At 43.3% G+C, this 104,199-nt stretch overlaps 2 protein-coding genes across 3 annotated transcripts; one reads left to right on the forward strand and one right to left on the reverse strand.

The window, feature by feature from the left end:
- Positions 1-3,518: 3,518 nt before the first annotated feature.
- Positions 3,519-53,093, reverse strand: shisa9a (shisa family member 9a). Of its 2 annotated transcripts, none has more exons than XM_037082381.1 (4): positions 52,120-53,093; positions 51,523-51,557; positions 16,401-16,577; positions 3,519-6,487 (listed from the first exon to the last, which is right to left on the reverse strand). In XM_037082381.1, exons 1-4 carry the CDS (start codon positions 52,632-52,634, stop codon positions 5,514-5,516), a joined length of 1,701 nt encoding a protein of 566 aa, XP_036938276.1. In that variant the 5' UTR covers positions 52,635-53,093; the 3' UTR covers positions 3,519-5,513. The 2 variants fall into 2 exon arrangements, with proteins under 2 accessions (XP_036938276.1, XP_036938275.1); XM_037082380.1 differs by having other exon boundaries at positions 51,451-51,557.
- A 1,781-nt stretch (positions 53,094-54,874) lies between these two features.
- Positions 54,875-89,158, forward strand: cpped1 (calcineurin-like phosphoesterase domain containing 1). The gene is made up of 6 exons (XM_037081827.1): positions 54,875-55,120; positions 59,815-60,033; positions 73,446-73,618; positions 74,375-74,500; positions 74,692-74,824; positions 87,077-89,158. Exons 1-6 carry the CDS (start codon positions 55,057-55,059, stop codon positions 87,301-87,303), a joined length of 942 nt encoding a protein of 313 aa, XP_036937722.1. The 5' UTR covers positions 54,875-55,056; the 3' UTR covers positions 87,304-89,158.
- Positions 89,159-104,199: the final 15,041 nt, after the last annotated feature.

The raw sequence follows: 104,199 nt of genomic DNA on the forward strand, positions 1-104,199 counted from the left end.
TTGAATGTGAGTCTTAGCTTTTGTCTAACGGAAGCAAATGGTTGTCAGATATGTATTTTTATCTTGAAACATTTTTTCTATGCATTGTCTTTTTAGTTGCTGTTCATTAAAGATGAAGGGAAATGCTAGCAATTTGACAGAATCCCTCCATTTATGATTTCTGACCTGGCACACCGCTGCACGACATTTGAGCTTCCCCACCCTGATTGTGATGTTCCACTGTGTGATTATGGTTATTGTCTGCACTTGTCAATTCACTCGTACATGGCATTATAATAAAGATATTTGAGGCGGGAAAAAAGCTTGTTAGCACGCTTGCTAGCTTGTTTGCTAAAGGGATTCTAAAGACTTTGCAATCCACGCATCTACAGTGGAGCAGTTTGTAGTCCAATAGAGGGTGTCATAGCAAATAGCTTAGCTTTAAGGGCTTGCTAATGTTCAGTGTAGCAGTTTATAGTTCTATATTCATGGTCTTTTGTTTTCTATGTTGTATTTTCTGTTTTTTGGGGTTTTTTTGTCCAGCTTCCCGGGGACAACAGATACTAATTAGCCCCTAGCTAACTCTGGTGCAGTTACTTTTAATTGTGCTCTAGCCCTGCAAAATAAAAACAATAAAATAAATAAATGTTGTTATCCTCTTGGAACTGAGGGTGTGTTGCTCCGAAATAATAGTGGACGAAGTGGGCAAGCAGGCATCGGCAACGAGAGGAGAAAAACAGAAGCTAGACGACCTCAAGCTCTGTCGAGAGAGAATCCGAAGAGGTAAAGCTGGTCGCTCTGGAGGGAAAGCAACCATCTGTGATCTATAAAATTGTCCTTCAATTTTTGAGAGCGTCTTAAATCTCTGGGATGTAACGAGTAGTGATGCACAGTGACCTGTTTTTCTTTGGGATCGGCCCTTCTGATAGTTGTTTACGAGCCACTCAATGTACCAAATGTCTTTACAAGTACAAACATTTTATCGCCAAATTGTGTTGTCAAGGCGAGAATCTCGCAGATTATATGTTCAATAAGAGATGAACACGCAGTGTTCCAGAGCCCCTGCTGGCTCTGTTACTGAGCTGGCTGCTTTTGAGCCTGCAGAGTACCTGCGTCTCTTTGTCTCTGCTGTGGCGTTTTTTGTCCGAATGACTCGTCTGATGAAAAATGTCAGACATGACTGCCTCCTGAACTTGCTCGTCTGTGGTCATGACCCTGTCGACCGTGACGCAGCCCGCGCAGCCAGTTCCCCGCTTTCTATCAGGTTTATTTTGGCTGTTACGGTGAGCGAAGAGAAGGGGTTTTTTGTTTACCAACTGTTTCCACTGGCCTGCCTGCTTACAATTGTTCCAGTGGCTGCCTTTTCTAGAGCTGAATGAGCTTTAAGGATGCAGCGGTACGGACGAGGGGGGGTTGGGGCGGCATGGAAGGTTCATATTTCCACTTCTCCGCCTTGCTGGATTAAGTCAATTGGGTCTGATATTGCACATCCTGAGCAAACACTGACCTGCTTCTCAACTCTGTCACAAACAAAAACCACCAGCTGTCGAGTAGAGGAGGAAATACGAGGAGGAAGAGGGGCGGGAGGGGGGAAGGAAAACATCGAAATTTGCAAAGGATTCCCATCGGACGCGGACAGCTTTATGGGATTGCGAACTCCATTTATATATGATTCACTTTGTTTGGTTTTGTTTGTTTGAGTCTTGACTCCCTCAGAGATGACACTCACACGCCAAAAGTTGGATTCACACACACACACACACACACACAAACCAAAAAAAGTTATAAAGCGAGAGATGTGCGCGGTGTTCAAGAGGACACACAGTGGTACAAAATTGCAAACTGAATTACATTTTTTGGCACACAGAATCAATCACTTACATTTCCTGCTAGAACAATGCACAAGGGGGGCGGGTGGGGGGGAACCAATCATGCCTTTCAAGATGGGCCCGAATCATCATTATTCACTGTCTCGTCACGACTGCACTCCACCATCACGGGTTTCTCGCAGGTATCTTTTTTTTTTTTTTTTTCTCTGCTCTGAAGGACGTGGAGTGCGGGAGCGAAAGAAGAAGAAAAAGAAGTGAAGGAGAAGGAAAGGATGAAAAGAAAGGTTAAGCGAGAAAGGCTATGTATATCTTTATATATAAAAAGCATAATATCAGTTATCGCTACAAAGGGCCAAGGTCTGGAGTTTCACAGTCTTTCATGTACAACAGGCGCAGTTACAGTAACAGACTTGTTGTCTCCCTGCTGCGATGTCGCCTGCCGCTCGGCACTGTGGGAGCAGAGGGAAAAAGCAGAGTCCACCCTGTAATTTTTTTTTCTTTCCCCCGTGCATGTGTCTGTGCGCGTGTGTGTGTTTAGGTGTGGGTGTCGTCACGGTGGCACATTTTTAATGCTCCGATGACTTCTTAAATCCCTTTCCGAGCCTTCAATTTTAGTCCCCACGTTCCTAGTCATGTGACCCGTCGAGGCAGCGGGGGGTTCCACAGCATGGGGCCAGAGCGTGGACCCCCTTATCTTGCCGCTCAACTGGCTTAGTTGTTTCATCTGGTTTTTGATTTAGAAGCTGTAGTATTTGCAACCCCCCCCCCATCCTCCCTCCCTCTGCACCTCAGATCTACATGCAGTCTGGATACACAGTGTACCCGAACCAAGCGTAGCTCTGCTGGAGCTTCTAACCAAAAATGAAATCCAATGTCTTTTTTGTCTCATCAGATTTCAATGTGCACCTCCTCCTCTTTCTTGTATTTACATGCTTTTTTGCCTTCTTTTTTTGCTTGTTCTCTGTCCTCACAATCTGTCTTTGTCAGTGTGATACTGCCTGCTTTTTTGCTTGTGCTTCAGTTGGACCTGCACACGAATATCCAAGACACCTCCAGAGATGGTTTTTGGCAATCCAATCGCACCGTCCTCATTGTGTCTCGGGCGCATTCACATTTTAACGTGGATAAGCATTCCCCGATCAAAATCAGATCACCCAAAAATTGCATCTCAATGGGAAGTGTGAAGCGGGGCTTGGAGGTGGAAGTAGCACTTATAGATAACACGGTTAAAATGATAAAAATGTGGCTGCAGCTGCTAATAAGTCTCACATCATTACAATTCAAGCAAATTGGCTCGGAGAAGCCCTTAGAAGATTTGGCCTATTTGTCAGATTTAAGGATTTATTTTTATGTTTGAGTCATGTAACCCAGATAGTTTTTTTTCTTTCTACTTCTTCTGGTTGTGATGTTTTTTTTTTTTCTTTTTTTTCCCAGCTAGAGCCTGAGTACAGTGAGTGATCTAATCAAGCCTAGTTTCTTGTGTCTTCTTTTACAGGCAAGGAAATGTGGTATTTTTATTCCAGTTAGACCCACATTTCTCAGTGGTTACTTGCTTTTATCTAAAACTGGAGAAGTAGAACATCCTATGCAAAATCTGTGCAGAAACAGAAAATGTTGGGAAGCCAAAGCACCTAATGAAATATGATAGGCATACCGTATTTTATGTGTACTATATGCGTACTATATGCGTTCATACATACATAAAACATATTTTTTCTGTTAATTCAGTCATTTATTCTGCATCCAGTGTGATGATTGCTACATTAAAACAGATTTACTTGAGCATTATTTATGTATTCTTTAAAAATATAGCCTGGCAAGCCTCCAGGAAGTTACTCCAAATAAGAAATAGTCTGACATGACACGTCGTGACAGCCACAAACCAGATATAATATATTAATTAGTGAGCTTTGAGGTGCTTTTAGGCAGAATTTGCTATCCGTTTCCCCTGTTTCCAGTCTTTGTGCTAAGCTAAGCTAACTGACTGCTGGTGGTAGCTACATATTCAAAGAATAACTCCATTAATTTATACATACTAGTGTGTCTACTGGTCTTGGGGAGTACCACTGCATAGTAAAATAGTAGTATCAGACCTTTTGTGGCTCTAGAGGAAACTGCATAGATTCTGATAAATTGCCACCCAAGTTGCATTATGGGTAATGTAGGTGCCAGGTTTTGAAAAAAGAAGATCATGTGGAATATAAAAGGTGATCACGCTGGTTCTGTTTCATCAATTCTGATCATTTGATCATTGACTGGCTATCCTGCACTTACATTACCCACAGTGCAACCTAGCAACTGGGTGACATCACTGGAGGCAGTTTATCTGATTACATGCAGCTTCCTCTGGAGCCACAAAAGGCTTTGAGCTACTTTTTTCACACATGCAGTAGTACCTGTAAACACACATTAATGTGTATAATTGTTGAAGTTACCCTTTAACATGCAGACAATAAAATTGTATCAATCTTATCATTTGAGTCTTGGCAAGCAAGCAAAAAACATCAAACTATTCCTTTTATTGTGCAACCTTTTTTTGTAATTTAAAACTAAATATGTATTCAAAAACTGTACCCTGTTATTTAATGGAGTCATTCTGACTTAGTGGACTAAAGATAACAAATATGTAAAAATGAACAAAATATCACCCATCTGTAAATTCATTCTAAAATGCTTGGTATCTCTCTTTAAAATCTCATAATGGTCAAACCCTGGTGTATTTCTACAGTTTATGTTTATGTTTGTGTGTGTGTGTGTGTGTGTGTTGAAACATGTGTCTGCATGTGCATGAATGTGCTGATGTGCATGTTGGTGTGTGTGTGTGTGTGTGTGTGTGTGTGTGTGTGTGTGTGTGTGTGCGCGAGAATCATGCTCGGAGGAGCCTCTGCTAGCTGCAGCATCATCCAGATGCTGCCTCCTTATCCCTTCTCTGGGCCAGCTGTCACCACACAGACGAGATCAGACAAGAACAATGCCAGTGTGACAGCCTCCATTCTCTGTCCTGGAGCCTTGCGGAAAAGGGCGACCTTCAGCTGCAGAGCTCAAGAAGGCGCTTCTGAATAGCCACAGTACAAAGCCCTGTATGTCTGCAGTCCAAAGCCAAGCGCCCTCATCGTGTGTGTCTGTTTCAAAGCCCTCGGGAGATTTGGGGGTGAATCATGAGGGAATGTCATTCCTTCCAAACCAGATGAGCAGAACTTTTGTTGCAAGGTCTGTTGGTAAACTTGCTGTATTTCCTTACCAAGATGCTTTGGTGCTTTACACTTGATCCCTTGTATTGCTTCTCAGGTTTGGTTTATAATGCCAATCCATTTTGTCATCAGCAGTCTCTCGCTTTGTCATCTGTGTGTAATACTCAGATATTGTTATCATTGCCGAACAGTAGCTGTGAGACAACACTCAAGTGTACAGACATCCCTGCTCTGTAGGCTGTTTGAAGTTATGGTTACAGATGCCACCAGCTTGGACGCCATCCTCTTGACAACAAGGGTCTATTCAGCGATTTGATTGGTGAACTCTGTTTGTGAAACGAGGACCACTCGGACACAGTGTCACTGTCCCAGCACATTCACCAGTATACCAACGAGCCACAAGAACACACACATAGACCTGCACCTTCGACCACCCCAGGAGTTGGTGTCTCAACTCATGACATTACTTGTGCCACCACTCCACATGCATCCTTTTCCCCCTTTTCTTCCTCTCTCACACAGTCACCTCTGTCTTGCTGTTGGTCACAAAGTAGGGCTGTGTGGGGAGGAAGTGTTGGCTGTGGCTTTGGCCTCTGGTGCTGTGGAGCTGGTTGGGCTCCAGAACGGTACACTGAGGCCGCTTGTGCCCGTAAGACTTCCTCCGGCCCACGGTCTCAGTCCCATCCCAGCCTTTCAGCCCAAGCCCCATTGCATGCCCGGCCGCAATTGTGTTGGAACTGTATGCCAATGGGCGGCCCATTGTAGCTGAGCTTGGGCCAATGACGGCCTGTGCAGCCCTAGAGATGCCCAGGGACGTGCCACCTGGCATTGTCCCTGCCATGTGTGCCAGGGAGGTAGCCCCGAGTCCTGGCGGCTTGCTACTGTGGCTATGAGCATGAGGGTGAGAGCTGTGAGAGCTGTGAGTGGTGTGTAAGGTGTGAGAGGTGTGAGAGGAGTGTAAGGTGTGAGAGGTGTGGGCAACGTGACCGTGGCTGCCTTTGGGTTTGTGGCCATTTGGCTTGAGTCCCACTCCTCCTCCGCCGCTGGCCAAGTGCCGCTCTGTCGGGAGGGTTGAAACGGAGGAGACTCTGGGCATCTCAGTGACATAGGTGGCCACTGGTTCTGGAGCCAGTGGACCCAGGGAGGTCATGGGGGTCATGGAGGACATTTGGGTGAGGGAAGTCATGGGTGTCATGGAGGTCATGGGTGTCATAGAGGTCATGGGTGTCAAAGAGGTCATGGGTGTCATAGAAGTCATTGGTATCATCGACGTCATTGGGGTCATGGAGGTCATCTGGGTGATGGCGGGGTTGATGGGATTGGAGGTCATTGGGTTAGAAGCCATGGGGTTGGTCATCGGAGGGGTCATCGACGACATGTTGCCCATGGATGGTCTGGAGTTGCCCATGGGCTGGAGAGGAAGCCCGCCTTTTGTCGGCAGCTCCACCATCAGCCGGCGCTTGTAGATCTCACCGTTGTACTTGGCAGCTGTCAGAAGAGGGAGAGAGATAGACAGAGCTAGTAAAAAGTCAAAGTGCAAACAGACAACTTTTCTCTGCCTAAAAGTTCTAAATGGTATTACTGCTGGCAAAGACGCAAGACAAGACATGAGATTATTCAGTAATTTTGTAAATATTGAAAGAAGATAGAAATGGTGCCAGGCCGCAAGCCTATCTGGCTCAGCAGTCAGCCTCCATTTTGCTTCGGATATTTCAGCAGACAGTCAGTGGCAGACAAAATTTCATTGTGAAAGCGAGGTTTATAGGGAACCACTCTAAACCTAAATGGTGTCATTATTCGAAACCCATTACATTATTAAGTAAATATTGATTGCACAATCATGCAAAACAAGTTGTCTGTTGCCAGTTTAAGTGGACATGAAAGAGCTGTGAAAGAGCACAGCTGAATTCTCGGGCCAAATGTTTTTAAAAAAACTAAACAAATTTGTCTCCTCAGTTCGCCTCTTTCAGGGCTGTCAGTTATGAGGAAACAATGTCCTCAGCTCCACCAGAAAGAATAAAACCTGTTATATGGAGTGACTCATAAAATAAGACTTTCAGCAGTTTGTGGATCAGCTGCAAAGACATGCACATGTGAGTGCGCGCGCACACACACACACACACACACACACACACACACACACACACACACACACACACACACACACACACGGGCAGAAGTTTGGATAGAAAACATCCCATCCATTTTGACTCCCACAATCTGAAAAGGTCGTATAACAGACCCCCCCATATATTTTAACTTTGTTAGTCAGCCTATTCTCATCCACTGCAACTGACCAAGCAGGTGTCAGGGCTTCTGTGAACGCCTGCATATTGAGGCCTGTTGTGCCACCGGAGGAGTTAAATCAAAAGGATAGCCCAGAATGTCTCCTCCACCTCGCCTCTTCCTTTCTTATGAAGCCAAGAAAACATCTCATTTCTGTGTGGTGCGAAGGTGTTCACTCTGATAGAGAGAGGGAGACTATCCGGGAGGAAGATGTGAGACCATTACAACATGGTAGTCATTTTTCAACATGACATATGTTTTTGACGTATGATAAAGAGAAGATTTCAAGAAGAGTGTGTGGACTGCCCTTTCTGCGGTGAAAAACTAACTACAAGTAGTGCAGCTCCTAAGCTATAAAGCATTCTGATACAAAGTTGTGGATCTGAGTTTGTATACACAACATTTTACAAGTGGAGTTTTTCCTGAGGCAAAATGTCTTTGGATAGAAAGATATGGATTTCTTTTTGTGAAAATGCAATTTTTTTTTTCTGATTCCACACGCCATACAGTATCCAGTTGGGTCTATCTACTGGTGGGTGAAAGTGTTGCCAGGTGGGAAATGGCAAACTATCGCACCAGAGGCTTAAAATGAGCGTATTTTGGGGGAAATTATCTTAACACGTACAAACACACACACAAACAAGTCAGCCTCACTTTGCTGTATGTGTTGTGTAAGCATCTTCTATATCTTCTGTACACCTGTGTGTGTGTGTGTGTGTGTGTGTGTGTGTGTGTGTGTGTGTGTGTGTGTGTTTCTCCAGCCTTTGAGCAGTCAGGTTTAACGCCTCACATTTCCTCCCTCTGTCAGTCACTGTCACCCAAGCTACAGTCTCTCTTATCGCTGCCAAATGTGACCTTCTTTTCCGTCAAATTCACGTTCACGGTCGAGTCATTACTCTTTAGCCCTTGTTGCTCCACGTCCTTGAAGATAAAGTTAACACACTCAGCGAGTTTGCTTTGCCGCCGTAACTATAAATCTGGTTTATCGCTCTTTGAACGGGAAGAGAAACGAGCGAGGGAGCAGCAGAGAGGCTTGTGGGTGAGGAGGGAGAGCGGCGTCTCACCCGCCGAGTCGCCGCTAGACCGCCCCCAGGGATCAAACTTGCTCAGGCGACAGGTGAATCAATCCGCCGGCAGTCAGCTCAACGGTGCACACATCCAGCGGTGTACGTGAGTGGAAACGGAAAACACTGCTGTTTCGCAGTGTGGGCTCTTCATGCCTCTGACCGAGAAAGGCCAGCACCCCACAGAGACTCGCACACATTATGCATCACAAAAACAGGGGAAAAAAAAAAAAAGTCAAGCACTGCCTCTCTGAAGTCCCTTGGCGCCAATAACATAAAAAACCTTATTGGGATTAGACCAGTATGTCAGCCTGCTTTTTATTAGCCAATCAAGTTGTCTGCTGCCAAAGGTTTGTAAACCTGCAATACATTTATTTTCACATTTGAAATCTTTTTTTTTTTTTTCAAATTCAAAGACCTAATCTATTCCTGAGATTTTTTTTTTTTTAATTGTCTCCTGAAAAATGGGGTTTCAGCGGAGAGTTTTATTGTCTTATCATGAAGGCAATTTGTGAGGCTTTACTCCGAAAGGGAAAGTCTTCACAACTGAATGGTTTGTATTCTCTGACAGGGAAATGCTCTAATGTAAAGATACTCGATGTTGTCACAGGGTGTGGGATGTGATCCGAACCTCCTCTCTACAAAGCACCAGCTATTATCTCTGCCATGGCAAAACAGTAATGTCAGGCAAAGGGGCTGAACTAACGGCAGCTGTTTGACATAAAATGGGCTATTAGACAAACAGGTACAAAAGGCTTGCACGCTGTTATAAAATGACAGAGGACCTCACATCCAATGCTCACAGACATTTCAGTCGACCTGTCAGCGTGGTCCGAGGGATGCCGCCACCACAGTTCAGTCCACAACTTTGATCCACCCTGAAATATCTCAACAATCATTTTATTGGTTGCCATGAAGATTGTTACGGACAGTAACGGTGCCTAAAGTGTTAATTTGTGATCCTCAAACTTTCCTTTAGTGTCACCATGAGGTTGAGAATGTAGAAATTTTGTCAAATCTAATTAATGGGAACTACAGGAGGGATTGCCGTGAAATTTGCTATAAATATCCAAATGATGTTCATTCAGTCTGTTTGCCCCACTGCAATCTGGGAAAAGATACAGAAGTATCCACTGCTGTACTACCAAACTACAGACTAGCTTCTTTTCTCAAGCCTCGAGACTCCTCGGTTCATCCTCTACTATCATCCTCTTCATCTACTCCTTTTTGACAACCCTGGCTGTAATTAAACCTCGAATCATAACACTTTGGTGTCTTTTTCATTCTCGTGCCACTGTCAGGTCAACATCTGACTTCTGACTTTGGTTTTTCACCAGATTACCCCCAAATCTAATGACATGCCAATTAGCCTGAGCTGCTTTAGGTGTTTAGTGTTAGATAGCAAATGTTAGCATTGTTAGCAATGACAAACCTTGTAGTTGTTAACATTGTCAACTTGTTCATGTCCATGTGTGTTGACATTCCAATGTAAAAACACCATCCATTGCTGAAAAGCAGTTTTGGATTTCAAATGTTTAAAGGATACATACCACTAAGCCTCACTAAAAAAAACATTAGAAAAACAAACATTTTTAGATATGATGTAGTGACTTCCTGCATAACACTGCAACATGGACTACAGCAGCAGGTTGGGCGTGTGGAAGCAGGACTGTAAACCGATAAGCCAGCAGTCATAGACTGGTTGTTATCATTACCGCTCCCGTGAGAACATCTGTCATCTGTTGGGAGTTCATGGCAGTTTTCAGATTTCGCGTCAGACTTGGGCCTTAATTTGTCTTTTGTGCACTTAGAAGTTTGCGTCCTCCTCAGCTACAGGTCTGCACCCAGGGACCGTTATTAGTTGGTTTTAGCCTTGGTTGCAGTCAGAGTTCGATAAAGTGACCTCATATAGATACGTGGGGGGACAGTGGAGATGGCTATTGATTGACAGGAGTGTGGCTTATCAGCTGGCTGGTAGACCGTTGGGAAAGTGGCAAAGGCAATTAAAGAAAAGGAAAAGAAGGCAATTGGGGAAATGTTGTTGATCTTAGACTCGGTTCTATTTCTCAGGGGGGTCAAAAGGCAGCGATAACACTGGACTGTGTCGTAGAAGAGGAGAAGAAAGAAAAGCCCATTAGTGCTGCTCAAGATTAGTGGAGCACTCACAAAGGTGACTTCAAAAAGAGCCAGCACTGGCATTTTAGTTTTGTTTGCCGTCATTTAGGCCCTCTCCCTCTCTTACTTTGCACACACGTACGTATTTTTTCCACCTTGTGTGTGGCGCTCCTGTCATTTGACTTCCAGTAATGGCAGCTCAGCCTCTGGAAATTCAGTCTTCCTGTGCTGTATATCTCCAACCAGGTTTCCAATCATTTCACAGGAGCCTCCTTGAATACAACTTGTGGAACGGAATGCTGTCAGTAAAGTGTGAGCCTGAGGGGAGGGGGTCCCTTCAATTACAGAAACAGAATGAAATATGAGCCGCTATAAGGGAGGATCGAGATTAGCAGCCCAGTTATTCTTTAAGGAGGGAGGCGATGGGAAATGGGGAGAGGTGGGAGGGATGGAGCATGGAGGAAAGGTGAGAGGAAATGAAGGGGGGAGGGAGGGAGGAGGATGTGGGGGAGAAATAGCAGCTGAGACATTAAGGGAAAAAGGAGCAGAAGTGAGGGGGGAAAATGGTCTCTGGTAAGTGGTGAAGGGCCATTTTAAATGTAAAGAGGCAGAGAGGACGAAGTGGGGTTGAGAATAAGAAATTGACAGATGTGTGGGAGTGAATTATTCTTTTAGATTCAAAAATCAATGTATGGATTGGAACGTGTCAGGATTTCAGATGAGGGGCGATTCTCTCCATCTGAGGTGTGGTGAGCTGTCAAGAAGTCGTATGTGGGGTGAATCTCTTCGCCTGAGGTGTCGGGACTTGTCAGGAAGTCAGATGAGTGGCGAATCTTTTTGCCTATGGTGTTGTCAGGAAGTCAGATTAGCTGACAGTCATTGTCCCAAAGGCTCATTTCCCCTGGGGAAGGCATGATTAACACTTGGCATAAATACGTAAAGGCAATCTGATCGTCCAGAGATAACATTCCGCTCGGGTCTTCCCTTCACGCTAAAGAGATCTGATTCATCACACAAAGTCAGTAATTCTTCAGAGAATTAGCATCCCTCAACTTTAACAAGGAGATGTTCCTTTACACATTGTTAAAATGTATCAATGTAATTTCTATATTGATGCCGGGAGTCAACTCAGTCTCCGTGATCTAAATGAACTCCATGGTAAGCCTCGCAATTTTGTATCCCATTAACTTGAAAAGTGTACACTTTACAGTAGCTCTAATATAATTCTGAGAGCCCACCACGGCTTCTCAGATTGATTTTGCCCCCTCCAGTCACTTGCTCCCTTTCAGAACAGTACATTGTAAGTGCCTCAGAACAGCGATCAGTCACAGCGAACATTCAGTCTGGTACACTTTCGTCAAAGTTTTATGCAGTCAGACTTTTCTGTAAAATGATGTCATTGTTCACAATGAAAATGAACAATAAAACAATTTGAATTTTTGAATGGCTGACCTCCAGTTGGAAATCTCACAATTCAGCTTGATTCAGAATTCATTCACAGTTTAAAATGGTTTCCTATTTCAAAAATGTGAAAAGGGCTGCACGAGTTTCAAGCCCTTATTACACCCATGCGGGCACATTTTTGTGTTTTTAGTCTGAAATACCATTAGGAACTCAACCGGCAGTAATTAAGCTCAGCCTTGAGGTCTTTGACAAGAAAAGCAAAGAGAAGTGTGTGGGAGTTAGCAGTTTTCTTTTTTTAAAAGGTTTGCATGTTGCCGTGGTTCTACCTGTATGAGAATAATTAAATCAAAGTGGTTTGTGCTCTCAATATAACTTTACGAAAGAATGTTTTCTTTCCATCTGGGTGATGCTGTATTGTGTGCTTTAGCATGTTCAATGGGATTCTATTCCTCACAGCTCATTCCTAGAAAGTCAGATATCAATGTTTGTAACTTATCTTTGAATCTCACACAGTTGTGTGAGATTAGCAATATGTCACAATCAGAACGGTTGCTCAACACGTGGTAGTATGCATATCGACAAAGTTGAGTCATAGATATTTTCCTAAACCTTACCAACCTGTCATTTGACCTTAACAATGATTTAAAAAGGCTTTCTGACAAGAAGGCAATGCACGTCACACACAGAAGCCAAAGGTTAACTTATGTACGTTGTCGACACGAGACGCTGAGGGAAGTTACAACGCTGCATCAACGCTGCATCAGTATTTGACGACCTGAGATGGGAACGTGCTGTGTTCACATGCTGTGTTCACATGCTGTGTTCACATGCTGTGTTCACATGCTGTGTCTGTTCCTGGACCATCATAATTTATGTTGCTCCAGGACCATCACCGCAAGTAACCAATCATGCAGATGCTTTTACGACTGGTGTTGGTGTTGTTCCAGGAACAGTATGATTAATGTTACTGCAGGACGACAATTGCAACTTACCAAACAAACCACAACTAAAACTGCCATCGGGGCTGAGTGGGTAGCACTGTCTCGGAGGAGACAAGGGTTTGCATACCACTTCAAACTTATTCTTATACTTCACTTACGTCACTTCTTACTTTCACACTAATTATACTATTTTTAGCTCATTTTAAGTTTTCTTTCGCTGTTTGGTTAGGTTTAGACAGCTAAAAGACTTGGTTAGGATCGGGAAAACCTGGTTTGGACTGAACTATACTTGTTCACAACATTAATCATGTGTTTGAATGGATAGCTTCTCCCACATGCATATTATTGCCCGAGTCACTAACTGATGGCATTACAGAAATGTGATTTATCAGTTTTAATGATGTCCCAGTGACATTAATTATGATGTTCCAGGAACAACAACAACCCAGTGGAGGAACAGCAACAGTCTGTTTATGTCTCATCTACAACTCCACAATTTAAAGAAGCCAGGGGGGGTTTTCAGCTGTGGCATTTCCCCTTGTGGCATCGTAGTGTGACTGCCTAGCATGCCAGTCAGCTTTTTGTGCTATCACATGTTGCTGAAGGTGCAAAGCTAAAATTTCCCAGGTGGAATTGGATTCTGTGTATAGATCAGTGTGAGTGTGGCTGCATGCACCAGATCATGACCCCTCCAGATAGCAAGAGTGTTCTGGCCCGGATCTGGCTGACACCAGACACGTCCATCAGGCCCACATGCCTCGTGGGATGATGGCACCAGGGCTGTATGCTCTTGTTTGCCAGATCTGAGCTACAAGCAAGGCTATACGATGGCCACATGTCAGCCAACGAGCGAGCCAAATAAACCAGAGGTGGGCCAGATCCGGCCCACCAGAACAGAAATAAACTGTGGCTCAGATTTGGCCCAGCTCACTATGGCCTGCTTGTGGTTTTGCTTTTTCCTTGCACCAATTTTCAATCAAGCCACCTCAGCTAAAACCCCTACAGGTAGAGATTTCCTACATTCCCCGTGTCCAAGTGCCTTCCTCTATCCTCTGAGCCTGTGCTGCATCTATGTGTTGGTGTAAAGTGCGGTGAGATGAAAGGAAAGCTGCAGCCTGACATCAGAGAGTGAGGTCTTCCAGTTGAGAAACAGTGAGGTTACTTCCCTTTCCTAAAGACTGCAGAGTCTTGTGGCTGCGCTGCACTCTGATCTAGCGAAGCTCCTGTCTGCTGAGAAACTGGCATCTCTGCCTCTCCTGCGACAGATCCCCTCTCTCCTGAACATCGGTCGAGAAAAGAATCATTTTGTTCTTTGAACCTGGGGGACTGACAGCAAGACGTCTCTTATGTGGCATTTTAGATAACTGACGGTTTTATGCAAACACAGTTGTAGCGGTGCTGAAAATATCCACCGCCTGATGTCTATGTTTAGCCAGTCATATGGGAGTTTTAAAAATACAGCATCAAACGATGAAGAAGCCGGGGTCCAGGACTCGTGATGACAGTGTTAATCAGCATCCTCACTGATGTTCCCGTACGCTGGCTTTCCTTTAAGCTCAATCATGATGTGTCACTTTTTATTCATCTGTTTCTCTGTTTGCAGTTTTGCCGGCAAATATCTAAACTGCTACTGTAATTACACAACATCCTCCTGCTATCGGGGCAGAAAATGCAGCACTCAGCATAAACAATCATGATAATATATTACAGTAACTTGTCTGGGGATGAGTCAGAGGCCCGCCACATGCAGCACGAGGTGGGATCTGAATCAAATAGTTTACTTTCTCCTGCTTGGCATGCAGGAAGAGGCCTTTCAGAGACAAAATCTGTCTGGTTGTTTTCTAATAAAGAGTTCAAATGCAGACAAATAACATTTGGTGGCTGTTCCTACAGATATATATTTGTGTTTATAGATAAGAACGGGCATGAGTGAGCGGAATTTCGATCCAGACACACTGGAGAAATTCGCAAGTCAATCTCCAATGAATCCATGTTACGAAATAGCGATGCCACTGCCAATAACATCTGGGCACGGTGAGGCGAATTCAGAACCAGCTGCACCGGCGACTGAGCTCATTGAATTTGGTGGCGTGCATTAAGCTGTCAAACAGCTTGATAAGCAGGCTGTTTGTGTTTTACAGCGTGGTCGGTTTGGTAGCGCGATCAATAACACCTGTCAAGGCTGCCTGCAGGAACGCGATAGTTTAGTCACATCGTCCCTGGACACCTCCAGGAAAAAAAAAAGAAAAAAGAAAAAAGAAAAAAAAAAAAAATCATGCGCTGCCCTTTGTGTGTGCATCGCGAAAATGTTCCCTGCCAGCTCAGGATGTATCAGATGGTGACTGCGCTTACAGGAATTCCCAAGATTCATTGTGGTGATGATGCCCCACTCTCCAAAAAGCTGCTACAGTCAGAGCCAGCTGCAACGACTAGTAAACACAAACACTGTTTTTTTTTTAAATATTTTTATAACCAGTGAGCAGTGTACTGGGGAAGAAGTTCATCACTGGGCTGATAACCCTGACGCAGACAGGGCCACTAAAAACTTTTTTTTTTCGATGTTTAGAATAGACATGTGACTAGGGTTGGGCTGATATATAACAATGTTCAGACTGGCTTGATATAAGGCCTAAGACCAGACCGGACCGCTGTTACTGAACTTACTACTACACTAGAAGTCTTGCAGGACTCCCAAAAAGAGAGTAATGAGAGCCCACAAGTAAGAGTACAGCCACACTATAGTACAGTCCATCAGGGCAACTGCAACACGTTGTGTCCTCATCTACCACAACAATTTGACTTAACTTGTTTTCTTCTAAAGTTCACCAACAGAATTATAAATAAAATAAGACTTCAGCTAAAGTAGTCACATATATGACGCCTGAAAGTCAATGAGTTTTCCACGACTGACTCCTGTGTTAAGCCTGGTTAAGAGATGAAGGGTGTCTGTCCACTGAAAGAGTAAGAGGACTTATTTTAAAGGAAGTCATCTGAAGCAGATACAGGAAGTGTGAGTTCATATTAACAGCTAAATGCAGTAGTTTATGCAGATGAAAACAAGGCCTTGTACTGCTCTCGGTTTTATTACAACATAATAAGACATAAGCAACGCACCACTAAGCTGAGCTAACAGGCTACCCCGGGGCTCCTGCGAATTAGCCACATGCTGCTGGTTCTCTCAGCTTTTTCAATTGACAAATACCGGTCCAGTCGGTTGACACAAAATCAAATTGGCTGGAGCTCGTCCACCTGACCGGACTGACAAAATCAGAAACCCACTGAACCCTATCCCAATTAAATCTTTCAATCCCCATTCAGCAGAGGACAAAATCAGTTAGCCGCTCTAATGTTCAGGCTCTCTGGGCTGCACAGTGTGGAGGCTACGCAGAGGATCCAGGTGATTTGTTTTTAGTTTCATGCTCTGCTGAGCAGTTTTCATAGAAATGGACGGCGCCCCGCCTCCTACGCTGTACAGATTTCCCCTTAATAGATCCATGGAGCACACTGCCTATATCAAACAATAAAACACTCCCCTGTTCTTTACTTTGTCTTATAATTTAACAATAATAAGAGAACTTGACAGACACTCACCCACAGCCTTCAGGGAGGCGTACTTGTTGATATCCTTGTTCTGCTGCTGCTGCTGTTGCTGCTGCTGCTGCTGTTGCTGCTGTTCATAGACGTGAGCCAGCTGGCTGAGAGCAGGGTAAGGGTGCTGCTGGCCCATGTTTGCGCCCGGTCCAACGTTGTTGTTGATCTGACCACCCTCTGTGGACACACGGCAGGACAGGGTTACAATCAGGTTCAGGACGGGTACATGGAAGCATCTTCAGCATGACAGGAGGGATTTCATACATATTCCAGCGTCCACTAACCCAACCACCCCTTATAGATACTCAGTGATCCGCTGCTTTAGAAAATAAAGTCAATGCTTCACAATTCTCAGGACGCATTAACATCCTTTCATGCCAGCTCCATCAGCTAGTGGAGTCCTGCCATCATTCTACAGCTGCAGCTTATTGTATATCATGCTGTCTATTACATGTTTGGACAGACACCAGAGTGTGTGTGCACTGATGAGATACATCTGCTTTCTATGACATGAGATTTTACCAGTAATTGGACTTGTGCATGCCAGTACATTTGTGTCATTATTAGAGCAACAATACTCACGTTTTTTATTAATTACTGATTACTTTATCTGAACGGTGTCAGCGAGCCCTCTCTGTTGGGTTAAAGAAATTTCCAGTGGCTTTGAATTTTAAACACATTTTTTAAATAACGTGGTAATGTTTGACATCAAAATAGTAATTTCATCCTCTTTATTAGCCTTCCCCCTTGAGCTTTTTTGTGAGTTTGTTTTACGGGACTGTATGACCATGTTCATGATGCTGACCCGATGATAAGTTTGCTGCTGTGGCAGGAAGGCAAAATCATCACATTCAGCCATTTCACTGCATTGTTTTGGCGTTTTGTGCAACGCGACCACTGTTCTTGGATGTAGTTGTCACATTTATGTCAATGCAGACATCTTGGCCAGAGAGGACAGATGATTTGAAGGACAAGTAAAACAATCCATCTATGTCAAACTGGAGTGACCATCTGTGAACAGAGGAGGTGGCTCACAACACTACTTATCACCCACCTACAGTGCAGTGCTGAGTTCCCTCCCCAGACAGCTTTACAACCATTTACACCTGGGCTCACCTAGCCCTATTAACCCACATGAAGGCCAGTTGGGTCAACATCCCACAGGTTGCCCAAACCATTCTGAAACTCAGAGCCCACACATGTCCTTAACAGCTCTGTAAGGACACTCCCACACAGAGTTTAAAACCCTGCAACTCCCCTCCAGTTAGAAATGAAGAAGCCTCTTGGATGAGAGGTGAAACAAATTCAAGAAACTGAATCAAGTCCAGTTGCCTATGATACAACTCTTAGAAACACTTATCATTATTTTAAGCTACTTGTCCCTTTACATATTTTAACAGTTATCTGTCACTTTTAGCTAACTGCTTAAGACTGTAAGCAACATTTTATGCTATTTATACTATTTTACTCCTTATCCTTTTACCTGATGCAAAAATGTACCATTACTTTAAGTAACCATTACCCATTACCTTTAGATCATTTTTTATACTTTTTCTGCTTGCTTGCTAACTAGTTTTGATGCACTCCTAAGTGCAACCTGTAGTATTCAAGTGTAACAACTGACTCACAATGCGGATATATTTTGCCACCAAGCCTGGTTTTTCAAAACAAGTTGAGTTACTCCACAGTCTTTCCACGTTTCCACATGCTATTACTATCTATTTGCATGTGAAGTGGCATGTTGCCACTAAAACTTATTTACCACCTGTCGTCGGAAGTAGGAAGTAGCAGCTTGTTTTAAAATAATTACATTTTCCTGATTATCAAATTTAGCTACAGGCCTAATGTATCTATTTCCATAATTTAATAAGTGATAATTAGATTTTCGAAAAGTGTGTTGAACGTGTGAGTCTTCTCTCCAACATCATTCCAACACATCCAGCTGGAAATAATCCAGTTACTCGAAATTGCTGCCTCTTAACGACAGTGAACATCAGTAAAACGTATGTTGACGAGTTACAGGAAAATCCAGCAGGCTTTCTGTTCAGGCAACCAGTCCTCTGCACCCAAGCACATTTTTACAGTAACAGCATCCTTCTCCACCATGGACATAATTGATTAGTCAACACAATGGATCAGCCCTCCTCCACAGTTGCACCCTAAAGCTCAGACTCAGAAACCAGATGGCAGGACAACACATCCACGGCTGTACAGATGGATATGAAGGGACAGAGTCGTACCAGAGCGTAGCCGAGCTGCACAATCTGACTTTTAGCTGAATGTTAAAATAAGTGTGGGAATTCAGAGGACACTCTCTCCAGCGTTAGTCCCCGACAGATAATTGCAAATCCCTGTTACTGAAGGCGAAGGTATCTCTGCTAAGTGAACGCATTGTGTTAAAAGGCCCAAAAAACTGCCACTTGACAATTTGGTAAGTAAGGAATAAGTTGAGAGGCGAAGAGCGAGGGAGCGAGAAGAGTGAAATAGGAGAGAGGCAGACGGATGAGGACGCACAAAGAATGAAGAGAGTGAGTAAAAAGTTTGATGCCTGGCAGGGAAACTAAAAGAGGTATGAGAAGCGAAGAGTGAGCGAGGCAGAATCATTTAGGCAGAAAGCGCACGAAAAGACTGTAGACAGAGATGCTAAGAGATGGATGATCCCAACACACTCCTATAAATAAAACTCTTCCTCTCAGCCCTGTTATTGGTGCTCATACGGATGGCCTTTTGTCGCTCCAAAGCAAACAGAAGGGGGAAGTTGTGCTGCCCGCAACCCGACAATATTGATTCCCTCCGCCATTTTCTCGCTGTTTCATCGCAGCGGTGCATTGTTGTGCCACGAGGCGCGCTCAAAGGCCTTAAACCTGCACGGTCCGACTGTCAAGGCAAAGCACGTTGTGTTGTTACTAATTAATCACTTAGCCCTGGCACTGGCTCAAACCACACAAACACACACTCACACACACACACTGACTGACAAGGTAGAGAGTGGAGACAATTAAAAAGAGCATCAGAGTGAGAGAGAGAGTGAGGCCGTGTAGGGGGAAAGAATAAGAGACTCGCTGATGTGGGGAAACGTCCAAAGAAACAGATGAAGTGGTCTAAGTTTTTTATGGACAACTGGTTTGCTCAAGGTTACGTGAATGTAACTGAAACAGGCGCCTTTAATAGAATTTCTCAAAAGCAACAACATCCACTCTGGTCAAGATGAAAGCCGGTCCACTTCCTTGTCTTTCGTAGCGGGCCAAAATGGCTGATACAAGGTCTCTAATTTTCCTGTTTCATAATTAATTTTGTCACAATTGTGAAATTCTATATCTCATCAAAGCCAAGGCGCTGCTCACTCATTTCAGACAAACTGGGCTGGTTTAGTAGTGAATCCATGGACTGTCAAGGAATTGATAACACTGTATCACATTTGGACTCCACACAACATTGTGATCCTATAAAAATCCTTTATCTTGATAATAAAATCTGGTGGGATAGAGTTTCAACAGTCTTATACCAGCGAGTCAACAAACAAATTGTATCCAGCTGGACTCATGTCTGCTCTGCCAAGCCGGCTGACGGTTCAGGTCATGACAAGCTGGCAAATGAAATTACACAGTCTCACTGAGCCGCAGATAAACATCTGGATACAACTGTGGTGCAATTTGGCTTAAAGCATCTATTTGACACTTTGGGAGCACTTATTTGCAGTCGGGCACAGAATTAGAGGTGAAAATTTATACCACTCATGTATAGTAAATATGTTGCTGGGCCTAACAGCAGGTTAGCTTAGATTAGCACAAATACTGGAAGCAGAGGCCCATCTGGTCTGGAGCTGCCCAAAGGTGACAAATCCAGCCCACCAGCACCACTAATGAACATGCTCCTTCACATATTGCACATATTGCACCTTTAATTCATTCGTTTCTACAGGGCCAGGCTAGCTCTCTCACAGTTTTGAGAATTTTCGCGAAGCTATGTCTCAGCTCAATATGGAGCATACAGGAATGAGCGTGGAATCAATCTTCTTATATATCTCTATCAGAAATGACATCTCCCCAAATGTTAAAAAAAAAAGTCCTTTAAATGCGAATAACGTGCCAAAAGCGGAAAATCTGTACACTGTTAATAATTATGCTTCCATTATAACTTTAAATACCTGTCGATGCATCTTTTACATGAGGTGTAAAAGATCATTAAAATTATGATATCAGCAAAAAAAAAACGAGCGTCAACAATTTCAGACTCATACGATGATTTGCAGCACTGCTGTAGGGTTCTGACTTGTGGTCACAATTGGACGTCCGGTATCCATTGTCTGTTGTTCATCACAACATAACAGTCTATAAAACACGTACTGCTAATTAATTCTCCCTTCAGAGACAGTCTTTGCCAATCCGTCGTTATGCTGATGCATAAGATCCAAGATTAAAAAAAATCATTGTTTACAGCGTCCTCCACGTACAGTTTCCTCCACTATTTACTCAAATACGCCTCTGTTTCTGCACGAAACAACAATCCACAATCTCCTCTCCTCCGCCTCTCTTTGCTTACAGAGTGCTATAATTATTTCAGGGTCGCAGAAACACTGTTAGCTGCTCAAGCACGCCGTTGATGAGGGTGACAAGGATGATGGCAATTTGAGCCAAAACGCATACACAATCACGAGAGATAAACAGAAAATAGATCCAAGTGTTCGGCCATTTCCATCCCACTGTTTTATTATCCTGTGCTCCGGAGTCCATCTTTGCAAAAACCCTCTCATCCCTACATTTTCACTGTTATGAAAAAGACCACACACACACACATAGACACACGTAACAGTTCAGAGTCAAAATAAACACCACCATGACGACATCATCGCACTATGAACCCCATTCAGCAGGATGACTGACAGCTGTCACCCGGAGGCCCGTCAGGATGATGAAAGGGGATGCAGTGGGAGTCTGCTGGTGTGGTCAGAGTGTCTCGCCGAGCCGAACCCAAAACACGCTGATTCTCTGAGGGTCACCGCAGTGTTTTCATCTCCAGCGCCGGCCAGTTTTCATTTTTTCCTGCTGGAGTATTTCACCAAGATTACAGCAGCGAGGAAAAGAAACTGGAGCAGCAATTACAAGCACATTTTGTTTCTAGGTAACGAGCAGTGTAGTAAAAAGGATCCAAAAGCCATGCTTCATTATTACACGTATGTTTAAACTGTCTACCAAGTGTTGATAAATGGACCATGCCAATTATCAGATCTGTTATTCAGCATTTTTCTGACCATCAGAATTAAATTGAGAGGATTACAAATGGCTCTGTGTCTACTGATGATCAGAATCAGTGTTTGTTATCTACATGTTAGAAATGTATAAATGCTACTTAAGCCCTGATGCAGCTTGTAATCTTCAGCGTAATTAGTAACTAAAGTTATCAAATAAATGTTGTGGAGTAGAAAATACAGTATTTGCTCCACAATGTGGTGGAATGAAAGTAAAAGGAAGCGGAACATGGAAACAGTCGAGTGAAGCACAAGCACCTCAACACTGTACCTAAGTACAGGACTTTAGTAAAGGTACTCGGTTACTTTCCATGATTGCCTACACACACAAATAAAATCAGGAAGTAGTGGTAGATCATGCCTAGTGACAGGTCATCAGGTCAACAGAATCAGTAGGTATTGTCCTGTTTGGAGCCTGATTGTACAGGAAATAATGCATTATGACAAAGGAAGTTTGATGTGAAAGGTTGCTCTGAGGGTGTTTTTTTTGTGTGGATCAGTGTAGACAGTATGCAGTACGGTCCTCACAGACAGTCAGATGGGCAGATATGATCACATAATCTGTAGCTCCTGCTCGAGGTACCATTATGGTACATTCGCTCCTATCTTCCATTTGAAAAATATTTTTCAAAATGAATTAAAATTCCTGATAAAACTTTCATCATCTGCGCTCGGGCTTGGGATTCTTAATAGCGGCAGTCCAGTCGTCTCTCTTTACATAGCTCTGTCATTATACTTCCACCCACAGTGTGACACTGCTCTGTGCTCTCTGGAATGGCCATTTGGGGTGCTATTGATCGTACTTACAGCATTGTTGACAGTGGATGTAATCCTATAAGAAGATCCATCCAGCCGCACACTAACAATACCGAAGGAGCAATAACGCTGGCTTCCACATTCAATTCACCGAGGCTGCGCCGGAGCAGCGGGAGGTCCACTTGGCTGCCAATCTGCATTGGCCAGAAAAATGTGCAAGCACAAATACACGGCATAACATTTAAGTGGGTAGCTTGTAAGCTTCAGCACATTGTAGTGCTATAGTGTTACAAAAGACACGAGTAACGTGCTATATCAGATGTTTACATCAGAGTAGGCTCGATCATTCAGTTACAGGGTGAACTGATGTCACTTGAATTTTGCTCACGTGAGTTGTTTTTTTTCCCCCCATCTACTCACGGAGAACGCTGCAATGCTGCTCCGCTGCAGAGCCCCAGAAATGTTGTGTGGACTATGCAACTTCACCTGAGATGAGTGAACCTCAGCCACCTCTCCAAACATAGGCTGTGTACTGATTCATTTAAAAAAAAAAAAAAAAAATCACTGCAATGCTGAAATCCTGATTCAGATGTGCGTTCCACTTGAAACAAGTCATATTTGCTGCTACCTATGTGGGAGCCGCATTCAATAATGTCGGTTGCGAGAAAACTCGTAAAAGATTCATGCAGGAACATTTTTTTATTGTATTTCTCCCACCGCAGGGTGGAATCTGCACTTCTGACTTGTAATTGAGTCCATCCAGGTGCACTGCTTCTATAGGTAAGTGTTTTTTTTTTGTTTTTTTTTCCCACCTTGCAGGCAGTTGAATGGCTGCCAGAAGATTTTCTAAAGGTCAGCTGTTGTGATTTTCTTCAGACCTCTGCGAGCTTGACAAGATGGACGCACCGGCTTTGCGAGATTACTGCTGCCCGATATAAAAGATTTAGAGTCTTCTGTGTACCATTTGTCTTCAAAGGACACTGTGAGGTTTTGGAGAAGAAATTCAAATGTACATATCTACAATATAAATTACGTAATAATACAAACTTAGGATTATTTATTACCTTGATAACTGAAAAAACAAGCTGTTCACAGGGGAACATAAGGTCCCCAGAGCACTGTTTGGTGCTAGAAAGATGGCAGGGTCCGACAAATATAAACATTTATACTCAGTCATGAAAACAAAGACAGTTTGCTTACTTTTTCTGATTAAAGTTAATTTCCCCAAAACTACACAGCGCACCTTTAAGAGCTGCTTGCTGTTTGTAAGGGTGTGTTGTAATAGTGGCTGTAAATTGACTTGTGATTGAATCATAGCTGTTTATAAACTTGAAGAATTGTGGGTAAAAACAGTTTGCGTCTGGATTCAAAAGAACGCCACCGTCAAGAAATGAGCCTGAAATCACCCCGCGGGGCGAGGGGCTGCAGGGACGCCAGGATTACAGTAAGTGTGACTGCACTTGATGAGACAGCGCGTGGATGATGAGCTTACGACCGCCAGGTAAGAGACAGCGCCGTCAGCAGCGACGCGCAACATGAGTGTGCACTCCATAACACTGCAGAGGCACCAAAACACAGAGCGATTTTCAAAGCCGCCGCCGCCTCCCTCGTGGGAAGCCAGACATCCAGCGTGGAGCAGAGAGGCAGTCCTCCCGGGGCAGGGGATGGTATCTGTGCCTCCTCAAGTCCCAGACAAGAACATATTCTGTTAGAAACAGTAGGCGACGCACTGAGCTGTGCACCTTGATGTGTACCGTAGAAAAAAAGAAATGGAAGAAGAAAAAAAAAAAAACATCAAAAGGGAGCTGCAGCACATGCATCTAGGAGTGCCTCCATCTCATGTTTGGCCTGACTCCATTGCTACCGGCTGTACAGTGTAATTTCGCTGCTTGTTTGGTTTCGCCGTCGGAAAAACTGTAAGCAGCTGACTCATCTATTATTCCCTCTTTCTCCTCACTCTGCAAATGGATAAAAAAAAAAAAAAAAAAACCCTCTTCGTTTCTTCAGCTGCAAAACTGCTTCTCTGTCATTACTCAACCCTCTCTCCATCTCGCTCTTCCTCTCCTCCTTGTCATGGCAACAGTATTCTCTCGTGTAGTATTTGCTCTGCAGCACACGGCGAGTTCGCATTGTCCCGCAGTCACCCGCGCCCACATATCAACAGGCAGGCAGGCCGGCTGTACTGTACTGAAAAAAGTCATTGTTATGCAACCTATGTTATGCTGCCTGCTGCGCCGTCGGTCTGTCTGTTCATCTCCCTCCACTTGTTCTTCACGTGTCTGTCTTGCCTCCTCGGAGCTTGTTCTAGGTCACATGCCAACAGCTTTGTCAAGCATTGTAGGGGGAAAAAAAAAAGCATGCGATGTTTTATTGAAAAGACCTGCTCCAGTTTGGTAAAAAGGCAATTTTATGAGTCATCTTTGGGTATAACCAAGCGAAGCGTTTCGACGGTGAATGGATGTTGACACAAAAGTCTGCGCCGGCGGTGAAAAAAACTGTGTAAATAGAGCTTCGGAACGAAAGATGAGACGTGTGCCGTTGTCCAAAAGCTGCTGCCTGTACTCTTGTTTTTTTTTTCCCCCTTTTAAATTCAGAGCGACAGTAAACATCTTTGTGATATCAGTTCGGAAGAATGTGTCCAAGAAGCGCTTCTGTGCTCTCTGATGTGCGCGGCTTCCTCTCTCGACTCGCCCAAATGCTTCACCCCTTGTGTGCACACATCCTCTTGGAGGAGTGTGTGGGGTCCTCCCTGTTTCTCTGCATATGCATATTTAGTCACACTGAAAACTGTAAGCAGGTTAAGTGTGAGCCTGCGTGTGGCGGGAGTGGAGAGCCCCCTCTTTATTTGCCCTCCTGTCTGTTTACGGCACAGAAGAAGGGCTGCGCCTATCTTGACCTCATCCCTTCAGCCCCGTATCTCTCTCCTGCAGGATGGAGGATGGCGAGAACGACAGAGAGACGGGCGGAGGACTCGCCACGTCACCGCTGAGCTCACGGGAGTTTTTCACCGGGTGTGAAATCCCCCCTATGTGGCGGGCAGTAAGGTCAGGGGGTCTTGAGAAACGGATGGTGTTTTTGGGCCTCGAGGTGAATGGGTCAGACATACGTGATCAGTGGGCATGGGGAAGAAAACTCAATGAAGCCTTGCATATAAATGACGAGAAAGTTTGCCAGACTGAGAGAGAGGGACAGGCAGCGAGAGAAGAACAGATGTCCGGGGCTGCGTGGGTCTTCCTACCTGCTGGCACCGTCAGCAGTGGGAGGCAAGTTTGAAGTCCAAGGGCCAGAAAGCTCACACACAGAAACTATTTGACACTGATGCTTACTGTTTGAACATGGGCCAGCTTTCAAACAGTAAAGCAAACTGCAAACAGCTTTTAGAGGTGCTTCAAAAGTCACCGAGTAGCCTACTTTGGAAAAGTGATTTTGATGCATACCCCAGGGAGTTCTTCCGCAGTAACAAGGGGGTATGTGGAAAGACTTTGGAGTACGTTAAATATTTGGGTTAAAATACAAAAACATGTATAGTTTGATTGTGAAACCATCCATAGATTGAGTTAGCAATTACACCGGCATACTGTAAGCTGTGACTAAGTATGTGGTAAAAACTAGCCAGCGTGCAGGCACAGAAGGATATGCAGCTGAAATGGTCTTGTTAGCTATGGTAATGCATGAACAGTTGATGATGATTGCAGTGGCCAGTTAAAAGTAATGGATACATGGTTAGTTAAAGGTAAATCACTTTATGTTAGCAATTAATGGTCAGCTAATAGGAAATGATATGTGGTTGGTTAGCTAAATGTTATGGATAATTGGTTAAAATAACTCAAAGTGAGATACAAAGTTAGCTAAAAATGATGGCTAAAAGGCTGAAATAAAGCTAAAGGTAGGTGATGAATGGTTAGCTGAATAACTGAATAGGCTGTGGTAGAAATGCCTTGCTTAAAGTAACTGACATATGGTTTAAACTGTTAGCTAAAATAAACCAATAGGCTGCTTAATGGTTCAAATACAGCTGAATGTAAGTGGTAAATAGTTTGCTAAATGCAATAGAGGAAATGTTTAACTAAAGCTAGCGGTACATGGTTAGCTAAATGTTATGAATGATTGGCTAAAGGTAAGTGATAAATGGCTGAATAACTGAATAGGCTGTGGCCTAGTTATGAATACATGGTTGAAACATCTTCTGCCACTAATAATATGAATAGAAACCCTGACAGCTCAGTTATGGTAAAAAATATATTTAAACAACATCGACCTTAAACAACATCGACCTTTATATTGTTAAAGTACAGTACCCCTTTATTTAACACATTTGGAACATTGACAGATGACACTGAATGGGTACTTGACTTCATGTGACGGCCGTGGGGCTACACACACAGCCGATGGAAGAGAAGGTTGGGAACGGCTGCTTTAGATCGCAGGACTTTGCTATTTAGCAACACACTTAAATTGTGCCAAAAACTGAGAACTTGCGAGAACACTTGGGGGCAAGATCTAGTGCGAAATGATAAAAGGATCTTGCTATATTAAAGGCCTGTCACAGGCACCAGCGTTCATGTATTTGCCCAGAAACACTGCCTTAAGGACTCGGGGTGTACATGGCCATGAATAATTTATCTCATGTAGCTTAGCCTTAAGGCTTCTGTATAGCGTTGGGCGCACAAAACTGTCTGTGCAATGTGTCACATCCTCAGCCTTATATATGGCCTTGTTTTCCAAACATTGTTCATCTCATTATCATCACCATATGTTGCAAGCTTTGCCGTCGCTCATTAGTGCATCAGCACACTCCCGTTTAGGGCGAGATAGGGAAGGAGAGCTCGGTGAGAGAGGGTGTCGTGAAAAATGCTCGAGAGATACAGAGAAATGTGTGCAGCCAATTCTATTGCAGCACCGATCACACATCTTTTAGTCATTCTCACGAGGGCTGACCATTAAACAGATAGGGATGCGATGCAGAGAAAACCGTATTATTGAAAAGTCTGTCGTGGAAAATGGTGGCAGGGAAATGATAGCGGGGAGAATAGCTTATCTACCCTTAATTGTTCCTTCTCTGAGCCGTTGAAAGCACAATGACTTCCGCTGCACCCTTTTATGATTAGAGCCTTCTGTCATACCTTCCTCATTTTGAAGTGCTATCGATTTCTATTGTTCCTTCTCTTTTTTTCCCCCTCTCTCATATATTCACAGCGGAGCGTTTCCTCTCTTTCCTCTCGCGCAGGACAAAGCATTGACTTGAGTCTCACAGGACGTTGTTAAAGCCAGTCACTGAATCAATAGTAAGGTATCACTTTGATATCAATAAAGACCGGTTTCAACAAGAAATATCTCAGTCCAAGGGAATTAAAGTGTGTGGGAATAGAAAAAAACAAATACGGTATCAGTGTCAAAACAATTCCGCTGATGACCATCACCGTCCCGCAAGACACCTCCTTTGAACACGTTCCATTATTTTCTCTTCCCACTGCTTCTGACACATAGCGTATAGTAGGACAGTTGTCTTAGATTTTTTTATCCGCATCCAACTCCTAAACCGTAGCAGATGGGGGCAGCCATTTGTAACGGCATTTATAATGTGTCATTACAACTGACTTCACACTCGCGTTTAGACGGAAAGGAATCTACCTCGTGGCATCCGCGCTGTGCGAGTGCATGGAAAACAGCTCGAACGTGAAGGGCGTTTGAGCAAATCGAAATGCAAAATAACACCTCCGGATAACAAGGCCTGTTTATCAGATGCTGAAAAGCCCTAAGTCCTCTGCACCGCTGACAGGTGCGTGGGAGGGCACCAGGTAGGAAACAGAACGTGCTAAAAGTTGTTTGAAAAGAAAATCTGCGGAATGCTGTCTAATAACTGCAATTTCTTATCAGCAAGAAGTCAAACACAGCAGTGGCCTTGTCTCTCATTGTGAAGAGTGCAGCAGTCGAATAAGCTTTAATTAACAGATCTGTAGCATGACAGACAACCAATGTAAGGTCTGAGCCAAGCTCTACTCTAAATGTGATCCAACAGTGACCACTGAAGAACTAAATGCTCAGAATAGAATCAGGATCTATTGAATAATTGATCCGACTGGATTTCTCACCAGTTATCAGATACTTCAGCTCAGAGTACTGATCCCGTAGCCAGGACTGGTGCTCTTTCTTCCCTAGATTTACATTTCATCGTGCCACAATCAGTGGAGCCCACTGGGACCAAGTTTTCTGCCTTGCCTACCCCTCATCTTTGAGCGTCCCCTATCTCCTCAGAGCAGAGTTACAAGGATTCACACCTTATGAGACTGGACAGCCGTTCAAGACCCTCGTACATCATCAGTAGTCTTCGATGCAGTTTATGTAAACAGACATCTCAAATATGCCGACCTCAGTCTGCACTGATATTTGGACCATCATATGCCATCATGGAGGATTGTCATGCACAAATTAGCTTCCTCTAATGGCAACTACCGTTAGGAGCACTTGGCTGATATACTGTGCTTCCTATTTGCTTTTTGAATGAATTCGATGGGAGGCCAATTCTTTAAACCTTTAATGGATGTAACAGATTGATCAAAGGACATTGGCAAAAAAAAAACCTGGCCAAAGACCAAACCGCTTCGGGTTCCCCCCAGTGCTAATCTGGCATTTCAGACCCCTTGGAAGTTGCAACTTGAGAAGGCATGGGTGAGTACAAACAGTAAGAGGCACATCAATTCAATACAGCGGATCAGTATCCACCCTGATGCTATCCTCATTGAGATGATCAGATATCAGTTAATCCATTGAAAACGTTTTTCTTTACATTTATTTAATCACAGTAGACTTTTAACTGATCATTTTTTCTAGTGCCACACCAGTTTTTGGCTGTATGCTACCTTACATAAAAATGATCCAAAAGAGTTTCATGTAATGAGGTGAGCACTTTTTAAAGTTTAGAAACGGATGACATCCCTGGCACCACGTTAATTACTTGGTATCAGTGGATACCAGGAGTTGAGTCACCAGGACAGAAAAACGATAATGGGTCGAATGCACAGAGAAGAACAAAGTAAGTGACTGCGAATGTTTTCCTTCACACACTCACCAGACCCCCAAAAGGTTTCAAGGAAATTTTCTCTCCTCTGTATTTCTAAATATATGAATTCAGATTTCTGTGACTTGTATCTCGTAAGTGCCTTGGGTGGTCATCTCCAGTGGCTACAGACTTGGTGTTCCTCCCTGTGACTGGGCTCATCAGTCACTGGGCCACAGAGAGCGAGACAGGCAGACAGCGAAAACAGAGAAATAAATACCTGCTCCACTAAAGCACATGATTGACAAAGAGGAGCCCTCATTCATCATGATGATGGAGCACCACTCAAGGAACCGGAGCATCCGCAATAACATCTGGGCCTATTGTTTTTCTCAATGATCTTCTGTCTCTCTCACGGAACAATGTTCCATTTTAAGTCCCGGCCTGATTGTTTATGATTTTCCACCAGAAAAAAGGGGTCAATTTAAAAGTTATTGTCTCCTTTATGTTTGTCGCCTTCTAACTTTTTCCCTCTGTGTCTGCTTTCAAGAGCTCCCTCGGGTGGTTCTGAGCTCCCTGATTGGCAGGATGCTACCACTGCAGTGCCACCTTGACTTACTGGGCTATACTGTTTCCCCCCTCATCCTGTGTTATGAGTCAGCAGTGGGACTGCCGCTCCATCAACTGAGGGCAACATGCTGCTAGAGACAAAGCGAGACAGACAGATAGGGAGGGAGGCAGTGGGAGATGGTGATGATAATGATGTGTGTCTCCATGGGGGGTTGACACCTCTGACAACATGTCAGCAGCGCCGACCCAGATACCGCTGGAAAGCGGCAGGAAGGACACTGCTCTCCAATGGCTGCTTGTGAGAGCAAGGTAGAGAGGTAGTTATGATCACGAGAATAAAGCAAAGTAGGATTTAAATTCAAGCAATATTATACGGTGAACACTTTCAGTTGCCAGTAATTCCCAAAATAACCATTTTCAACGGAGGAGGATGACCAGAAGTGCACCGGAGACAGACTGACCGGACCTTCATCGCAAACTTTGGTCACAAACAGTTTGTTTAGGTTTAGGCACTAAAATTAGGAGTTCGGTTTAGGCATTAAAACTACTTGGATAAGAAAACATCCTTGTTTGAGTCACAATAACTTCATGATATTATAATATGATATAATATTATTATATTATATAATATTTCATGTGAAAGAAATCAACATTTCTTCAATACATGTCATTGCCTGTCCAGATTACATGTATGTGAGCTGACCTTGCTGACGAGAAGGCGATGGTCGTGGCATTAAGGCAAGGTGTGACTGCGACACTCTTCGGCATGGCATTTCAACATTTGTAAGCGCTGAACCACGGAGTGTTTTTAATGAGAAATGAGAACATTTAGCAGCCATGTTTGAATAAACAAAAGCAGATATCTTTATTGAGAAGAGGCGACATTATCCAGCCCTCTTTGTATCCACAAAACCAGGTAATTGAAGCCAAAACATGATCTTTTCCTAACCCTAACCAAGTGGCTTATCTTGCCCACACCTAACCAGACATTAACCCCATTATATAAAGTTGAAATGAGGTTAAACTGATGTATTAGTCTAACCTTAATCCGGCATTCTCTGTTATAACAAAGCCGACATGCTGAAGGCAGGAATCTGATCGCTGATAGTGTTTAATTAGTTATAACCTCAGAATGTATTCCCCGGCAGTCTTTGACCCGCTGTCTGCTCCTCTGGCTCTGCTGAAGAGAAGCTTTATGTTTAAAAGCTTTAGTCTGCTGCACCTGGCCCTTGGGCTGAATCCCTGGCAGGTTTAAGCGTCGGAGCACAGCTGTGAGGGTCTTTTCTTGGCCTGCGAAGACAAGACAGGGCAGTGGGCAGATTTCCCCTCGCTCATCCCCTCAGCCGCCAGCCAGCCAGCAGCAGCAGGATGAGAAAATGCATGACAATAATTGCTGAATTTGGGCGAACCTGCGATTTAATTGCGGCAACAGCTTAAGCCGCGTGCAGCTCACACGGCATCATAAGAATCTAATCAATCCCAGGCCGCAAATAACAGGCTTTCTGTGTTTGTCGAACAAAAGAAAAAGGCTTCTAGGTGTATGTCTGGAGAGCCCGCAGTGCAAACAACCTCTCGTTACACACTTTCTAGAATTGGCTCCTGGCACAACGGCTCGATCACATGATGCTTTATAATCTTCCGCGGACGTAATTTGTTTTGCCGGCGGGCTCAAAACTACATGACATTTAGAAGTTTCCTCAAAATTCTAACCATCTCTTTTCTCCGCTCTCATGTTCTCCTCCCTCGCCGACCTCCCTCCTAAAAAGCCATGAGACAACACATCAAAGAGCCGAAGCGAGGCGGCAGAGGAGCCTCGCTTCCTGCACATCGCTCCATCTGTAATCTGTCTCATGTACCTCTCCTCCTTCAGCTGAAAACGGTGGGATTTGGCCTTCTGTTCGCTCGCTGGGTGTAATCTGACGGGAGGTTTTTGCGCCTCCACAAAGGCAGCTGGTCTTCAGTATCAGCCTGTGTTGCGCTGCTGTGCTCTGAAATGTGTCCTTAAGTATAATTTGCTCCGATTGAACGTGATCGGGCGGTTTATTGTAGATGTGACACAGGTTTACTAATAGGGAGACGAGGCTTCCGCGGGGCCAGATTGAGAGGCTTGCTGTTTGGAGTGATCCGTCCTCTCCCTCTGTCTCTGCTCCGGCGTTTGCTGCCATATGCCTGTCTGATATCAGCACATGGTAGGCTACACACCCTTATCCGTGTACCTGTTTATCCCTCTTTTCTTTCTCTCCGTGCCTCCTCTCCCTCTCAATCCCCTGCTCCCTGAGTCCATCTGTTGTCAAAAGCATCCGGAGTATTTATCTGCCTGTCTCTCTGCCTTCTTGTCTCGCTGCCGCTCCAAGAGGGAGGGGAGCAGGTCAGTGCACTTCCCGTGCAAACACACGTCCGCAAGAATCAGAATCTGATACTCTCCCCCACTTTTACGTACAGATGTGAAAGATGTAAAATTTGAATGGAGAAGAGTCTCTTTCAGGTCCCTCGAAGTGGGCCCCCGAGGGACCTGCGCACTAACAGGGACAGATTAGCCCGTGACACTCTACCGCAAGACCTGTCCATTCATGCAAAAAGACGCCTCGGTGACGTTCTATTATTAGCGTTTCAAACTAAATGCAGCGCTCATTGATGGCCGGCGCTGCAGGAATCGACTCGAGCAAGACATCTATACTCCCTCGGAGAGTTAAGGATGCAAGTGAAGGAAGTTGGGGGGGGGGGGGGCAGAAAGTAGGTTAGTGAAGAAAGACCGGCTGCCTCGCTCTATTTGTAAGCAGGAGAACACTGGCATTGGCAGGGTGCAAAGTGTACAGTGTGAGAGTGTGTGCCGTTGTGCTTTATGTGTGTGAATGCGCCTGTGTGAAAGGCAGCGGCTGAAAGGAATTGTGCAAAGAACAACAGACATGGTCGAGTATATTGCATGCATGCGGGCAGACGTGTCGTATGAGTGCACATGCTCCAAACGGAGTGTGGAGCACATGCATGAGTGTCCATTTGTGCAACAGTTTACCGCTGCTTTACGCATGGACTCCATGCGCCTTGGTTTCAGGCATATATATATATACGTGCCATGCGAGGGTCTGTGCAAGGCAATGGTCCTGCAGAGTGCAAATGTAACTGTCGGCTCTTCCGCGCTGCTCCGTGTCTTGGCAACAGGGAGTGTGAGGGAACCAGTGCGAGCAGACAAAGACGCCTCCGTCTGCCTGACGAATGCTGCAGAGCGAGGAGGCAGGCAGGCAGGCGAGAGATGGCTTCTGTGCAACAGCATGGGGGTAAGAAGTGGGTCATAAGGAAATCCCCATATGGACCACCCCCATCCTACACCCTTATACCCTGCTGGGCACTGCCTGCGCTGCCAGCAGCCCTCCAAAACTAACCCAGAGCCCAGAGCGACAGGCACGGAGGGGACAGAAGCCTGGCTACATACACAATGAGGATCAATCCCTGTCATGGCACAGATCGTACGATCTAACAAGTCGTATGTCACGTGTCTGCTTTTGCATCTTCTTGCAGGAGTTAGCTGAAGTCACTGTAATTGAATCGCTTAGCGTAACTAAATATTGAAGTTGTTATAAATATGGCAAGAATGGTCTCGATAGATCTGCCGATTCTGCCATCACTGGAATGATTGATGTTTTGGGATGTTCCAGATAATCTAGCCAGACTGGTGCGAGCGGAAACTTCAGATCACAGTTCTGTGAATCAGAGGGATCAAAAGAGAATGTCAAGAATCCTGAAAAATCACATCCACAGTCAAAATTTTGTGGAAAGAGGGAGAACATGTATCTCCAGGGCGCACAGAAGCATCAAATGTGAACCGTTGGGGGGGGGCGGGGGGTTTCTGGGTCAAAGAAAATCCTCAAACTGATGGAGAAGAGAACCTGAATCGGATGAACAAAGCTCTGAACAGGCTATTCTATCAAATTCTATCATCCTTTGCGACACACTCTTGCATGGACTCTGCAGGTACGATAATAGACTATGGAATAAAACATGTTTTGTCACCATATGGCTCCAGGAGAGCTTTCCTGCTGCTTCATAATATTCGTACAACCAGGGTTTTTTAAGGGTTTTGCCCTGATGAACTCTGATGGCGTAATGAGGCGCAACACACGAGTAGTTAATTGCACTTCATAAACTCAGTGTCGATCAGATGCAGCACATTTGTCCTCCCATTAGGGCTTCAACTGACAACAGATTTTCCCTCAGAAGCAAGTTCTTAATCTTATCGTGTCAAATAAAGCAGCCTGGTATGTTGCCCTACGCTTCCAAGTGCAGAGCAGGAGTCAGTAGACTTTCCTCCTCCAGTGTTAAGTGACAACTGATTCATTTTTAAGTAACGTTGCATAGGTAGCAAGACCACTCATGTTTGGGATGTTTATTATAGTAACCAAACATTATTAGTTTGACGTCCAGGCACCAACCTCATCCCTTTCATCATGTTTACACAGAGAAATGGGCCTGACACTCAGCTGAACATTATTTAAACACAAATCAGGATCCTCTCCTAAACCTGACCAAGTAGCTTTGGTGCCTGTAGAATTGAATCAAGTAGTTTTGGTAACTTAATCTAACCGTACGTTTACAGTGAAGAAGTCACGGTAAGATCTAATATGTCGAATGCTTTTTTTTAGCACACTTTATTTCGAAAGTCTAACTGAACATTGCATTCATTTTTTTGTCACATTTTACCATCATACACCGGCACGGTAAGAACCAACCAAAGAACCTCATCTAAAAGCACCCGAACATCAAAATCAAGTTCTCTGAGTGTCAAAAGGACGATCCACCTAACTGCTCAGTCCTAGAAGAAGAGAACGGCACAGGATTCTGCTTTGAAATTATCACGTCTGATGGCAAACCGGTTTTATTGAGGCCGACTCTTCTTCACGCACATTCTACTCATGTGCAAACTCAGAGCCGTGATAGCTGATAACTTTGCACAACCTGCGAGACGGATAGAGAGCTCATTGTTAAGGAATGATCTCAGCCTGGTGCCTCAAACTGCTTCTCACAGTACGCGAGTGCAACACATTTGCGTGCACACTCACTATACTTACTGTACATCCTGTACTGAGTCTCTCTCTGACTTCATCTTTTGGGCTGTCGCCTCTGTTCTCTTTTACATGCACACACACACAAACACATGCTCGCACACCCTTGTGCACCCACTGTCTCATACTCATGTCTTCCCAAATGAACTAAATCTAAACTGGTTAATTATGAGATTCATCACTGTTAGCACCTGTTAGGTAATTAATGCCAATCACTGCCTTCTGGGGAGGAACATTATCCTCCATAAAAACACAGTTTAGCTAGCATCTCTCTCTCTGTCTGTCTCCCTCTCCTCTCTCGTCTCCTCCTTCCGTTCTCTCTCCCCTGCTTATCAACCTGCGTGCCCCGTGCCTGCTGTTAGCAAATCAGCCCAGAAAATAAATAAAGCGCTACTGCAAAAAAAAAAACAAACAAATGTTGCGGCAACGGCCGCGGCCGTGGAGGAAAGCATTCTTGGACTTCCCTCCGTCACAGATGGGCAGACAGTGTAGGAGTGTGGACGTGGCGACGGAGAAAACCCGAGATGTCAGTTAGCAGACCCAATCTGAAAACAATAAATAATGTAGGACCGGGTCGATGCTGGGATGGTGGTTCTGGCAAGAGTGGCGGCAGGCAAAGCAAGCTTGTGCTACAGTTTCGTGACAGTGTTTTGATATTCAAAATAATAGTATTCTATAAATTTTTGAAGGCGTGCGTTGCAATTTTAATCAGGTCGACCACTTGATATTAAAACCTCGGCTACGAGGTTGCTGTAGCTGTAGGGTAGAGACCGATACAGAATACTTCAGCCTGTGTTTGGTTTTCTTTTCAGAAGTGATACGTATACATGTTGTGCACTGTAAACACAGGTGTATCTCAAGATAATGATGATAATCTTCTTTTCAAACACTGGCATGTATGAAATTGTTCAATATCAGGCAAACAGATTAAGCTATTACAGGTGCCTTTTGGCATCAGTAAACCATTAAAGCACAGCGACATAAACAAACAGATTATTATTTAGAAGATTAGCAGCGTCTGTATGGAGGCACTCTGCATGTTGCTTCATTTGCTGCTGCTATGGATTAAGCCATGGCAATTTGTGGCAGCAAATTTCAACAGGATTTTCTAATTTTTTTTTTTTTTTTTTTTTTCTGAAAAATCCGAGTGAAGATTTTTAGAAAACATGGTTGTATTTAGGAACACTAACAATGTCTTTGCCATGAGCTGGGCTAAAATGCTAAGACCTGTTCCCTAATGTGTTGCTATGACTGTCAATCTTTCCATTCCAGCACAGCTCATATGAACATACAAACATGTCTAGTCACATAAACTTGATATCAAACCAGCTGTGCTTACGTAAATCTTTGCTTTGTGTAATTTAATAATTCAGTTCCCAAGCTACAGTCTTACCCTACTAATCAGTCTAAATTAAATATCTAATTTCCCTGGATATTCTCCATAACGTGTTTTTTCAAACTGTAAAAAAAAAAAGAAGGATCTCAGGAGAGTTTTAACTCTCATCCGATGCATGCTGGGACGTCTGCTAGTATGCTGAAGTCACGTTTCTTTAGAAAGGGTTGTTTGAACTCTGTATAATACAGTCATCCAACTCATTTCAACTCAAAAAGATGCTTAAAGTTAGAAGAATGCATGTTGATAAGTTCTGAAGTAGTCTGAAAATAAAAACAACATTTTAATTTTTAACAAGTTTAATGAGAAAAGATTAGTTGATTCCACGTTGTGTTTCACAGTGCACCCAAAGTTCCTAGAAAATGTAGAACAAATGGTTCCTTGATTTTAGGTTTAGTGTCACCAGTCTGAAACCAGTCATGTGTCTGGCTGAAATGACAGCTGTCGCTGGCAAATTCAATCTAGCTAATGGAGTTAGCTCCATAAGTTGTTTGAAAACACTCCCCACTCCCTGACTTTTTAATGTTTGAAGTGGAACAAAATAAGAATATTGTAAAACAGTCTTAAATATGTATGATGATAAATGCCTTGGGGGTCTTAGGCAAGTGACAAGGCTGGTTTTGCAGTGTAGATCTGGATAGCCCAAATATGCCAAGTATGATCAGCAGAAATGGAAGATGAGAGATAATCCTGTTTGGCTGCTCAGTTTACACATACAGCATATGTGTTCACATCATGTTTTCACTTTTAACATTACAGGAGAAGCATATGAAGATGTCTCTGGTGTCCACATAGAGTTTTTTCTATTGCTCCCAGAGAGGAGTGAGCATCTGCCCGTACAAAAGGCTCAGCACCAAGCGTCTCGACTTGTGCGGTCGCTCCGAGCGCGTCAAGTCAACTTTTCAGAAAGGCGCCGGTGACATCACCATTGCTCTTTTTATTTTCCTGTCCTAAGGGATAATATTCACTGTATCTTTGCCTCCTACAGACCATGTCATGTAGCCATGTTCTCCTCACTCTGATGTCCCGACGTCAGACAAAACACAGACAGATAGGAAACCGCAAAGGGGCAGTGTCGATTATACAACGACATGTCAGAGTACAAACATTTCATTCCAGTGCTCCCATTACTTCTCTGCCCCCCCAAAAAACATTTTGTGGACAGGGACTGAATGTGACAGAATCATCAACAGGATGTGACAAAAGCTAAGCTAGCTCCGGCTCGTCTCAGTCCAAAGATCATGTGCTGGCCATATGCCATCATGGAACACATGCACAGCAAACTGAGCTAACTAGCTAACAGTAGCCACAATAGGCAGATTCTTACTTTCTGCACCCATGTGCACACACTGTGAGTTCCAAAACCAGACAGGGACTGCTCACAGACTGAGCTGAGTGTTTTCCTCCCATAAATTACGGAGAAAAAAAACGATCTAGTTTTCACATTCACGCAAGAACCTTGATCGGTGTGAGATGCATTATAAATTAGCACAGTACCTGGCGGTGGATACTGTGGGTCAGGGCAGGCAGTCATACATAAATCTAATCTGTTGCGCGGGCAGTGCTGCGTGGAATGAGTTATACATCATTTATGGCTTTTAACTGTTGATCTCAGGGCGAGGCAGAGCCTGGTGGAACAATGTACACAATCAGAGACGAGGAGAGGAAAGAAGTGTGGGATGGGCGAAGGGGAAGTGGATGACGGCTGGGAAAAAAATCAATACAGACTCAGGTACATCCAGGTGATTAAAAAATGATGCTGAAATAACATTAGGAGCGCACAGACGGCCATGCAGACACACCGTGTAAACAAGCATGCTCTTGAACCTATGGGACGATCAGAATCCAGAAGACTTGTATTCCAGTTGGATTAAGGGTTCAAAACTGAGAACTCGAGACTCGACTGCCGGCAGACTTAACTTGAGTCAAGTTTTGACCTCTCCAAATCCCACAGCAATAAAAAATTTATATAACAGCGTCAGGCGGGCTTTGAACCGCCACCAACCTTGAATATTTCATCATAAGGCCTGTTTATGCCTCAGTTATGTATAAAACACTATAAAAGCTTTGGAAGTAAAATTTGTTCAGTAGTTCAGTGTATTGTTAATGGTTAGCATTTAGAGATCTGACACACTTGAATCTTTCTTTCTTTGACTTCTTGACTGGAGATTTGTGACGACTCGAGACTGGATTTGGAACTTCTCACGTGCTTACAACACAATTGTACCTTAACCTCCTGCGGCACCAGACATGTCATCAGTTAGGCATGTAATAGATGTATAGAAAGGTTTGTAAAGGTTCGATCATATAAACCACTTAATTTGGAGGTAAAACTGAACGTGAGGCGTGGAAGTTTTGCAGTACTTGAACAGACTACAATAAACCATTGTGCTTTTTAAACTAACAGGGTGTCAGTTTGTCGAGCAAACTTGACAGCTTTAGAATGACTGCAAAAAATTATTATTTTTTTTTTTTCAAAGTGTTTCTTGCGTTCTGGGGTGTTGCTCAGGCTGTTTCATCACCATCTACAACTCAATAGTTTTTGAGCAGCTCCTCCATTTGTGTTTGAGCGTTGTTTTGTGGCAGAGAACTTTGTTACAGCACGCTCAAAAATTTAAAATCTTTCTTTTCTTTTTCTTTCTAGCGCATACTAACTTTACTTCACTTTTACAGTGTGAACAAACACATTCAAGACCTGCTTAAAGGTTATGTAGTATGGATCTAGAATTAAATGTATTTAGTCAACCTGAATGTCCTGTCTGTTTGTCTGACTGCTGACAGACATTTTCTCTGCTGACTGTATTTCCACTACTATTGCACTTCCTTCTCATTGTTCGCCGGCAAAAGCAACAAATCAATATCTCTGATCTTCTACAAGTGAACTATGTGAGGGTGACGCACCTGCCACATTCACATCAATATTGTTTGTTCACACTTGACATGTAACGGACTCGCCAGTGCCACAGCAAATGGGGCCTTTGTGCACAGGGGAGCTTTTGACCAATTCGAGACTAAATGAATGTGAAAGTGCAGACGCCACAATTGCCACAACAGTGGAATGTTGCCATTGTGCGCTCCGAGCCAAAGCTCGACGGGGAGCTCTGTCTGAATCTATCTGCTCTGCATCTTCTCGCCCGCGTATCAGCAAAGGCCTGAGAGATCGATGGTCTCCTTATAGATTTCCCCACTCTGTCTTTCTGCAAACAACTCTCAGCCTCGCCTCTGTCGGCTCCTTCCTCTTCTTTCTTTTACGGCAATCTTTCTTTCCTCATCTCTCGCCCTCCACTTGCACCCTACCCGTCTCATTTTTAAGTTCCCCTCACTTCACTTCTTTCCTCTCGCTCGCTGTCTCTATCTTTCAGACTTGGCATGTACGACTACTCGCCGCCAGGCTCCGTGTATCAGAAAAAGGAGGAGAAATAAAGGCACTTTCAGATCCCCTCTGCTTCCATTTCCCAGGATTCCTGAGGGGGACTGATTCAATCGCTGCCTGCCGGTGAGGTTGACAGTGACATCTAAAGGTACCCCTCCCTCTGGATGCCTGTCTCTTGTGCTTCTCTCGAATTCGTATTCCTCAACCCACTGCAGCAGCATCTCTCTAAAGTGATAAAGCATCTTTCTTGTGTGGTTGGAGACGGTTATCATATGTGCAAAGACGTACAGAGTTGTACGATAATAGGCCGTGGGTAGTCACTCAAGGAACGTGTTAAGTCTGCGTGCAGGAGCGCTGCACATAATAATAGCGCTCAATTAAAGTTGAATGCATCATCATAGGCACAGCACTGCACATTATACATTACTGGGCATCCAACTAAATTAACGTGCTCTCTGATTTTCCAATAAGGTAAGGCCCGTTGGGATCGGGAAGCTCATTAAGTTGCTTTTGTGCGCTGACACAGTGCCACGCTGCTGCCTGTGATCTGATGAGAAGATACCGAAATGGTGCATTTGCATTTATGCATGAGTCTCAACACGGCAGCCAATGAAAGGGCAGGAAAACAGTCCAAATATCTCCATTTGAGTCAACAGGAGCACCAAACCAGGAAGAGCACACTTGTGGCTTTGAAAATGCTCATTTACATACATGTTGGTTTATTTATTCAGGAAAGATGGATGTCTTGTGAAGCTTCTTTTTTATAAACCCTATGTTTGATTTTTTTTACAGTGTTATACAGAGTTTGGAGCTCCAAAGCACACCAGCAACTGTGTGTTTTGCATTACCTGTCCCCCAGTGGATACTTCTGTGTCTTTTGCCAGACTGCAGCAGGACAAACAGACTGTAGCTGGTGTCGGTGTGTCTTTAAGCCTCCTTTAAGGTCTGTTCACCTTACTGATATCGCCGATGCTCATATTTATGCATGTTATGGTGATTAGAAGATTGATGCCATTCTCACGCTGTACGCTAAGTATGAAGCTACAGCCAGCAGCCGGTTAGCTTAGCATGAAGACTGAATACAGGGGAATCAGCTAGCGTAGCTCGGTGTGAAGGTATCAGGCGGTAAACTTTCCACCTGCCAGCATTTGTAAAGCTCTCTAATTAACAAAGTATATCTCATTTGTCTAACTCGGGACTAATTCTTGGCCGGGAGTGCTGAGTTTTATGGTCCTTCTCTTGTGTTTTCCCCTCTTTACGGTCTTTCTGAGCTTAGCTTACCAGCTGCTGGCTTTGGTTTCATATTCCACAGAAGACATCAAAGTATTTTATTTTTATTTATTTTTTCATAACTCTCGGCAAGAGAGCAATAAGCATATTTTGCAAAATGTCAAGCTATTCCTCTAATTCTCCTGTTTGGAACTGGGTCACCATTGCAATCCATTGTAACTGCTGTTAATACACGTTGAGCACAGTTGTCTCCCTGCCTTGTGAAGGTGAAACTCAGACTCTTTACACTCAGTGGATGTCTTATATATTCAATCAGTGTGCTCTCCTTGACTCCTTCCTTTGACACTGAGGTGGTTCTGGCTGTGAGAAGCTTTTTACAAACAGTGTCAGGTTATATGTGAGCAAAATAAATAAAGACAATATCTGACCTTTGCAGAAAGAAAAGTGCCTGTCAAAAAAAAATAAAAAATAGTCTGATCTCCTCCGAGGAAAGAGGTTTGTTGTTCAGTTGTAGGTTCTGCTCATTCCAAATCTCACAGTACAAAATACATGTAATGTCTCAATCTAATCATGTTTATCAGCGCTTTCTTGGCCTGTTGCTATGTGCGGACTGAGAAACACCTCTTCCTCTCTCAGGAGAAAATGTTGAGAAGGTCATCTAGAAAAAACGCAACAAAAGCAGCACCAGGAGTAGAAAGACCGACGCATTCTGTAACCGGCTCCTGCCATAGGAGACAAGAAATGCCAAGAGAAAAGGCAACAGTGGCCAGAAGCTGAGAGGAGCTGGGAGCAGGGCGATTGCTGCAATCAGAAGGGCGAAAACAAAACTCCTTCCCTGTTTTTGTGAGCCGTTCCAGGCTGGTAATTTGCAGGCAGGCAGACAGGCACAAGATCTGTCGGAGCGAGAGCCCAGCATCGTGACGCATTTCGCCCAGCCACATGTCCCCTATCCATGGGCCAGCGCCCAGCAGGATGGGGGGTGGTGCAGGCGGGGGCTGTAAGCCTGTCCACAAGTTTGTGTGTTGCGGTGTTTGTGTGTCTCCATATGCAAGTACGAGGATGGGAGGGTGAGCGGCGGGAAGGCTGCCAATGTGTCCCTACCTCCTCAGGGCAGGGTGACGAGCGAGCCAGACCATACTGACACCCGCAGGCGAGAGAGAGAGAGGGAGAGAGAGAGAGAGAGCGAGAGGTGGAGCTTGCTCTCTCAAGACCACCAACCTGAGCTTGGTGATGGGCGTGCGTGTGGGGAGGGGTGGCACGGATGGTGCACGGGGATGGCAGGGTTTCACAAATGTGTGCCCAGTATGAGCTGCCGGTGACTTACCATCGCTGGTGGCATCAGTCAGCAAGCCAAGCAAATCTGCTGCCTGCCCCCCGGCCGTGTGAAACACAGGCCTGGAACACAGTACATGTGTGTACATGGAGCTGGTGGTACACGTATGGGTGCCTTTTGGTGTCCATATGCACGCATATGCATAAGAAAAAGCAAAAAAAGAGCCTCCAGCACCTTAGGGACATAAGAATTGATCTGTTGCTTTGGCCGGTGCCACCCAAAACAGACTGTTCGCTTTTGGAGCCAAGACTGTCACACACATGGAGAAGTGACAGCACTAGCTTAGCTCCTGTAATGCTGTAGGTGTAATGGGATGAAACGTTCTCCAGGGGTTCGCCACCTTTTTTCAGACGTACCGCATCACAGTCAGATGACCTCCAGAACCCCTAATATGAATCAAAGAGTCAGATCTGTGAAATTGCAGTGAATTTAAACTATACCCTTATGGGCTATTTAACACTATTAAGCTTTATTTAGGAGGCGATTACTGTTACTATATTTAGTATATTATGGACTGTCAATGTTTATGATTGGCTTTGGTTAAGTTAGGTCTACTGCTCGCGGCTTAGGCTGAAGTTAGACACTACTTTTAAACTGTTCATAACGTTCAGCTAACTAATTCTTCTAATTATCCACCACATTTAGCCAAGTGTTCCAACTGTTTTCTATTATTTTAGCTGATTATTTCACCTATTACTTTATCTGCGTTTACCTTTTATCCATTGCTTTTAACTTTTAAAATCACATCTAACAACCCATCACTTTCAGCCATTTCAAATATTTATCCATTAGCCTACTTTAAGGTAATGATTTCATGTAGATTTATTATCTAAGCTAGCCATCACTTTTAACTAACTATATCATCCAGTTTATCACATTTAGCTGAGCATTTAAACCTAAGCCGACTATTCCAACTGTTAATCCATTACTTTTAACAAACAATTTTAACTTTTTGTCGCAGATATAACTTTAAGCTAACTGTTTTAGCTATTTATCTTTTGCTTTAAGTCAACTCAGCTTTCTTATAGCAAACCATTTTCAGCCATTTTCCATTATTTGTTAACTTTGTATGTTTAATATTATTACAACAGTGTATCCATTATGTTAACTAACAATTTCAAATGTTTAGTAGGATATCACTTTTAGCTTACTCTTTTAACTACGTATTCATTGCTTTCAGCTAACTAGGCTATCAAAACTGTTAACTGTGACTTAATATTGACTTAATATTTCAAGTGTTTAATATTTCAGCAGTTTATCCATTACTTGTATCTTAATAGTGAAACCATTTAGCCATTATTTTAAACCAGCTGTAAAGACGTAGGCCTCTGCTTGCTCAGCCTACTAACTATCATGTAATGTCAGAATTTTTCATTTCTTTGTTTTTTTCTCTCCACAAACTTTTCCACATTTGGCAACTGCGGAGGTGCACCCACTGGGCTACAAGTATCCCTGGTTGGGAATCACTGACACCCTCCATGAGAGCCTCCACTGTGAACACCACTACAACACAGCTGGAACACTGTTGGGAAGTGGCAGGAATATATGTACTATTGTTGTCAGCAAATGCAGCAGATTAGAGCTCTATTCTCCTATTAGAAAGTGCATAAATTGGAAACTGTGTGACAATAGCTGCAGATTACAGAGGATTTCACACGGCGTAACACAGCCTAAATAGACTTATAATGCCACTGTGAGATTCGGCTTGCTTCGCTCTCTGTCTGACAGACAGTGAGCTTGTTACTGCTAAAAGGAACATAGCTGTTTTCTCAACAGCTCCCCTTGTGCAATGACAAATATAAGGACGTATGCAGTGAGCCAAGTGCCTCTCGAAATTTAAACACAGCCAGACTTGCAAACAAAAGCCTGGACTCGAAGACTGTGTTTAAAGTTATCGCCCTTAATAATTAAATTCTTGGCTGAATTCATGTGACAGAAAAATAATCCTAATATTTGCAAAAGGCTTGACTCATTAATTTCAATAGTCGATTAAGGAGAGTCAGTGTAGCAGTTAATTAGAAACCAGTGGTGATAACCACCTGTTCAAACATACAGATGGGAGGTCTGTCTGCTTATCCCATGACTGCCTGTGAGTGCTGTATCATCACAGATAGTCAGATGTAAATGAGACCGAAAGAGATGAAGATAGATGGACGTATCATTATGCGCGCTCGGAATTTTTCTGAGGCACACCGCAGGTCATGTGCTTGACACGCATGCGCCTACGCGCCTATGCGAAACGTAGACTCGGACGCGCGCGCACCCGCAAACACAGGCGCAGTCACAGAAGTAATTACCTGTCAAATGCGAGATGTGACTTCCGGGGAGTAAATGAACTGATTAATATTCGTGAGGAGGGCGAGGAGGGGAGGGGCGGGGGGGCTGGCTGATGAGAAGTTAAGATATTCACTGTCCCTATTGCTTCTTTTATTAAAACACCACAGTGACAAGATGGGAAATTACACACTGGGTGATGCAAAACAGTAAGGACAGAAAAGGATGGGGGCCGCGTTCATTAGATCGCTCTCTCCGCCCGTCAGCATACCGTTTGATTCCTTCTAAACGTCCGAAGAATGAGCGCTTGTTCCAATAAACATTACCTTTCACAATGAAGCTAACGCTCCCCATAACAGCAGTGTGACGCAGCCGGGGGATCGCCTGCTACTTCCTTTAGGATTTTTGGAAAGGAGGCAAAGAGGAAAAATCACACATTCTTCACAAGTTTTTTTTTTTCTTTTTCTCTCATCTCATTTTCCAAAAATCTTTCTGCCTCTTCTCTCCTCCCAGTCTCCGGTCCAAGTCTCCCTCCCTCCCCAGGCTGTGTCGACACCTCACTGGCTGGTCTCCCTCTGTGCCCAAATTGAGTGCATGTCTGCTGTCGGTCGATGCTTGCAGGCTGCGCGGCCCCAGAGCCCCAATAAACAGCAGTCTAATGGCGTCCCTGGGCTGCTGAGGGGTCTCGCATTAAGATAATTAGGCAGGGAGAGGGTGCAGGAATGAGGCCCTGGAGAGGAGGAGGCGACGCTTTTGCACTTTCCGACAATCTGAGCCTTTGACTTACTGTCTGTTGGCTTGTTGCTTACTGTGCCCTGATTCACGCCTCTATGGTAAAACCAACGCAAGAGCTGGTGTGGCGTCGAGCGGCTGCAAATGTGGGAGGGCAGCGTCATTAGGAGTGACGGGGTATTCAAACAAAGACTAAATCACCTTTAAAGCAAAGTGTTATGAGGAGACAGATGTACTAAGCGTCTACTTAGTAAGTTGTAAAGTTAGGTTTACAGTTACATGAAGGCTAACTTCTGTTGTCTCATTCAGCCGACTGTTAGCAACCATATTTTTTAAGACATGTAAAGGCTTTATAATTTAACCATGGGGGAATTAAGTGATTTGTTTTTTGTCTTGATGACTAAACCTTTTTTCAGGCGTTCAACCAAAAAAACCTTTTGTCATTGAGAGAAATGATCTGGAAATGCTAACGTATTACCAGGTTTTAGGACTCATTGCTGCGGCACTCTTTATGACACAAATATCGAATGAGCGCACTTCCCAAAATGTCGAACTATTCCTGTAAGAGCATGTATGAAAATGATGACTGAGTTTCTTACTAGATTATGTGACTTATAGACAGCATGAACGTTGACTACATCAATAAACAAGGGAACAAAACAAACATTATCCCCAGTGGTTTGCATTAAAGAAAACCCGCTGTGGATATGGCAGAAGCTTCACTGTCGCTCCGATGAGCTGCGAGCCTGAAAGACAAACTCGGGGATGGAACCTCAGCTTCACCTGATTTTCTTGCCTGTTTGAACAAGAGGACAGAAGCTGAGCTTCAAACGGTGCCGGAGCCGGAGTGACGCCTCACAGATAACTCCCCCCAGCTCTGTCATTTTCCCTTTCAGCAGCCCCTCTGCGCTTGTTTCCACGGCCTGCGCCTCGGTGTGTAGGTTCACTCGCTGGAGCTCCTCTTTTCCGCACTGACACTCAGCAATCAGATGTGACACACTGAAGGCTCAGATGACAGCTGGGAAGACAAGGTCACACAGTCACCTACTTTTAACGAAGGATATGCACAGCTCCTTCTGACAGGCCTGCGCCGCGCACGAACACGCACAGCCATACATCTCCCCTCTCACACACACACACACACACACACACACACACACACACACACACACAGATGCTTGTTCACACACAGTCACAAGGCGGAGCAAGAGTGTTTTGCAGACAGGGCCTTTTTTTTCCTCGTGCCTGTGCAATCTCAGAAGCAATTACCTATTAAAATTTCATCCTTCCCATCTCTGAATGTTTAGGAAAAGATTATAACTGCTGGGGAGGTAATTAAGCCTGCAAATGGTGAATTGAGTTGTGAATACAGAGTGCCGCATGTGAGCTTGTGTGTGTGTGTGTGTGTGTGTGTGTGTGCAGCCGTGTGTGTTTTCTGTCTTGATAAAACTAACATTGCTGCCCACCTAAAAGCTCTTTAGCGCAATACCCGAAATGACATTTACAGGACCAAGAGGTACAATATTTGTCTTGCGGAAGCGTTCAGTGTAATGACTCACAAGGACAAATGCTGTTTTCCAATTAAAGTCCACGTGTCGCTTCCTCATTAGATTATAGTGAGTGTGGCTGCAATGAGATTAGCTGCCGCTGCTCGTCAATTACACTTAAGGAAGTCTCGAGACTTCCAGCTTCTTGCGCCGAATGCTGTGGCGAAAGTCACCCTGAGTGAAGGAGGCGTTTTCAAGGCCAATCTGAACGAGAGTTTGGTCTTAATACAGAGAATTTGACAGACACAAAGCCCTGTCCTTCGGCGCTGCAGCAGTGGTGGCTGCCATCAGTTTGGGTGTTGCCGCCGAGATCTTTTGCCTCCCCACGTTCCACTGTTCCCTCTTCTTCCATCCCTCCCGTCTTTGTCTCTTCGTCTCATTGATGCTGCGAGCGAGGAAGAGGCGCAGGATTTTTCAGCCTTTTAAGGCTTCAAAAAAAGTCTCCGTTTTGCAAGATGACATGAAAGTCTGCCAGCCAGTTCCACCTGGGATTTAGTGGGCCGGCTGGTTCTGGCTCACAAAGCAACCCAAAGTGTCCGTTTTTTAATATGCAGCAGGTTTGCGGGGGCCCCTGGCTGATTATGACCAGGGGCCCTGAGACATATCAAACACAAACCTCTGGCTTTGTTTTACTAATTGATACTGTGTTTCTCACTTGTGTAGCACATGTGGTAATGAATCATCGAGGCACAGCAAAGCAAGAATTAGGGAATAGGTTTTCCGCCTGTTGTGTTTTTTTCTTCATATATTTTATATACAGTATAAAGGAAGTATTGATAAATATATACATGTAGAGATGTGTTCTTATCCATGTAAAATAAAGTTAAAAAGGTAAAAGTCTCCACCAACAGAAGCTCCTCATTCCCACAGAAAGCACTGCTCCTGAAACATCTCGTTTGTAGTCCCACCTTTAATTCTGGGACTTTGTGACATCACACTACCTCACAGAGTCACACAGTTGCGTGATTTAATCCATTTAAGGATTGGCTTAGCAACCCGCTTTGTTGTTTTTAGCAGTGCTGGCTCAGGCGTGTGTGATCTGACGAATCAGAGGAGACTAGGTTCAGGAGGGGGAGGGCCTTAAAGAGACAGGAACTAAAACAGCTTGTTTATTCAGCTCTGATATATTTTTGAGCTTGTATTTATTACCTCATTAATACTGTAAACATTAAATCTGAAGTTTGATATTCTTCTCCATAACTACACAGTGTCCCTTTAAGTCTCTATCGACAAATACATTTAACAAAGCGCTCGCGGGGGAATAAAAATGACAATGTAGAAGTGGTCATCATTTTCTTTACAGACAAATAGCATTCTTTGACGGTAGCACATGGCCCGGAGGAATTTTCTCCTCCTATGCAAGCAGTCGAGACCTGCCAGACCAGATTAATTCGATGCCAGCAATGGGGCAATCTGGCCGTAAGCTATAATCAATATGTGGTTTGCACTAAAAATAGATTTTCCACTGCTTATCTTTACATTGCAAGTGCACCCCTCTTCACACACCTTCGCTCCCTTCCTCATCTCTGATGAAGAATCATCTTGACCTTTCCGGTCTATTCATCTTCTGCTAGATATTTAGAAACAAGAATAACATGTCCACATCGTGCAAATCTATATATAAGGCCTCTCCGCTCCAGCGGTGCCCCCAATGAATTGTCTCCCTCGCCAATCAGGTGGCCGTTGAAGAAGGATCTCGCCAGATCACAGAGGTTAATAACATTCCACATGATCACCCACAAGCTCCGGGATTAGAGGGTTCAGCGGAGGAGGTTACACATTGCAAATAATAATCGCTATTTCACAGCAGTGTCCTCGGGGCCACTCGGGTGATAGGCCACCCCGTTATCTCATCTTTCTCCCTCGGTGAGGAGAGGAAAAAAGACTCAAGCAGACCCCTTCACCTACTAAAAGGGTAATTCATCTCTTCATGGTAGCAGTTTGTTCGAGACCAAAACCCCACTCCTCACCCGAAACCAAAGCATTTAAATGAACGCAAACTTCCCCCCGCAACCCGCAACCCCCCACCCGTACCATGAGCTGCGCTCTCATCATGATGTTGATGGTGTCTGTGGGCGTAGTGCTTCACGCTGAGTAGGGTTATGTCACCTGGTCGTCAGCCAGGGGAGCTGTTGTAGGATTACATATTTATCTCATTCTCACAAACACAAGTAGTTACTCAAACCCCCCCCCCCCCCCCCCCCAACACCACCACCACTTCCTTACATGTGCACTTCCTGTCGGTTCCTGTCCCAGAAATTTCTCACCTGCTCACTGTTGATGGTTTGAACTCAACAGTCCACTGTGTGTAAAGTGTCTAAACAGATCTGGAGGGAAATCTGGGAACACTACTGGCGCTTTAACAAAATTAGGCTTATTCAAAAATAATATCTCCCAATAATCACATATGACCCAGTAGGGATGATGTGATGATGATGTCTGTATCCGTAGCGACCCTGCCCTCTGCCTGCATTTTCTGATCTTCTTATTATTTTACTGAGTTTGCGACGTTTCTGGGCACAAATCTGGAGATTGACAGTTGACTGATTGAGGGGAATTCTGTTATTTTTAAGGCTGGGCTCTATATCTTCAGGTGTTGTTGTATAAAGGATTCATACCAAACAGAAGTTTTGGAATCGGTCCAGTAGATCGCCTCAGCCAGCAGCCGTGACACTGTTTCAGTGTAATCCTTTGGGACAACTGCGACTGTCGAAGTTACGTCCATTGAAAGTGCATGTTTCTGCCGCTGACAGGTCCGGGGTTGTTACTGACAACATTGCGGACACAATTCCCACGTAGATAAACCTTTTTTGTCGAATCATAAGAGACACAAGTCTCGTTCAAAGAGAATTCTCGCTCTGAACTTGTGACAGCTGTTAAAGATCTGATCAAAATCAGTTTTCTCTTCAGCCATGACTGGGAGTTAATTCTTGCTAGCAGTTTCTTTAAATGAATTCCAAACTCCTCTCTCCAACTCTTTTTACTGTTGTCCTTCTGCAACAAAGACTTCTCCACGAGGGAGACTTGTGCTCCAGAATCTTATTATTAAGAAATGGTCCCTCTCTGTAGGAAACATTTTTGTAATGTTGTCAGACACTTACAGTTACAACCTCAGCCTGTCGGACGTAACTTTGATAGTCGCAGTTGCCCCAAAGGATTTCACTGCAGCCGGCTGAGGCATGTTAACACAGGGCCAGGGTTTAGAAATACAGGAATTTGCCTTCAAGTCTCATTCCCAGGCCATCAGATATCAACTTCGGTCAGTGGCTCGCCAACCAGAAATCGTCAAACTTTGACAACCAGGGGGTGAGACGGAACAATCAACTTCGAATGATGTCTTCAAACAGCAACCGATAAACCCTGTCTTCGTGTGCCTTTACCCAAAAAGCAAGGCGCCGATAGGAACGAGAATTCACGATGCCACTGTATTTGCACTGGACAACTGATACAAAGAAAAAAAGTCTCGTATGAATGGCAAACGTTTTCCCTCATTCCAAAAGTCAGAGTGTAAAACTTAACAAAGGCGAGATGCACAGAGGCTTTCGCCTGCGGAGTGTGACTGCAGTCACTGTGTTTCTCGAAGACATCATTCACAGGGATCTGCTCCTGGATCTGCTCTGTGTCGGTGCAGAAACCGGTGATGCAACTTTGAGGGGAATCTGAATGCTGCGTACTCCATGTGTTCGCGATGTCTGTCTGTGTGTGTGTGTGTGTGTGTGTACTGTACGCTCTGGTCCGTACATATCCGAGCGCGTGTTTTCGGGTGCGATTCATCCGTTTGATCTTCTGCTGTTAAAAACACAAAGAGGCTCGGTGCCGTGCAGCAGCCCACGGGACGCAACAGAAATAGATGGCATTCATACGCTCACCAACACCACCCTTCAAACTCCCAGCCCCCCCAAATCCCCCTACACACACACACACACACAAACTCACTACCACCACCACCACCAGCACCACTTCCTCACCGACTCACACACTCCCACTTCCCCTTTTCTCTCTCTCATTATATCATGTGGGCACGAACCAAAATAAAGCAGTGAATAACGCTCGGATTTGAAAAGCAGCTGAAAAGGCAGGCAGATCTTTCTCTCTCTCTTTTTCGAGCGTGTTATGAAATGGATGGATCTCTGGCCGCTGCGAGATAAAACAACAACAACACACACACACACACACACACACACAAAAACCCAGTGCTGTCATTTGAGAAAAAATAGGATCGCTCCTGCGGGATGTGTGTGCGCTCCCCCTCGGCTTGCACTGTATCTCCGAGGAATTTTTCCTGACTGTACGCGCCATCAGCCACTCCAGCTGAGTCTGATCCCCAAACTCACACACACACGCGCTTACATCATCGCTCCAGATGACTTCGCGCGGACCTCCCTGGCGTTGACCTGTGCACGTTTCGACGTCTTTGGTGTTTTACGCCGACACACCCACGCCTCCATGCGCAGCTCGGAGTTACACCGCGAAAGCTCCGAGAACGTGAGAACAAAACAAAGCGGCAGCAGAAAAAGAAACAACACAAACTTAAACTCACGGAGGTTTGTGGCCCTGGAAACAAAATGCTGGGAATGCATCCCAAGGGCCTCCTCCCCCCGATACTGCTCACCTGGACACCCGCCCTGCAGCACGCTGGCGACGGCCCTGTTAGACAGACACAGAGGAGAGGGGTGGGGGAGAGAGAGGCGGGGAGATGGGTGAGGTACTGTGCAAAACATGGTTTAATTTGATTATTCACTCGTGCTGCACTGCTGCACAGCCCTCTTTTCGTGAAAAAAAAAAAAAGTGGAAAGGTGCAGCTGAGTGGAAGAGAGCAGGATTCCCAGATGAATGGAGGAAGATTTTTGGTTCCATTTTGTCCTCTTGTGCTGCCCGTTAGATTACACTGTGAAGGTGTGTGTGTGTGTGTGTGTGGGGGGGGGGGTTGCTCTCTCCGGTCTGCACTCAGACAGACGCACAATGGAGCGCAGTGTGAGAAAGCAGCCGCCCCCGCCTGATGAGAGGAGAGTGAAATGTGGTACAGTGGAGAGTGGAGGGCAGAGTTGGCTCTGGTTTTTGGAATCGAACGCGCCTGATGCGTTTAAGTGATGTTTCACCGCTGTGGGGAAAGGAAGGAGACGCGCTCCAGGTCTGTGCGTGCGCGGGAGGGGGGGGGGGGCTACAACTGCGAGTCTCTTTGTAAACATGCGCGCTGAGACACACTCACCTGGACATGTTCTCCCTCTGAGGCCGGTGCGCCTTCTCCAGCCCCAGTTTGGTGAAAATCCCCACAAGGGCCATGATGGCCACTACTCCACATATGATGTAGACGATTAAGTTCGTCTTGTCTTTGGTGCTGTCGTGCAGCTTGTTCATTTTTTTGTAGGGTGTCTGCCCGGTCTTCATCCACACCGGGGTGTCGTAATTTTTACAGGTGCTCTGGTCCAGCCGCGAGTGCTTGTAGGAGCAGCAGAAGCGGAAGCCACAGGTGCCGCAGCAGTACAGATAATTGCCCGTCTTGCAGATGAACGGCGGGTCCCACTGGCCCATCACGTCGTAGTAACCCCGGCACTTGTCCTCCGTGTGCGGGGTCTCCTCGGACACGCTCTCCTCCTCCCGGGAGCCGTTGGAGGTGGCGATCATGACGAAGCCCCCGAGCAGTCCCGGCTCCCCGTCAGCCTTGCACACCAGGGCCATAAGTTTGAGCAACAAGAAGCCGAGGAGAAAGTATTTCCCCCTCATGGTGCTCTCCTCTCCGCCGGGCAACTTCACGCAGAAACGAACAGACTTGGAGAGAGGGGGGAAGGCGCGCGGTCATGATACGCTGAAAAGTCCAGGGACGCACATCCAAACAGCAACGCACCGTCATCCGCGCGGATGAACATCTTTATTAGCATTTCATAATCCAAAAAATAAATAAATAATGATAATTTAAAACAACAACAACAACATAAACGCGCAGGAAAAAAAATAAATGAAAAAAAAATCGACTTTAATCGAACCAACTGCTTTCCAACGCGCTCTCTGCCTTGCGCAGCTGTCTCCTCTCGAAGGCGTCCGCGGGCTCGGGTCTGGCGTTTCTGCGGGCGTGCATCGCCTTACATACATCCATCGGTGCGCTCTTACGCACGGGGAGTAGGCAGAGACACAAGCCGCGCCGAGGACGAGAGCGCAGTGAGCGAGGAGAAGAGAGGAGGCGAGGTTGGGAGAGCCTGGTGCGCAAGACAAGGAGAGGAGGAGGAGGAGGAGAACCATGGGGAGGGAGAGAGACGGTGTGAGGGCTGAGGGGAGAGAGAGAGAGAGAGCGAGAGAGAGAGAGAGAGAGAGAGAGAGAGAGAGAGAGAGAGAGAGAGCCTTTTATTGTGAAATATTCGGATAAAAGCTCCGGAATACGCACATCACTATTCTGTTTTGCCGTCGAGGAAAGGCGTGGGAGAATTCCCCCCCATTTAGTCTTCCACTTTATGCATTTTCAGCGGTAGGTTGCCATTGTTTTTGAAAAATCCTGAAAATCACAAGTGGCTTAATGTGCTACAATAGGCAGCGGCTGGCAGAGCTTCTGAAAGCAGGGGGTGGCGGGGTGGTTTCAAGAGAAAGAGCCCTTCACCGAAGATGTGGCCCCGGGACATGATGATGATGATGATGATGATGATGATGATGATCCTTGGGAACTTTCCAGAAAAAACAAAAAGCAGTAGCGCTCATGACGACACTTTAAACGTGTTCCAACTGAAAGACGCGAGCAAATAATAAGACGAGATAACCTCCAAAACAACCAACACGTGCTGGAGCCAGGTTTACTAGAGTGGAGAGCCTCACACACTGTGTCCAGACAGAGAACCGGCTCTGCCTTAAAGGGCCACTGTGTAGTTTTTTGTTGTTGTTGTTGTTGTTGTTTGTTTGTTTTTAAATCAATAATAACAATATCAATGAGTTATTAACACAGACATGTTTTCCATAAATTGAATCAACAAGCTGTTCATAGAGGAAAAAAAGTATTTAGCGAACATTCTTCGAGGTGTACTTTGTTTTGGTTTTTTTTTGTCAAACAGGTGCCGTACGAAAAAAGAAAAAAAAAAAACTAATTAACTGCCTGAGTTAAGCTGAACCGAGCTGAAAAACATTTTAAAGAAGTCACATCGTTTCCCACCTGCGAAGCTTACTTACATAAACCCGCGACGCAAAGTTGATTAATCCTGTGGCGAGAAAAGAATCAGACCGCTCAGAGACCTTCGAGGTTATTTGAACTCATTCAAGTATTAGAAAAATATGAGAGGAGGCAGGAGACAGTTTTCTCTAATCAGGCTGGACGGATCGTTGAAGTTTGATTTTACAGCCGCTTTCCGAGGTCGCTCTCTTTGTGCGAATATGAAGCTGTGGGTGATCGCAGCACTCCCAGAGTTTTCTTTTTTTTTTTCTTTCTTTCTTTCTTTCTTTTTTTTTTTTTACACAAAATGCCAAATAATTAAAGGTGCAAATATATATAAATGTTTTCTTGGTTTAAATCACAGCACATGTAAGGTAATGCAAGGTAATAATACAGACATAAGTGAATCAACAAGCTGTCCTCCGGGGAAAATAAGGTCCCCAGAACACTGTTTGAAGCTAGAAAGGTGGCATGGTCCGCCACATATAAATAAAGTAAAACAGTATGAAACAGTGTTGTCCTTTGAGGTCAGTTTGCTCATTTAAATAAAATAAAATAAGGCATAGAAGATCTTCCTGTGCTGATCAAAACGTCTTCTCCCAAACTACACACTGCACCTTTAATCCAAGCCTGTAGCCTGCAGACAGGTGATATCCTGTTGCAGATTACTGGTAATTTTCCCGGCAGAGTCACAGGATCTATGTAGGAGAGCAGTGGAGCTGCTCTGGATGCTTGTGGTGGACATCATCACATTTTTAGTTTTCCTTTCCACCTGACAGCTGTGTGTTGCTGCCACACTGGGGCCCGCTGCAGCTGAAGTCACACACACACACACACACACACACACACACACACACACACACACGCAGACAGGCTGTGTAGTCGACCACCGATAGTCACCGACTGACAGCTGGGGCCACCCAAACAGCTTCACAACAAACCCGTCCGGAGGCGCGCTGACAGGCGAACAAGTCCCACAGCAGCTCGCTCCGCGCAACTCTTTAACAACTGGATCTTATGGCTGAGAGCGAGGACATCTTTCTCAGGGCTAAACATCGGACATTCACCGGACTGAGTGAAGGTAGCTGTTAGCCTCCTTATCCCCCCCCCGCCGGTTAGCTAACTTACAGGCTAATGCACTCGCTAACGCCCCGTTTAACTCGGCTGTGAATGCTATTCGACACAAGTTGCTGTTGCTAGCTGCGGGTTAATGGACTGACAGAGCAGGCATACACACTGGACAGCTTTTGAGCAGCCTTCTTATAATGACGGCACTGTTGTCAACCAAGGCTAAGTTAGCTAGCCTGCTAGCTTGTGTTTACACTAACCTTGTACGTGTGTCGCTGCGCTCTGTTTCAGCAGCGATATTGAACCAAGTTAGTGCAGCAAAACTGTTTACAAGTGCTGTAGTCAGAGGCCGTATGTTATGTGACAGCCGCTGGTAATATTCTGTGAGTTGACAAACTTAATAATTCAGACTTTCTCTTGTTTGGTCCACAAATGGAACTTTGAATCCCGAGGTTCTCTATTAAGCAACACTGGATTTCTGTCTTTTTTAAAGGAAAGCTGCAGCACAGCTTGGACGTTTTTTTTTGTTTGTTTTTTTTTTTTTACAATGGCGGACATGATTAAAGTAGATTATATTAGTTTAAAATGATTTATCACCAATATGTGCGTGGTTCAGCCCTGCCAGGATTAAAACCTTAACAGAGTAATCACACTAACATGCTCAGTCATGTGTTCATTGATTTCTGCCTGTCACGTTGGCTCACTTCCTCAGCAGCCACTGTTGGAGACCAACTAGTGTAAGGAGACTCAGGAGGGAGGAAATTGAAATGTTGTTCATTGTTTTATTTGCTATAAAAGCAAGCCCCCCCCCATATGCTTTCATCTCAAATGATGATTAATTTTGTTGTGAGCGCACCGCCTGCCACCTGAGAAATCTGTGCAATTTATGTTTGAAGTTGTGCTCGACCAGCGGAGCCGCACAAGGCTGCTGCCTCTTATCTCCTGTCATGGGAGCTTTGCTGCCTTCTGCGAGTCCTTGTGTACTTCTTTTTTAAAACTTCCTTTTCATTTTGCCTGTGAAATGGTTCACACATCTGACTCCAGAGAGAGAGAGACATTGTACTATAAAGTATGCTCGGTGTTGCCAAAAGCTTGCAGGATGTGTGCGAGTGCGCCCTGCGGCTTCATGAAATGTTTATCATAGATTGTGTCTGTTTTTTTGGGGCGCACAGAAAGGAGAAGGCTAATAACCGATGCATACACATTTGCATGGTCTATGTATATGTGTGTATATGTACACACTCGCTTGCTCGTGTGATTTGAAGCATTCCTTTGTGAGGAGGCGCGGGTTACCTGCTTGCTGTGCTGTCTGTTGTCAGGTAATGATTCCCCTGTGCAAAGTCTCTGAAGCAGAGGCTGAGTTAAGAGACTATTCTGCTGAGCTGCAAGAGCTCAAAATGTGCCAGTGAAAGTTTCAAAGTCGGGCTGCGAATAAAGATTATGATAAATTTGGTGGTTTAGTCTATTGAATGTCAGAAAATGGTGAGAAATATGGCAGCAAAGCCCAAGATTATGTACGAAAGTGTCTTGTTCTGTCCATAACACAAAGGTAGTCATTTTACTGGCATAGAGACTTAAAAAAAAACTTGAACATATAAAGATTTTAAGGACTCAAGGAGCTTGAATTTGGAAGTGACTCCAGAAAAAGATCATAGTACTGATTAATCAGTTATCAAACAAGTTGCAATTAAAGGTATGTTATACAAGAATTGTGCATTAAAGGGTCTTAAAAAATCCACCAAATCCACTTTTTAGCCAAGAAAGTTAAAAAGTAATATCTTAGCTCGCTTCCAGTTGGTTAACAGATTGTGATCAGAGCAGAAGCTAATATGACCCGAGGTGTTTTTTCCTCTACAGCGTCTGTGTTTACTGTGAGTTTACTTTGATAGTTGACAATTAATGGATTAATCATTGCAGCGCTATTTAAAAGACAAATCCAGTCTGCATGCTCTCAAGAACAGATAATGTATTAACTATACACTGCACTGTTCAGCTGTTGAAATTCAAAATTCGCCAGTGGACCTCAGTGTGTTAAGATCAAGGCCAGGCTACTTTGGACTGAAGGCACTCTGTGGTAATGTGATTGAGGAGATGATGTTGATGATGATGATAGTACAAGTAGAATGAGCGCCCCCCCCCTCATGGCTTCATAAATGTCAATTACCACGGGGAGATCATTGTTAAGCTTTTTACTTGTCTGTTTCCCAGGAGCGACACACTCTTTGTCATTCTGTCTTTTCCCTATCTTTACTCTGCATTTCTCTGGAGGACTGAATTATTATAAACTCATTTGGGAGAGCGCTACACGGAGAGCATGTTAAACACTGAGGATGCCGAGCAGCTAGTAGCCGCCCGCTGTGAGTGTGAGTGAGGGGAATATGCGCAGAATGCAGATGCAGACTCTCCACAGTGACAAGGAGAGTGCATAACTGCAGTTCTGCTTCCACATCCTCCGGATACTGAATGAGTGGGGCAGAAAGCTGTTGTTTACACCTGCTCTCCGCATCTGTCCATTCGTGGGTAACAAGGGGACTCCATTTCCAATTCGTGTAGCCGGGCTTTCTTCTGTGTTTTTTCACATCCTAACCTCATCACAACCATCAGCCCAGCAGCGCTGAGTGTCCGCTTCCGTCCTTTACATGGAAAACCAGTTGATGTTGTCAATGAATAATGGAGAGTGATTAGATTGTAAGGCCCTTCTCTTACGTAATATCAGGATTATGTAAAACACTTGTTGATCATTTATGCTCCAATGTGTAGCTGTTTGTTAATTATTTAGCATTGTTTGCTCATGGACTGAGCATGCACAGCCCTGACAAAAGGTTATACGTTACATTTTCCCCCCACGGATCCTCAATTTCCAGTCCTAAATCCTCATCGCAGCACTTTCAGCTGTGCTTCTTCATTTCTAAGAATGAATATAAGGCTCCTACATGAAGCTTTCACAGCAGGCCGTACACTGCTGAATGACTAATACTGGGATGACACCTAATCCCCAAAGCTTTTATGTTTCTGCTTACTATTATGTGCAGTGTTCCGTGCAGGCTTCCCCGTGACCTAAACATATTGAAATGAAAATGTTCACATGCTGCCAGAATGTGAAGTGAATGCTCGGCAGATGTATCAAAAAGACTGCTAATGAAAGCTGCGTTGTTGGGGGTTTTTTTGTGACACATTTATATTGGAGCCAAAGTACCTGGTTTTATGCATATTCAATTAGTGTTACTAAAGAAAAAAATAAACACATGAAAGGCGGTGTCAGCTCATCATTTGTCATGCAAAATTTCCTCTATCAAGACAGTCAGTGTTACTGACTTTGTTTCAATTTCTATAAAATCACCACTTGATGTGATCCAAGCACTCCTTTGATGGCCTCATTTCCCAAGTGGAGAAGTCGTTCGTAGGACTTTGGTTGTCAGGATCTTTTAGAGTCCCAATGTCTGAACAACGTTTTTTTTTTTTTTTTTTAAAGATTCTGCTATTCTACAGCACATTTACATTTAGGGCATTTAGCAGACACTTTTGTCCAAAGCGACTTGCAGTAATTCATACATACATTCATACACTGACGACAGTGGCTGCCGTGCAAGGTGCCGACCAGCACATCAGGAGCAGTTTGGGGTTCAGTATCTTGCCCAAGGACCAGCGACCTTCCAATAACAAGACACTCTGTGCCTAACAAGACGCTGACCCCTGAGCCACAGCCAACCAGTATTGTTCTGCCTATCATTATTTGCTATTGAATAGAAAGCCTTTCTCCAAAAGTTTTTTCTGTTTGTACATGTTTGTAATCCTGAGGAGTTTTGTAACACAAGGTTTTATCTACCAGTATGCACTTTTTGTGACATAGTGATGTTTTTTTTTTTGCAGTTCCCTTCTATTGATATCCTGCATTCAGCAGAGAAAATAAAATAATCCCAAAATTGAAAGCTGAATACCTGAACAACAAACAAATATTCAAACAGTCAAATGTTTAGGTCCAGCTCTAAGAGCTTTATATATTCAAAGTGATTTTGTTCCAGACCTGTGGCTGCACTGGTTTATTCCCTGAAACCAGAACAACTTTGCTTATCTGACTTATTAGGGTTAATGCTACTAACTATGTCACTCTATGTGGACAGAAACTAACATATGACAATAGCATGTTACAAATATAGATAGATATGCAAAACATGAATAAATAAAACATTTCTAACCATACATTTACTTCCATCTACCATGTTTCTTTGTACCAAATGTTGCATCAAAGACAGCAGGTTGTGTACCAACATTTTTGCTGAGTTAATAAATAATTCTGACTTTAGGCAGCACTTTCCAAATTTTCAGGAACAACATTTTCTGATTATTCTGACAACACATGAAAGCAGCATAAATCCAACATTCACTATCTTTTTGGCTCTCTTCATGTACAGTGGGTTTTGCTGAAAGCAGCTGTCTGTCATTGCTGGAACTGAAGTTGATGAGATTGCAAAAGGGTAGAATTAACAGTCGTAAAACCAAGATGATTTTAAAATGCTCTGGAAACTTGAGGAAAACTGCGGATTTGGCAGCTACATTCGTGTGATCTTGTCAGTATGATCAGCAAATGTATTTGGACCTTATATCATGTAAAGAGGCTTTAGATAAAGTACTTTGGTCTTGGTAATATCTGGTGCCGGTCTCGGTCGACACAAACGCTGAGTCCATTGTTGCCTCTTCTTGTTTCAGATGCAGAGCGCGACTGGAGGGGACCATTTTGCTTCATCCAGGCCGCAGACCCCCAGCTGGGGCTTATGAAGGCTTGGAGGGACGGCGACTGCGATGGCGGAGGGGAGGAATGGGCCGAGGAGGTGGAGCTCACCAAGCAGGCTGTGGAGGCCATAAACCAGCTCAGACCCAGGCCAAAGTTTATGGTGCTGTGTGGCGACCTGGTCCATGCAATGCCTGGTAGGAAAAGAGCACATAAAGAACATAAATCTTGAGATTTTTTTTCGTAGGTTTCAAGAACTACATGACAGAATCACAGTCGCCATTTCTTTCCAACATGACGACATTGTCATTTCCACTTTTACTCAAAGAAGGTCTTTCTTGACAGTCTACAATGAACATGTTTCTCGCTAATAGGTCCTAACAGTGTGGAATCCCTGATGTCGTATTGCCATGAAAGTACGCTCCTATATTGCTAAACACTTTCAACTTGGCTGAGTGATAAACAGAAGTTCTGAGGGCTGTAAATATACTCCACCAGCACATGCTTATTAGTGAAAACAGGCAGTGAAGAGAGGTTCCCAGCGGACTCACAGCCGTATGGCCGTTAAAAACAAGATATTGGCATCAACCAGGGTGGCTGCCAATTCTCCGCCTAATGTTGGAGGACATGATGCGAACTCACAGATGCCACTCGTATGAGCCTTGACTCTGCTAAGCCGCTTTGAGTCAGACCAAATGGCACAGCGGTGGTCCCACGAGCGTTGTCTGGTGGCATCTGGTACGTCATGAAAATGCTGTTCTTATTTCAAAGCGTTCGAAATGGCTCTCCCAAATTACAGTTAACAGCAAAACTCTTTTGAAACGCAAGCTGTGATTTTTCGCACTATCGCCAATCAAGTTGTTTTATGGCCCGTTTTTGTAATAGGCATTCCAAAGCTGCATGTTGACAGATTTTACACCCAAGGCTGAGATCTTGTTTTTTTTCATCGAGGAGATCAAAGGATGTTATCAGAAAACTTAGAAATTATTAACCACCACAACCCAAACATTGTTAAACGTTGTATTGTACAATCAGCCATCAAATCATATCTTTTATTCTCTGCAAGAATAGAAAGCACCTACTGTCTATTGGTATTCGAGGCCAGTGAACATAAAAGTTTCTAATACTCCTACTTTCCTACTTTCATACAATACAGTACAGCTTTCAGTACAACTGACATCTTGTTCATACTCATCAGTAGTTCTGTTATGAGTCAAATGTGATCTAATATTTGATACTAACAACTTGGATGTGGAGACATTAAACTTAATAGTGGAAATCCAGGCAAGAGCATCAAGTCATTTATGCCGTCTTGATCAGCCAATCATCAGCTGGTCACAGGTTTGAAGGCTTTGACCTATCCAGTGATCTATTTAAACCCAACAGCCCCACACATTAAAATGCTATTTCCAGTGCTTAAAGTTGCTTTTTGTAATGGAAGTTCATCAGGTAATGACACCTTGGAGAGGCGGCAGACCCATCCTACAATCCCAAAGCATCAGTTTTTGACAATTTCCACAATACAGAAACAATATGGCTGCCACTTCCGATTCATACTTTTTCTCTATTGGAGCTAAATAGAATGCTAAAATATGTTTCTAAGGAAAACAAAACATTTAGGTAATAAAAAGGCTGTGTAGCGACAGAGTCTTAGTTTGTAGTTTAGCAGCACAGTTTTGACGGTTTGATCAGAGTTTAGTGCATCTCTCTTGATCTGACCATACTATCTGTGCCCTTGGACATGGACATACAAAAACAGAGAACAGTTGAGTGTTTAATTTGTAATATCACCACCACATTAGTCTGATGTATTGTTTGTAATCAGGCTCCATCATGCCTTAGATGAATGTGTCAAAGTGAGAGTTTACATGTTTTATTCACTCCATGATATGGAGCCATGTCGGCCTATTCACGTACCTGGAGTTACCTCAATGTAAGTTCTTTATCACCTCATTTCACCAAGAATAGGAATCTGCTGTGTTTACATTCTTGCAGAGTAATGATCACAGCGATTGCATTGAAAATGGCCTTTCTAGTTGTGCGTTACTAAAAAGCAACAGATTAGAGACACTTTGTTCACCTTGCTTAATGCTGGCTTCACTGTTAACAATCTCCCCGGGCATTTAAAACAACACAAGCGACCCAAGCCAACCAGTCACAGTTCCTGTCTTCTGAGTGTGGTGTCTCTGTAGCCGCTTTGGTCCTGACATGTAGCATTTTTGAGGAAGCGCACAGTATCTACATGGCTAAGCTATGACACTGAACTATAAATCAACCATAACTTATTCATAATCACTGTGCGTGACTTAGCATTGCCTTCCTCATTGCTCCCTCATGCTGCATACACAGTACATAAAAGCAGCACTAAAGGAACAAAAATAAAAGATGAACCAACTATACTACCAGGAAGATATGCGTACAGTTATTTAAATGTAGACATTTATAGATATATGCACAACCTCAGTGTAATATGTAGCAGGTAAAGGTTTAGGTAGGACAAAGGTAATGCTATGGTAATGTGCAAAAGAATGTTCCATTTGTAGAGGTCAGAATGATCAGCAGTGTTAAACCTGCTGCTCTGCTCTCTCTAATCCACTGCGGGTTTTATTTTTTGACCCGCCCAACGTGAGATGACTTTCTGATTAGGTGCCAAAGCTGCTCTGAAAGGAGTCATTATGCCAATGTCAGATATATTCCTCATAATAATAAAATGTGACAAAAATGTTTCCGACTGAAACCATTTACATTTCATGCTTTTTTCTGTCGCATAGGATTCCAGATAGCTGAACAGTGTAATCTTCGTCTCATTGTGAGATGTGGCTGCTATTTATGGACCTTAGGAAGAATTATTTCTTTGTAAATCCATTTCAAAAGACAAGAGAGGGTTGTGAGGACCTGGAAAAACAATGCATACATGTATCTTTGAAAACAGGCAATGGCACTAGACCAAAATATTAAGCACGCAAATTTGAACTCGTAACTTTTTCCATAAGTGTATAAACAAGCTGCTCTCAGAGGAAAATAAGGTCCCCGGAACACACTTTGAAGCTAGAAAGGCGGCAGGGTCCGCCAGATATAATCAGAGTCAGTTGTTTTATTCTTTTTTTTTTATCAAGTAAACAAAGAGTTTGTTTATTTTGTTTGCTAAGCATTTTAAAATCAGTCAATTCAGATCTTTCTGCTCTGAAAGATCTTTCTTCCCAGAAACATAGTGCACCTTTAATTTCCTAATATCAGGAAATCTATCAGTCCAATATATATCATGTATCCCTACAGAATATGTAATATGAGCAAAAAGGATGTGTATAATGGACATGTTGTTTAACTCGTGCCATTTACAGATAACATGGTCAGGAAATATGAAGTCTTGACTTTTCATACCTTCCTTGTACTGCGTTTTATGTCATGATGCATGTTCTCAGATAATGTTGTTAGCAGAAGACGAGCACACTTTCTGACATTCATCCGTCTTTAAAGAGAATGCAATATGTCTGATACATGTATATTGATTTATGTATTCTCAGCTGCCCTCTGAGATAGTCCTAATCTAATTTATGCACTCTGTGAAGAACATCAGCTTTGGGGTGGTTCAGCTACAGAATATCTCTCATTGAGGTAGGTTTGAACATTAGCTTTCTCTGTTTCCCAGCCAGAGTGTGTAAACAACATACTCCCCTATGAGAGCGGCTGATATTTATCTATGAAATAGCACAGGCCTTCTGGCTGCTCTCAAGGCAAGTTTAGTTTCTGTGCTGATGAAGATTTCGGCTATTGATTAGACCGGCTGCACTTTAAATTCATGACCAATTCTTTAAAAAATCTATGTGTGATAGAAGCTGGTTGGGTTTAAGTGCTAAGGTGGCTGCAGCTCGTAGGTAGAGAAAGATTTCTGACCAGTTCATGAAGCCTGTATTTTGAACATCAAGACCCCCTGTGACGGCATGCAGTAATTATCTGTAAAACACACCCGGCTGCCTTCCAGTTGTGTCTGGTTTGTTCGACAAACTTAACAGTGGTGTTTGTTGGTTTGTCTCCATGAATCTTATGAGGGAAGTTAGACGTGTTAGATGCCTTGGAACCACGACAGCAAGCTGACTTGCTCTACCATTCTGACAGCTGGTTCCCCCAATTCACCAGATGCTTTCCCTGTCTAGGCAGATAAATAGATTTTCAGAATAGAGTTGGGTTTGATATAAAAAACAAAAAGTGCAACAACCTTTAGAAATGGCTAGCAGAATAAACAGAATAAACATTTTGCTGCTCATTTCCTACCTCGTCTGGATTTTACATGCCTTGTTTGACTCATGCTGTGTGCTACTATGTGCACCCTCCCGCCTGCCTGCATCCCTGTTGCAGTTTTGACAGTGATGTGATGATTAATGCTAACCTGTAAACATCAACCGAATGATTCCACTCATAACGCAAAACACATTTTAAAGCTGTAGACAATACTCATGTGTTTCTCAGTACGGGACCGTGACCGTGTAGAGTGGCAGGCATTAGTGGCAAGTGGTTGTTTTTACTGAAGTGACTGTAATGAAATGAGTGACTTACAGTGTGGTGTCAATGTTTCATGATGACCGGCTGCCTGATTTGATAACAAGGTAAGGTGAACAGCCAGGCGGGGGCAATTGCATTGAGTTAATGTTCAGCAGGAAGAGCCACAAGGCGCCAACCAATGCAGACTACCTTTGCATGACAATTAGGCAGAAGCCTGCCTGTCCGCAAAGAACAGGCACGAGAAAAGAAGTCAGCAGGAGAACCTGTCTCTCTGTCCATTTCTGGACGTTGTTTCTCTTTCTCAATACGTCTGTTCATGTATTTTTATTGGATTGTAATGGAAGCATCTCCATTTTTAAGTTCATGTAAGAATAAGCAGAAGTGGAATATTTTATGTGGTGCAGTATGTCATCTGTATAATGTCCTTGGCCTCTGTTTCTAAAATATGTCTCGAGGCAAAATATTTATATGCAACACAGATTTAGCTTGGCTTAGTCACAGAGCAACTTCTACCTTCCTGTTCTCTTTTTTGGGTCACAATGACCACCAATTTTAGCTGCACAGGGACAGTCATGAGCACTCCTGGAGCTGTCTCCCCCTATCATTTAAGAGTCTTGCTGTGGGCGTCCGAGTATCCCTTATCATCTCCATGACTGCACCATTTAGACCGAAACATGGCTACCCTCCGTTCTCCACGTCCCTTTCTCCCCATCTCCCTCTGATCAGTCTCATTTATAGGTCACAGCCAGATCTATTTCAGATGCACAGTGGGACAGTAGATAGTGTAAGCATGGGGTTTAAACCGCAAGGCCTCGGGGACCTTTAAACATCGTGGCGTCAGCCCCTGTTACTGTCAGCACCAACAGAGCAGGTTGTGTGTGCCATCCTCATTATTCACCACGTCCGTCACTTGCCTGGCAACTGGGCTGCTGCATGGGCATGGAGGAGTGGAAGAGATATTATAGCCAGAGCTGCTCCGTCCCTCTCTCGGCTGACATTTCCCCTTAAACTGTTTATTTACAATACAGAATGAATGTGTGGCGGCCAGGGGAAGCTGGCTGTCAACCGGCATTGTCAACACTGCTGCCTGTCGCCGACAGGAAATTGGCAACTGTATTTCTGTTCCCACGAATCCCACTCTCTATCTCTCCTCTCCGTCATTCTCACATTCTGTCTTTCTTTCCGTCTCTTTCCTTGCTGTCCTCCTCTCCAGTCTTGTCTGTTCTCTTTAGAAGCAGCTGCGGTCTCATGCCTCATACCTTATTTTGACACCCTCCATTTGCCAGTCTGACACCATATACAAACACACAAATTTATTCTTGCCACTGATGAATCTATTTGAAGCATTCGTGTGAATTAAATCTAATGTGGAAGGATCAAAAGTTCTCTTTGTTCATTTAATTGCACTGGAATAGAACTGCAGCTGATAACTTTTTTGTTTGTTTAATCTGCAAATAATTTTGATAGTAAAAGCCAAAATAAATGTTTAATAATTAATTGATGTATTGTTTACTTTTTAAAATTGTTAAAAAATGCTTGTTGCAACTTCACTCTCCCCTTGTTTCCTTCCAATTGCAACGTTGTCTTAGCTGAAGGTTGCTAAAATCCAAGAAAAGAGAAGCAGCTAATCCTTACATTCAAGAAGCCGGAACAAGCAAATGTTTTGAAAGTTTTGCTGGACAAATGACTCAATTGATTGATCAATGATCAAAATAGTTGGCAACTATTTTTCCTTTGATCAAAGTGCTTTCCACTACAAGTCATTATTCACACATTCAAGCACTGGTATGGCAGAGGCTATTATCCAAAGTGCCATATGCTCATCAGAGGCAAAAAATCATTCATAAACACTCACGCATCAATGAAAGTCATTGGGAACAATTTGGAGTTCAGTACCTTCCCCAAGGACACGTCTACATGTAGACTGCAGGGGCAGAGGATGGTTGGTGGACGACCATTCTACCTCCTGTTCCACAGCTGCCCCAAATCATTGCAGGTCTTTCCTGGAACAAGAAACAGAAAAACAAGTGGGCCATCATGTTCATCTGTGTTTGGTGTTTGCTTTAGACCTTATTACAAGGGTGGAAAAAACAAAAGGCGAACTTGTGAGGTCTCTATTTGATAATCATCCTGACAAAGACTCATTTGGGAAGTGGCGATGAGAGGATGTCATTCACAGGAGATGGCGAGGAACCCTGATGGACTCAAAGTCTTTCTTATGCATCCCATCACAGCGTTCCCCAAGGAACAATCCCATTTCCCAGACTAAACAGTCTTAGATCATGTTTTTCTCAAGAACTGCTGGCCAGCATTTACTCCCACAACGTCATGTCATCCAGACCTTTACTGGTAGAATGTTCCTTGATCCTTATTCCCCATCTCCTCTCCAATCCAAGCTTACCCCCAAGAGACGCTTTCTCATCTCAAGGACTTCCTTCAATCTTGCCCTATCTCTTCCTCTGCCTGACTCACTTTCACTCTCTTGTGTCTTTCTCTTGCTTAGTTTCAAAGCTGACAAATGAAGAGGATAAAGAGTGGGGGGGGGGGGATGGCAGAGGGTGGTGAGAGAGGGGAGCAAGATACGGAGCTGATTAGATTAGAGAAACATGCTGGACTTAACACTCCTAATGAGCACTACAAAGGATTCAAGCTGTGTCTCTTGGGGTTCGCTAGGGATGTAACGCATGATACAGCAGGGAGAAATGTTCAAGTACGTGTGTGCTACAGCCTGTGTGCACGCATGTGTGTAAAACTCACAAAGGTGAAGTAAAGGTTAGTGTGGGACTTCCCTGTCCCCTCTCTGTAACTGTGGAAAACTTGTTTAATTCCTGTTGAAGGCAGATATAGTGGGGCTCTCTGTGGGATTCTGAAGCAGAGGAGAGTATGAAGGAGAGACCGCCAAGGGAGAATTTGTTTTTGGGACAAGTGAAAGCATTTAAATTATTTTTTGGGAGGGGGATTTATGAGCGGAGAGGTTCCCTGTGTGTTTATCTATTAATATCGCCCTGTGGCTTGCAGGTAGTAATGGACCTGCCAGGAGTGTAGAAGTTCAGAAATGTCTCTCTGTTGCCATTTTCACACTTCACCTTTCAGTAGTCACCCAGGAGATCCTCAATTGAAAATGTCAGCTTGAAAAGATCTTTTACACCCTTTAAGACAACTGTGGTAAATGTCAGAGTGAATTCCACCTTCCAACCACTCATCCATCTATATTTGTCAGCTTATCCAAGTTTGGGTCTCATTCGCAGCCATCCATCTGTCTGTTCCCCCAGCCACATTTACCAAGTCCTCCAGAGGGATCCCAAGATGTTGCCAGGCGAGACAGGATATGTAATCCGCCCAGTTTGCTCAGGGTTTACCCTGGCGTCTTGGACAGTGCCCAACAACCTATATCAGAAGTACCCATGAGATAGTCAAACAGCATCAGACACCCCCTCTCCCCAAACCTTTCCAACCTTTGAACAGGGAGTGGGACTGCAACCTGAGAGTTTCTGTAACGATCTGAAGTTGACGATCTAACAATCACTACCGCTTCGCGCAGTGAGTCGGCAGAAGTGTGAAGGTGAGAAAGTGTGTGAACTTCTCCCTCAGGCCTCTCCTCACTACTTCTGTCAATTTTCATTCAAAGTGCATGAGTGCATGAAAGGAGAGACTGTCTAAAAACTTGCACCACTATCCCAGCATTTAAACAATGACCATTTTTTGGTCATTATCCAAAGCTTATGACCGTACTTGAGAGTTGAAACATAGATCAATTGGTAAGTCAGGCTCAAGCTTCGGCACGGCAACAGTCCCGCAACATGTGCATAACTGCTGAGAGTTAGTAAGTTCATGCAGTGCTCATGGTGTATATGTAAAAACCATTTAGCCTTCAAGCTGTATGTAAAAGGACATTTGGATTTTTCAAAGCTATCTTCGACTTGGTCTCACTGAGTGCAGGTGGACAACAAAGGAAACATATCACTGATACAGGCTCCATAAGTCATTAAACGTAATTAAAATTGTTGATGGTAAAAGACGTATTACATTGCAATGTCCTGCTCAAGGTTTTTTTGGCCAATCTTTGCTTAAACTCCTCTCAATTTGATACACCTTATTGTTAACGAGGTACTTGATCAAAATACTAAGACTCCCTGTTTTAAACTATGACATTTCTATGATTTATAGTTGGTATGATCTGAAGAAATTAAGAGAGATTATCTGGGAGAATGTGACTCTTGAAGCTGATGTGACGAGATCCAATACAGAGAAAGTGTATCACTCTATTGGAGTTGTTGGGAATACAGAAACACTAGAAGCTCTACACTGGCCCTGTAGGTGGGGAGGCATGCAGAGAGCATTTAAACGAAAGAACAAACATGTTTTAAGCAGCCCTGCCTTCAAGTTAGTCACTGAATTAAGATGATATGACCTGCAAAAGTGAGTGAGGCTGTTTAAGAAGACTTTCACTGCAAATACACTCAGCTGGGATGGGAAAAGCACAGTAGAGTACAGTAAAGAGTGGATCAGATTTTATCTGGCTTCAGTTTGGCCAATATTGTTTGTTGCTTTTGATCAGCTGGTGTTAATGGGACATTACAGTTTACAGTACTTATGGTTAATTTCATTGCACACATGCCAACGCATAGTCATACCTCAACGACAGAATAAGTGTATTGTCAGTCAGCCAAAACAACATGGCCATTTGAGTGTTAGGGCAACACAGATACCGGACCTTTGTCATATGGTTGCAGTTTGGCTAGTTTATTCCAGGAAAACTACTTGGTAAGGTTTAGGAAAACATCATGGTTTGGGTTAGAATCATTACGTTTCTTTGGTGACTTGCATTACAACTGTACCTATGGTATGTAAGTAACTGAAGTTATGTACGTGGCGTTACATTAAGCTCAAGTTATGTGCTTGATGTTACTTCATTACGTTTGTAAATTAAAAGAACTCACTGCTGACTTGTGGTTTCGCACCAGGCATGAACACCCATCTTCCGCGTTAAAGTCCTGTCCTTGTTTAATCCATCCACCATCGCTAATTGTTCCCCCATGAGGATGGGCTCAACCCAGCATACTGTAATGTAACTAGCTTGCGTGTGAGTACAGTTGAAGGACATATTTAATATGACTTCTTCCTATCTTCCACCTTCTCATAAACTGTAGGCCACAGTCAAATCAGCACAACCTGTCAGTGCCAGTACATGTTTGAGTTAGTCACAAATACAGAGGTCCCACACATTGAAAGTGTAAGTGCAGAAAATGTATGCGACAGCAGGACCCCACGCACTGAGGTCTGTGTGCAGTCTCGACGGCAAGTCTTTAGAGGAAAACTGAGAGAAGTGCTTATAGTGTTGGACAGGTTCAATGAAAACCTGCCAAAGTCTCCTGTCAAGGTTTGAAAATCACAGCGTTGCAATCTCATTAAATGAACAAGGCCTTTCAGTCAGAGCTCCAGAGAGAATGGAGAGCAACATTGTGTGTTTATTTCCATATGCCCTTCATATATTCCAAAAGAGGAGAACCGGGTGAGAAAATTTATGCATGAAAATGCACTTTAAATTAAATCTTTTATGAGCTTTTATTATATCGTGTGCACATGGAATTCTTCTTATTCATAAAATTAACTTATGTGCAGCATTTCATTACCCTATTGTGAATTTTCTTTACATATTTAATATTGGCCATATTTTGTGGGAATGGGTTTTAATCAGAAAACCTTTACCCTCACACTTGTATCCTACCCTTTGCCAAACAAATGGTCATTTGCAGTGCTGTATGGCACTATTACCAGTGGTTAAATTGTAAAGAAGACCATGTAAACTGACAAATGTAGTAAGAAACCAATTTTAGGCTTTCCAACCTAAGCAAGACATATGTATCCAAAGAGACTCCAAATGTCAAATTGCCTGGTGCCTTAATGGCGTCAAACCTGTAACTCCCTTGCATTAATCTAAAGCAAGGTGTCTTAAATGCAGATTGATGCAGTAGTGGATGGTTGAGGATTGGTTTGCACTGTGTAGTGCTCAGGGATGACTCATGGATATTGCTGTGTAAGCGGATGGCTGGAGTTGAGGGCAGGCAGCTGGAGGTGTGAGGAAGCAGAAGGCAGCGCAGCGTCCCTGCCACAGTGTTTGGCTACCAGTGCTATTTTTTCACATTTACTCATCCAAAGAAGGTAAAGTGTGGCTAGGTGTTCTCGTTGAGCCCCACCCTGCCTCACACTCACACGATTACACACTTTCACACTTGGATGGTGTCAAGCATAAAACATTTTTTTTCTGTTTTTAACTACCAGCCAGCTCAGCTGGAGCAGCTGACAAGGTTAGATGCCTTGCTAAAGAGCAAATTGATGTAAGTCAAGAGAGCTTTTCTTTCACTTTCCCTTCCGCATTCGAGCTTGCTGAATACTTTGACAAATTGACCTTGTAGAAATGAAAACAAGATTTTTTTCTTCACTTGTGAATGCATGGTTAACATCAAATTGCCTGTAACAGCAGGGTTAGTTGGGAGCGACCAGCTGCAACAGTTGCCGTAGCATTTTAAATGACAACCTTCGCACCCCCTACTCTCCATCCCTTCTTCATTAGAGCGGCTGCCTTTGTATGTATATCATTGTGGCAGCGGTCAAATATTATGATTGTGGAATAATGAGTCCACATCGTTGTGGCCTCAGCTGTCAGCTTTTTTCATCAGGACTCTGCTTCAAACTGTCAGCTCCTCAGAGACCAAACCAGATGCTTAGTTTTTTGCTACACTGCATATCACCCACTTGAAACCATTGCTCAGACCGCTTATATGTTTATTGAACAGATAAATGTGACACTGTGAAATTATAAGCACACTAATTTAATAATCAATGTGAAACTGTTTAAGGTTTAATGGCACAGATTAAGTTTCCCAGAACAAAATGTTGCATATTTATGAAACATATTAAAGATGAATTTCTGTATTTTAAAACCTGGGCTCCATATTTACATGTATTGGTGTGCAAATGATTCACACTTTTGGTCCGGTAGATTACTGAGTGAAATCTGAGTTTCTGGTTACAAAAAGAATCTATTATTTAACAAAAAAGTCTGTCTCTCAGTTGTTTCTGTAAGATTGGACATAACTTTAACAGTTAAAGTTGGCCCAAAGGCTTACATTCCAGCCATCACAACCATGTCACGACTGCCAGCTGACTGCTCTACTGGACCAATTCCAAAACTTTTGGTAAATATGAAACATTCACACACCAAACATATAAATATAGATCCCATGTTTAAATAAACCAGAATTCCCCCTTTAAAAAGTATTATTTACATTTTCATAAAAATTTAGACAAAATCACAGTGTTACTTGGTCAGTATTCTGTCATGCACATGATGTCTTGAAGTAGACATATTCGAATGAGAGGGTGAAACTGGGACAGCCTGTTTGGATCTGACTGAGCGCACAATGTGGTAATGACTTGTCAATCACAAGACAGCCACGCCCTACAAGCATACCTGCCTTTATTGTCTACTACTGCATTGCCCATAGGAAGTATGTATTCCTATAGAAAAGAGGGAGGTTAAGTAGCTTTTTCATGGATGGGATGGCCAAATAAGGCTGTGTTTGAAGGTGCGACGTCAGGGACATTGAGGTTTATTGTGAAATGTGTAGATTGATTGATAAGTATTGTGTTTTAATATATTTTGTTTTTTAGCAAGGACACCGTACGGAGTTGAACCCCATTCCACTATGTGAAAGTACCAAATACCAGTGCCTTTTGCTTTTTTAGCCATTGGGAAAAAGCAAAATATTAGCTAGCTGCTAGCAATCCCATCGAATGAAAAACATCAGCAACACACCAGTCCGTAGATTATGTCATCAGCGACAGTGACCACAAACTTGCAGGAGCGTCACTGGCCATCGCTCAGGTGTTATCAGCCCGTTTTTGGCTAGCTGATCAGTTGCAATACTGAATGGCACTGTTGAAAGTTAGTTATGATCTGTGAACATTTTTTGGCACTAATCTTATTTAGTTATTCTAAACTACTTGTTATATCAGAGGAATGATGATTTATTTACATAGAAACCACTACTCACCGAACCTGAATAGGAATATAGCAATAAAAGTGTCACACAGAGTCTGTTTTGCATAACAGAAAGGGCCTTCATGTCTCTCTTTGTATTTCAGTGCATGTTTGTATGTTGTATTGACAATCTGAAGTCTGACAGGCTAGCTTAATTATAGACAAGAGACAGGTGAAAACAGCGTTTTACCTTTTATCCGAGCGCCTTTTTAAACTCTGCAGTCTCTCACTCTGTCATGCACAAGATGTTCTGTCGGAGAAGGTTCTTATGTAATGAGTCCTATCCAAACATCCAAGGAAACGTTTGCTCCAAAAGTAGGCCAGTAAAATAATTACTCAGATGAATAAAGAGGGAAAGAAATAAGAGAGGAGAAGAGGGAGAGGAAGAAATAACTTAAGAGCAGGGGGCTGATAGGTTTGTTTGATATACATTCTGAATTATAAATAGATTTGAGTCTCACCCATTCCCTGCCCGTTACCTACTGAATTAATGTGGCTCAGAACATTTTCCTCCCTCTTGCACACTTCTCCTTTTGGTGAACTCCAGACTCAGTAGCATAATAATCCTGATTTTAACACAACACGCAAATAAAGACATTGCCAAGATCTTACAGCCGCATGCATCCTGGACCAAAGAACTTGACAAGATGTGGCTCAGCTCAGCAGAAAGGTTGGGCTTTCCGTGTGGACTGGGGAGGCTTCCACCAGAACACTACTCATCATTTCAGTAACCATGGTGATCTAAAGTCGAGCTGAACCGAGCATTGATCATTCTCTGAGCTGTCATCGTTATCATCCAAATAATCCCCCTTCCCTTAGGCGACTCTCGCATATAGTACTCTTCACCCAATCTGGCAGCTTTCATCGACACTCACATACATTTCTCTGTCTGACTCATTCTGTCCTGTCCAGTTAAGTTGTTATTATCAATATTAATAATCAAGTATTGATTTTTCTGATACTTGTCGTGTTGTTTTGTTTTTTTTTCCATGCGGACGTCTGTTACTCACAAGGACATCCAGCCATCCTTCATATTGTGACAATGAGTTCTCCTCTTCCCCCCAGACACCCCTTTCAGAGAAGGTCAGGAGCGAGACCTGAAGGCGGCCTTGAAGGGGACAGATCCCTCCATCCCGCTGGTATTTGTCAGTGGGAACCATGACCTGGGCAACACCCCCACTCCAAGGACAGTGGAACAGTACTGCAGCGCGTGGGGTGACGACTATTTCAGCTTCTGGGTAAACACACCCTAATACAGTAGCACTGTATCATAACCGTTCTTAATAAATGGGAAATGTATATTTAATTAAACATTAGTTTATACTTATTCACTTTTGACAAACAATGAAATGTTCCTAGTATTTTTCCTTACATTTTGTGCCAGTGCTCGAAGTAGTGCTTTAAAATCTCAACAGATTTGTTGTTCAGTGTTTTCAGTTTTCTCTTCACCACAGGCTTTTTTAGCATTCTGTATTCGTCTCTGATATTGTCTTAAATACAGTCAAATAGACGTGTTACCAAATAAAAGTCAAGTCATGTTCTCTGAGTTAAAAACGAACACAGCAAGGTCAGTGCAGCATTTAGAAGTGCTCTTCTTCTTTTCCTTACAGTGATGATGAAGTTAAATTTAATAAATTTAATAAAATATTATTGACAGTGAACACCATTTAGATATCGGCCCGCTCTACTTCTTTACATATTTCTTGCCACTTTTAGCCCAGTGAGCCCTCTCAACTCCAGGGCCCTTCTTACATGCTCACTCTGCCCATTGTATAATCAATGTATAAGCAGTGCTGGTGGAAATTTTTTGAATAGGATAAGTCTTCATTTATCTCCTGTTTGGGATTTTGTAGCAGCAAGAATTAGATAAATTACAATAGGACAAAAAGTATAATTGCAGGGATAGAAAATGCATTATGAAAACACAATATTGAATGAGATGTAGGCAGTAACATCTACCACGTCTCTGTCTCTTCCCTCTGCTGTTGTCTCAGGTGGGTGGAGTTCTCTGCCTGGTTCTGAACTCCCAGTTGTTCTTCGACGCTTCGGCCTGCCCTCAGCTGAAGGAGGCCCAGGAGACGTGGCTGGAGGAGCAGCTGAGCAGAGCCTCCTCCTCGATGGTAATATAGCATCAATGATGTGATTCTATTCCCGTCTGATTTATGAAGACGTTTCAGCTAGATGACATCTTCCTTTTGCTGTGTCTGGGAGTCTGGATAATCGCTGCCGTCGGCAGCCATCTGACACAACAATTGAATTTTGTGTTTGGAGATCAGTCATAAACCCCTCCACACATCTGTGTCTCATTCAGGAACCCAAACCCAAACACATCCTGGTGTTCCAGCACATTCCTCTGTACCTAAAGAGCCCTGATGAAGAGGACGATTACTTCAACCTGCAGAGGGGAGTCCGACAAAACCTGCTGGACAGGTTCAAGAAGGCAGGTAGGACACCACGGGGCCACAAAATACACAAGTTTCACCTTTTATGCCTCTGCACCTGTCACAGCTATTGCCGGGAGCATTATGTTACTGGATTGGCCGTCCTTCCTTACATACATCTGTATGGTGTCCCCTATGACTCGAGGATGACCTGATTATAATTTGTTGGCCAGAGGTCAAAGCACACTGTGACCTCACAAAACAGGTTTTTGCCCTAACCCAGCTTGTGTGACTGAGTAGGCTCATGTCCAGTGTTTTTCTGAAGGGCATTTAAACTTGACACACAATATGTGTCCTCTTTTCTCACTCCAAAATCTTGCCAATCCAGATTTGTCTTTTTGTTTGTCTTTGGGTTGGAAGTCACAGAAGACATGAAGTTTTATTGTTTTAAAAGTCAAACAGCAGCCCCCTCCAAAACTGTAAAACATCAGCAGTATTTTCTCTAATGAAGGATTTAGGCCACTTGTGAAATAGTCTTACATTTCTGGTCTTAATGCTTCTTATCTCATATTCCTGTTAAACCTGTTCAGTCTGAACACATCTAGCTGAAGCACAGTGAAGATCCAAGCCTAGAGGATTAATATGCCATTAGCCAGAACCACAGGATGAGCTTCTGGCACACGCACATTCGAGTGCAGTGGGCGTAATTGAATTAATTAATGAATTCACTTCCTATAAGAAGAATAATTCCATAATCAAAATCCATTGCTGTCGGCTTACGAGAGTCTGATACAAGGGTATCGAGCAGAGAAACTCTCACAAGGACAATAAGTCTTTAAGAAAGAAGCCACTCAACACACACACACAGACACACATACTCTCTCTCCATATATGGCCAATTCGGCACAACTGATTGACAGGACCACTCATACGGACCAGTGTCGTGCTTCTCAATCATGCATCAAGGTGACTGGCGGGGGATGGTATTAATTTCATTATCCATCCATTATTCCAGCATGTATTTAACCATGTTGGCCCGTTTTGGTCTGATGACCCTTCTCTCTCATAATTGATTGCTCCTCTAAGGGAATGCTGATTAAAGATTTAAAGGGTGGTCCATGTAGGTTTTTTTATATGAAGGAACGTATGTGAGGAACACGCTATGAGCAAGTGTCCTTTTCTCACACTCTTGTTCTCTTATGTTCTCTCGGCAATTATAAATTCAGACTACGTACATTCATGGCATGTACTGTATGAACTATATACATACATGTACTGTGCATGGTTATTAATAATTGATGACAGACATGCCGCCGCTCGCTGTAAAGACGGGAACACTACATGACTTTCTCATGTTGGTACGCGCATGTGTTTGTAAGTACGTTTTATGATATTTCTGATTGCAGCGAGAACAGGGATGTGATTTATCTACAAGCCTGTAGACATGTTTTACACATCACAGTCATGCGCGCTGTCTGTCCAGTCCTATACCATACATAATAATGGGCTGGGTAAAATGTCAAACTGTGTCTGTTGTATTTTTCCTTGAAATGTCCTTCAAGGACATAAAATCTATACACAGAGAGGAAAGAGTCTCAAGTTTCATATAAAACATGACATAAAAAGCTTTGACACACAGAGCAGCGTTTTGAGCTCTTCATAAAGCAGCTAAAAAACCTGCGCTTGCACAAAAAGACTCACACCAGTTATTGTTGAATAATACAGCCTTTGTCTCTCAGTTCTTTCTGCTCTCTTCTCATCCCCCGTGTTTCTCTTTCATGCTCCCTCCGCTCTTTCCTTCATCTCCTTCTTGGAGTATCTTGTTGTCTGATGCTGGAGCATCTGTACCGTGATTCTACTTGAATATATGTCCTTGAGGCATGGTTGTAAAAGAGACTGACTGTGATCATCACTGTGCTCCGTGTCAGTTTATGATAGAGCTACTACTCTCTATATGTACCAGATACTGGTCATAAACTAGGGCTGTCAAGTGATTAAAATTAATTAATCTAATTAATTACAAGCTTTGTGATTGATTAATCACACATACCGGTATTTGCCTGAAGCATTTAAAATATTTAATGCAAGTGGATTTTGGAAGATAAGTGAATCCATTAGTAAATGGACATTCAAAAGGAGATGAGATTTCAACCTTGAAAAGCAAAAGTTCCTTGCTGCATAAACGGCACAAAACGGTGTCAACAGTTACATCTGGGCGTTTTTTGAAGCCCGACTCTTGTTATTTTGATGAGATTTCTTTGACAAGAAATGCAATTTTGTGCTTAAACTTGAATAAGAAATGAATGAATAAAAAAAGCTAGTTGATTGCTAATTGACTTTCCCCTTTAAACACACCAGCTCCTTTGGCTTACAGCTGTATCTCCGGGCTGCGGAGAGCGGACAGGCACAGGCAGAATGTCTGCAGGGAGGGTCAAGGCTCCATACAAACCTAGCTTGAACAACTTGGTTGCGGCATACTGGCGCTTGCCACTTGGCACAAAATATGTGTTTGTATGGCTTTCTTTTTCTTTTCTTTTTTTTTTCTTTTTTTAAATCTGACTACTGATAAAATGGATTTTAAATGTGCTACTTTGGCTTCGATACAGCTTGAAATGTGCTAAGTAACTTAAGTCTTTTGATAATTGTAATGGAAAAAAGTACAATATTATGTGGTGGAGTGGAGGTCTAAAGAAGCAGGGAATGGAAACACTACAGTCAATAAAAGCACCCATACGTTTATGTACCTATATAGAAATTGAGTAAATGTTCTTGGTCACATTCCATCACTGGAAATTAGCATTTAGCTTCAAGCAGTGCCATGTCTGAAAGTACAGCCTCACAGAACTGCTTGCCAAAGCCTCTCTTTTGTTGTGGCATTTTTAATTTTTTTTTATGGATTTGATCTTTCAGACTTCTTAGGAATGTTATGATATCATAAATTATCTTGATTTTGACACAAACTTGACTCTACTTTCTCACATTTGTAATGCTGGCTGTCTCTACGCAACAGACAATCAGCTACATCATACATCTTTATTTGGTTTTAATGTCATGTACCCATACCACATAAAAAAATAGATCTATTATTACCAGTACCAAAAGTGATGCGTGTATAGAACTTCACAGAAAGTTAAATTTAAGGAAACACAGATTTTCTTGTTATTGTACTTTTATATGTTAACCGCAAAATGAAGGGAACTGTAGGAATTTGCATGAAATAAGAGTTTCCCGCAGAGCAAACTAGCGCCTGGTAAAAATATCCCAGTTGAGAGACTGCAGGCCCTTTTAGAGGAGAAAATAATAAAGGCGGGCAAAGAATTGCAGAAAACTATGTTATTTACTTCACATTGAAGAAAACAAGAGCATCGGGAAAAGTGTGTTGTTTGTGTTCCTGTCTGTGCGGGTTGGGTTTCCTCTCATCCGTGCTAAATTATGTCTCTTCTGGACATTGGCTAGATTGGCTATGGTAATTTTTTCCCCTGTCTTTGTATTGAGTTATTCACGCATCATCTGGTTCCCATGTCAGCCTGTCCTCACCGCTTCACCCTGTGATCCGATTCCTCCAGATGTGCTTCTGTACTCTGGTGATCATTACCGTCATTGCAGTAGAGTGCGGCATCATTAACCTCACACATACACCCCTTCACACAGGCACGGATGGAGCATTACTGTAATTTTTTTCTAAGATTGTCATTGAACAAAGCCGTTGTCAAGAATAAGTCTCTGTCTGTGTTTGTGCAACCAGTTCTCATATAATTTTGTCCGTAAGAAAGATCTAGCTATACCTACAGTTGAGGGATTAAATGTTTCATAGTGTGAGAAGAATTTCACTTAAAAGTCTTGATGGAACATTCAGAAGCACTTTAAGACACTCTGAGTGTTTCTTTGTACCAATAGCACATGGATGTTATTCAAAAACCTCTTCACGGATATTCTCCTCAGTTTTCCGCCTCAAAGTTCTTATTTTAGCTGTCTGGTACGAACAAAGAGGTAAAAATTGGATGGCTTTCCTCTTCCTTTGTGTTGAAATTTCAAATTCTACAGAAAGCGGCCTTGAAACGGAGTCGCTAGATGTGTTTGCAAATGGGTCTCTGGCACCAAATCAGTCCTCATGAGTAAGTACACACTGCCGTGTGTAACCGAGTTCTCCGACCACTCCAAAGGTGTCTTTTGTGGTGTCGGTTGACTGGCAGCAGCTGGGGGATTTGGCTCAGCGTTTGTGAGTTTGTTATTGCTGCTGCTGCTGGGTTTCTGCTGCCCCCACCATCACCACCACCACTTCAGGGACATATGATGGAAATGGAGAATGTAGTCCCCTGCAGACAAAGAAATAATTTCATTGATTTTTCCTCACTGAGGTATTTTTTCATTTCTCTACATACTTTTTCTTCTTTTCCTTCTCATAGGATGTGTGAGTTTGAGTAATTGCGTGCCCATGACTGTTTATTTTTTGTGCGCGCGTAATGCACTTTGCATATAAATCGCTATGCGGTGGGGCATTTCTGTCTGTGCATGATGTATTCTACAGTAAGTATCTATATGTTATCTCAGCGGCACAGGCGCACATGGGAAAGGTGTGACACCAATTAGTCTTCCTGTGGCTCATCAGAGCGAGCAGTTCCACCCTGGGAACTGTTGACTGCATTCCAACTCATATTAATGACACACTGTCTGTGCGTGATGACCCCCTCTCGGGCAAGTAAAGTATCGTGCAGTCCCCTTTTTAATTGCACAGGCAATTACTGTGATGTTAGCTATGACAGTGATTTAGTTGATATTAAATCTTGTCTTTAATTGTGCACTTGCTCCTTGTATTTAATATCTTTTGGGCTTAAAGCAAGCCCCTGATTAGAAAAGGACGTGTTTTAAATGCACAAAGAAGTCTGTGATTTATTGGCTGTTTCTGCGACAACCAGTTTTTTTTTGTTTTTTTTTTACCTCTCTCGTAGTATTTACCCCTCAGTAGACGAATCTTCAGTCAGTGCGTTCAGTTTGTTGGTAACAATTACACAAAGCCTTTGGATCCCCAGAGGGAACTTCTTTACTCTTAATATGGTTCCATCTGTGCTACCTCGTCACTGTCATACTCGTAATCATAGTAAATATGCTCTCTGTGGCTATATTGGCCCCTACCTATGTTGATTTGTCAGTGCATGAATGAAACTCAGCCAGCATTTACTTCCCGTGAGCCGAGGAAGAAAGACATGCAAAAATTGTAGGTTGCTCGCTTGTTGAGGATGAGGTTTTCACACACATCCAGCATCTCTTCAGAGAAGATTGAATTTCGTCGTCCCATGCTCTCACGCCTCACCTCATACATGGTAGTACTGTAATTAGATTTCCTTGCCCTCCTCCTCCTCCTCCTCCTCCAAGTTTATATCCTACGTTCAGGATACCTTTAGCACACGTACAAACAAGCAGGACTGAAGATACGTAGACAGATAGATGCTTCCATGCTGCCTCAAAACCGTGTTTATGTACACTGTTGAAAAAAACTCAAAAATAGCAGCTGAGAAATTCATCAGGATTCCTGACACTGCTAGCGGCTTTAGAGTTGTACATACAGTAGCTAATTAGAGGCAAAGATAAGCTGTGTGCTGCTGTGATGGTCTCTCCCTCCTCCCTCCTTTCTCGCTCTCTTGCTGCCGGTTGTCTTTATCAGCAAGGGTCCTACTCTGTTCAAAAGCAAAGACACATTCACCACCCGCTGGGGATTTGATAAGAGGCCACGGTTAAGCCTTTAACCCCATTGTTTTAATGATGGAGCTGAAGAATGCTTTTGATTTTTCTATCTCTTATTCTTTTTCTTTGTCTCGCTTCCTCGTTCTACTGCAGGCGAAGCAGAGGGTTGGCGGGGAAGACTTGTTGGGGGCATGTTGTTTCAGGAAGGTTGGTTCGAGTAATAAATTGATGATGTTGAAGGCTTATCAGGCGCTGAAACAGAACGGTCTACAACACTACGAGGATGATCGATTTTTTTTTTTACTTTATACCATTCCCAGATAAATAATAGAACTACTCAACTAGTGTACTGATCCATCGGATCTTTATGTGTGAAGCAACCCAGACAATATCCATGGAGCTCAATCCTCAACACTTCCTGTTAATTAACTGTTTTATTGATTGAGCTGTTGATGTTGCCTTGTTCCTTAGATTCCGGTTCCCTCCCAGAGCAGGTTGGAAGTCTTTAAGGGCGCACTCACACTTGCAAAGCATGATTGGTGCCAACGGATGTTTTTACCAGTTTACATTCCATTCTGCTATCGGCGTTAGCAGATTGGAGTCATACCTACAGTACAGTCATGGTGTTAGGGCTGTTTAGCATTGGCAAAACGTGGGTGACCTATACTCGGTTCTGTGCCTTAACACATCCTGTGTGGACACTGAAGGAAGACTGAAACTGAAACTTCGAACTTCTTGCATTTTGAAGGTTAACCATAGGTTTGGGCTGTGGGTTTCAACTATTCCCTCTCAACACAAGGCCCCCTCCGACATCTGTGACATCCTAACAGTGTCAAGGCCTGTCATTCTTAGAGAAACATAAGGATGATAGCTTGGCGAATTCAGGATGATTAGGTATCACGTTGGGTACCAAATGTCCAAAAGGCAGGCACGCTCTCTGAGGAATAGATGACACGCTGACTACTTTCATTTCCCAGCTCCCTTTGTGACCGTGTGTGCGTGTGTGTGTGTGGACACAGGAAGGGGATGCTGCGTGGTGACTGATGGCTGAGAGTGATTTATGGGTAGCCGGAGATACAAGATGCCTCTCCACGCTACATCATTTTGTATCCCTCTGTCATGCAAATTATCAACAGCCACCATTTCATGATGAATTATTTCCCAGACCTGCACTTCAATGACAACCTCCCTTCAATACGAGAGCACACGTTGCATGTTCACTCCTACGCAGTCCATTCTCACAGACGTGTTGATGACAGCTTTGTCAAGAACCACATAACATTTGTGCCACAGAGAAACGGTCCGAGAGAAATGGCTTCTCTGAGATGTAATTCTCAATCGAAAGAGGGTGGGTGGTCAGCGGCAAGGTAGCAAAGTTAGCTTGCAATTAGCAAATCCAATCAGTGGCTGAGAGATGAAAGGGGGACGATGGAGAGTGGGATGGGCAAGAAAGAAAGAAAAGGAGGGAGGGCAGACTGAAGGCAGGAACATCAAACATGATTAGACATGGACAGATGTTTCTTTACTTCCTTTATTCCTTTATTTTGTAATCTAGATCAGTGAACGATATTAGCATTTAAATAGTAAAAGCTTTTCAAATGATTCAAACACATCCACCAATTAAGGCGACCATAGCCCAATTGACTGCAGCATAAAAAGATCATCTTATAATAAAAATACAGTCGTATATTGGAAGGGACAACCCTCCTCCTTTCTGTGCATTTTTCTGCAACCCCGACCGGAATTCAATTTGACTCGGGGTAATTTTCCTCCGTTAGCATTCGATATGTTTTCATCAGTCTGACTGCTTACTCCAGATATTTTCTGAGCGCTCTAGCACCCCCCTACCCCCACTTCCCAGCTCCGTCTGTCAAGGCAAAGGCCAGTCCCCAGATCGGAGGCACAAAAGAAAAACACAAAAGAACTAGCGCTGTTTCGAGGCTGACAGGTAAATGGGAATGCTGCAGCGACTGAGACAAGATGGGGAATTATCAGCACGCAGCGTGCAGGTTTTTGCGAGGGGCATCCGCTCAGCACAAAAAGAAGAAACGGAAGAGTGCAGGAAAGCATTGCGAAGAAGCAAAAATTGGTTGAAATTGGACATGAAAATCCTCTTCTGTGTGTGAAACTGCTATTAACACTTTCTGAACACGTGCTGTGCCTCCCATCTGTATATAGTTTAGTGGGTAAAGCAGGTTTAGCATGGTTATAGGGCGCATTGCTGTATGGCTGTACAGGCAAAGTATGGTACCATCAGTGGAAAGAGAAGGATTTGATTCTTTATGCAGCTTAATGCCTACAGCCGTGGTACTAACATCACTGCAGTTAAGGGGTGGAAGTCCCACCAGTCCTCCCACGCTGATTGTACTGCAAGGCACTTTAGATAACAATGTACAGAAAGGAAGGTGTGCTACCGTGATTGGAGTGAAGCGAAGTGAAATGACTTGCGTACCGTATTTCCTCATTATCAAATCCGCTTCATTTTCCCAGAAGGGCGCCAGCTGTCATTATCCTGGCGGCAGAGGTAGCCTACAGAAGTGCATGTCTGCAGGCTGACACTCTGACAGCTGCGTTGCCATGTCCAGCCAGTACATGCTAATGTATAATTTACCCAAGTGCGTTATGTCCAAATACCTGCAAAACCAGTGGCAATCTCATTTCCCCTCAACTATACATCGTGTTGACTGATAATCATCACATTTTAGTACGGTAATATGCTAATTTAGGCCGGCAAGCATGGAGATTAGCACAAAAGGGTTTGAATCTCACCACCGCGTTGGTCTAATGTCACTGCCAACCAGTAATGGTAGGTTTTTTGTTATTTTAAATTTGTGTTTTTCAGTTCCATGCAGGCAATCTCAGCCTTTCCCGCATTCATTTTCTTGCAGACGATTTCAGGGGTCAGCTTCGTCTTCAGATTGCATTTTGAAAGGGGACAGCTTTCTTTACTCTTCTTTATTCTGGTTTTCTTTTTTCCAATTGTTTATCTTTTATTCATGCAGACAATCTTCGGGAGATTGAAAGTGCCTTTCTTTCTCAGACAGACAATATTTTCTGTCAGAGAGTGTTTGTTAGCAGACAAGGACCCAGGTGGAGTGGGTTGACGCCTAACGCCTGCGTAATGAAGCCTGTCTGAGAGAGGACGTGCTCAAGTGAATTCAGGTCAGGGGGTTATGGCTGGGCCTTTGCCAAATTGTTTATACAAAATTGGAGAGCTGGTGGAATAAGCAGATTCATTTCCACAACATACAAATTGTCCTTTGGTTTAGTCCACTTCTCATATATACTCAAGACATCAGACTACAGAAGTCTGTAGTTTGTTGTGATGACCCCCATTCTGCCTGATAGACATCAGACAGGTTAGCAAAGCGCAACTCTCTCAAGACCCCAGTTTTCTTCAGAGGAGACCACGAGAAGATGAATACCTCTGTTGTCTGCAACAGAATAACACTTGCCGTACCAACAGGTGCTCCTCCCTCCCACCGAAAACATTGCTCCTGAAATGGCTCATCAGTAGTCCCACTTATACTTTGTGACATCACACTATGTAACCCATTCACGGGAGAAGTGAAGCTAAACGGAAACTGAAATCACAACAGAGAAAACCTTACCGAAAACCTATGAGTGGTGCTGGCTCAAGCTTGTAAGAGCTGACCAATCAGAGCAGACTAAGTATTCATGAGGGGGCTATAAAGAGACGGGAGCTAAAACGGAGCGTTTCAGACAGGGGAATTCAGCACTGGACAGTGACACTGCCATCTGACTGCGCTTCACACTGTAGCTGTTCCCAAATTAACTGCATTGTGCAGTTTCTTTCTTTCATTTTTAAAGCTCTGACTAAGACATACAGCACAACATGGCTTCATGGATGCATCACAAGTATGTCATGTACATATTGGGAGCTCACTTCTGCGTGGTGGAGTCATACAGAGTGTGTGTGTGTGTGTGTGTGTATGCGTGCGTGCGTGGGATGTGGATCGTCAGAACTCGGACGCACTGACACATGTACACATATGCAGACTTACCCACTCCCACACACTTTTTATATGGCGACATGATTAATCGCGGCATCTTTGGGAGTTCCAGAGCAGGTTCAGAAAAATCATTTCAGCTTCAAAGACATTTTTTTTTTCTTTTCCTGAATTGGTTTACAAGATTAATTCCTGTCTATCGCTTCTTTACTACCGCTGTCTGGGCCTCTTCCTCCCACCACCTCATCTTCTCCGAGGTGACAAGGAAGTCGCAGCCCTCATGTGGATTCTATAACACATTCAACATTTCCTGAAACGGCGTTGCTCACTGAGTCATCAGGTGATCCCATCAACCATTTTCCCTGCTTCACACTTCAGCTGCTTCTTCGCTTTGTTTTCGTTGGCAGGGCCTGAATAATCGCGACGAGTGGCGTGATTCCTCGTTGGACAGATTAAAAACACTGAGGTGTCCGTCAGCATAGGGGGAACACGCGCGCAGGCGTACTGAATAATGAGTACATGTTTTCAGCCTGGAGGCGTGGAGGCCATTTGTGGCCTTTTGGCCCTAATTTAGAAACAACATCAAGGACGCACATGTATCCAAACACATGTACACACCTTGTGACCAGACAGCGTTTACCATCGCCAGGTCGCTAGCTCTGGCAAAGTCACATGAAAGGCTATTTATTCCCAGACACACGCAGATGATACACAAACAGATGCATGAAATATTCTGTCTCTAATGATATGCTGCTGCCCACAAGTCACAGGAGGATTGCGCCTCACACCGAACCGGTTTTGATTGTAAATGATTTTTAGCCCTGGCACACACATGCACGCCTAGATCATTGATTCTCATCTATGGCGGATTAATTATTAAATGGTCCAGCATGTGCAGCCACTGTCCTCACATAGCTCTGAATGGTTATATGAATTTAGGTCACATTTGTATGCCTGCGCTGCTCGATTATGTTGAGTTCCCGACTTGATGATTCAAGGCGATTACACACCGGCGACATCGAAGTAATGTCAGCAGTGGATACATAAGAGGGGTTTTTTACATTCATATGGATCCTCCTCGTCTTTGTTGTGCAGATTTCTGGGACAGACTGATGTCTTTCTCATGCGCCGACTGCAATTTATCCTCCTTTGTTGCCAGTTTTTTTTTTTTTTTTTTTTTGGCTGGGTTTTCTCTCTGGAGATGAGGCAGCAAGCGGCGAGACTTTCCCTACAGGAAACACAGCGCACAGAAAATAGAACAGCTCGTCGTCCCTGCCAAAAAGCCTGCTGTGAACTCATCTAAAAATCTAATGAAATGTTCAAATCAAATCAATTTCAGCATGCAACACACGGGTACTCCTAAACCCCTCCTGACCTCCATCATCTTACCCCCTGATTGAAATACTTTTCTTCAGTTCAAACCCCAGCAAACCTTATGTTTAGTCTTAGTTTGAGAATAAATTTGGCACCAGGGCGACACCAACTTGCCAGAAAGTCAAATTTGTTCTCCCCAAACTAAACAGATTCACAGTCAGACAAAACGCTGCCTTCACACACGGCAAAACAGCTCATTCCACAGCCCTCATTCAAAGTGGGGCTTGTTTCGGCGTGCCATTTTAAGTGTGCAGTCATTTCAACTGTAGTGACACAGCGTCGCCGCCGCAGGGCCCAGCCTCACCCTCGCCGCTCTATTAATGATGTCGCTTGTAATTGAAAATAAATTGAAAATCGTGGCTCCTCTAATGAAAGTTCCCCAGGTTTACTAAAATATGCTACAAGTGGAGGCATCCTGATTGTCTTCCTCTCTGTCTTTCCTTTTCTTTTTACATTTCCATTTGCCTCATTTCTTTCTTTGTCTGTTTCTTTCTTTCATTCTTTCTTATTTCTTATCTTATTTTTCAGTTTTTTTCTCTTTTTCAATATCTTTTCAATTCAATTAAATCTTTTCTTATTTCTTGTTTCCGCTTTCCTTCTCTCCTTCATTTGTCTCATCTCTCCTACCTTCATTTCTTTAATTATTTAAACTTTGTTTGTTTGTTTGTTTGTTTGTTTGTTTCTTTCTTTCTTTCTTTCTTTCTTTTTTTCTTTCTTTCCATTTAGCTTCTTTTACTGTTTTCTGTTGTTTTTCAATCAGTACTGGTAGACGGTATTATATATAGGAAATAGTCAATTATTCAACATAACACTATAATATGCATGCTAATGCTACATGAGTCACTGTATAACTTAATATACATCCATGTATCAGAAACCAAGAAAGTGAGTAGCAGGTTGTTGAAGTATTGTGAGTTATTTAAAGCCTTGAATCTCCTGATGGAACAAACACTGAGTCACAGGTGCTGATCACTAACCCCCTTAAGTCCTAGTGGACCCATTTTGGTCATTTTATGCCGTGAGGCGTTAGTAATTGTACATACTGAACCTTTTTTTAGGATACATGAGGGTCAGAGGGGTCAGACGTGGTGTGAATTACATGGCGCTCTGAAAAGCAGGATGCCTATTCAAAGAGTATCCCAGTTTAGATCGGTGATGTAAGCAGGGATGAAATCAGGCCACTAAACAAACAAATTCCAGCTCCTGTGTTCCATCGTGTAAAGCCTTGATTTTTTTCCCCGTTGTTGCACTGAACTCAGCCCCCCTCTCACCTCTCTCTGTGACACAGGGGTGAAAGCGGTCTTCTCTGGCCATTATCACCGGAACGCCGGTGGCTGCCACGGTGGCCTGGACATGGTCGTGAGCTCGGCCATCGGCTGCCAGCTCGGCGAGGACACCCACGGCGTCAGGGTGGTGGCGGTGACCGCCGACGAGGTCGTCCATCGCTACTACAGCCTGGAGCAGCTGAGAGTGGGAGGCATGGACGAGGACCTCAGGAAGCTCCTGCAGGCCTGAGGAGAGACAGTCAGGGAAAACAAGCTGTGTTTTTGTTCTGTTTTAAGAGTTTTCAGCCCCTGTTATTAGACACAACAGAGTTTATGGGGGAAGGAGCATTGATCAACTCTTGTCAGGCTGTGAGATGTTAGAAACATTCACACTGTATATTCCCAGTGGCTCATTTTACCCAATATGCTGAGGTTTATAATCTACCAGCACAGTCTCATTTAGCTGTGTTTCCATCGAGGTAATTTAAGCAGTATGCTGATGCACAAATGTTTTCTTTTTTCCATTTCAGAAAGAGACCTAACTCTATACAGGGAGAGAAGGAGAAAGAGAGGCTGTATCTGTAGAAAAAGTCTTCCTAAAATTCTTCTTCCTGCCTCTCATTTTTCTGCCTCTTCCTCCTCCTCCTTCCTTCTTCTCCTCCTCCATCTTCTTCCTCTTCTTTGCTGGTGTCAGGCAGCCAGCTTGTCTCATATTTATCCATCACTTCCTCTTTTACTCTAACAACAATGCATAACTTAGCCTAAAACCTCTAACTTCTGATGAAACTGCACAGCCTAGCTTTTTGCTTAAAGCCAGCTGATGGTAGCGCCACCAATTCATATATTGTGTGGGTTTATTTAGTTTTTTTGCAGAATTTCGAAATGTCATTTCCACTCGCTTGAATTTGGAAGAAAACACAGCCAAGACTGCCGAAGTTGATCAATGGCCCAATTTCCCAAAACTCTTAAGAAAATAATTGATGGATTTATAGTTTATTGAGACACGTACTCTCAGTTTGACCAGAAAAATAGAGGAAAGCAGTGGATTTAAACCAAACAGTGTGACTGGCTGCCTGACCACACATCACAAACTGTACACAATCGTGTGATGAAAATGAATTTATTTTCTCTCTCTCTACTGAATGTTTTTCCCGGGACCATCAGTCGGCAGAGTGGATGTTATTATCTGTGCTCCCGCTGCCCTGAAAGCGGCACACAGAGATCATTGAATGTGTGTCTAAAAGTAGCGCTTCTTCTTCTGTGGAGGAGCAAAAAACCTTCCTGCACGGCCGCCTCATCAGATTGAGGCTGACACCCACTCTGTCTGCGCAGTGTCAGTGTTAAAAGTTCAAGACGGTGCGATGGTGAAGTCAGATGTTGTCGGTGTAACTTTAAATGTACCCAAACTTCAGCATTAAAGGAAGATTCCACCTGAAAACATTGAAACCTCTTTCAAAACTAGCGACCGCAGGTAAAGCGAAGTTCATCAAGAAACAGGAAGCAGTTCATGAGCGCCGCTTGTTTATTAAACTCATTTTATGAATGTTCTTTAAAGGCTGTTGAAAAGCATCATGGGAGATGTAGGAAACGCACCAAGGTATATAGGAACAGATCACACCAGTTAAGATAAACTACTGGACTGCACTGAATGCTACAGGTTATTGTTATGTAACAGTTTGCCAGTATTAAAGGGTGGAGTTTTCCTTTAATGACACTAAGCTATCCAGCTGTCATAGCTATTTCTACTATGTCTGTTGTTGCTGCAGTCTAATGCCTTGTCGGCCATCCTATGCAATCACCGTATTGTGTGTTTGTTTTGTTTTTTTATGTTTAACATGGTACATTGTAGAACTGACCCGGAACTGACGTCTGATCAGACCTTGAGCTGTCTGTCTGTAGCCTCTTACACTGCCCTTATAGGCAAAACTGACTGTTCTGAGAAATGTTTAGTTTTTCTATCCATCCACTACAACGTTCACATAGTCTTTGAATGTGTGTTGACTTGAGAGAATATTTTTAAAAGTAGAAATGACAATCTTGTGTGTGACTAAAAGTGATTCTTTAGTTATACTCATAATTGATTAAATAAAAAATGGAGAATTTTTGCTGATCAACTGTGAAATGACAAAAAAGTTCACCCAAAAATGAAATGTCAGTCATCATTATTGAACTTGTCAGTGGCCCACGGTTACTTCCCTGGCTTCAAATTCTCCTGCATAAAGACCGGGGATTCAAATAATTTCATGTTGTTAGTTAACTGATTAATATCAGCCACACTGTTTATACTCCCAGCTCAAGATCAGAGCTGTATAAAAGGCTCAGTTCAGGCAAAAATGAAAATTCCAGAAATATTTACTCACCTTCATGCTGATGAAAAGTCAAGTGAAGTTTCTTAGTCTGCAAAACATTTCTGGAGCTTTGCATTGAAACAGCATTGCAGTATTCTCCTAAACAAGTAGGTGGAGACTTGTTTTAAATGTGAAAAGCGACAGAAAATAACCCTGAAATGGCTCCATAAAAATATTACATCCTTATTACTTCAATGAGTCTTTGGAACACAAAATTGCAATTCCGAAATTCATCTCAAAAGACAGTATTTTCACCTTCTATCTGCAGTTGCGCTCATGTAGTTGTGAGTTGTAATGCTTTTAGCCTTGCAGCTACAGCGGAGACTTTAAATAAGGGTTTAAATTATGTCTTTTCAAATCAGTGTGGGAGCTCGGTAATTCCAAATGCTTGGATTACTCCAGATGAGCTATATGGATTTTTTTGTTTTTTGTTTTAATTTTAAAACAAGTCCATATGTACTTCAGTTGTTCAGGAGAATGCCACAATGCTGTTTTTACTGTGAAGCTCCAGCAATGATTGCTTGACTTTTTGTCAACATGAGTATATAATGACTGAATTTTCATTTTTGGGTGTACTTATCCTTTAATATAGCTCCCATACTGAGTTAAGACGGTAAACAGTGCGGCTGATATTAACCAAATGAAATTACTAACTGACAAACAGGAAATCTTGGGAATCTCATGTGAAGCCAGCGCAGTGTTGGCGGACCCCGCCACCAAAATAGGGAAACTGTTCCAAGAAGAGGTCATTTCAAATGGAAACACACTGAATGGTTATTGCAGAAGAGAAGTTACTTTAAAGGTGCAGTATGTCAGAATTGGGAACCTTTTGAATTCAAACAAATGCTGGGGCAGCATATCACCATAGTGATCACTAGCTGCACTGATAACTGAGCTAAATAGCTATCGGCAGCTTACAGTTGGCAGCAGTGGGTGGTTCTGACTGGGAGCTCAGAGTGGTGTTCCAGACAGAACAGGCTGGTGCTAGCTGGTTAGCAGGCTAAACTCAAATTTCTTACATATTGCACCTTTAAATGACTTCGACTCAGCTGTTATAACTTGAACCTCTTCTCTCCTTGGCAGTATTGCAGATCTTATTTGTGACCTAACCCATTACTCCTGCGATCACTACAGATGAATAACCAAGGCGCACATGTTGCAGTATCCACTCGGTGTCTTCCAGTTACTTGTTTATGAAAGCGTAGATCAAACCGTCTCCCTCCACTGTGCTGCTCTCATGATGAAAATCTTTCATCACTGGATCGGAGTTGAAATCAGAATTTACGACGCCACGCTTCACATTTAAATTACACCTAATCGGTTTAATCTGTCGGGGATCCTCGCCGTGAACTCTGCGCGCGCACACACACACACGCGAGTGCTCAGTGCATAATAAATGACAAAAGCGTGATTGTGCTGTTAAATGACACACTGAAGGAGCGGCGTCAGGATGATGAAACGCAGCGATGGTGATGTGTCGGTGATGAGCGGGAGGCGCGCCGTGTTTCCTGACTGTTTAGTGACGGTGTCGCAGCCTGCTGGCCGCGGGCTTATTTGGGAGCTCACGGTCCTGAAATTGTCTTGAAAATGGACATTACTGCAACAGAATGACTTTCACTGTGAGCCCTAAATGACTCCACTCGATTACACTTTCCACACACACACACACACACACTCGCAGACTCTCACACTCGCACTGACCGACTGGGAATTTAAGAGAGTTGTCATGGCAACCCTTTAGCAACACATCTGTGTGTGTCTCGGAGACCGCGAGTGTCGGAGAGGAGAGTGTGCGCGCTGGCCGTGTGTGTGTGTGTGTGTGTGTGTGTGTGTGTGTGTGTGTGTGTGTGTGTGTGTGTGTGTGTGTGACCGTGGTCTGATGGGTACTGTAGGTGATTTTCCATCAGCGTCGCGATCGCTGACCTCATTTCACACTGCCGGATTCTGTCTTTTTTTTTTCTTCCAAAAAGTCAGCGTGTGGCGGAGGGAGGAGGGGGCGTCCGAGTGGAATGGATAATGAGAGCGATGTGTGAAAGACGACTCAGTCCATCTCCTTCATTTCCTGTTTGAGAGGGAACCTTATGTCCTTATCTATTTTTATATCCTCATGGTAGCCGAGCTCAATCACATTGTTCTTTATCTTTTGTGTGTGTGTGTGTGTGTGTGTGTGTGTGTGTGTGTGTGTGTGTGTGTGTGTGTGTGTGTGTGTGTGTGTGTGTGTGTGTGTGAGAAACTATTTGGGAGCACGTTTGCCCTGTGAATGGGGGAACATCACACACATTGACCGAAACACCACGACTGTGACACGATTGGTTGTATTTTTTTTTTTAATAAATGTTGATTTTATCTAATGATCCCAGTGTGTCGTTGTGTTTATTATGGCATGTCAGCAGCTTTGCACAGCTCTTCGTGCGCATGTCTTTAACCGAGACAGAAGTCACGCTGCCCGGAGACTTTGTGAACTGTGTTCAGAAATCAGCACCCAGAAAGCTTCCGACCTGTTGCGCCTTCATGCTTCACGCGGAACGATAACAGACGGGTGATTGATAAAGATTAGGCCGGGCTTACTTCAGTAAATCTGGGTTTTTCAGACTGTTTTCTTTAGAGTTATCACTGTTTGACACTTACTGCATGCTTAAAATCACGTCCTTTACAGTCCTAAGCGTTGTTTTTTGTTTTTTGTTTTTTTAAGTCTGATGCTGTGGGCATTCTGTAAAACAAAATCCTGCAGCTCCCATAATGCCTTTCGGTTTTGGATCAAAAGAGAGATCTTTATTGACTGATTTTTGTCATGCCTAAACAAAAAAGCTAAACTCTCTTTGTTTTCATGAATGAATAAACAATTTCAGCCTGTTGTACTTTGTTTACATTTGGCGGACCCCGCCACCTTTCTAGCTTCAAACAGCGTTCTGGGGACCTCATCTTCCTCTGAGAACAGCTTGTTTGTTCACTTATGGAAAGAATAAATATTTCTGAGTTTGCATCATTACCTCATGAATATTTGCTAAAATTCTAAGTTTGAATGTATTCTCTGACACCGCACAGGGTCCCTGTGGGCCAGGCGTTTCACAGTGAGCCCCGCTCTTCAGAGCCACCTTCATGAGCAGCTCCCCTCGGGTTGAATCACAATCAGTCCATGTTTTTGGGATGTTCGTTGATTAAATTTTAACCGCGTCGCAGTGTTCGACAGCGTGCGTCTTTTCTGTCTCAGTTTGTTTTACTATTCATGTGACACAGTTTGTGTGGAGCTTCTCCAGAGAGCAGAGACATGTCTGGCTCCGGGAAAAAAAAGAAAAAAAGAACGCCTCCTCGATTCTTGTTCACTAAATGGACGACGAGGGATCCCAACATGCATCCAGCATTTCAAGTTTGGACTGTTGTCCATCATCGGCAGCTTTGCAGAACAAACAACGGGAACAGGCGCCGCGAAACATACCAAGGCTGCTGAGAAGATGTGGCATTTTGACATAAAAATATCAACCTGTGTGCGCGCTGCACATTTTGTTCATATTTTTCCACTCTCTTTGTGTTAAATTAGAGATTAGCTGACTCCAGCGCAGCCCGAGGGGAGTGAGCAGGTGGGGGGCGGCTTGCTCGAGGACTCCGAAGTCAAGCTAACGGCTGTTGTTGGACTCAGCAGCAGAGGTTGTTTGTGAGGCCGGCTGCTTACAGGACAGTAATGCATTCACAAATCCACACACAGCAGGAGCTGGCCTCCTCTGAAATTGGAGTTTAAGTAAAAAATAAATTTAAAAAAAATCACCACCATCCCTGTCATTCCTTTGAAGGAACGTGACGGCTCATTTTAGGGATGCAAGCAAACGGTTGATACTGCAGAAAAATAGAAACGTCCACATAAGATGGTGGCTGTCTGGACAGACGCGGGAGGGTCAGCAGCCTGGCCTTTGCTCTCTGCTCCCTTTCCTTTCCTGCTGGAGATTTATTCTTCTGTGACAGATGAAAGCTAGTTCGTGTTTATTGATCCGAGACACTGTTACAGTGCTGACATGTACACATATATACACACATACATAAGTGGAAAAACATAAAAGACACATGAGCCCTCGCTGCAACACTTTCATCAGCTGCCGGGCTGTGAAATCCACAATGCTGATGCATTTCTCATAGAAGTGCACACTCTAAATGCATGTGGGGGGCTTGGGTCAAAGGTCACCTGCTTTTGAACATACAGAGAGGCCCGTGTGATGATAGCATGTGGGGGGTGTTTACATTTCAGAAGTGAACCACCAGAGACACAGTGAAGGAGCTTATTTCATGTTTGCCTGAGTGTTTTTTGGTTCCTAATGGGATCCACAGAGTCATCGTCACATGGAGGCAAGATCACTTTGGCCCGTCGGCTATTTTTGGCTCCTGCTGAGTATCTGCAGGGAAACCTACAAGACATACTGTAGGTGGAGCAGCCAGTTTGAGGAGCAAGGACCGCTATGGCATGATCCACAATTCGTCCAAGGTTCATCAAAGTTTTCAAACTCAAAGTAAAGACAGCTGAGGCAGTTAAATTACATGCTCCACGAGTTAGGACCGTCGTTCCCATTGCTGGAGAAGAAGAAGCTCATTTCGCAACACAAATCTTCTGCAGTACTGTCTAATGCCTGAGGACTTAAATCCACTTTTGTTTTTGGCGAACTCAAATTACTTTGTGCTGGCATCTAGACAGGGGAAGTTTATTTGTATAGCACCTTTCAGCAACGCGGCAATTCAAAGACAGTAGAGGTGTTTAGAAAATAAAGACGAGGTAATTTAAACGGCACAGTTAAATATAAGCTCCGCCACCATTATCCCTCTACACCAGCTAGATTGAAGATTCTATGTCCGCCCAAGAGCCTACAACAGCCAACGAGGGATCGTGCAGACCAGTGACCCATTCTCTCTTCTGTTTCCTCTTTCCGGAGCCACTTACACTCCAACTTCCAGATGACAGGTGCATCATGGAGCCGGTGAGATTTCAAATCCAGTAATATATAGTTTATAATAGTTGTTAGGCTTTTTTTTTTTTTTTTTTTTTTTTTTTTACCTAAGCACTTGTTTTTGACAATTTCATATGCATAAAGTTTTTGTAAATAAGGAACTAAAATATATTATATATAAAACATATAACAACTATGATGACTTTTTGCTCCAGTTACTATCAAGCAGGGGAATTTTGAGGTCACTAACTGGCAATTGACATTGTTATCTGATTCTAACTTGAACCATTTAAGACTATATGATGTGGGCCCATTGTGCTTTCCAGCTAACAGGGTCACCTGCAGGCTAATTTTGCATTAAAACAATTAAGTAAATAAAGAAGAATTAAGTGTGTTCAAACTCCTAGATTAATGTAAGTGCATGTCACACACAGTGACATCACTTGCCACAACATTCAAAATATTAAGAGTCTGTTGTTGGGGGTGGTTGACTAAATAAGGACTGCTGCACTGAATTTTTGGTCTAAGTTTTTGTTGAAAAACATAAAATCAGTTGGGCTTGATAACTGAAGGGTTTACTTGAACTGGAAGTCTGGGAAAGGCTGCTCTGCTCCCCTGAAGGGGCTTCTCGACACAAATGGGGGGTAAGCAATAATTCTGAATTAAGCCTAGCTTCAAACATATTAATTTGATTTATTTATTTAATTTTGTTCTGTGTCATGCATACAAAGTGCCGAACCCTGATGAGTTTACCCAACCCTGAAAGTCCAGTCACAGTTGACAAAAATTTAATTGCATTTAATTTCATTACAAAAGTATTTTTTTGTTTGTTTGTTTGGCAGCTTAGTCTTAAACTATAGACCCACTTACAGAGGCTGTGTCCTCCAGAGCCAGCGTCCCGTGTAAAGAGGCTGCACCCTGGACAGCAAGCATCCACTGTACAGAGGCTGTGTCCTCTACAGCAAGGGTCTTGTGTGCATAGGCTGTGTCCTCTAGAGTGGGTACCCTTTGTAAAGAAAAGGATGTGTGCCTCTACAGCGAGCAACCTTTGTACAGAGGCTGTGTCCTCTAGAACGAGGGCCTCATGTACAGAGGCTACATCCTCACTGAAGCTGCCCAGTGGTCAAGTACACTCTATGGCCCTTTTAAATGATACATAAATAAATAACCCCCACTGAGCTGAAAGATGCTAAAATACTCTGTAGAGATCAGGTGAACTGCAGATTCAGGTGAATGTTCTCTGCTGCCCCTCTCACCTTACATGTACACCTTACATGTCAGAGAAATGAAAATGTAATCATCTACAATTTACATCTGCTGAGGAAGACTGTGGGTTGTTTTGTCAACTTCTGTTTGCAAGGTCAAAAATAAAGCTTCAATTTCAAAAAAGTATTAATCACACTCTATTACCGCAAGGAGGTTAAAATCAGCCAAAATGATAGCCAATGAATATCCGCGCCACAAGTGCCCAACTTCAACTGGCTCTCGAAAACGATGGCCAAGAACACGCGCACACACTCGGCCGGGCTCCAGCACCACCACCCTCTCATTTCTCCACGCAGTCCACAGGTGCTCGGGGAGGGGGAAAAGCAAATGAAAGCTGGCGTTTCCAATCATGGCCTGACGTCAGGGGTGCCACCCCTCCTGGTGGCGAGCCCGCTGACAGAGCGAGCCATCTGGGCAGCAGAGAGCCAGCGACAGGCCTATCCATCCCTGTGCCCTGCCCTCTGGGCCCGCAGCCAGCGAGACAGACTGGGAGAGCTGGCGGGGACCGGCGCTCCTCGCTCGCTTGCCAAGCTGCAGCATGTTTTGATGATTCTAGCATTCAGCGAGGTCAAAAACGTGCATGATTCACTTTTTTTAACGCGACGGGCTGAATTCAGTCACGCAGTCTGACTGGTCGCAGATGTATCCCAACTGTTGCATTAAGGTCACAAGTAATCCCTCATATTTACACATGAATATATACTATTATACTTCTTGTACTATTATACATACACTATACCCTGTATATTTTAGCATTAAAATTCCTGTTCTTCCTCTCTTGTGAGACATGTCCCTATACCTTGAACATACCAGACAATCACAGCGGTGAACGTTTGGGTGGGGGAGACACTGCTGTTGGAGGTGCAATGCAGAATTGAAGCAAAGACTTGGAAAAAAAACTTGCAAGAGACTTTAAATACCCTCTGGCTAGGTTAATCATGGTTGACAGGAGGGTACGTGCACATAACTTAGTGAGTTCACCGGATAATAATTGAGAGGTGGGGACCGAGTGTGATGAGAAAATTAAAATTATAATTGTCTTCCTGCTTGAACTAAAAGGGTTTTTTCTGTTTTTTTCTCTCGTTTGAATTCCAGAGAAAAGTTTTCCACTAAAATGTCACAGTTTAAGCAACTCAGAGAGGATCACAGAGAGAGGCGCTGTGTGACATCAAACATGCACCGTGCTGGAGTGTCTTTGAGCAAGACGTTAACATCTTTCACATGTAAAGATTCCAGGTGAGCAGCCTGCTGACACAACAGATACTAAACTGGATTTTGATCCTACAAAGCTGAGTTCTAGTTTTCAACCTTCAAACTATTTCAATCATCAAACTTTTTAGCCATGGAAGCAGCATGAATCTAATGTCGATCAGTCAGTCGATCCACCATTACTCTTGAAATATCCCAACAGCGGTGAATCGACACATTGCACTAACTAACTAATATTGGGAATCTTACCCATGTCAAACATCCATTCCGAATGGCCTAATTATAGACAGTACGCATGAACAGGAAGTGAGTATTGTAACACTGTATGCGTATGTCTAAATCACTGTCACAATTTGAGCCATTCAGACGGTTGATAAATCAAAAGAGTAAAAAAGCTGCACAGTAAAATTGTATCTCCATTCAAGTTAGCCAGGCACTAAACCAGTTAGCAGGCTTGATCAGTGGAAGTCCTTGGTGTGCGCGCTCTATGGCCGGCACAACACGGAAGATCTGGGTAATTTCATACCAGGGAAGTCAAACTTTCTTGCTTTCATAGGAATGACTGGGGCTCTGCCTCCAATGCTGAATCCAGGCTCCTCTCATTTCTCATTTCTTTGTTTGTACATCCTCGATTCCTTTCCTCGCCTCCTGTCTCCTCACGCCTAAGTCCCTCCACATTGCATTGCAAGTGGAGGAGTCGAGGAAGTCAACTTGTGTATATTTACATTTAATTCACTTAACAGTGTTGCATAATGTGAAAAAAGCGATATCAAGGTGAAATGTCAAATGTCATGAGTCTGAGACAGCAAAAAGTTCGATCTTGCGTTTGATCCGTGTAAAGAACTTAACACTACTATACTAAATATGTAGGAACATTGGTCGAGTCCTGCTGCCACTGTGATTTTTTGTATTTCAGTTGTGTGCATCCTCGCTCATTGGCACAAAACAGAAAATAAAATAATCTTAATTTTGGTCAAGGTGCAAGGTCATTTTCTGACAGGAAAGTGTCCATGTTTGGTTCATTAAGATGTCAGTCGTAGCGCAGCAGTTGCATGTTTGGTCTTATTATAAGAAGATGACATTGACGGACCTCAGTCACCGTCCTCTCTGTTGTTCGAGCAGACAAAGTGCTGGACACACTCAAGGATTTCTTTTTCTTTTTTTTCCCTTTTTTTTCTTTTTGTTCACTTAGTCAGATATGGAACAGAAGGCTCTCTGTGACATTTACCCACAATACTGTTCTTCACACCACCACCAACTGGACTCCCACTCTCTCAAAGTGAAGATGGAAGATTGTTTCAACAGTTTGTTTGGACGTAGACAACGAACCCCCCCTGACAGGCAGCCACCTGCTGACTAAAAATGGCCGAACGCTGTTATTTGCCAGCGCGCAGGATGTGAATGTAGTGGCTGAGAGGCGGAGAGAGACAGGAGTGGTTCATCAGGACAACAAGGAGCACCTGCGCCCACTGTGTGTGTGTGTGTGTGTGTGTGTGTGTGTGTGTGTGTGTGTGTGTGTGTGTGTGTGTGTGTGTGTGACTGTGCATGCATGCGAAGGAATGCTTTGGTTGTGAGGAAGTGGCCATGACAATGAAGTGCCTACAATAACATTATTACAAACGTCTGGAAGACTAAATGGAGAAATATAATTGGTGCACATTGAGCTCTGTACTTGAATATTCTGCGGAGGCCACCTGCAGACCTTTGTGTCTTGCGTATGGGTCCTTTTTTGATAAAACATAACAATGGCAGCACAACACAAAAAACAACTATTAGAAGGCCTGCGGTTAAATTCCAAAAAGTCTGCTGACTCTAGTGATGACTTTTCCTCCGGTGCCACCATCAGATTGAAAGTTATGATTTCGAGTGAATGTCTTCACAGCTGCAGAACCAATCACAATGTTTTCTTTACAATACGGTCGGAGAACCTCTGCACCACTCACTAGCTTTCATACAATTTCTCTTTTTTTCATGATGGTGTTTCAAAGTGTATTCATCAAACTCATCTAAACTGCATATTGAATGCCTTAATATCTCATTAATAACAACAATAAAGATTACAGCTGATATTCATCTGATAAAATGGCGGACCCCATGACTAGCAAGGTCAACTATTAAAGAGATTTAATGAGATAATCGCAGAGTGTAAGCCGGTTGATTGTGTGGCATTTGCCGAAAACATTCAAAATTGGGGTCTCATGTCAAGGAAACTTCCCACAGGGTTGAGTAGATAATGACTGAATTATAATTTTGGGGTGAACTTGTCCTTTAACTTGTTCTCTAGCGTCATCATTACATCAGATTTTTCACTTTGTCAAGTGCTTTGGTTTCTGGCCTCGGCTCCTCATTCTGTTTGTGCTAATTATCAATTTAGCACTAAATAAGATAGATGCTTGGGACTTTTTTTAAATAGAATTCTGGTGTAAGACCCTCTGGTCTAGAGGCCCTCTCAGACTTTAGCTCATGTGTTGCTTGCTGTATTTCCTCTAAAGTCAGCTCAGTGTTAAGTGGATCAGCACCCTTCTACTTCAGCCTCATTACTCTTTCTCGTTACCTTTTGTTAGAACTCTGACTGCTATTTAATCTTGAGGATTGTTTGATCTCCTCCTAATCATTTGTAATTCTCTCACTAATAATTTATGATGCATCCCTCAGTATTCCAAAAAAGTTGGGGTTTAATATTCAGAAGTGATTTTACAATCTATTGCTATTTCAGCTAAAGTTTCATCTGATATTGTTCCCTGGAGGGGTTTTGAGCAGCCTCTCCCTCCAGCTGTTTCATTTCTCTTCTAAACCTTGCAGTTTTAGCTTGTTTTTGAAGGCTTCACCGGAGATCGTCTGTCCCCGTAATAAGGGCCTTCAAAGTGTCACGTAATATTTTTGGAGAAGTCTTTGAATTTTCTTTTATCTCTAAGAAGGAATTCATTTGAGTTTGTAAATCAGTGCAACATGTGGGATTAGAGACTAACACCGGCCCGAGCCCTCTCTGGCTGTGCCATCAGTTAAATGGATAGAGACTGGTGCTGCATGGTCAGTGTTGTGATATTCAACATGTCCAACTCATGGCAGTGATTTAACATTCAACAGGAAGAAACCAATTCAACTAGAAGAATTATGCACCAGGGAGAAAAACAGTTCTCTGTGTCGACAACGTTGGAATTACTTACTTTAAACCTCTTAAATGATTTTGAGATGATCTGTAGATGTTAAACGCTGCATATCGGACCAAGATGTGTACAGCATACCCTCATATACATTTTCCAAGGCATAGGGTTCTGGTTAACATTATTAAGAAACTGTTACAGATCAGTTTAGTTAAAAATGCTTTCAACAACTACTGGATTAGTATAAAACCAGCATTGAATGTTTTTTGCATGCCATATACAAGAAGTGATGCCATAAAAATGTTTTGACCTAATCTTGTTTGTAATGATGCTATGGTCTATTGATTTGTTAACAAAATATGTCCTAATGTATGTGATTGATCTAATATGACACGTGCGCATTGTGGAAAATAATGTGTAATGTCGTGTTAAATGTTGTGCGACAATGAGAGTTTTAAATAGAAAATAATGAACATGATTTTATCAAAACTCACAATTGTTTTTTAGACAGGTTTTACACTGCAATTAATTTATCAAATAAATTGAATATAATTATGAAAAACAAATCATTCAAAAGGCAATTTGCTCACAATAACAAATGGTGAATAGGCCAAGCTGGCACACTGGCGTAGCCCACGTAAAAATACATTCATTTTGTTATATCATTAGTACATAGAAAAGCAGTTGTTCTGTCACTGGCACATTTACGCAACCTGCAATGTATTTCTGTATTTCAAAAAAGAACTGGATGTGAACAATAAATCATGAATGGTTATACTACAAGGTACCACCTAGTTTTTTGGGGGTTTTTTTACAAATGGGTTGGATTGTAAGAGAAGTCTCAAAACACATAAAAGTAGCAGGAGAAATGCTGAATACATTTTGGAAGCGATAACTTGACACTTGTAGGGTTTGGTCTAAAGTGTCAGATAATGTGTCAGACATTTATGTCTCTGACTCATGTCTGACTTCTCCCACCTTCACAAGATAAGATGAACTGGACAGGGAACAGAGTCTTTTACGTTGCCACCGGTCCATGATCTCATCATTACATTTTGTGCCAGACAAATTGTGCTTTTTTGCGTATCGATCTCTTCTCGCATACAAACCTTCAATCATGTCAGGAACGCTGCCAACCTCATCAATATCCCGACCTCCAACAGTGTCTATGAAAAGGCTATCACTACCACTTTCACTGTCATCTCTGACACACCAGTGCCATTACATTTGAAAACATGTCTTCAGGGGACATGTTACCAGCTACGGAATGAGGTGGGATGAAAACTAGTTTGTTCCTCGCTTATAAGATGGTGAAGTAGCTCGATCACTATGTCTTACTCATTCCGACTTTAAGAGAAAGCAGTCTCTCACACGTATTATTGAGGTGGTCCTCTCAACGGACACACAGACAGAGTGTGGTTGTACATAACCACAGGAATATAAGCACCCATAAGCACCACGCATACATTAACCTCCGTGAAGAAGAAGGGTTGCATCTTACACCGACAACAGCACGGTGTTGCCTTGCCTCTGTCTTTTTTCATCGACAGAGTCAGGAACATTTTCCATCATGTGGTGGTTGGAATTAAAGTTCAAAAGTTCAGAGTTCCTTCAGGCCAACACTAACAAACTTAAAGTTTCTTTTAGCGAGCAGAGCAATTTTATAGTGTGGCGTAGCGTCCCTTTTCCTACTGTCATCACAACACTCTCCTCTCGCTGCTGCGTCGCTTTCCGTAAGACCCCCGAGGAGCAGCAGAGTGTAACAGCTGAATAGAAGCGTACGCGTCTCTAAACCGCCTGCCATCCCCTGAGAGGAGACGGCACACACACAAACACACACAAAAACACACTTATCCTCACTCTAATGCATGTACATGCACACGCACACATACACGCACACACACTCACACGATAAAACACTTAACACGACTTCGATAACACAAACACACGTCGAATCAGAGACACACTCCCAGACACTTATGCACACGTGTGAAGGCCACACAAAGAGATGCCGGTAATTATGGTTAATTTTCTTCATGCGTACTTCATACGCACACACGCACACACACACACACACACACACACACACACACACACACACACACACACACACACACACACACAGGGAGAGTATAAAGGCAGGTAGACATTTTGCCTTCCTGTCTGTCAGTCAACATTCCTGTTCTCAAGTCTTCGCACATGAAGACCCATCTGCATGCCATTACTCCGGGTTTCAACACTAATGGAGCCATTTCACCAAGCAATAAACTTTGAGGGAACATTAGCACCCAAGAAGCTGGCTAACAACACACTAAACTGATGGGTGCTGACGTGCTGTGCATCGCTTGGAAGCACCTTCCGGGGGCGAGATAATGTGAGGCAAGGCAACAATCACTCTAAATATTAACAATGTTTAGTTTCTCCGGAAAGGATGGAAGAAGATGCTTAATGTATATATGAACCTCGGCCAGTTGCACTCATCCCCTATATCGGCACTCTATTCAACTTGTGGGAAACATGAAGGGAACACATACTTACATGTGCCTATACATGCACTTAAACACTTTAAATATTATATAACAGGATACCAAGCATGTTCATGTGACTGTTACTTGTGATTTAGATTTAGAATGAAGGTGCAGTAAGAACTGGCATCCTGTCAAATTCATGCTCAAAACACATTGGGGGGCAGCATATCACAAGAATAGCCACTAACTGCTGCTAACTGTAGCTGTCATGAGCTCGTTAGCTCAGTTAGCTGTGCATCTAGCAGTCCAGACTGGGAGCTCGGAGCGCCGGGGGAGTGTTGGTGTTCACACTGCTAGCGCAGGAGCTGTGGAGCTGTATGAGAGTATAGCAGGTTAGTGTGCTAGCTTCAGTAGTTATCTCTGCAACACAATACATAGTGATGTTTTTTTTTTAATATTCTGTAGATCATTTTAGTTCATTTTTAATGTTTTCATCTAAAAGTCTTACATGCTGGAACCCAACAAACTAAAGTGTTGATGACAGTATAATGATTGCAGGGTTAGTAGTAGCTAGCTAACCCCCATAACATTACATTTCAATTGAAGCTATCAAGCTGGTGTCCAATCTGTGATTTGAGTTGTGCATGTTCTGCTGTCACGTTAGCTATCTCACCATTACATCCAAGGTTTCTATCCAGGTAGGTCTATCCATTTGTGACCACAGGCATTTTTATCTATGCCATCTGATAATGCCCCTTGGAGATCAATATTGAAGGTGATGCTAGGCAAGGATAATTTGTTATGCAGTGTAAATTACACTCATCAAAATCAGAAAAAATATCATCAAAATATTTTATTAATCCCCAGGGGGGAAATTATTTTTCTTCCAGATGTTCCATGCAAAGTAGAAATAAAAATACAGCATGAATGGAAACAAGAGATAACAAGAAATATCTAAATAAAATAGTAAGGTAGACAATAAAATAAAATGAAATAAATTTTAAAAAGTAGACAATCTAGAAATATATACAATATACAGTTAAATAGCTGTGGTGTTAAATTATACTTTGTTTAGTTTTTTTGCTTTTTTGTTTTGTTTTTATGAATCTTATTTATTCATCTGAGTGTTTTCTGATCTGCAACCCCAAAGGTTAAGTTAGGTTTAGGAAACTTAAAATATTTGGTTAATGCTTCTATTTGTAAGACTTGTTGATTTTTGAGTTTCTTTCCAAACACATCAAATACTGATGCTTTGGGATTGTAGGATCGGGTCGGCTTCCATCCCAAAGATTTTCCCAACTTTGCTACCTAATGGACAGTAAAGGTATCAGTATACTTTCTACAGTACCTGACACCATTTGAATACCTTTTCAAGAACTTGCCAGCTGCTTAAAGTTGAGAAAGTCCGACTCTCAAAGTTGATCTATTCTGTCACTTTTTATTGGCACAAACAAGTGCAACACTATGAATGTGTTCTAGGACAAGCCTAAAAATGTCCCTTTTGTTTGATTATAGTAGCTCACCCATCTCTATGATGGCCAGATAAACGTCACTGTTTTTGTACTTTGCTCTTTGGAACAGCTATAAACACTTTTTTACCTCAGATGACGACAGCCAACAAAGTTCATTTAGATAGTTTCTAGCATGCTGACACCTATAACACTCTCACCAGAACAAGAGGTGGCTTGTTAGGAAGGTGTAAAAGTTGGGTATTTTAAGTGTGTGAGAAAAACAACCAATGGTTTCATTTTTCTGGCAAGGACTGTCGTAGAAGATCCGTGGTCTGAATCCATCTACTGCTCGTGGCCTTTTGCCACTTTCTC

The sequence above is a fragment of the Acanthopagrus latus genome, chromosome 20, assembly GCF_904848185.1.
Source record: "Acanthopagrus latus isolate v.2019 chromosome 20, fAcaLat1.1, whole genome shotgun sequence".
Classification (NCBI taxonomy): Eukaryota; Metazoa; Chordata; class Actinopteri; order Spariformes; family Sparidae; genus Acanthopagrus; species Acanthopagrus latus.

What these genes read in the sequence shown, in the direction of transcription:
- shisa9a (XM_037082380.1), bottom strand. Translation starts at nt 52,634, where the DNA reads ATGAGGGGGAAATACTTTCTCCTCGGCTTCTTGTTGCTCAAACTTATG. An exon ending in CAGAGGGAGAACATGTCCAG is followed by an intron (nt 51,558 to 52,119) that starts GTGAGTGTGTCT and finishes TCTGTCTAACAG; the next exon opens with GGCCGTCGCCAGCGTGCTGC. An exon ending in TTCCAGGGCCACAAACCTCC is followed by an intron (nt 16,578 to 51,450) that starts GTGAGTTTAAGT and finishes GTGTGTCCACAG; the next exon opens with AGGGTGGTCAGATCAACAAC.
- cpped1 (XM_037081827.1), top strand. Translation starts at nt 55,057, where the DNA reads ATGGCTGAGAGCGAGGACATCTTTCTCAGGGCTAAACATCGGACATTC. An exon ending in CCTGGTCCATGCAATGCCTG is followed by an intron (nt 60,034 to 73,445) that starts GTAGGAAAAGAG and finishes TCTTCCCCCCAG; the next exon opens with ACACCCCTTTCAGAGAAGGT. An exon ending in ACGACTATTTCAGCTTCTGG is followed by an intron (nt 73,619 to 74,374) that starts GTAAACACACCC and finishes CTGTTGTCTCAG; the next exon opens with GTGGGTGGAGTTCTCTGCCT.